Source organism: Halichoerus grypus, chromosome 2 (assembly GCF_964656455.1).
Source record: "Halichoerus grypus chromosome 2, mHalGry1.hap1.1, whole genome shotgun sequence".
Lineage (NCBI taxonomy): Eukaryota > Metazoa > Chordata > Mammalia > Carnivora > Phocidae > Halichoerus > Halichoerus grypus.
The window spans coordinates 61,138,862-61,282,286 of NC_135713.1; the positions used below are offsets into that span (position 1 = coordinate 61,138,862).

The 143,425-nt window shown below is 43.4% G+C and overlaps 3 protein-coding genes across 10 annotated transcripts; 2 read left to right on the plus strand and 1 right to left on the minus strand.

Annotated features, from left to right (window-relative positions):
• Nucleotides 1-6,772: 6,772 nt before the first annotated feature.
• Nucleotides 6,773-67,768, plus strand: CREBRF (CREB3 regulatory factor). Of its 5 annotated transcripts, XM_078066879.1 has the most exons (10): nt 6,773-6,927; nt 26,565-26,766; nt 28,637-28,762; nt 30,392-31,478; nt 38,133-38,327; nt 39,773-39,962; nt 41,661-41,734; nt 47,178-47,300; nt 57,210-57,345; nt 67,655-67,768. In XM_078066879.1, exons 2-9 carry the CDS (start codon nt 26,758-26,760, stop codon nt 57,323-57,325), a joined length of 1,920 nt encoding a protein of 639 aa, XP_077923005.1. In that variant the 5' UTR covers nt 6,773-6,927; nt 26,565-26,757; the 3' UTR covers nt 57,326-57,345; nt 67,655-67,768. The 5 variants fall into 5 exon arrangements, with proteins under 5 accessions (XP_077923005.1, XP_035976228.1, XP_077923009.1 ...); XM_036120335.2 differs by lacking the exon at nt 67,655-67,768 and having other exon boundaries at nt 57,210-62,880; XM_078066880.1 differs by lacking the exons at nt 6,773-6,927; nt 67,655-67,768 and adding an exon at nt 7,874-8,132 and having other exon boundaries at nt 57,210-62,880.
• A 65-nt stretch (nt 67,769-67,833) lies between these two features.
• On the plus strand, nt 67,834-91,902 carry BNIP1 (BCL2 interacting protein 1). Of its 4 annotated transcripts, XM_036120343.2 has the most exons (7): nt 67,834-67,929; nt 69,829-69,921; nt 71,404-71,495; nt 74,249-74,350; nt 75,159-75,277; nt 89,710-89,829; nt 91,735-91,902. In XM_036120343.2, the coding sequence occupies exons 1-6, from the start codon at nt 67,846-67,848 to the stop codon at nt 89,823-89,825; spliced, it is 606 nt and encodes a 201-aa protein (XP_035976236.1). In that variant the 5' UTR covers nt 67,834-67,845; the 3' UTR covers nt 89,826-89,829; nt 91,735-91,902. The 4 variants fall into 4 exon arrangements, with proteins under 4 accessions (XP_035976236.1, XP_035976234.1, XP_035976233.1 ...); XM_036120341.2 differs by lacking the exons at nt 89,710-89,829; nt 91,735-91,902 and adding an exon at nt 85,338-86,822; XM_036120340.2 differs by lacking the exons at nt 89,710-89,829; nt 91,735-91,902 and adding an exon at nt 78,352-82,526.
• A 34,558-nt stretch (nt 91,903-126,460) lies between these two features.
• NKX2-5 (NK2 homeobox 5) lies at nt 126,461-129,027 on the minus strand. Its single transcript, XM_036120339.2, has 2 exons — nt 128,697-129,027; nt 126,461-127,101 (listed from the first exon to the last, which is right to left on the minus strand). Exons 1-2 carry the CDS (start codon nt 129,025-129,027, stop codon nt 126,461-126,463), a joined length of 972 nt encoding a protein of 323 aa, XP_035976232.1.
• Between the last annotated feature and the right edge of the window lie 14,398 nt (nt 129,028-143,425).

Consider the following 143,425-nt stretch of genomic DNA (forward strand, 5'->3'; position numbering starts at 1 on the left):
CAGCTCCTGTTCTTTGTCCTGGTGTTAGCTGCTTGAGACAGTGGGAAGCAGGAGAGACAGCCCTGAGCTCCTGGAGTTGAGAGTTTAGCAGGAAGAGACAACTGGCTCCCAGGTGCTCCTGGTGGGTGGAGCCCAGGGTCGCCAGGTGCTATGCCTTGGACGTACTGGTTGCTGAGTAAGAGCACTAGAAACACTAACGGTGGGGGAAGGCTTCTTGAAGGAAATGACCTTTAAGGGTAAACCCAGAGGATGATTAAAAGCTAAGTCAAGGGCGCCTGGGTGGCTCAGTTGGTTAAGCGACTGCCTTCGGCTCAGGTCATGATCCCAGGGTCCTGGGATCGAGTCCCACATCGGGCTCCCGGCTCAGCGGGGAGCCTGCTTCTCCCTCTGACCCTCTCCTTTCTCATGCTGTTTCTCTCTCGTTCGCTCTCTAATAAATAAATAAAATCTTTAAAAAAAAAAAAAATAAAAGCTAAGTCAAAATTGATGAAGCTGTTGCAAGAGTCCTGGAGGGAGAAGTATCCTGGATTATGGTGCTAGGAATGAAATGGAGTTAGAGAAGTAGTGTATTGCAGGCTAGCATGTATTAGCACATACAGATGATCGGATGTTGGGGGGACAGAGGCTGTTAAGGGACAGGAAGGAGTCAAGGACTGCAGGCAGGTTCCTCACTGGGTGGACATTGGAGCCTTTCACTAAGATGGGGGCAGTGATGAGTTCACAGTTGTGGACAATGAGAATTTGCAGGTGCCAGAGGTATGCACAAGCAGATACCCAGGGGGCCATTGTTATGTGGGTCTGGAAGTCGGGCAGGAAGACCGAGCTGGACGTGGGGGTTTGGGGCACCAGCATAGAGATTACTAAACCTGTGGGTGCGGATGAGGGGGCCAGGAAGAGTGTGTAGAGTGAGACGAGAGACTGTCTAGGCTGGAGACCTTAGGAACACCCACTCTTTGGTGGGCAAAGGAGGAATCTAGAGATCTAAGGTAAACGCCATGTCTTGAACAGCAGTCAGCACCACCCTCACCTCCAGCTTCCTAACATACATTATCATATGGGACATATTCCTGTTTTACAGTAGGAGACTCTGAGGTTATGTGACTTAGTCAATTTCACCCAGAGGATATCCCCTGAAATCATCTGGGAAATTAGGTTTGTGTATACTTGTGTGTGTTTTTCTGGGGAGCAAGTATATGGCTTTCATCAGACCCCTAGAAAAGTTCAGAACCATTGTTAATATCAACAGTAGGGGCGTCTGGCTGACTCAGTTGGTGGGGCGTGCAACTCTTGATCTTGGGGCGTGGGTTTGAGCCCTACATTGGGCATAGAGTTTACCTAAAATAATATCAACAATAGCTGACCCTTACCTGCTGCATGCTGTGTGCCAGGCCCTAAGGACTTTACCCTTCACCAGACTATAATTGGGGCAGGAAAGGGCAAAGAGCAGTATTGCACATCCATCTCCTTTCTGATAGTCCCAACTTCTCTGTGTCCCCCTACCCCCAGGGAGGAGAAAAGATCACTAACCTGGTCCTCTTTTCTCCTGTGGTGTTTACAGGAGCCTAAACCTGTTAATACTTCCTTTGTTAGAAGGAGAGGAGAACTGCCCCTTACTTTGTCCTAATCTCACTTCAATTTCCACCCGTACTCCCAATTTTCCCAAAGGCGACTTCCTCTTTTACCAGAGGAAGAGATACTTCGATAAGTGGGCAGGAAGCCCCCTCCTGTCTGACTGGTTGTAGGCGCACCAGTGAAGAGCTGTGGCCAGCTCACCAGGACTCCTGCAGCCGTAATCCTCCTGGCTCTAGCCTGAGTGATAGGTGTGCTGCCCAGGTCAACAGGGTGCCCTGAGGCTCTGTATAGAAAGGCAGGCAGCCCCGCAGGAACCTTGGTGGGCACTGAGGTATGGGGGCCGAGGAGTGTGGCTTCCTCCTGGGACTGCCCTTCCTAACAGGATAGTATCTGCAGTTGGCATTCGGGTTTGTTAACGTGCTTTATTTCTCACTGCCAACTGTGTGTGAAAAACAGGTGCAGAATATGGCACCTATTTCTTTTACACCTCTCACTCTTGGGCTGGGCCCTGTGAAGACAGGAGGAAGACTCAACACTGGTGGGCACCATCCCTGGTTTCGCTGTCGCACGAGGGAAATTTATGACCTTGTGAATTTGTGGGGGAAGCAAAAACCTTGTATACACAGGACCCCCTAACTTCACTCTTAGTTCTCTGAACCTTTCATTATTACTTCTTTCTTTTAGCAACCCCTCCTGACTGTTCACTTCCTGGATGTGGAAATCCAGCTTCATAGTTTTACACTGGATTTGCTCTTTCAGAGCACGCCTCCATCTGTAGTTCAACGAACTGTTATCATAGCTACAGGTCTTGGTTCCTGCTGCTTATCGATCTGTTCCTCTACTTTCTGTTTTTATCAGCCTATTTCGGGCCTCGCCAACAAGAATGTCTTATTGTACCTGTCCTTTGGGAGTATTTCCTACAACAAATGCTAGATTGTTCTCACTCCCTGCCTTCCTGGCTTGCTATCAGAGTTGCTGATACTAACAGTGTATGTTCTGCTCAGTGCTGACAAAAAAACAAAACCAAACTAAAAAACAAAACCCCACAGGAGCTACTAGTTGTCCTGGAAGTTTTCGGTCTTAGCAAAACAGACAAAACAATTTTGATACGAATGCTGCCTTGGAAGATAAGGGAATCACAAAACAGTCTGAGTTGCAGGCTACCTTCTCTTGCCACGTTACTTTCCCTTTGCTGCTGCTTTTCTTCCAAGAAGCTTTTAGTCACATTCTTCCCTGGAAGGTCAGCGAGGGGGGAAACCAACACTGTTGAGCACTAATATGCATCAGGTTCTGCATTTGATGTTCAAGATCAACCTGATGCATGACAGAAATCAAGAACCGTCAGTATCTTGCCCAAATGAGTTAGCAAGAAAGTGGCCCAGAAACACGTAGGTATCATGTTGTTAACCCCTGCAACAGGGCCTCCCCTCTTACAAACTCTGTTGTTGTATTGTAAGCTTTCCATGTCACTCTCCTTCAGGTTCTGAATTCCTCCAGGGTGAGGACTATGTCTTCATGTACACATTAGACACTCCACAGACGTCAGCTTATTTCTCTCTCTTCTCTTCCCCTACCCATCACTAAACACGGGCTTGATTATGCGGCCTAACGACGTGCCTTGCATTCTCCATAATTCAAGGATATGAGTGTTATACCACTTGATTTAATTGAGGATATAATAACACACATGATATGAATAGTACAAAGCAATAAGTACTTTAAGTGCTCAGTTGGGTGGTAGAGGAAAGGATATTAATGAAGGCAGTAATAGACATGGTAGAAATAGACTTCATAAAAGATGTGGGATCTTGAGTCATGGAGGATGAGTAGGATTTGGACCACGGTGGTTATTAAGTTCCTGTCTCATGGCAGGCCTAGTTCTGTAAATGGGGAGTGAGGAATCAGGGTAAATAAGTAACGGATAGACTAGAGAAGAGCCTTGGGACTGAACTTGGTGCTTTCCAGGAGAAGTAAGAAACCAAAGCTCAGAGCTGTTACATAAAGAATATTCCATCCTGTTGAGAGGTTAAAGCAAGGGGAAAAACTGAACTCTTCTTCCCCCAGAGAATATTTTTTAGGAGAGGTGAATGAGGGATGGCTGCCAATTGCCAACCATCAGTATCTTTTAGATTCACCCTCAGCAATGCTCTAGTCTCCTCAGGAAGAAAATCAGTTTTTAAAAGTGTGAGAAGGACGCAGCTTTTCCTGGAGATCTTCCAGCTTTGAGTTAATTAATCTCACTTCTGAAGCTGTGAAATGTTAAGGTATCACACAGGTCCACAGGGGCACGGAAAGAAAACACTTAAACTCAAAAGGATAACACTCATTTAGATGTGTACATAATCAGCAGGCAGGGCTCAGTCTGTGCTCTAATGAAGAACTGCAAACTTTAGGTCGTAAGGAAAGTTAGGACCTGTGGCAACTCTTTTAATTATTTTCAGGAGAACTCAATGTTAAAAGTTAGAAGGTTGGTAAGAACAGCCAGTTCTATTCCAGATTCCTCATGGTGAAGAAAGTGGAACCCAGAGAGGTCCCACCCTTCAACCTGGATCTCATAGTAAGTAGAGCTCAAATTGAAGTCTTGGGTCCAAGAACAGCATTTCAAATACATCAAGGTTTAAAGTGCATGAAATGTCAGCATATCAGAAAATATCGCTGGGAGGATACACAGAGCATGGGTACTTGTGGTTGCTTCTAAGAGGGGAAAATGAGTAGACAGGGAACAGGGGTGGGAGGGAGATTTAATATTCACTGAATATCCTTTTGTACCTTTTGAATTTTGTGCTATGTATATGTTACCTAATCAGAAAATAAATAATTTATTTTTATGAGTTCAATGGAGTCCTAACTATTGCTTTGTTTCCCCCATTGTGTCATGTTTGTGTAACACATTTTTTGATTCAGGCTTTTGATTCTGCAGAAGCAAGGTTAAGCACTTTGGAAGAGGTGATGGCAGCTGGTTACTACTTTGTGGCTAGAACAAGAAGAGTCTCCTGAACCTCAAGCCAGTGCTATTCCAGAGTCCCAATATCCTGCCAATTTTGATTGTGGTACAATCTGGCAGGATAAAACCCAGAGAAACACAAATCAATTAGCAGTGATTTCATTCACTTCAGTGCAGGGTATGGTCATTAACAAACCGTGATGGAAAGGTCTCCATTAGCTAAAACTGTCCTTTCTGAGACAAGGGAAGATGCAAAGGCGGGAATCCAACATAACTCACTAGTGAGCTTCTTCAGTGGCAAAGCCATGTGCTAGAAGAATCAGGCTTCTCCTTGACCCAATCAGATTGTTGCCCAGCAGAAGTATGAAAATGACCGTCAAAAGGGCAGTGGAACAGTGGAAGAGCTAGCCATCTGCTGGAGTTTTCCCAAACATAGTATTACAAGAAAGGATAGTCTGTAACGTATTCCACGGGGATTTAATGCAGGAATCGAATATGAACTAGTAAGAGGAAACTGGCTCAAACTTCCCAAGCCAGTTTTTGGGTTTTCATTTGGTGTTTCAATTTTAAACTCCAGTCGATATGGAAAATTAGAAAGTGGTATGTTAGACTTAAAAAAATAATAATGATAATCCTGCTGCTTCCTGTGCAGTAGGGAAAATACTCCTTCACTGGGTACTGAGACCCTAAGGCATTTTGAAGGATGCAGAGGTGAGATTTACTTTACTTTCCCCTTAGGTATCTACGTATACCCACCTATTAATACTGTTTACAAAAGTATTATTTTAGTGGCTGTTAAACTGCTAAAGTCTAGAATTATCCTTACTTGCTATTTAGCTTACAGTACATCTTCTAAATGATGTCTTTGAAACAATCTAATAATACTATCATTCATTAAATGCTCACTATATGTGACACGCTGTGGTAAGTGCTTTATATGAATTTTTCCACTCAATTCTCACATCAACCCCATGAGGTACTTACAGAGGAGCCTCACAGAAGTTAAGTAATTTGTGCTGGTTAACACGTGGTAGAGCAAAGATTCAAATCCAGGCTGTTATTCAACCAGTATTTAATGACTGCCTATGTGGCAGGCATGAAAGGTAGAGGAGCAACAGCAGGGCTAATCCCTGCCTTCTTGAAGCTTATTATCTTTAGAAGTCTTTCTGATTCCAAAGTCCATGGTTTTGACATTAACATTATACTACTTCCCTAGGTCTGTGCAAAGGAGAGCCACGATTTCTAAGGCAATAACTCCTAAGAGAAATTTCTGTTCTCCAATCCTCCTGTCTCCATGCTTACTGAAGTCGTATTTCTGTTCTGTGCTCAGAAGGTAAATTCTGTGCCCTTAAGTATAAAGAGCAGTCTGGGAGCACAGGCTGTGGCAACAGACCTGGGTTCCGGGCCCTGCTGGTTCATTTACTAGCTGCCTGACCTTGAGCGAGTAATCCCATATGAGCCTTAATTTCCCCGTCTGCAAAAATCGGTATACTACACTACCATTGCGTGTACCTGTAGGATTAACTAAATAAGATGATGAGCCCACCACATAGTACACGTTCCGTAGCAAAGGGTCGCAGTTGTTATTCATAGGATTAGGGAACACAGGGAAACCTCGGGTACATGTGTTATGACGGTTTGTTTGTCTAGGCGCTTCTAGTAGCATTCTGTTTGTATAGTTGTGTACAGGTATTTCTCTTAAAGGTGCACGCAATCTGACTGATGCCCATGTCTGGGGCTTACGTACGCAATAAATACTAGTTGAATGAACGAGTGACTGAAGGCAAGGTCAGTGTCAGCGAATTAAGAGGTTCAGATGTGGAGGACATAAAAACAGAAAGTTGATACAATCCTTCTCTTAAGTCAATGCCCTCGGTTCCCGTAATCCCCTTCGAGTTTCACTGAACTTAGAATGTAAATGCAAATAGGCATAAACGTAAATATAAATGGATATAGGGACACTTCGGCCCTCACCGTGTAGTTGTCAGATCAGATAAAACGCTGGCTGGGAGAGCTTTTGTAAACGAACCGCCTCTACAAACGTGAGTGTGGCTCTGTATCAAAGACGGCCCACGCCCACGTTGCAGTGGCAGGCGCCGAGCCCCCGCTCCGCCCCCTCTTCCTGGTTTTTCCCGGCAATCCGCCCCTCCGGCGTCATGTGACAGGGGTGCCCAGCCGGGACGAGCTCCTGATTGGCCGGGTTGCAGAACACCTCCCGATTGGCCGGAGGCCGGCGGGCCCCCGCCTCCCTCCTCCTCCTCGCCGCGGCCCACGTGAGGGGGGCGAGTCACGCGATTTCCGGGAACCCGTCAGGAAGGACATAAACAAAACAAACCGAGGCAGCATGGAGAGGGGCCGCGGCCCCTGCAGCGGAACCGGACCCAGCCCCTGAGCCGCCCTCACACCTACAGGTGAGCTCCGCTGCTCTCCGCCTGGAGCCCGCAGGGGCCTGGGCTGGGGGACTAGCCGGGCGGGGGGCGGAGGAGGGCCGCTGGCCTACGAGGCAGCAGCGCCGGGGCTCTGAGCCGGGCCGGCGCGGGGCGGCCGGGACCAGGGCCGAGTCTGGGGGCGCGCGGGCCTCAGGTTGCCGCCTGCCGGTCACGGGGTCTCCGGCTCCCCTCCCCCACCCCCGGCCCGGGACGGTTATATAAAAGCGCGGGGCGGCTGTAGAGGGGACCCACGGGTGGGCGGCAGGCTAGGCCAGGGGTGGGCAACGCCAGGCGTTTGCCCTGCCAGGCCGCCCGGCCCTTCACTGCTGCCTCGGAGCCCGGGGCAGTGGCTGCCGGCAACCGGCCTGTCAGAGAAGCTAGCGGGTGGGAGGGGCCGGGGAAGGGAGGGGAGGCGAGGCTGGCGGGGGAGGAGAGAGAGGGGCGTGTGAGGAAGGGCCGGGGCCACGAAGGTTGGAACCGGGCAGGCTGGGGACGAGGAAGCGCTGGCTGGGGGTGGGGGGGGATCCAGGCAGGGGTGTCTCTCGGGTAGCCGCTACCCCTTCCCGTCTCCGCCCCAGAGACGGGCCAGAGGGGCCTCCCTCCGGGATTTGTTTATATGTCTTCTCAAAGCAGCTTGAAGCGGCTCGTAGGCGGAGCCCTCAGCGCGGAGTGGCAGGCCGTGCCGCCCAATGGGATAGGCGGATGGAGGCTGCTGCGCCAATGGACGTGGGGGAGGCGGTGCCGTGGGGGCCCCCCCAATTGGTTAGGCTGTACCGGGGGTGGGCCGGGTGGGGCGGCCATGTTAGATGGGAGGGGACCGGTGGTGGTGGGTCACAGAGAGGGGAGGAGACAGGGCAAAGGGCGAGGGAGCCGGGCCGGGGGCGTTTCGGGTGTCCGAAGGCGAGTCCGATCGGACCAGGAAGTAGCTCAGGGGAGCCAGACCCCGACCCACCGCTCTCCCCTCCCGAGCAAAGGAGGCAGGGAAGTACCGAGGGCAGTCTAGCCGCCCCTGGGGGTGGTTCCTGGGACTAGATGGAGCTCAATCTCTGGATTCTCCCTCTTTCTCGGCCCTACCCTTCCTGACAAACACGGCCGCCAAACCCTGTAATTGCTCTCCTCTAACCCAAGAAAACAAACCTTTTTTGCTGTTTCTGAGCGGGCTTGAGCCTTAAGACTACCTTAAGAAGGTACTTGGATAGCTAGCGGTCTGAATTTCGGCACAAGGCCTCACATAGAGGGAGGCAGTGAGGAGGAAGTTCTGCTTTTCTGGATTTTGCACAGAAAACCAGGACTAGAAAAAGCCGAGAAAGTTAAGAGCTGGGTGGGGTTTCCATTTTTTCATCAGGGTACCTTCTAAAGATCGCCCCCGCACTTTCTAGCCCTAGTCCTAGTAGTAATTTGCTCCTTCTGTTTACATAAATTTGTAGCTCATGTGAATCAAGTTCATAAGAAAAGTGAGCCTTGAGAAAATTATAGATTTGAAGGTTCTTTAGGACTTTGTCTTGTGAATATTCTGCAGGTGAGGAATAGGATCAAAATCTGACATTTCTTCTTAAAAAGCAGAAAATAAGATTTTTTATGTAAATTTGGTAATCTGTGGTAAACTGGTTGTCACTGATTGTACTTTTAAATATTTTTTTCCCATTTTCTTTTCATCCAAAATAGCTGGGAAAACACCAAAGATGAAGGGGGAAATGGTATGAGTAATTAGAAAATCAGTTATTTTACTTTGTTTTCTGATTATTTTGGCATCCTGTCAGCCTTATTAAATGCTTGATTTAGCTTTATGTTAACATCACCTTGCAAACTGTGACTGCACTGGTATTGTCAAGGGTACCAGGCTGTTTGTTGATGCACTTTGGTTAAGCATTTAGGGTATCATGCAGAGGCCATTCAGGAGTTGACTGTATTTATTTAGGAATTTGCATTATCTCCTATTTTGTTAACTGGAGAAAAATAATAATCGGTAAATAAATGATTTGTCGATTTCTGTATTGTTTTGACGTGCTTGACTCAGTTCTGTTAAGAATGATATGTATAAATATAATTCCTGATTTTTTATAGACTTCAGTTCTTAAATATAACTTTTACAGCAAATAAAAGTATTAGTTTATTATTTATTGATTTTTCTTAAGAATGGCAAAGAGAGAGGCGCCTGGCTAGCTCAGTTGGTAGAGTATACAACTCTTGATCTCTGGTCGTGAGTTCAAGCACCTCACTGGACCTAGGGCTTACTTTAAAAAATAAAATGAGAATGGCAAGTAGATCCAAGACTTAATTGGGTGTGATTCTTTTATATGACTTATATACCAGCTTTGGAATTTTTAGACTAGTAAGCATAGAAGAGGCTAAATACATCCAGAAGGAGAGATTTTGGATGTTCCACTTACCATTCCATTCTCTGTCATGACAAATGAAAACAGAGTCTTAGACTATATCGTAGTTGGTTTACTAGTTCACTCTGTGTGGATTCTTGGATGCCAGTTTAAGGACTGAAAGAATAACTTGTAGAGTTCCATGGTGGTGGTTAACAATACAAGTGACCGTGAAAGTACAGTGAGTTTGTATGTTTATTAATGTAGCACAGTTTTTAAAAAGAGTTAAACTAAATCCACCAGTTGCTTTTAAAGTACAGTTTGTAGTCAGGATTGACAATTATATGACTTGGAATTAATCAGCAGAGGTTTGTTTCCCTGTAGGTTTTGGCTTGGATGTTTGGGAGAAAAATTCTCTTTCATTGTATTCAGTAGTTCATCTTCCAGGGTAGATAAACTCTTAGGCTAGACATAATTTGTCAGGTCATTAGTCTGATGATTTTAAGATAGAGGTTGACAGGAATTTTTCTGTTCACGGTCAAATAGTAAATATTTAGCTTTGTGGGCCATGTAGTCTCTGTCTCAGCCCTGCAAATTGTAGCATGAAAACAACCATAGATAACATGTTTGGGGCTGTATTCTAATAAAATTTTTTTACAAGAACTGGCTGTGGTTGAAGGTTGTAGTTTGTTTATCAACCCCTGTCCTAAGACATCAGTCACTGGGTTTTAATTACTTAGATGTAAAGATATTGCAGAATATGTAAACATGCACTTCAGGTAGTAATTTGAGCACTTGCAGAATGTCTATTATATTTAGCCCTGAAGAATTTTTAGAATAAGAGCACAGGGCAGCATTGTATTCTATATTTTTATTTCATTTGCTAATAGATGTTTTCCTGGAAAAAAAAAAAAAGCTTTATTTTTTTACTTTTTTAAAGTAGGCTCCACATCCAGTGTGGAGCCCAACATGGGGCTAGAACACATGACCCTGACATCAGGACCTGAGCGGAGATCAAGAGTCAGATGCTTAACCCACTGAGCCACCCAGGCGCCCCTGAAAAGATGTTTTAAAGCAAATGTTGGAATATTAAGTCCTATTTATTTTAGAGATGCATTCTGATGGAAAAGTTTTGGCTTTTTAAGATATTATACCTAAGAACCTTAATATAGTCAAGGGTATGGTCCTATTGAGGTCTGAAAGTGCATCTAGTGTATCATTCCTAACAAAACTGTTTACAGCTGTTTGAAGACATGTTAGTCAAATGAGTAAATACTTAATCCTCTGAGTTCTTACATATATCGTGCAGTTAATTGGGAAGCCATACCGGTGGTGCCATTGCCGGAGATGTTTGTAGCATGACCTAAATAGGGTAGGATACTTTTTCAAACAAGATCCCAAAAGATACAGGTTGCTACCCCTCCCCTTCCTTGGAAAATGTGAAGTGGTGCTAAGTGCCCACTGAAGTGGAGATGCTAAAACCCTAAAAATATTACATAGGCAAATACTTAATTTTTTCATGGGTAGCTTTTTCTTTGTTTCTATGCAGTTATTTCTCCAGTTTGGTTGACTTGAACTGGGTTTTAAATGCAAGAATGACAGTTGAGAAAGGAGAATATATTGACCTCTTAGAACGGAAAAGCATCATGTGGCCTGTAATCTTGTTTCTAGTTCTAGTGAGCCTACTATTTGGCTGGGTGACTGTGGGTAATTCAGTTTATTAATTTGTAATGGGAGAGATTAATGATGTTTTCTATCTCATAGTGGGATATTGGGAAGGTGTCAGTTACTGTATTCTCAAGCTCTTGTACTTTGAATATGCTAATACTTCCAGCTGTTTAGAACCACCTCTCAAATCTCTATTCAGTTTTCTTTTTCATAGTTTAATGATCTCTCAGTTTATCTTTATTAGCACTTGTACCACAGTACAGTATTTACCCATTTATGTCATCTACCTGGTGAGCAACTTGAGGTCAGAGTCTGCCTCTTTATTTTTATATCCCCAGTCCCTCACTCTGTGCCTGTCACCTTTTAGTGCTTCTGAACTTCCTAAATAAATGAGTGCATTGCTAAAAACTGCTTATCTGGAAGGTAATAAGTCAGTCTACTATTAGTAGAGATGTTGGGCTTAGTTGGAAGGGAGGAATTAATCACCATCTGCTGAAACAAAAAGCCTTCATTTAAAAATTGACCCTTTTGAGAAAGTTTATGGAAAAGCTATTTTGATGATGTCTAAAAATCCCTTTCTTTCGTTAATTTTTTTCAGATACATTCCATTAGTTAGACTTGTTGAATATTCCTTCTAAGCATGCTCAGACAGACAGACAGACACACACACACACACACACACATACACAACCTGTGCTTTTTCCTTTGGATTTGTCAGTAGCACTTGGCACACTTGGATCTCTGCGTGTTTGGCAAATGTGAGTGGAACCTCTTATTTCTTAGAGGTTTGGGACAATTATTCATCTCTATAGCAGTGTTTCTCATCTTGGGGAAGTACTGTAAAGTCATTCTTGTTAGTAAGTCTGATTCACCGCAGTGGGGAGGGCTAGACATGGAGAGAGTTTGTTGCAGGGAGCTGCAGTGGTACTTGGTGACTGCACTACCATCCCACTGTATTGCTAGCCAAGCCTTGTATGCTTTTTTACCAGTTCATGACCTTTCTAACAAAATCTATATTGGAACTCTCCTCCCCAAACAACTTCTTAAATCACTCATCTTCCCACTAATTCCCAGCAACTCTGTTCATCCTGCTACTCTGTCCTTTTAACACCACACCTACTTTTACATCTTTCGTTACAAAGTCATGTTTTACTTATTTATCTTTGGGTATTGTTGACATTGACAGTTTCCCATGAAAGCATTATGAGCTTGCTGATTTTGTGTCCTCCAGTTCTTGTACACATATTTTCTTTAGTTTATAATGTTCTGCCTTTGAGAGTTTAAGGTGCTTTTATTTTTATTTTAGAGAGGAATTTCCATCTTTGACTGCTACACACTATTCCTGATGTAGTTTGCCTTCTGTTTTATATTTTTGCCATTCAACAGAAATTTAAAGCATTACAAAAATAAAACTTTAAGGAAAGGTCCTTGATGGTATGGGGAGAAACTAGGGGTAGGGTGCCTGTACTCTTGTTCAAAAGATTCACTATAGAAATCCTTTAAACAGCAAGGCTTTTAGCTTCCTACTTGTGTTTTATAAGGTGTATAAAATTTCTTACTTGTAAAGGACTTTACAGTTTTGTGAAATGCTGGTTAGTAAGGGTTTTCATCCTTACTATTGAATCCTCTACTAGAGTTGCCCATAGACTAATAGAGGAAACAAGACCTTGCAGTTTAACAGTAGGATAATTTTTAGAACAACATGTTCTGAAAATACGGAAGAGGGACTACTAACTCTGCCTGAGAAAGTTGGAGGAAAGTGGGAGAAGCTTCACAGAAAAGGTCCATTTGAACTGGGTTTTGAAGACCAGTGAAGGAAGCATTCTGCGTCCAGTCAAGGAGGTATAAAAGGTATATGCGGGGCACCTGGCTGGCTCAGTTGGTGGAGCACGTGACTCTTGATCTCGGGGTCATGAGTTTGAGCCCCACATTGGGCATAGAGCCTACTTAAAAAAGAAAATAAAAGATATATGTGATGTGTGGGGCGGGCTTGGATATGAGAAGGCTTCACCTAAGACAGGGCCACAGAGAGGGGATAGATGGAGGAGGAGGAGGAGACTACTTGGAGTGAGATTTAGGAGGAAAGGGCTTTTTTTCTTCTACTTCTACTTCTCTTGGGCCTGCTCTATGCTGTCGGGTCTCTGGTTCCTTCACTTTGTGGCTTTGACTTTGATTAGATGGTCTCTTTTCCCATAGTTTTTGGTTTTTCTTTTAGTCCTTCATCGAGGTCTGACACACCTCTTCTCTCTTGTAATCCATCAGTACCAAGATACCTTTTATTCTGACCTAATGTGTCCCTTGCCTTTATCTCACCTCCTTGCTTCCATCCCTTTCTTTATTCCCTTTGGGTTTCTTTCCCCCCTTCTTTTGACTCTTTTATTTATTTTTTTAAAGATTTTATTTATTTATTTGTCAGAGCACGTGCATAAGCAGGGCAAGCGGCAGGCAGAGGCAGAGGGAGAAGCAGGCTCCCCGCTGAGCAGGGAGCCCCATGCGGGACTCGATCCCAGGACCCCGGGATCACGACCTGAGCTGAAGGCAGACGCCTAGCCAGCTGAGCCACCCAGGCGTCCCTTGACTCTACTTTTCCTCTTCATTTTGCTTTATTTAAAAACAAAACAAAAACATTCTTTCGCACTATCTGCTTCTTTGCATTTGAACAGCAACAAATGTCTGAGTTGATTCCCTTTTGGGAAATCTTGTGAGATCAACTTGGCTTTGATACCTTTCCAAGTACTAATTATCCATCTCTATGAATTTCTTTTTATGAAGCATTTTCCTTTGTATTCAGAGATGCCATTTGTCATAGGCTACAGTGCAGAATATAACCACTTACATGTTGTGTTTTCTACTTAAAACTGTTCTATGACAAGATTCAATTCAAATCTCACCTTTTCCTGAAACTTTCCCAAACTTACCCCAGTAAAGATGGTAGTTCTCTTCTCTGTAGTTTTATAGTGTTTTCTAAACACCTCAGCTTTACTGAGGTATAATTTACGTAAAATAAAATTTACCTAACTTTTAGTTTTGACAAATCTATGCAGTCATCTGACTACCTCTACAGTCATGATATGGAACATTTCCATCACCGCAAAAAGTTCCCTCATGACCCTGCTTCACCCCTGGCCCCAATCACTGATTTACTTCCTATCACTGTAGTTTTGTCTTTCCTGGAATTTCATTTAAATGCAGTCATAGAATGTGTTGTCTTTTGAGTCTGATCGCTTTTAATGTTAATAATGCTTTTGAGATTTCATGTCATTTCGAGTATCAGTTGAGTACTTGTTATTGTATGGATATACCACAATCCATCCATTTTGGGTTTGTTTCCAGATTTTAGGCCATTGTGAGTAAAGCTACTATAAACATTCATGTATGGGTGTTTTAAATACCTCTCTTATCATTAACTATCTTTTATTTGGAGGTCCAATTGCAGAATGCTTAAGAGTGAAAGACCTGAAGTTAACTGTATTCTCAAACAGGCTTTTTGCTAGTGCTGTGGTTTTTAACAGCATCTCATCTGTCAGCTTAGGCACCTCATCTGTAAAATGGAACTGGTGGGGACTGGAGCAAGCTGGGGAGCATAGGCCAGGTTAAAGGGGTAATTCATTTCAGTTCGAGTGATTCAGGTGATGTTGCTGGGAATATGTACCCAGTGATTTTCTTTTTCCCCCAAGACAGTGGCATTTGTTAACAAGACTCAGAAATTTTATATGAAATTTCCAATTTAAATGCTGGCATTTAAAGTTTAATTTTTTAAAAACACCAGTGAGTGAGCCGAACAAAACCCATATGTAGGCATTGATTTGTGGCTGCAGTCCAGTTTGGGGCCTTTACTTTAAATCTTCAGTTAACTTTGTATTTCCTTTTAAAATGTTTATAGTCCTGGTAGCGTGAACTTGTTGGGACTTTGCTACCTAATAGCTTAGCATAATAACTTGCTGGTTGTCCAACCTCCCAAGTTAAAAAACTAAACTAATGAATTACTATAAACGAATTTTATTCTTTCCTCTGCTAGGAGGGATATAAGAATTCTGAGTGTCTGATGGGAGGGTGGGATCAAGTTCTTGTTACTCTTTGTACTTCTCCTCTGATAGCTGCTGATTCTATTCATAGTTATGTTTTCCCAGCAATTGGGGTAGTCCATCTCCTTTGTTTGGTTTATTCTGAATCCTGTTGAGACAAGTATAGTATAAACTGTGTATTTGTATTTATTAGAACCTGTATAAGGTGTTGTGGATATAAAGATAAATTTTGTGTAAGTCCATTCCCTTGGGTTACCCAGAATCTCTGGTGAAGCCAGTATAACTAACTATAAAAAAGAGATAAGCTGTATGTAATTGTTTGAACAATTAGAGCAATCATCTCTCTGAATAAGCCCTTTCCCCTTGTAATTTACTTGCCAAGTCTTTTTTTTTTAAGATTTTTTTTTTAATTTTTAAGTAATTTCTACACCCAATGTGGGGCTTGGACTCACAACCCTAAGATCAAGAGTCACCTGCTCCATGGACTGAACCAGCCAGGCGCCCCTACTTGCCAATTCTTTATTGTGTACAGAGATGACTAGTTTGAAGCTTTATGAATTACTTTGTGAATCCAAAGATTGTTTTGCTGATTAAACCAGCGTAATTGACATTGACCCTCATGAAGCCAGGGCAGGGATGTTAAATGACCTGTGTTGCCTGCAGATCTCTTATCTACCCTAGTTCCAAGCAGTTGGGTTTTTGTGATAATAAAGTGTGAAATTTAGACAATCTAGGATTCTGAGTTGAGTTCAGGTTTATACTTTCACTAGCTGCAACCCTCCAGGAACATCTTGTAACAAGAAAGGAATCTTAGGATAAAAAGTAGCCACAATTTATTGAGTTATTTGTTTTGTGTCAGGGCACATATTATTGTGAGTCACAAAATCCCTGAAAAGTAAAACGGGGAATTCTTGTATTTACAAATAAAAGAAGGCAAGTAAGAATCTGGAATAAAATTCCAAATACTCATAAAGCAGAACCTTTTATCTTTTTTTTTTTTAAGATTTATTTATTTATTTGAGAGAGCGAGAATGAGAGAGAGTACATGAGAGGGGGAAGGGTCAGAGGGAGAAGCAGGCTCCTCGCTGAGCAGGGAGCCCGATGCGGGACTCAGTCCCAGGACTCCAGGATCATAACCTGAGCCGAAGGCAGTCGCCACACCAACTGAGCCACCCAGGCTCCCCCAGAACCTTTTATCTTGAATCTAGAGATTGCTTCTCACAGAGCAAGCCTTTAGGAGTATTAGAGCCAAAGAGGCAGCCAACCTTTCTCAGTGTTGAAATAAATGATTGCAAAACTGTATTCAAAACCTCTTTGTAGCCTTATGCCCCAAACCCCTGTACCAGCTGTTCCAGTGGTATAGCCCATTTCACACAATAGGAAGGAATTTGAGGAGGATTTCAAAATTGTATCTATTCTTGCTACTTTTGGAAGAGTGTCAAATCTGGGAAAGGAGGGAGGAGACAAAGTTTGAGGAAGAACCTACATCTCTGATAATAGGAGTGCTGCAGTTGTTAGGATACACAGTGTCTGGGGACAGCTATTCCCCTGGAATCTTGCAGTATGGCTCAAATGTGTTTGCCTGCACCACTGTCTGTTTCTATGCTGCTGCCTTTAAGCCTGCTGTTCCCTTTTTACATTTTTCAGAAACTAAATGATTCTTTAAATTTCAGTGTTTAATCTGCATAAAATATTTTGTTTTAATTAAAATGGGGGTGGGGAGAGAAAGAACAGTGTAACCTGTATCAGTCCAGTGCCTGGATTCAGTTGGCTTCAATAAATTTTAATCCTACTCCTTCTTCTGCCCTCTCCTCACTAGACAAGAATTCTCTCTGGTCTTCAGAATTTACTGAAATTCAAATAATACTTTTCCTGGAAGTGTAAAAGAAAACGCAGGAGTACAATTTTAAATATTTTTATTATATGATACTGTAGTGGTTCAAGACTCAAATTAACAAGCTAACTACTAAATAATTTCAGAGCACATAAAAGATGCTCGATAAATATACAGTTGACCTTTGAACAACATGGGGGGTTAGGGGGCACCGACCCTCTCTCCCCACATACAGTTGAAACTTGTGTATAACTTTTGACTCTCCCCAAACTTAACTGCTAATGGCCTCCTGTTCACCAGAAGTGTTATTGAGAACATAAACAGTTGATTAACACATATTTTGTATGTTATGTATATTATATATTGTATTCTTACAATAAAGTAAGCTGGAGAAAATATTAAGAAAATCATAAGGAAGAGAACATAAATGTACAGTACTAATACTGTACTTATGAAAAAAATGCACATACAAGTGGACCCACACTGTTCAAACCTGTTATCCAAGGGTATTCTAAATGACTGACTTCTTTGCAGTGTCCTCTTTGTATATGAAGAAAGTTGCAGCTCTCACTCCTTATCCAGAGGGACCTGTGGTCTTAGGGATTTCCCATTCATTGTCAGTCAACTCTTGTGTGGATGCCTGTGCTGGGCAAGGCATTGCTTTTGACACTGTAGCGAAACAGAGATGAGATATAATGGTTGTTCCCAAAAGACTTTACAATCTGGTAGTGGAGACAAGGAATTAGGGAGGAGGAAAAGAAAAACCAGTATGAGCAAAGGCATGAAAGGCCAGAGCCTCACTGTTGGAAATTCTGAGTGCAGTGAAGTGTGATTATAAGTACCTCAAGGATTTGGTGAAATTGTAAGATCAAGCTAATATTAGTGTTATAGAACAGTAGTGGAAGATGAGATTGGAAAGATAGTTTCATTGTGTCTGAATATTTTGAGCATTATCCAAGAAATCTTTGGGAGTTGCTGAAAACTTATGGTCATAGTGCTAATACCAAGTGGTGGTTTAGGGAGAAAATATAATAGAACGTAAGAACTTGGGGGGGGGCGGCTGGCGACAGGAAGATATGTAAGGCAGCTATTGGAATGGTAAATCTAAAATGATGAGGCCCAACTAAAGGATTGAGAAAGTGGGAAGGGCAAAGACGAACAGATGCATGTGTGCTAGGTACAAGATAAGTTGTCAGTATATCTTTGTTAAAGAGAACTGGCATGATTAAAAAAGAATCAGGGAGGAGAAAGAAAAGAGTCAGTATTGAGATCAGTGTTCCATGCCTGGATGTCTGAGAATGACGGTACTACTGACAGAATGGAAATGTTTGAAGAGGGAGGTGGCATGTTGTGTCTGAGGTCATGGGATGTGAGTGAACATGGAAATACCTGGTTCTCAGATGGTGAGGCTCATGCATTCATGCGTTTAGACTGAAGATACAGATTTGGGAGTCCTCTGGAGAAGAGGCACTGCAAGCAGGGATGGTCTCTATAATGATAGGTTTGCACAGAGGCATTTACTGAATGACCACAGATACATCTCTTATCTTTATTGAACTTTTTTATTAATGTCAAAATGGTTGGACAGAGGGTAGGGGATGGCAGTTATGCTAATATGTACCCTAACTACTTCACCAAGTTGTTTTATCAAATGACAGGGCATAGCAATGTGCTTGTAATCTATAAACAGTGATACAAATATAAACTGAATATTTTGTTGCTAGTGGTAACCAAATGTGACTGGGGTTAGAAATACATTCTTTGGTTCTGTCCAAAACTGTCCCATGCTCTTACTCTTGTGCTCTGAACAACTTAATTGACATGTATCAATGCTGCAGAAAGCCCTTAATATCTTGTAATTGATAGTTTTCAGAAATAAGAAGTAGCTCTTCCTGTTCAGCTCACATTGATCCAGACTCCTATTTTAATGGTCTTTCTTTTTCATTCCCAAAGGGTTTTTTTTTTTTAAAGATTTTATTTATTTATTTGACAGAGAGAGAGAGAGTACAAGTAGGCAGAGAGGCAGGCAGAGGGAGAGGGAGAAGCAGGCTGTCCGCTGAGCAGGGGGCCCAATGCGGGACTTGATCCCAGGACGCTGGGATCATGACCTAAGCCGAAGGCAGCTGCTTAACCGACTGAGCCACCTAGGCGCCCCCGTTCCCAAAGGGTTTTAACTAAGTCTCTTATATGTTTCTCTGTAGGCGAAAGATTAAAGTTCGGCAGAAATCTTTGGAAAGGAATGGAATAAAATTCTCAGAGGTCTTGTGTCTTCCTCCAAGATTGCATTCTAAGGAGAGAGATTTTTGAGATTCAGTATCTTTTCTTAGCTCCTCAGGATTCTTAGTAAAATGAAATTATTTTGTTTAATTAGATGTGGCAAACCTAACTCAACCCCCATATTTTTAAAACTCTCTGAGTGTGAGGATAAAAAGGGACTATTGTATTGACCCAGGGATAAAGAGTCCACAAAGTGGTATGGTAAAAGGATCGTATCTGCTTATAGGGTCATGATGAGTACTGTTTGGCTAGGAAAATGATCTTTTCCCACCCAATCTGAGGGAAAAGATATGTCTTCTTTCTCTTCAGCCTCCTCTTTTCTTCAAGACCAGCAGCCACAGGGTTTGGAAAATAAATAATGGGGGTCTTTTGCTAATAATTCCAGACATAAACTATAATCATCTAGTTTGAAGTGTACTTACTTGTCTTCTATATTTTGGAGTCCAGAGAACTGCTGTTGAAGGGTAGAGAATAGCGATTCACCTGAAGTTGTGTTCACAGGATTTATATTACATACTTAAGGGAGAACGTGGCCTCCACCATTCACCCAGTGTGTTCCTTGTGTGAGCAGCATATGCTTCCTCAGTGGTTTGGGAATTTGCGGATCTCTGATTTCTGCTGTGCCATGAAACAGGTAGTGGCTTGATTCAGTAAACATCTGAAGAACTATTTTGTACAGTAGAACTATTTTGCTTACTATTTTGCTGCACAGTTTTCAGAAGGAAAGGAATTGTTGAGTGGGACATATGAAGTATGGCAGGATGGATGGAATGTGGCTGACGGGTCCTGGTCTGCTAAGGAGCTTGGGCAAACTCATAAACTGTCTTTCTTGCCAAACGGGAACCTCATGGGCTATATATACATGATGTATAAACCTAAATTATCAAGTCAGTGGTCCTTCATCCCTTCCCTCCCCTCTCTTCCCTTTTTTTCATCTTTACTTGGGGATTAAGCCTCAGGGGAAATAACTTATTTAAGTTAGAGGGTCAGGACAGTTACCACATCTTAGAACTGTGGATCTGGTACAGTTTAAAGACAATAGAGAGAGAACCCAGGAACTCTGCACACATGAAAGAAAGGATGAGCATGAACCAGCAAAGATTAGGAAAGAACAAAATAAACCATAGTATATGAATTATATAACGGTATAAATGTGTTGGAGTTTCTTACCTCAAAAATTTTTTAAAATACTTTTCATTGTAAAACAAATTTTTCCATTTAAACCATTTTTAAATGTACAGTTCAGTGGCATTAAGTACATTGACAATCTTGTGTAACTATTTCTAGAACATTTTCCTCATCCTAGACAGAAACTCTGCCCACTAAAGAATAACTCTCCCGGCGTCTGGTAACCTCTATTCTACTTTCTGTTCCATGAGTTTGCCTATTCTTGTACCTCATATAAGTGGGATTATGTAATATTTGTCCTTTTGTATCTGGTTTATTTCACTCAGTGTAATGTTTTTAAGGTTCATCCATGATCAGAATTTCATTCCTTTTTATGGCTGAATAATGTTCCATTGTATGAATTACTATATTTTGTTTATCCATTCATCTGTTGATGGCCACTAGGGTTGTTTCCGCCTTTTGACTCTTGTGAATAACGTAGCTGTGAATATGGGTGTGTATGTATCTGTTTGAGTCCCTGCTTTCAGTTCTTTTGGGTATATATCCAGATGTGGAATTGCTGGATCATATGGTAATTCCATGTTTGACTTTGTGTGGAACTGCTAAAGATTCCCAGTTGCACCACTTTGCATTCCTACTAGCATTGCACAAGGGTTCCAGTTTTTCCATATCCTCCTCAATATCCTCAACTTGTTATTTTTCATTTTTTGGATAATAACCATCCTAATGGGTGTGTCAAAAAACTTTTTAACATCTACTCTGATGAATGTTGGATGACTCAAAAGTGCTACTTACTATTGTGAGGAGCCAGTTCCCTTGAGTCAACTAAAAGGGAACAGTGCCCTAAGCCAGTGGCATGTAAAAGGGGAGGTGTAGGGATTTGGGCCATCATATATATAGTATCTGCTTTTTCATAAGACATTTTCATTTATATTGGTTTATATTTTTCAACCTTTGAAAAATATATGGACTCTCAGGAATCAGCTGAAACCCTCAGATTCAGAAGAGGCAAAATTTAGGGGCTCTTGGATGTGTGTAGGCTGCCTGGCACTCCAGTCAGCTCTTGGGTTTGGCTTTCAAAGTTTGGATTAGTGGTTTAAGCAGTCCCAGGGATGAGCTTTTGGTAAAAGTCCTTTGGCCTTACCTATTGGTGATTTACCTTACTTCACCTTTTGCCTTGCCTAATGTACATAGTAAGCCTCAACATATTTTCAAGTAGAGAACCAAAAAAACCAGGGTAGGACCTGGTTAAAAAAAAAAAAAAAAAGCTATGAAAGATATTGAACCGTGGCCATCTTCAAGTGATACCATTACTGCTCATAAATCAGTCATTTGCTCCATATCATTTGTAGGAGAGGAAAGCTTTTCCTCTCTTCCCTTCTAGGTTCTAGGTTCTTTGGCTGGTCTGATATAAATAAATTGACACAAGACAGATGAACAGAAGAAAAACAAATTTTAATTTTATATGTATGGGAGCTCATCAAAATACGAGATTCAAAGAAGTGACCAAAGCAGGCAACTTTTATACCTTTTAGACAAAGAAACAATAAATCTGTTAAGAGTTCACAAAGATGTTTGGGCTTAGGGTAGCAAATTAATGAAGAAATAAGGTTTATTTATATAGCCTTATTGGCCCTGAATTGCCTATCTCTGGCAGTAAGGATGCTTTCTATCTTCCAGGTGCAGGGAGGGTACCTCTCACATGGGGAAATTTATTTCTTACTTTCAGGGGGACAGAGGAAGAGTGTCTTTCTTGCACTAGCTCTTTCTTGAGTAACTTCAATTAAAAATAATATGTGAGGGCGGCATATTGGGGCAGCCTGCCCTGAACCCCCATCACATTGCTTCAGAGAGCTAGTTTTCTGTTAATAGAGTATTTTCCTGTGCCTAGGAGCTGTTGTTGAATAGTTTTGAATGAGCCCAGGTACAGAAAATCTGTTGGCAAATATTTCTGATGGACAACAGTCTTCTTTCCCTTGAAAAACCCATAAAACTGTATTGAGAACTGATGAGCCAGAGCTGCAAAAAAAAGGAATTCATGGGGTGCCTGGGTGGCTCAGTTGTCCTGGGATAGGGTCCTGTGTCAGGCTCTCTGCTCAGCAGGGAGTCTGCTTCTCCCTCTCCCTCTCCTTCTGTGTGCTTTCTCTCTCAAGTAAATAAGAATCTTTGGGGGAAAAAAAAGGAATTCCTAACTAGGAAGTTGATTTAGCCTTTCCTTTAGGGTGTTGTGGGTTTTTTGTCGTCGTTTTTAATAACACTAGTCTTGGTCTGCTTGAGGGCAGGGTAGAGGACTTTAGGATCAAGTAAGTTTGGGAAATGGTATCTGCTCTAGTCACCTATTGGTGATTTACAATGCACATTAGTACCTAGCACCTTAAAGTTTGCAAGAAGCCCTACATAGAGTCAATGTATCAGTTTTATTTAATGTGGTGTTTTTCAAACCTCATAACCCTTTTATTGAATAACCATTTAACATTCCTTGGAACAAATATTTCTTAGGTTACACATTGGGAAATTAGACCATTGCTTTTAATGTACATAACTTTAATATCAAAGCTATGAGTAAAATATGGGTATTCTTAAGCCCAAAGAAGTGTGAAGGCATCCTGAAGAGCAAGTTGTTACACCTTCCTTTTGTTATTTGGCCATCTAAACATCAATATACCCTTTGTATATGGCTCCCTGGTATAGGAGATGATTTGGGAGCAGTGTATCATTATGGAAGATTCTGTGTAATGGTAATTACTGTAGAACCTTTATTATTTTTTCTTTTCTTTCCACTTTTGGGTGGTGAATTTTGTTGTTCATGGTCGTTTCACAATAAATGTTTGGAATGGTACCAAGAATTTTGGAAGATGGGTGCAAAACCATGGGGATAAAGATAATTGGTTGTGACCTTGGGTCATTAGTTTCAGAGAATGAAAAGACCTTCTACTGCTTGGGGTAAAATTGGCCCTTCACCCTTCCTATTTGCTGCTACTGAAAGACTGGGAAAAGCAACTAAGGACCTTTAACTATCCCAGGAGGATGTGCTCAACTCTTAATGGGTACCCTCTCTTTGGGAAATGGTGTCTTTAAAACATTCAGCCTTGCTGCCAGTAGCTGTCACAAATGTTAAGTTTCTGAGATGGACTAGCTGTGGAACAAAGGAAAGCATTGGCAAAATATACCTGTTGATAATAATCACCTTTCAGATTTATTTTATTAGTATATCCTAATTTAATATCTCATTAAATTCTCATAACATCCCTGTTATAGTTAAAGGAGAATAATTGTCATTCCTCAGTGGGGTGCTAAGGCATAAATTTAAATAACTTGCTCAGATTCATAAGACTGCTTAGTTTTATTTTTTATTTTTTATTTTTTTTTTTTAAAGATTTTATTTATTCATTTGACAGAGAGACAGAGAGAGAGGGAACACAAGCGGGGAAGCGGGAGAGGGAGAAGCAGGCTTCCCACAGAGCAGGGAGCCCGATGCGGGGCTCGATCCCAGGACCCTGGGATCATGACCTGAGCCGAAGGCAGACGCTTAACCGACTGAGCCACTCAGGCGCCCCAAGACTGCTTAGTTTTAATTATGGGATCAAAACTGGATTCCAGATCTCCTGTCAAGTTCTCCAAACAAGTGCTCTTTTTGCTAACTGCATTGACAACCTAGTTTTGATGTCAAGTGTTTAAATAAAATTAAAAAAAAAAGTTTCTCCTGCTATGCAAAAGTAGAGTGCTCCTATGAAACCTTTCGTAAGCTGAAATGGCGTAAAGTGGAGAAGCACTTACCATTAATTATGTGGAAAATTTTTGAGCATTCCCAGGCCTAGAAAATAACCTCTCATAGGATTTTCTGATACCTTAGGATACATCTTGCTAATGCATGCACAAAATAAATCGAGATAAAGCACAGATGTTCACAGACACAGTTCAGAACTGTGGCAACTTGGTACTGAGATGCTGAGTGGTTCCTGGGGAAGGAGCTGGGCGGGGTACCTGCTGCTGTGCTTGGGTTGTGTTCTGCCTCTGTAAGGGCCCAGTGGACAACAAACGCTTAACACTATTTTCACAAAAACACAAATCCTCTTTGGATTTCCTTCAGTTAGCAAAAACAGGTACCAGTGTAGGTCTTTGTAAAACCGAAGTGGTGTAACATGAACTTCAAAAAGTGAGGTTACCTCTATTTGCATTTGTATTTTATGGTTTTATGGCTTAGAAGATTCGGTGGCTAGGAAACTAGTATTATTAGTAGTATTGTTTTCTTTCTAGAAATGAGAAAGAGGCTTAGAAAGATTGACCTACCCAGTGTTATATAGTTTGCAAATGAGAGCTGCAACTAGAACTTAGCCCTTTTTTGTCCACGGTTTTCCCTGATAAACCAAGCTGTTGGTAGATGGTGTCTTTAGTTGATGGCAATAAGTATTTGTTTAATAGAACTTAATCTTTTCTCGAGTCTTCAGCCCTGTTGCTTAGTAAGGGTAAACTTAAGATTTTAGAGAATATCACACTTTTCTCCCAGATCCAGGTTGTAGACCAGGATTATACTGACCCACTTCATTGAATGCATCACTTGAATCATACACCTTTTTGGAGTTGGAAGTAACAGGTCTGGAAAAGGCAGCTGATCAGGGTGCCCAGATGGCTCAGTCAGTTAAGCAACCAACTCTGGATTTCGGCTCAGGTCATGATCTCAGGGTTGTGAGATCAAGCCCCGCATCGCTAAGATTCTCTCTCTCCTTCTCCCTCTGCCCCTCCCCACCCCAAGAAGGAAGGAAGGAAGGGAAAGAGAAAGAAAAGAAAGAAAGAAAAAAAAGAAAGGGCAACTGACCTTGTTTCTCACAGGAATCAAGGGAAGAATTAGGACTGAGATTATATATCAGCAGTAGGATCAAGGCATGAGGCCACATAAGGAGGAACTGGACCAGAACTGGCCTTTTGTCAGGAGCCTAGACTGTAGCATGGGATTGAAATGCATAGTTAATTCTGTTCGTACGCCCAGGCTGGGCACTTAATGGTGTTTCCTAGGCTAGAAACAGCAAGGTAGGAATGATAGCCCGCCAGAGGGGAGAGCCCAGCAAAGATCCAGGAAATACAAATGGTTGTCAATTTTTACTAAATTAAGTGGAACAGCTATTGAATCTCTGGTTGACAGTCTCTTACTTGTTCTGCAGAGGCCTTTGAAATTGATGTAATGTACCACTCTAACCCTCTACTCCAGATGTGTTAAGTATGGAGCAGCTCAGCTTAAATTGGTTCAATCTAAGAAAGGATATTGCAACTAGACTGAATGACAGCAAGGTGTTGAGTGCAGGACAGTGGTTCTCAAATTTTAGGGAGAGTCAGAATCGCCTAGAGCGCTTGTTAAAACACATAACTGGGAGAAACACTCCCAGAGTTTCTGCTTTAGTTGGTCTGGGCTGGAGCCCCAAATTTTGCAGTTGTAACACAATCCAAGTTGATGCTGATGCTTCTGGTCTTGGGATCACACTTTGAGGACCACTGATGTAGGAAAAGATGATGAAGTGGGTATAGCTGTTTAGACCCCCTTAATTGAGGCCTTCACAGAGGAGGGAAAAGGGAATTAACATTTAAATTTAAGGGTCTACCACAGTTAAGACTCTCTGCCAGGTGATTTGCAATCATTATTTAACCCTTGCAACCCCTCTGCAGGGTATTTTCCTATTTCCCCCCAGCATAAACATGTTAAAAACTTACTGGAATAATTTTTTTTTTAACAGCTTTTTTTTTTTTTTAAGATCTTATTTATTTGTCGGAGAGAGAGAGCACAAGCTGGGGCAGCAGCAGGCAGAGGGAGAAGCAGGCTCCCCACTGAGCAAGGAGCCCTATGGGGACTCGATCCCAGGACTCTGGGATCATGACCTGAGCCAAAGGCAGACGCTTAACTGACTGAGCCACCCAGGCAACCTCCATTGTTGACTTTTATGTATTCATTACTCTTCTTGCAGATTTATAAGAGATATAAAATGTAGATTAATTTTACAGTAATGATTATACAATAGATGGAATTAAATGTTGTGACATATTTTCTCATACAGAACATAAAGTGAATGGGAGCTTTACTTTAAACATTAGATACAGTAGATCTTTCAGATGTGTTTCAGGAAAAGATAGGCCTCAGTTAATTTTGTCAGGGCGTTGTTGTTGTCTTTTTTTTAATGTTGCCAATTAGTTATTGACCTATCCTTTTTTAGAAACAAAGAGAGGAATGGTGAATTTCAGGATAGTCAGTACTAAGAAATGACCAAATTCTTGAGATTGCAACTATAAGACTCCTTTAAAGTGTTCTTTGTTAATGTCATTTTTGAAAGGTCAACTTGTTTTTAATGGTGCTCAGTGAAGTTACTTTGTGTTGTTGTTTGACAGATTCACACAGAACTATTAAAAAATAAATAAAAAGCAGTGATCCAAGCATTTGAATTGAAGACATTCTGGGAAAACCTGCCATTTATTGTGAAAATCGTCTTTGATCGTGAAATTAAAAGTAAAGCTGGAAAAGAATTTACAAACGAGGAAAAAAAAAAGTTTGGGATCGGACTCACAGGATCTGGGCTTGGAAATGCCTCAGGTAAATCATACAGAGTAGGTGCAAAGTTTTATATTTTCCCACTGCAGAAAGCCAGTATTCTTGGTTCTGTAAGTTCTCTGAATCTTAACACAACTTGACAAACTCCCATTTTAAGACATTTTCTATTTCCTCCTTTGCTACAGCTTTGAAATTTAATGAGCTTGACACGGGAAACATGGTGAATGAAAAGTTGGTTAGAAGGGGGACAGATCTGCTGGCTGTAGGTGGGCTCACCCAACTCCCCTGAAAATTAATCTGCCACAGAAAGCCCACGTCCATCTCCTTGTCTACTTCTTGTTTCCCAGTTATTCCTTTCCATTTATGCCTTTTGAATTTAAAAGTAGTTAAGAGGAAATGGTGAGAGATTTCAACATTTCTCTCTTTCATACATACACATATACTCATAAAAAATTATTGAGAATGATCAGATCTATTTATATTATGGTAACTACTTTGAATTGATCAGTCCTGGTTTGAGGCAATCTCTGAAATAATAAAAGAAGCTCTGTGTGTCCCCACTGCACATCCAGACTTCTTCCTGTCCTCCTCCAGTGGTTAGCTCTTACCCCTTTCTCTCTTTGGGTTCAGTGCTGAGGAGAAACCTAGAAATAAGGAGAGGGTAGGGACTCTTAAGTGGCTTCAGGTAGGGCCAAGCAGAATTATGCCTTGAGCACAGAAAATAAGCAACTTGTGGGATTCTCCAGTGGCTCAGAGGCAAAGAAAGCGAGCTGATATTAAGAAGACCAGTGGCCGAGCTCCACCCCAATCTCTGGGCCAAGTGGACTGCATGTACTGATTTGGAGTTCTTTCCCATTCAGAGTTTAATTTGTTACTTGTGGAATACTTGAAGTTAGAGCTATAACAGTTATTTTGAGCTTGCAGCTTGGAAGGGTTGGGGAAAATTAGAGAAAGAAAAGACTGGATTGGGAAGTACCAGTAAAGAAAAACATGAGAGGAGAGCATGTAAGAAGGCCACTTTGTGGTAGGTGGAAGGTAGATGAATAGAGAAATGTAAGCAAATAGACTAATAGAATTTTTTTAAAGTTTCAGCAAAAACTTGCAGACTAAGAACAAAAAGGCAAAGAGGGAATTTTTATTCTTTCACATCCTCTTCCTTCATCCAGTTTAGATTTCAGAGGAAGGCCTTTCACTTATTTGGGCTGCTTTAGGAGTGTAGGCCCTGACTTCCCTCTGGAGTGATTTATATAGATGTTGAAATGGAAAAGTGGGATGGAGAGAAAAGAAGGAGCATCAACTCTGGGTGCCAAGTCTCTTTTCCCTTATTTATTACAGAATGAATTGTACCCTTTTCTGGGATCAGGATTAAGACTACTGAGCTCATGCCCAAGTTTCTGGTCTCACCAGTAAGATTTTTGGATATTTGACTGATCCTGTCTTCATCACCACATTCCTGGAGGCATTGGTTGCACTAAAGGTGCCCAGATTGTCTTCCAGATTGTTTGGGGAAATAAGACACTGGACTCACTTAGGACTACAGAATGAGAGATAGAAGAGGGAATGTTGTTAGAGGTGCATTTGAAGAAATGTTCTATAGCCGAATAAAAGTACTCATTAGGGTAGTGAATGCTGATTCTAGTGGCTAAATAAGCTTTAATTTTTGGAAGTTAGGTATTATTAACAGTTGCCACTATTTCTTTTTCTATTTTTAATGCATCTTCATTATTTTCCTAATTTAAGTTCACAGTTTAATGCTAGTTTAATCTCTCAAATGTGCTAAAGGGTAGAAAATATACAGAATTGTTGTGAAACTAATAAGTTAGTAGGTGTGGGAGTTGCGTGTAATAAATTGGTCTTGGAGTGGTCTTGCAGTAGTCTTTAACTTTCTAAAGTTAAAATCACTCTGTTGTAGCCTAGTGTAAGCGGAATGGATCCGCCTTTTGGGGATGCCTTTCGAAGCCACACCTTTTCAGAACAGACTCTCATGAGCACAGATCTCTTAGCAAACAGTTCAGATCCAGATTTCATGTATGAACTGGTAAGTAACATTTTCTTGGATTCTGCTTTAATTGATTTGGGGTAAAAATGTTGTGGTATAGTTTTTTTTATTTATGAATGCCTGAACAGAAAAAAGGATGTCAATTTTGATTCTTGTGACTGTCAGTCTAGTAATTTTAGAAGGCTGTATGAACCCATTGAAAATAGTAAGAGCAGCGGAGGTGGATGAGGGGATGGGTGAAACAGGTGAAGGGGATTAAGAGTACTGAGTAATGTGTAGAATTGTTGGATCACTATATTGCACACTTAAAACTAATATAACACTATATGTTAATTATACTGGAATTTTAAAATATGCCTATGACTATAAAAATAATTGTTATTTTTATATAAATACATGCACACACACATAAAAGAAAATAATAAGAGGAGAGTTTATCTAAATATATTCAAGTCCAGTTTTTGATGATGAGGATGGGAAGCTGTCTTTTTTGTTATGCCTAACTGCTAAAGGACTCTTCAACTGGGATATTTAAGAATGATAACATTAAGCAAAGCATATGACACAGAGAATACGAGGTAAAAATAGCAATTCCAAGTGGTATACTTATCACTTATTCTTGAGGTAAATAAGATTCCTAAGAAGAATTTAATTACATACAGCTTAAGCAACATGAATGCAAAACTAAATATACAAATCTGTTAATTTACTAAAAAATCATTGAATTGTACACTTAATACAGGTGAATTTTGCGGTCTGCAAACTGTACTTCCTTAAAGCTCTTAGAACACAGAGACACACACCCATAAGCAAAAGCAAAACAAGAAAGGCCCCAAACAAATGGAAAAGTCAAAACAAACCGAAAATGTCCTCGTGTCCTTCCTGAACCTCCACCTTCTAACCCTTTTCCCCAAAGATAAGTATTACTAGCAGTTTTTCTGTTCATATATAAATACATGAGTATTTTAAATTGGATGACACATTCATAGATACAGTATTCTGTAACTTAATCCTTTTAATGTACAGACATCTGGTGAGCAGCCTCTCATGCTAGTACATTAGACTTTAACTGCATTCTTTTTAGTGGCTGCATAGTCTCACTAACATATTTTTAAAATCCTATCTCTATTCATGAGGAGTATCACACTCGTGAGGAGTATTGTAGTCCCCATGCCCAAGCGTTGTTAACAAGGTCTTACCAAAGATCTTATCCTTCTGTGGTGGAATTTCAGCTCTTCTTTGGTTTGCACTTTGCCTCTATATTTCAGTTCTCGCTTAAGAAGACAAATTCTTCTGTGATGAAGGTAAGGTCTTCATTATTTGCTTTGTAATTGAAGCTTGTTTCAGAGGAGATCCCCAAATCCTTCTAAGTCAAATATCAGGAAATGTAAACCTTTTTCAGGAAGAGTGTTTATAGTAAAGTTCAAGAGCCCTTGATATTTATACCATACCTAAGCCTCTAAAGGGGCATATTTTCCCTTTTTTTTCCTTGCCCAGGGAAATGATATTACATGGACTGGTAAAGTGACATGTAAATAGCCTTTATCTTAAAATAAAACAGACCAGAGGTCAAGTACTGATTTATCAATTTGGTACATGGATGTGAGGATGGAGGTGAATATTTCTTTCCTAAAATATGGTGTGTGATTTTTTTTAAACTTTTCTCAGGATAGAGAGATGAACTATCAGCAGAATCCTAGAGACAACTTCCTTTCTTTGGAGGACTGCAAAGACATTGAAAATCTGGAGTCTTTCACAGATGTCCTGGATAATGAGGGTGCTTTAACCTCAAACTGGGAACAGTGGGATACATACTGTGAAGACTTAACAAAGTACACCAAACTAACCAGCTGTGACATCTGGGGAACAAAAGAAGTGGATTACTTGGGTCTTGATGACTTTTCTAGCCCTTACCAAGATGAAGAGGTCATAAGTAAAACTCCAACTTTGGCCCAGCTTAATAGTGAGGACTCTCAGTCTGTTTCCGATTCCCTTTATTACCCTGATTCACTTTTCAGTGTCAAACAAAATCCCTTGCCTTCTTCATTCCCTAGTAAAAAGATCTCAAGCAGAGCAGCTGCCCCTGTGTGTTCTTCTAAAACTCTTCAGGCTGAGGTCCCTTTGTCAGACTGTGTCCAAAAAGCAAGTAAACCCACTTCAAGCACACAGATCATGGTGAAGACCAACATGTATCATAATGACAAGGTGAACTTTCATGTTGAATGTAAAGACTATGTAAAAAAGGCAAAGGTAAAGATCAACCCAGTGCAGCAGAGCCGGCCCTTGTTGAGCCAGATTCACGCAGATGCAGCAAAGGAGAATACCTGCTACTGTGGTGCAGTAGCAAAGAGACCCGAGAAAAAAGGGATGGAGCCTCTTCAGGGTCATGCCACTCCAGCTTTGCCTTTTAAAGAAACCCAGGAACTATTGCTCAGTCCCCTGTCCCAGGAGGGTCCTGGGTCCATTGCAGCAGGAGAGAGTAGCAGCCTTTCTGCCAGCACATTGGTCTCAGATTCATCCCAGAAAAAAGAAGAGCACAATTACTCCCTTTTTGTCTCTGACAACTTGGGTGAACAGCCAACCAAATGCAGTCCTGAAGATGATGAGGAAGACGAGGAGGATGTTGATGATGAGGACCATGATGAAGGATTTGGTAGTGAGCACGAACTTTCTGAAAACGAAGAGGAGGAAGAGGAGGAAGAGGATTATGAAGATGACAAAGATGATGATATTAGTGACACTTTCTCTGAGCCAGGTATGGTAATGCTTGGAGGCTTACCAAACTGACCTTTTTCCTATTTTGAGATATGGATGTTTTCTTTGTCTTAGTTTGTAATTGCTTTTTTTCTATTCAGGCAGTTCTAAAATAATCACTTTTGCTCATATAGTGATTCATAGGCTGATTCTTCGAGGGCTTCTTCTTAATTTATCTTATGTTAAGGGACCTAATTTGTTACTCCCTTGAGCAGCTATGCAAAGATGCCAAGAATTGATTGATTTAAACATATTCCTATTTATGTACATGTCCCCCTCTATTATAGTTGAGGCAAGTTAGGAGTGCCCACAATGGTAAACCAAGTAATGATGGTTTATATTACTCATGCTTAAAACCAAGAAGGCCTACTTAATGAATAATGTAAAAAAGAGCGTTTTCTTTGTGTCTGTCCCATCTTTCATTCACACGGTATTTTTCCATTTAAGAAAAATCTGTGCTATAATTTAATGAGCATAAAGGATACTCTGCTTTATTTATATACAGCACATATAAATAAAAGGGAGAAAGAAAATGAAACCTGTGGGAACTGGTTCACTTCATTCAGCATTTACATGCTTGGGCTGTTGCCACTGTTGGCTTGTGCAGTATTTATGAAAATGGTATTGCCAAGTAGCACACAGTTTAAAATGCACAAAGAAGTGAAGATCTTCAAATTTAAGCAAAAGTTATTTTCTTCAAAAATAATGTTGATGCTGTAACTTGTACATAAAAAAACTAAGTTATTTTTAAAACCTTAGAAATTGTCAAAGAAAGCCCTTTTGTTACACAATTGCTGGAATTTCTGGCAGTATAAAGATTGGTATTTAATTTTCAGAAGAGTTTTTAAGCCATGGTAGATGGTACAATAGTAGCTGGTGAAGCACTATTATTGCTGAAAGATTTTCCTTTAGTGAAATCTTTCTGTTACACAAATGCTTAGATTTGTGTATTTGATACAACCAAGTTGTTTGACTCGGGTTAAGTTTCAAGTAAGGAAAAGTACTTTAATATGGAGGAAAAGGGCTTATGCCTTTTTTTGGTTTACTTTAGAACTCTGCATAGTCTAGATAGAACAATTATTTTTTCTACTGAGCAGTAACATTTTTCTGTCAACAAATAAATAAAATTTGCTTTGAGGGGCACTTGGCTGGCTCAGTTGGTAGAGCATGTGACTCTTGATCTCAGGGTTGTGAGTTCAAGCCCCACGTTAGGTGTAGAGATTACTTAAAAATCTTTAAAAAATCGGTTTTAAAAGTTTCAGGGAAAGTTGTCTTTGTAGCCAGTGTTAAGTTATATAGCTCCCTCCCATGGGAAGACCAGAGTGCTATCTATGAGTAGTCTTCCATGTCTGACCGATCAGCCTTTTTGCTTTGAGTTCCATGTTTAGGACCAAGGTAGGAGGGTAGGGGAAGGGTGAGACAGGGGAGATGGGTAGTAACTAAGGGAAATGGAAAGTGTAGAGAAAGAGATACTTTTCCCAGTAGGTGCTTAAAGGAACATGTAAATCAGAGGGAGTCAGTAAATCCTGCTATCACCAAAGACTGTACTGTCTACCCTACTTGTGGTTGTAGTTTTGCTTTTCTTTAGCTTTCAACTGCACTTTAAATTCATCCTTTATCTTTTAATGTGTTTTTACCTGGATAAATGTGTTGAGAGATGAATAGGTCTGTGAAGAGAGATCAGTTAGTAAGTTGACCCTCAATTCCATTTTGTCAACCTTTTGACACTCATAGGGAGGGGGGACCAGTGTTATAGTTGGTGTTGTCCTGTCATGCCCCATTCTCTTGCCTTGTCTCCTATGGAAGAATCCTGATTTGTGAGCTTGTTGGTGTTAACCAACACTACTTTGAAACAGAGATGCATTGGCTGGGTAAAACGCTCCTCTTGGGTCTGTTTAACAATGCTAAATGTTTGGATGGCATTTAATTCACTCACTTCCAGTTGACTTGAAGTAAAGCCTTTTTGGTTAGTATTACTTGGACAGTTCTCACAAATGTTAATGAATGACATGATTTAACCACAAAATCAACACTATTTTGTGGTATTATTTGGGCTTTATTCACATTTGCTAATGAAAATTTCCCTTTTTCTTGGAAGAAAGAGCTAAACAAGTGACTTCAGGAATGCAAAAGTGAATTATTGGTGAGAAGCAGAAGAAATTCTTTGAAGCAGAAAAGTGGATAGTTATAGTTTCTTCAGAGTGCTAGTTTTAGAGTGGGTTGATTGGTTTAATTTGCAGCAGTTTACAAAGGCCCTTTTGTGATGACTAGCTCCCTTGATGCTGTTTCTTGGCAGTTGGCTACAACAGTGCCTGAGCCTACAAAGCTCCAGGAAAGGTGTAAAATGGAGTTTCAGTCCCTACTCTGGCCTTGCTCCCAAGTTTTAATAGAGCCTATTCTGTGGACAGGCTATGACTGTTTGGGGTCATTGGGATTACATGGTTGTAATACTAAGAATTGGGCCCCCAGAATGAAAGTTTATTTTGTAATCCATACTAAACATTTTCACGATTGACTTTACCAGTAGTCTGCACTAACCAGAGATGTGTGGTTAGAATTTTACACAATAAATGTAGCCTTTTTGACTTCCATTTGATAATCATGTCAGGAAGGAATGAGTTAGATCAGTATGGTGGTCCAGCAAATGAAAAGAAAAGGGAAAAGGCTTCATGGGAAATGTTGCATTAAACAAATAATTGATTTCTTAAAAGAAAAAAATTTGAGTGCCTACATTTGTTTTAGGCACTGTGTGTATTAGATATTGCCTATCCAGAGATGAACAAAACAGACATGACCCTTGTCTTGATGGAACTTAGAGTTGAGTGGGTTTATTTATTGTTATGATTTAGTCTTTCTTTTTTTTTAAAGATTTTATTTATTTGACAGAGAGAGATAGCAAGAGCAGGAACACAAGCAGGGGAAGTGGGAGAGGGAGAAGCAGGCTTCCCGCCGAGCAGGGAGCCCGATGCGGGGCTCGATCCCAGGACCCTGAGATCATGACCTGAACCGAAGGCAGACGCTTAACGACTGAGCCACCCAGGCACCCCTGATTTCTTCGTCTTTTAATCTACTTGTGTGTAGTGTGACTTGGCAAGAGAGAGATGCAGGATGAGAGTTTCTTAAACCTTATTTGACCACAGAACTCACTTGGGGATGAAGGCATATCTTAAGATAATCGTGTTCCTTAGAACATACTTTGAGAGATATTTAATTACCTTAAATGCTAGACCAGTGATCTGGGAATAATAATTTTTCTGCATTCTACTTGCTCATAGTGGTCTCTGTATTGAAAAGTGGCCATCTTAAAGAAACCCATTGTGTGCGTATGACTGTGTTTATGTGTGTTATGGTGAATTTATGGTGTATGTTATTAGAAAATGTTAAAATATTAGGTCAAAGAGAACTGATGGCCCTTAAATGCTTTTTTGGAAAAGGCTGAACATATATAAATAAATAAAACTGGTAACTAATTAGAGTGGGATGGAAGAAATAAAAATCTTTATTATTCTTTGAATTTAACATGGGATATATGTAAAGAAAAATCCATTTAGACCATTTAGGTGGGTACAGGAAAAGTGAAGAAGCCCAATAGGAGCTAGACTCCTTGAGTCATGGGACTTGAGTCAGTTCCAACTCTGCCAAATCACTTAAAGCCTCCGTGAGCATGTTTCTTTTTGTAAATGGGGTTAATAACACCTTTTTTATTGGGCTCTTAGAAGTCTCGAATGAAATATCTGTAAGTGAAATATGTAAGTACATTAAATGAGAAGGACAGTGTTTTGCCAGAAATCCACGCCACCTGAGGAGAGTTGCTAAATAGGGGAGAATATCAAATAAATTGTCAGATGGATGGGATGTCTGAGGAAGCTATATATGAAAAAGTTTCCTTTATGCTTTGGGTTAGGGTAGATTTCTTATTCTTTTATTGAACTATAATTGACCTACAATATCCTCTTAGTTTCAGGTGTGCATCATAATGATTTGATACTTTTATACATTACAACATGATCCCCATGATAAGTCTAGTTACTGTCTGCCACCATACAAAGAGTTGGGGTTTTGTTTTTGTTTTTTTACTTATTTTTTAAATTTTTATTTATTTTAAATTAAAATATAGTTGGTATATAATATTACTTTCAATGTATAATATAGTGATTCAATATTTATATACATTACAAAATGACCCGCACATTAAATCTAGTTACCATCTGTCACCATACAAAATTATTACAATATTATTGATTATTCCCTAAGTTGTACTTTATATCCCATGACTGACTTACTTTGTAACTGGAAATTTATACCTCTTAGTCCCCTTTACCTATTTTCCCCCTCTGAATCCTGTATATGGTTTGTTTTTTGTATTTGTCAGTCTGTTTCTGTTTTGGTTGGTTGGTTTGTTTTTTGGGGTTTTTGTTTGTGTGTGTGTGTGTGTGTGTGTGTGTGTGGAACACCAGTTCTTAACATTGTTGGGAAGTTGGGAGTGTTTTGTTGGTCCATCTGCCTGTGTTGAGGTGTTCCCAGCCATACTAGGTTAATCTCTGTGAGCCAGTAGTTTCTTCAAGCCAGTATTTCTTGGCCTGGTGGAGCCAGGTGATTCGAAAACGCCATTTCTGGTGGCACTATGTGGCCCTTGCATCTTTCCCAAAGCTAGGTTGATCACTGGAACAAGATGAAATCCTTAATTTGAAGTGTCACATTGGCACAAATAAATAGGCCAAAGTCATTGCTTTATGTATCTAACAATTTTTAAAAATCAAACTTCTAGAAATGATTGTGTGACTCGTGCATCATTTCTTTTTTTTTTTTTTTTTCTTTTTTAAGATTTTATTTAATTATTTGATAGAGAGACAGCGAGAGAGGGAACACAAGCAGGGGGAGTGGGAGAGGGAGAAGCAGGCTTCCCGCTGAGCAGGGAGCCCGATGCGGGGCTCGATCCCAGGACCCTGGGATCATGACCTGAGCCAAAGGCAGACGCTTAACGACTGAGCCACCCAGGCGCCCCTCGTGCATCATTTCTTAATAAGGAACTCTAAAGTTCACTGTCACACTCCTTGCCATATTGTTTTAAACTACCACATGTGCACTTTAATGCTGTTAATACCAGCAGTGCTACAGAAGCTTCTCTTGATTGTTGCCCTGAAATCATTCTGGTCTCCAAATTGATTCTTTTTTAAAAGGTCATGTTTATTGAAGTATAATAAATAAGTATGAAATTCGCCCTTCTTTAAGTGTAAACTTCTGTGAATTTTGACAAGTGCATGTAGTGCTGGTAACCACTACCACCATCAAGATACAGAAGAGTTTGATCACCCCCTAAATTTCCCTTGTGTTCCTTTATTATTTTTAAAAGATTTTATTTATTTATTTGACAGAGAGAGAAACAGCACACAAGCAGGGAGAGGAACAGCAGAGGGAGAGGGAGAAGCAGACTCCTCGCAGAGCAGGGAGCCTGATGCAGGGCTTGATCCCAGGACCCTGGGATCATGACCTGAGCCAAAGGCAGACGCTTAACAGACTGAGCCCCCCAGGTGCCCCCACCTTATGTTCCTTTAGAGTCAGCCCCTCCCTCCACCCCCAACTCCTGGCAACCACTTTCTAGTTTTGCCTACAGTTTTGCCCTTTCCAGAATGTCATATAAATGGAGCCATATTTTTGATTGATTCTTAATCTGAAGAAAACCTGCTAAAATTCTGAAATTCTTTTTTCCAAAACTTGCAGATGTCCTCACTTTCTTAGTGTCAGTTCCAGAGAAGTCATGTTTTTAGGAGACACAGTGGTCATTTTGCTTGGCCAGTGCTACCCAAATTTTCCTGGCCACCTTAGTGTTACATACGTCCTACATGGGGCCCGTCTCCATTCCCCCATGTGCATAGCAGTAATGATGTGGAGTATACTAAGATGGGCATTCTCTGAGGGTATTTTAGATTTGTAGGTCATCCTCCGTGAGGTCTGACCAACAGTTTTAGCAACTCATAATTAAGTATTTTCTGAAACTCCCCATTAGTAAGGAAAATAACTTCTTAAGTGAAGTAAATGCAGATTGCTTCCAGTAAAATATTAGACTAAGCATATATGTTTTTATTTGAGAGACTGTGCGAGAACTCTCGTTTTTGTACTTTTACCAAAGGGGTAGGGTGGGAGGTAGGCAGAAAAGCACTACTGCCTCACAAAATTCTGGCCGGTAAGATACCATCATAGAAATGCACACACCTGTCTGTCTGGGAATGTTCTGGATGCATACATTTTAGGAGGAAGGCATTTAAAATCACAGTGTGGGGTCTTAGTATCATGATCTAATGGTACATTTGACATTCCTGGAGCTATATTTCATTATTCTCTCAATGAGAGCCTATGTAAAGATACAAAAAAAGGATGTCACACACTAACTTATATGAACCAAAGAGAACTATAAGGAGAATAAACAGTATAGTTACCTATGTTTATTAGTCTCTGAATATTTTATGAGTTAGAGAGTTCCATATTAAATGTCATTTTATCTTTGACATGCCAGTGATGTTTTCAGATGAAAGGAAATATATCAAGTGACAAATAGAAGAGATCTTTTTATTTGCCCTGATTGCTTTATTGAAATTTATGGAACTTAAGCCCCCCCATCCCCAATTTCTTTCCTTTTTTTTTTTTATTTTTTAAGGCTATGAAAATGATTCTGTGGAAGACTTGAAGGAGATGACTTCAATATCCTCTCGGAAGAGAGGTAAAAGAAGGTACTTCTGGGAGTATAGTGAACAGCTCACCCCGTCACAGCAAGAGAGGATGCTAAGGCCATCTGAATGGAACCGAGACACCTTGCCAAGTAATATGTATCAGAAAAATGGCTTACATCATGGTAAGAGGGAATTGTGGTCAAACATTTCGTGTCATTTTAAATAGAGATCGTAAACCATAATGTTTACTCAGTGTACCTACATATTCAGCCCTTACTAGCGAAGTGGAGAGAGGAACAGTAGAGCTGCTATATTTGTTATCACTGCAGAGATACTCACAAATAGCATTTACCGGTGGTGAGAGCCATCACCTAAACAGAGAGGAAGCTCTGTGCAGAAACGAGTGACCAGGAGACTGCTGATTGATTCTTGACCTGCCACAGTTGCAGTAAACCAGAAGGGTTGGGGAGAAAGGGAATGGGCTCCAGCATCTTTCTCTTCCATTCTTGTCTAGTCTCCAGGCTGAAATGTAAATAGGGAGATTGGAATCAAATGGAGGTGGGAAGAAAAGAGGAGGGAGAGGAAAGGGAATAATTGTAGAAAAAAGAAATGGAGAGAGGAGTTGAATGATAGGAGTTGGGAGAAGCTTATAATCTTAGGCAGGCGAAGTTTACAGTTGTGAACCTAGGAAGATGTAATTAAGTAGAATTTCTTTTATTTTGTATGATCCAAAATCTGTACTGAAAAGGGGGAGGGCGCTAGTAATTTTGGCACTCAGTGAACAGTTTTAGTAATCTCTCGTGCTACAGATGTAAGTTGCTAAGCAATTTTGTTTTGACACAGGAATTATATCAGAAGTATATTTGTACCTCAATTTGCCTTTCCACTGGCACTCAGTCTGTACTCTACTGTTTCTTAGTGAATAGACAGTTTTTGCCTTCAGATCAGTTTTCTACAAGAAATGAAAAGACAGGTCCAATAAATAGCTTTAGGTAGCACATGGCGAGTACTAGGAAAATTGTTTGGTATATTGTAGTTAAGAGGACCAGGCTATCCCTCTTGCCTGCAGTGATAGGGCAAGATCCCCGAGTCTTCTGTAATGTTATTTATCAAACTAACCAAAGAAGAGCTTTCAAAAAAGACAGTCCTTATTTGTTGGCCTTTTGAGTCCAGCACCAGAGTATATGTCTGAGAAATTTTCAATCATAGCATCAAAACATCATGGTTTGAGTAAAATCTCGTATTTCTTTTCTGAGTGTGTATTCTACCCTACCCCTGATTTTTGGGTGCAGTGAACGTGCACTCCAGTCCTGAAGTTTGCGATGCTTATTACCACCATGCATATAATTAAGATTCTGTTATACCAGGGCTAGAAACTTTAAGGTGGAGAAGGACTTGGCAAAAACTGGAGCTGTGACATATTTCCCCAATTTCTTGCCAGGCACAAGGTGAGAAGGAGAGGAGGCTAGCCCTTTTAGCATATTGTGCTGAGACTTCTGAAACATGCCAAGACTTCTAAAAAAGAAAAAAGAGGGAAGGGAGAAATGTGGTTTTAAAATATGCCTGTAGAATGTATCTTTGGTGAAATAAAACGATCTAACTTAAATTTCTTTTAAACCATCTGTAGGAAAATACGCAGTAAAGAAGTCACGGAGAACTGATGTAGAAGACCTGACTCCAAATCCTAAAAAACTACTCCAGATAGGCAATGAACTACGGAAACTGAATAAGGTGATTAGTGATCTGACTCCGGTCAGTGAGCTTCCCTTAACAGCCCGGCCAAGGTCAAGGAAGGAAAAAAATAAGCTGGCTTCCAGGTAAATGCTACTCGTGTTCACCTGTGTAAATAAAGTCTAGGTGATGAGGTTAGACTTTCAGTGAGCTTTTAAAGATAACCGTCAACCATTTATTCAGAAATATGCTTTTATAAATATTATAATGAGAGTATTGTAATTTTTCTTTTGAAAATAAAAGACAGTATTTATGCTTTGTTTACGCTTGATAATACCAAAAGATGGTGTTATGCTTTTAAAGGGGAGAGATGAATGGACTCAAGTGCATTATATTATAAAAATGAAAAAATTTATCATACTTTAATTTTTTCTTTGTTTTGTGGTAAGTCAGTTTTTTTATTTTTTATTTTTTTATTTTTTTAAAGATTTTATTTATTTATTTGAGAGAGAGAGAGAGTGAGAGAGAGCATGAGAGGGGAGAGGGTCAGAGGGAGAAGCAGACTCCCCACTGAGCGGGGAGCCTGATGTGGGACTTGATCCTGGGACTCCAGGATCATGACCTGAGCTGAAGGCAGTTGCTTAACCAATGGAGCCACCCAGGCGCCCAAGTCAGTTTTTTTATTGCGGTATGATTTACTTGAGGTAAAATGTATGCCTTTTAATGTACACTTTTATGGGGTTTTTAAAAAAGATTTGTTTATTTGAGAGAGAGAGAGGAAGAGAGAGTGCGTGCAAGCAGGAGGGGCAGAGGGAGAGAGAGAATCCCAAGCCGACTCTGAGTTGAGCATTGGAGCCCGATGTGGGGCCCGATCTCACAACCCTGAAATCACGACCTAAGCTGAAACCAAGAGTCTGTTGCTTAACCAACTGAGCCACCCAGGCTCCTCTGTGGTACACTTTTATGGGTTTTGACAGACATATCCAATCATATAAACACCACCACAATCAAGATAATATTTTCCATCATCCATTAAAAAAATTTCCTCATGCCTCCTTGTAAAGGGAACCCCTTCTGTCACTCCTAATCCCTCCAACCACTGATCTGTTTTCTGTCCCCACAGTTTTGCCTTTTCTAGAATGTCATATAGATGGAATCATATGATATGTAGCCTTTTGAGTCTGGCTTCTTTGATTTAACATGATGCATTTGAGATTCATGTTGATCCATGTTGAGTGGAGTAGTAGTATGTTCCTTTTTATTGCTGAATGGTATTCCTTTGTAGGGATATACTACAGTTTATCCATTCACCAAATGAGGACATTGGGGCTGCTTCCACTTTTTGCCAATTATGAATAAAGCCACCATAAATATTCACTTACAGGTGTTTGTGTGAACATAAGTTTGCATTTCTCTTGGGTAAATACCCAGGAGCATATGTTTAACTTTATAAGAAATTACCAAAGTAGCTATTTCTGAAGTAATAAAGTAAATTTTTAAAAAAATTACTGTTTTTTCAAAGTAGCAGTATGTAGTATTTCATATCCCAGTTAGCAACATATGATGGTTCCACTTAACTTTACATTTTCTTGGTATTGTCAGTTTTTGTCTATTTTAGTGTATTCGTCATAACTTTATTTTTGGACGTGTGCTAAAATTTTCAAAAATCACTTTGGATTAATGATTATATTGTGTGTTTTTTGGATACTGAGTACCTTGATATAAACATCAATAGGCAGTGATTTTTGGTTGCAATTAGAAAATGTTTGACAGCAGCAAAAAGAAGTATATTCTGAATGTTCACTTAAAAAAAGAAGTAGACTAATCGCTCCTTCCTTTCACAGGGCTTGTCGATTAAAGAAAAAAGCCCAGTATGAAGCTAATAAAGTGAAATTATGGGGCCTCAACACAGAATATGGTAAACCTAAACTTTTAAGAATTTGATTAATCTCCTATACTTTGCCAACCACTCTCTTTTTCTTTGGTTTTGTTATTTGCTTTCCCTGTATCCTGCCAAGTTTTAGGCCAGCCTCCTTTTTGTTCATTCATTCAGTAAGCTACATACTCACTCTTATTCATTCATGTTCTCCTTTTAATGAGTGTATCTGTGGCTCCCCATGCCAGATCTCTCTACCCTAAAGAGCTTGTCTACTTGTGACCACAATAATCTCCTACTTCATTTTACAATTGTGTTGCTGCGTTAGCCAGTTTTAGTGACTAGTGTTTATTTTAATCTCTGAGTGGATAATTTAGATCTGTGTTTTACAAATTTGACTGCTCATTAGAATCATCTGTGTACATGGCAAAGTACAGATTTCTAGGCTTCTCACAGGTTCCCAGACCCGATGAATTGGAATCTGTTCAAGTAGAACAGAGAACTCAAGAGTCCATATTTTTAACACTGCCCTATATTACTCTTAGGCAACTATCTTAGCACTTGTTTGGGAACTGTTGGTTTAGATCGGTACCTCCCAGTCTTTCACAACATGGCACATGTAAAAATTATCATCTCTGAGGCATCCTGGAATTTATCAGAGTAGGCTGCTCATGGGAGGGGAGGCCCCTATGGGCTGAGAGGATTAGTATCTCAAACACCTGGAACCCTTTTACAGCACACTAGAGTTTGGAAAGCTCTGGTTTTGATCTTCTGTAGCAAGAACTACCTTTCCTTTCCTCCTTGCTCTCTTACTATCCTTTAAGCCTGGTATCATAAGAGTTCATATGTTCTTTTGCCTCTAAAATTGTCTTCTTCACTGTACAGCTCTTGGACTAAGTTGTATCTGAAAGTCGATGAGTGGCATAATGATCAGTTATTATTTGTTTCCAAAAATTTTTTGAAATCCAACATGACATCTGGCACATAGGTGCTCAGTAAACTTTGTGCAGTTTTCTTAATTCTTTATCTTGATTATCTTGTTTCCATTTGTGAGGGCAGAAAGAGGATTTCCTATTGTGAAGTTCACAACTTGTAAAATGAGCTGATGGTTTTATATATTAATGGCCACTCAGGAACTGTCAGCAGGTAAATGAATTAGGTAAAACAATAGTTGATTTGTTGGAAAGGAAATCTACCCATTTTCCTATTATTCTTTCTTGCTGTTGAAGCATTCTGACCTTGAGCTCTGTGAGTATATATACACATAATGATTACAATATCATAGGCATTCATACTCCATTTTAGAACCAGATGACTTGGGCTGCAAGGAGATGTGGTGGACCATTGGGAGCCTTCTGGGTCTCTGTTTCCTTGGACAGTTGTAGGCATCTATCTGTGTGTTGTTCAGTTAATGTATTTATCCATAATTATGTATATATGTATATCCATAATTATGTATAGCCAGATATTTTTGCATTTGTATATGTGCTAATGCACAGCCCCCTACACATGCTTTGGTCTGTGATGTAAATATATTCTGGGGTAGGGAACACCTGGGGAGGTGGTAAGGGCCAGGAGTATATGTGTTTTTGGATGTGTTGTTCTATCTCAAATTGAGTTATGATAGCTCTCTTAAATTTTTCTTGTTTCTAAAGCTGACTTAAAGCGTCTTATATTTTCATGTAGGAAAAGGCCTGTCTTTAAAAAGGTATCATTTTCTTCTCAATTAGCATGAAGGAAGAGGATCTTCTCATTCATTTATTTCTCTTCCACTTCTTACTACCTTCTCTTCTCCAGTTTCTGGGAAAGAACGACCAGACTTAACTATTGGTTTAGAAGTCATTTCAGAACCCATGAGAGGCTCTCGTGCAGTTTGCCACATGTAGTTTGAAAATTCTTCCTAGAGTTTCTGGTACATTTCTCAAGAGAATCGTGCCCTCGATTCCTCAAAATATCTGTCAGTCGATCTGTTACTGTTTTGTGGAACACTTATTATCCACTACCCACCTATTAATCCAATAGTTTCTGGAATTTGTAATTCACAAGTCAGTGACATTTGAAAAAGAATTTGGGATTTGGGAACTGTAGGGTTGTGAACTTTATATTTTGCCATGTGAAGACGTTAAAAAGAACATCATCTACAACTGTAATTTCATACAAGGAAGGATATTTAGCATTAAAAAATTGAGAAAGAAAGAATCTCAAAGTGAAATAAACCTTATGAAAAATTTACTCCATTATCCTTATTCTTTTATATTCTGAAGGTCTTAGTTATTCTGCATTATATGTTTTGTACTACATAGAATTAAGCACAGCACAATACCCTGCCTTTCTAACTCCTTTATTTTAGAATTAAACAATTTATACCACTTAAGATATTAAAACGGAATTTACTTGGAAGTTAGAGGGAGAAGGATTAACAATGTGTAAACACAGGACTTAATGAATTCATCATTGTTTCTGCTAAAGATCAAGTGCCCAAGTAAATATAAAAGACGACACTGAGAAGGGACATCCCTACGACATCTCCAGTTGGAAAATGAACCAAGTCATGGAGAAGTGGGGTAACCCCAAGAGCTACAAAAGAGCAAAAATTTTTAATTCTGATGGACTCCAATTTGCCTGTTTTTCCTTTTATAGTTTATATTTTTAGTGTTTGTAAAAACTTTGCCAACTCCAAAGTACAAATATTTTCTTGTATGTTTTCTCCTAGAATTCATACAGTTTTAGGTTTTGCATTTAGGTTTATGATCCATTTTAGGTTAATTTTTATTTACGGTGTGGGGTGAGAGTTGATGTTTGTTTTTTTCCATATGAATATCCAGTTGATCAATCACCATTCATTAAAAAGACCTTCCTTAGAATGAAGGGGGGGAATCGGAGGGGGGGATGAACCATGAGAGACTATGGACTCTGAGAAACAAACTGAGCATTCTAGAGGGGAGGGGGATGGAGGGATGGGTTAGCCTGGTGATGGGTATTAAAGAGGGCACGTACTGTATGGAGCACTGGGTGTTACACGCAAACAATGAATCATGGAACACTACATCAAAAACTAATGATGTATGGTGATTAACATAACATAATAATAAAAATAAATAAATAAAAATAAAAAAACCTTCCTTTTCCTGTTCACTTGTTTTCTCACCTTTGTCAAATCAGTTGACCCTATACGTATGAGTCTACTTTTGGACTCTGTATTCTGTTCCATTGATCATTTGTCTACCTTTATGCGGATACAAACTATTTTGATTACTGTAGTTTTATAGTAAATCTTAAGTCGGGTAAGTGTAAGTTCTTGTTAACTCTACAATTTTGTTTTTTCAAAGTTGCATTGGCTATTCTAGGTCATTTACATGACCATATAAATTTTGGAATCACTTTTTACAAAACTAACTGAAATTTTGATTGGGACTGTTTCAATCTGTAGATCAATTTGGAGAGAATTATCATTTTAACAAAATGGAGTCTTCTAATCCATGAACTTGGTATCTCTTTCCATTTGTTAAGTCTCCTTTAATTTCTCTGTGCCTTTTTTTATAGTTTTCAGTGTAGAATGCTTAACATCTTTTGTTAGATCTGTTACTGGGTATTTTATATTTTTTGGCGCTCTGTAAACGGAATCATTTTTCAAATTTTATTTTTAAACTTTGCTGTTAATATATAAAATGGATTTTTGCATATTCTTGTATCTTGTTATCTCGCTGAATTTGTTTATTAGTTCCAGTGGTAGGTATATAGATGCCCTATGATTTTCTATGAAAGCAATCATCATCTGCAAATAGGGATGGCTTTATTTCTTCTTTTCTGATATTTATGCCTTTGCAAACAAGGCAATCACCATGTCTATCCAATGTCCTAGGTATTGCAATAAGGCAAGAAAAATAAATCAATCTCGGGGGTGAGGAGCCTTTCACCTTAAAGTATGATGTTGGCAGTAGGCTTTTTTGTAAGATGAGATGCCCTCTATCACTTTAATTTCTCTTTTTTTTTGTAGTTTCATTTATCACAGATGGGTGTTGAATATTGTCATATGGTCTTTTTTGCATCTGTTGGAGCAATCATGTTGTGTTCTCCCTTATTCTGGTAATATATCACATATTTACCTCTTAATATGGTAAATTACATTAACTGATTTTTGAATATTAAACCAACCTTGCATTCTTGGAATAAACTCTACTTGGTTGTAATATATTGTCCAAAAAGGACAATATTTATATTAAGAGTCTATTACAGATATTCTGTAAGATTCTGTTCTAAAACTAAGTTGGATTCTGTTGTTAATATTCTGTTAAGGATTTGTGTGTCTATATTCAAGAGGGATATTGGTCTGTGATTTTCTTTTTTTGTAATGTCTTTGTCAGGTTTTGGTATTTGGGCTATTTTGGCCTTATAGAGTGAATTGGGCCATGATCTATCTTCCTCTTTTTTGAAAAGTTTAATAAGATCAATTTTATTTCTTCATTGTATATTTGATATAATTTTCCATTAAAACCCCTTATATTTTTGGATAAATTAATTCCTTTGCTTGAAATAAGCTGTTCAGATTTTTCATTTCTTCTTGTGTCAATTTTTTTAAGTTGCATTTTCAAGAAATGTGACCATTTTTACCAAGTTGTTAAATTTGTTGGCATAGCGTTTTCTTTTTTTTTTGTAAAGATTTTATTTATTTATTTGACAGAGCAGGAACATAAGCAGGGGGAGTGGGAGAGGGAGAAGCAGGCTTCCCGCCGAGCAGGGAGCCCGATATGGGGCTCGATCCCAGGACCCTGGGATCATGACCTGAGCTGAAGGCAGAAGCTTAACGACTGAGCGCCCAGGTGCCCCAGCACAGCATTTTCTTCTTATCCTTTCAATAGCTCCAGATTCTTAAGTGATAACCGCTTTTTCATATAGGTGATCAATCTGTTTAGCTGGGAATGGAGGGTGGGAGTGGATATCAATTTTGTTGATCTTTTTTTAGGGAACCACTTTTGGCTTTTTCTCTGTTGTATGTTTCTGCTGTTTTATTGATTTCTGCTCTTTATTATTTACCTCCTTCTATTTACTTTTGGTTAACTCTCTTCGTAAACTGCGGATAGTTTTTAAAGTTTTGTCTTTGGAGGACTTGAAGGACTTCATTTGATTTATTTAATAAACATTTACTAAGATCCTATGATTCAATCCATGAAGACAATTAGGTCAAGTTGCTTACAGGATAGTAGACATTGATATGTGTCTGCAGTGTGTCATCAAAACTGGCACATCATTTGAAATTAGTTTCTTTGGATAAAAAAAGCTTATAACTGAACTCTGCATCTGAAACTAATGACGTACTATATGTTGGCTAATTGAATTTAAATTTTAAAAAAGGCTTATAACCCATCACTACTTAATATTTTCTTACAAATTCTCCATTTTTTAACTGAATAACTGTTATTACACAATAAAAAGCAAATTCTTCCATGTTAGTGACATGTTCCAAGTATCTTGTTCTGTCTTCCAGATAATTTATTGTTTGTAATCAACTCCATCAAGCAAGAGATTGTAAACCGAGTACAGAATCCAAGAGAGGAGAGAGGACCCAACATGGGGCAGAAGCTTGAAATGCTCATTAAAGATACTCTTGGTAAGAAGAATATTGGATAAATTCATAACAGTAACATGTAGTGTAAGATATATGATTTAAGGAGATATTAAACATTCTTTTAAGGAAAAACTCAAATGTTCTTATTGTAGTTACTCTTGTTTACAAATTGTTTTGTCTTTTGAGATTTTGCATTCATAAACATGTATTGCTGGTTACCACAATTTACTATTTAGACTTCATCACTGAACTGTTTTAATACTTAGGAAAGATGAACTTCTAGCAACTTTAACCTTTAATGGGAAAAATAAAGATTGAGCTGTCAAGCCTGCAATTTATACTTTGGTAGAGGTTCTTACCTATATGTTTTACTCTGTAATACAGTTCACAGGATTCTAATAAACTTAATTATCTGTTTTTTCCCTGAACAGAATGTATATCATGGGGAGGAACAGAGGCAGAGCACTACGTGACAGGGACGGGAGAGGTAGCTCATGTAGACATGAGAACTCTAGAGGTGTAAGAGCTTAGCTGCCATAGGAGCAGATCACCCTGAGTAGCATCCCAAGGACATTGCAGCATAGTGCAATCCATGAAGACCCTGAAGCTCATAAAATTGGCTCAGCTGTTTTATATATTCTTTGTTTTGCAATATTTATTCTAGGACTGTCTTTAAAAACTGGTTCTTATGTAGTCATTGTGTAGAGTGGCAAACTTCGGTTACCTGAGAATTTTCCTCCAGTTCATTTTTCCCCAGGATGCTGACTGTGTATTGAATCAGGTCACTTAAAGGAATTAGAACTTACTTTTTAAATAATTATTTAGTTACTTACCTGAATTTTAGGGTAACAAACACTATAAATTGTTCTAATTTTTTAAAATTGTAAATATTTTGGAATTTTTTTGCATTTCTGTTAAAACCATTTTTCTTACTTCCAGTTACTATATATTCATTCATCAAAGTTTCTTGAATGCCTACTATATATGCCAGGTGTTGGGGGATACAGGGATGAATAATAGAGATTTGGTCACTACTCTTAGGAAGCTTGTAGTCTAAAAATGGAAGACATAGAATAAACGGGAAAGAATAACAAATTGTGGCAATTGCTGTGAGGAAATCAAGATGTTTAGATGGAGTAGAGTGAGCAACAGTTTATTTCTGTTTACATAGAAATACTTCTCACAGCTACCAAAATGATTGCATTTTCTTTAATTAAAAATAAATACACATTGAATGCTTCCATGCACTTAGTAAGTTTCTCATGTCTTTGCAATTACTAGTTTCTCTTGTCAGCATTGTGTTCATACCGGATGTGAAATATTCTAGTGTTTTTGAAGGGCAATTTGGAATCATTAATAAAATTAGCAATGCACATAGATTTTGACAAAAGTTTCATGAATTGACAACATTCATGTTTGAAGGCCAAAGGAGAAGATTTAAAGGAGAGATCAAAAGCCTGGAAAGGATTCCTTAGGTGTTAGGAAGGGATAAACAGCTAACATTTATGGGTACTTACTATGATCCAGTACCTGTCTGTTAAGGTTGGTTAGTAATCTACTTTCACAGTTCTGTGAAGGAGGTATTATTGTGATTTTACAAATGAGGAATTAGAAACACAGCAAGGTATTAAAGTAACTTGTCATAAGTCATACAATCAATAAATGGCTGAACCAGGCATAGAAGTAAGTTCTTTGAGTTCCCGTGCTCACAGTACCCCCACATAACATCACTTAGCCCTGTCATCTAACACCCATCTCTGTGGTATTTGACCTGAGTAGTTCACATGTGGCCCGCTAATCGCTTCATCCAGTAGGCTTACTTGAGAATTTCCTTTTCTTGACATTATTTGTAACATTTGACACTTTTGAGCATTTATCTTCATTCTTGAAACATTTTCTTTATTTTAAGGTACCTTAGATCTGCATGCCTTGTTTCCTATCTTTTTACCAAAAAAGGCTAGGTTTCTCTGTGGCTCTAGCAATAGCCACTGGTCTAAAAATTAAAATCATGTTTTCAAAAAACAAAAGCTTGTTTATTATAGTGGTTAAAATCAGAGTATTTGAAATCCGTTTTAGATTGAACTCCTGGCCCTGCCACTTATGAGGACCCTAGGGAAATGACTTCACTTCCCTCAACCTAATTTTACTCATCTGTAAAATATGGACAATGGGTGTATTAAATGGGAAGAGTGCATATAAAGCACTTAGCACCCTGCTGAGCACATAAATTCTCAATACTCAATAAATATTAGTTGTTGATGTTACCATATTACATCTTCACCATTTAGATTTTTTTTTTTTTTAAGATTTTATTCATTTGACAGAGACACAGTGAGAGAGGAAACACAAGCGGGGAGTGGGAGAGGGAGAAGCAGGCTTCCCGCGGAGCAGGGAGCCCGATGCGGGGCTCGATCCCAGGACCCTGGGACCATGACCTGAGCCGAAGGCAGACGCTTAACGACTGAGCCACCCAGGCACCCCACCATTTAGATTTTTTTTAAAGAGTTTTATTTCCACCTTGTTCCTGTAATCCATCATTCATATTTTAGAAAATTGAAGATTTTGTTCATGACAAAGCCAATTAAAATTAGCCAAATGTTTAAGCTGTATGTTCACAACATAGTATTAACTTGACGATTATTTGTGATATAATTGACTAACAAAATAGATACAATTTTTCTATTTCAGTATTCCAAATGGTATGGTATTTCAGTGATTATGTCTTATCAGTAGTTAATTCTTTTTGCTAAGCGTTGGGAAATGACTTATAAATAGTGACCAGGTAAGTTCATAGAATACTAAAATGAATTGAATATGCAATTATTATATATACAGAATAACTTTTTCAAAAGTAGAGTTGTAAATACATATCAAAGTAGAGTACATACAAAGTGAAACAAAACTAAGGACAGTATATTTATACAAAAAATTAACACTATGAAAGGTCAAGTCTATTTTGAACAAAACTGTATTTATATGGAGAATAATCTTAGGCAAAGAGTAGTTCCTAAATATCAGTACTTTTCCTAAACAACCAGTTACTTTTTACCTCTACATAGATTAATTCAGTACCCAGATATGGGAAGTCCTGGTGAATTTGCTTGACTTTTTCTTCAAATGGATTGATGCTATTTTAATATTGTATTTTTTCAGTGCATTTCTGTCTTTCATGTTCTTTAAACATTTCAGTTCCTTTATTAGGTAGAGGGAAGAACTTAACACTACAAGTAAAGATTCTTTTTACCTTTTCAGTTTTAAATGTAAAGACCTTGTAATTTGATAAGTTTGTATATTCTCTTTACATCCAAAAAGTCAGTTTTACCAGATCCAAAATCCTTGACTCACATTTTCTTTCCTTATTTTAAATATGTTTCTCCGTTTTTCTTTTGGCATGAAATGTTGCTATTAAAAAGCTAATAATTGCCCCCCACCAAAAAAAGCTAATTGTTGCCTAACTTTTTTGCTTTATAACTCATTTGCTGTTTTTGTCAGTGTCAACAGGATTTTTTCTTTTTCTTTAATTCCCAGTAATTTCACTAAACTTTATCTTGGGGTTGGTCATTTTAGGTTGATAGTCTCATGTGTGCACTTCGCTCTTTCAATATGTAGTTCAGATCTTTTTAGTATTTGACCTGTTTCCTTGCTTTGGTTTTGTTTTTTTAAGCTGGGCATGGACCCCAATGCAGGGCTTGAACTCACGACCCTGAGATCAAGACCTGAGCTGAGATCAAGAGTTGGACGCTTAACTGACTGACCCACCGGGGCACCCCCTTGCTTTGTTTTTTGTTGTTGTTGTTCAGGGACTTACTATTTGTGGGTTGGATCTTCTTTGCCTATCTTTACTATTTTCTGAGGTAAATTCACTTTTGATCAATTTTTTTATCTCTTAACTTCCTTTTTCTTTCATTTTATTTTTTTAAAGATTTTATTTATTTATTTGACAGAGAGAGACACAGCGAGAGAGGGAACACAAGCAGGGGGAGTGGGAGAGGGAGAAGCAGGCTTCCCGCAGAGCAGGCTCGATCCCAGGACCCTGGGATCATGACCTGAGCCGAAGGCAGATGCTTAAGGACTGAGCCACCCAGCACCTCTCTTTTTTATTTTAAAGTTCTTTCTCCTTTGCACCTCTGTGTCTTTTTTTTTTTTTTTAAGACTTTATTTATTTATTTGACAGAGAGAGACACAGCGAGAGAGGGAACACAAGCAGGGGGAGTGGGAGAGGGAGAAGCAGGCTTCCCGCTGAGCAGGGAGCCTGATGCGGGGCTCGATCCAGGACCCTTGGGATCATGACCTGAGCCAAAGGCAGGTGCTTAACGACTGAGCCACCCAGGCACCCCACACCTCTGTTTCTCTTAAAAGCATTATTGTTGTGTTTATTTGCTGTTCTTATAGTTCTTTTGGTTTTGTCTTTTTTTAAAATTCTTTATTTAAATTCAATTTAGTTAACATATACTGTATTATCAGTTTCAGGCATAGAATTTAGTGATACAACTGATGCATCAAGTGTCCTTCTTAATGCCCATCACCCAATTACCCCATCCCCCCACCTACCTCCCCTCCAGCAACCCTCACTTTGTTTCCTAGAGTTCACGTCTCTTACGGTTTGCCTCCCTCTCTATTTTCATCTTACTTTTTTTTCTTCCCTTCCCCTATGTTCATCTGTTTTGTTTCTTAAATTCCACATATGAGTTGAAATCATATGGTATTTGTCTTTCTCTGACTGACATTTCGCTTAGCATAATACCCTCTAGTTCCAGCTATATCATTGCAAATGGCAAGATTTCATTCTTTTTGATGGCTGAGTAATATTCCATTGTGTATATGTGTGTGGGTACACACACACACACACACACATACATCTTCTTTATCTATTCATCTGTCGATGGACATCTGGGCTCTTTCCATATTTTGGCTGTTATGGACATGGCTGCTATAAACATTGGGGTGTATGTGCCACTTGGAATCACTATGTGTGTATCCTTTGGATAAATACCTAGTAGTGCAATTGCTGAGTGGTGGCATAGCTCTATTTTTAACTTTCTGAAGAACCTCCATGCTGTTTTCCAGAGTGGCTGCACCATTTTGCATTCCCACCAACAGTGTAAGAGGGTTCCCCTTTCTCTACATCCTCACCAACATCTGTTGTTTCCTGAGTTGTTCATTTTAGCCATTTTGACCGGTGTGAAGTGATATCTTATTGTGGTTTTGATTTGTAGTTCCCTGATGCCAAGTGATGTTGAGCATTTTTTCATGTGTTTGTTGGCCATTTGTATGTCTTCTGCGCATTTCTTGACTGGGTTGTTTTTTGGGTGTTGAGTGTGATAAATTCTTTACAGATTTTGGATACTAGCCCTTTATCTGATAAGATATTTACAAATATCTTCTCCCATTCCATAGGTTGCCATTTTCTTTTAGTTTTGTCTTACTTTCAGGAATTAATTTTTTCTTACAATTCTTTTCTGAGTTTTTCTCTTTCTGATTTTTGTTCTTTCATGTAACATTTTCTTTAATGTCTTTTTGTTCATTTTGGAAATCATTGAGTTCATTCTGAAATAATAGTGGGTTGTGACCATTTGGGATAATAATAGTGGGATATGGTCATTTGTGGTCATATCTTTCAGGCACACTTTCATTGTAGGAATCTTCTCTTTTATCTTACAGTAACTTTTTTTTAAAAGATTTTTTTCATCCATTCGAAAGAGAGAGAACACGAGCAGGGTGTGGGGCAGAGGGAGAAGGAGAAGCAGACTCCCTGCTGAGCAGGGAACCCAACATGGGCTCCCAGGACCCTGAGATCATGACCAGAGCTGAAGGTAGACGTTTAATAGACTGAGCCACCCAGGCATCCCATTTACAATAACTTCATGGGATTTTTGACTTTAATACACGTAAAACTGTTTTTTCTAAACCTTGAAAAGAAAGTTTAGTTCAGGATTGCTTTCCTAACTTCAAATTTTAGAGTCAGAATATGTTTTGTATTAATTGAAAACAGAGGACCCTAAAACTATGTTTTGTATTCATTTATGAGATGGTCATTCAATCCAGCCTAAGAAGGGGACACAGGAGAGGAGCAGGAAGAAAGTTTACCCTAGAGAAACAAAGTCACCACATGCCACAAGGGAGCCACATGGAGGGAGCAATAAGGGAGAGGGTTCAACAAAGCAAGTTAGGGAGGGGACAGAGAGAGTGAGTGGGAGAAAAACAAAGGAACCTGTGGACAAGTGCCTTTATTGGAGTTAGTGGTGATGTTCCAAAGCAGAAGGTGTGAGGGGATTTCTTTGGTACATTTGTATGTCACTAGCCCACAGTCAAGCGAGGACAAGAAGAGGAACTTGCGGCAGGCAGGTGCACGTGGCAACTTGCTTTCTGAAATTTCTTGGTCTGTGCTCCTCTCCCATTTTATCTGGACCATCTTTCTTTCATATCTGTTGTTCCTGTCTTGCCCAGTTTTGATTCTTACCAGTCCTGCCTCCTGTCCTTCAAGGGAGTCATGGTTGGTCAGTTTTTAGTTCACAGAGCTAGACTGCTCTAGCCCCTCAACATCTTACTGTGGGCTTCTCACATTCACCTGTTCTCATGTTGGTCTCTTGTGGCTTCCGGTGAGTAACCTGTTGGCTGTTCTTGACTTCTTTTGTTCTCAGGTACATTAATTCCCTTGACTCATCCTGCACAAATACTGGTAATGTTAATGCCATACGGGTCTTGTAGCTTTTGGTAGTTTGTTTCCACCCTTTTGAATTTTGGAGTTTGTGGAGATACGTTGTCATTTGTTAATGTTTTCTGTGGGTTTATGGTTTTTCTATTTAATCTCTGTTTTTATATGGGGCATTCAGGAGATTAAAAATCTATGCTGCCATACAATAATCTTTCCAGAATTCCTTTCTGGAGGACTTTAAATAAATTGGAGTTTCTTTTTCTTAAAGATTTGATAGAACACTCTTTGAAACTATCTGGTCCAATGTGTTTTTGTGATTAACTCTTTGAAAACTTTCTCTGTATCTCTATGATAATTTGTATGTCAGATTACAAGCTCTTCTGGAGTCAGTTTGATTTGTATATTCCTAGAAAATTATCCACTTCCTCCATGCCCTCAAATTTATTAAAATTCTTTGTTTTTTTAATAGCCTCTGTATCAGTGGCTAGTACTTCATTTTCATTTCTTACTTTGTCTGCTGTGTTTGCCTTCACTTCTTGCATTGGTTAATTATAGGTGGTTCTTTCTCCCCCAAAGAACCAGCTCTTGAATTGATCAGTTCTTCTGATTTCTTCAGTTAGATGCTTAATTCACTTCTTTTTTTATTTTTTCTTGTTCATTAATATAATTAAAAACCTTTGAAATTTCTCCTGAGAACTGCTTTAGCTATATGTCATAAATTCTGATATGTCTTATTTGTTTTCTGAATACTTTGAAATTTTAGGTTTGATTTACTCTCTGGCCCAAGAATTGTTTGAGAGAGATTTAAAATTTTCCAGAAGGTAGACATTATTATTTTCTAGTTTTGTTATTAACTTCTCTTTTTTTTGTTATTTATTAAGATTTTTTTAGCAACCCGGGGTGCTGGGTGGCTCAGTTGTTGGGCGTCTGCCTTCGGCTCGGGTCATGATCCCAAGGTCCTGGGATCGAGCCCCGCATCAGGCTCCCTGCTCAGCGGGAAGCCTGCTTCTCCCTTTCCCACTCCCCCTGCTTGTGTTCCCTCTCTTGCTGTGTCTCTCTCTGTCAAATAAATAAAATCTTAAAAAAAAAAAAAAAAAGATTTTTTTTTTAGCGACCCAACATGGTTACATTTATTTACATTTGTTATGTTTATTACAGCCTAATTAAATGTTCTGTGGACATTGAGAAGTAGATATATTTTCTGTTTTATGTTAAAACTCCATTATATGTTGATTAGGTAATCTTAATTAGGTCCTTTCTTCCTTTTCATTTTTGTAGAAGGTGTCCATTTACTCTATGTAAAACTGAGAAAGTCCCTGCTAATGTGTTTCAGTTTTTTTCTCATATTTTCTGTGGTTTTGCTTGAATGCTGGAGTGCTTGAATAGGATTCCTTACTGCTAGATCTTCATTATGGATCAAAATCTTTATTATTATGAAGCATACTTCTTTGGTCTTCTTTGTAACGTTTTCTCTGAATTCAGTCCTGTCTGATATTGCAATCATGAATGCAGCTTTCTTATTTATATTTGCTTAGTATACCTTTGCCTACCCTTTAATTTTCAGTCTTTCTGAATCACTTTATACTAGATACATCTCTTTTAAAAACATTTAAGTCAAAATTTAATTTTGATAAGTAGAGCATAAAATTAACTTTTAGATTTTTATACATAGCATAAAGTTGGATTTTATTTATTAGACAGACTGGGGTTTTTCTTTAATAGGTAAGTTTAGGTCATTTTTTATTTACTGATACATGTTTGATTTTAATTTTGTCATCAGAAGATGTTAGGCTTTGTTCATGTGGCTTTTTCCTTTTTTATATCATTCATTGTATGATCCATTATTATAGTTGCAGTTTTGTATGTGTTCTCTGATTATTTGTAAGCTCTTCATTTTTTACTTGTGCGTTGAATTTTTAACTAGAGCGTAACATGTTTAATTTTTTTCCCTTAACTTCTCATTTAAGATTTCAGTCCTATAGGAAGAATAGAAATGGTACCTGAACATCTGCTTATCATTCAACTAGATTCACCAGTTGTTAATATTTTGCTGCATTTGCTTTATTTTTGTCTGTATCTACATATTTTTATTCCTGAGTATTTGAAGGTAACTTCTAAACAAATCCTTCATCCCTAACTACTTCAGCATGTGTTTCTCAAGAACAAGGACATTTTCTTACTTAGGCACAATACCAGTATCACACCCAAGTACTTCAACACTGTTAAAATATCTATATGGAGTCCATATTTAAACTTCCCCAGTTGTCTCAATAATGTCCTTTTATAGCCTTTTTGTTTGTTTGTTAAGGATCAATCTTTTTGCCCCCTTTAATCTAGATCAGTCTGCCAGCCTTTTCTTTTTCCCCATGAAAAATTCAGGTAGTTGATCTTGTAAAATGTCCCAACATCTGGAGTTAGACGTCTGTTTCCTCCTGACTAGATGCAGTTAAATTTTCTTGGCAAGAATCATCATAGGTGATTATCCTTCTCATTCCATCACTCAAGAGGTACATATTATCAGTTTGTCCCATTATTGGTCATGCTACATTTAATCACATGGCTGAGGTAGCATCAGTTCTGTGTTTGTTATAGTATCTTTTGACTTCTTCCTATGGGCAATGACTAGATATTTTTCTATTTCCATCTCATTTTAATCATTTATTTTCTCATTTTAAAACATGCTTATACTTCTGTTATTTGACTTACTGATTTGAAGTATCTTTTGACCTCAGCTGTAGAAGATGAGGAAGATGAAAAATTCAAATTACACTATCTCCCACCTTTTTTCCCTCTTCTCTTCCAACTTTGTTTATTCATTCACTTCTCTTTAAAATGAAGAAAAGGAAACATAAACTTAATACAGTAGTTATAAAAATGACTGAAAACATCCTTCAGGTCAGTGTTTTCAGTTGTGTGGGTAAAGCCCACCCATGGGACGCACTGTGGCTGGAGCAGTTGGAAGAGACTGGCTGGGAAAACAGGGAGAGCTTGTTGACAGGTGTGGGGTTTGGATTTGGACTATTATTTGGACTGTTGCTACTTGTCATCTACCACACTTTAAAATGTTGATTAACCATTCTTTATTCTTGGTTTGACCTTTCTAATCTAAAAATTGTAAGCTCTAATCTGAGGAGTAGAATTAATTTCTGGATTGCAGTAGTAAGCAGCTGAGTACTTGGCTGGGACCAGTATCAAGCAGGAGGCCACCCCTGATCCTCAGATCTGCTTACTCCTCACCTTCGTTTTATGCCTTCTCCATTTCTGTGCCTAAGTGTGCCTTATTTCTTTTTCCTCAGGTCTCCCAGTTGCTGGGCAAACCTCAGAATTTGTTAACCAAGTGTTAGAGAAGACTGCAGAAGGCAATCCCACTGGAGGCCTTGTAGGACTAAGGATACCAACATCAAAAGTGTAATCAGCCTCATTGGACCACTGGTCAGAAATGTCTGTGTTTGTCACGTTATTCATTGTAAATTTTCATTCTGTTTTGCATGTCAGTTTAGCATTATGTAAACATTTACGATTAGGTTACATTGTTTTAAGAACTAAGTAGCATAAGTGAAGCATGATCCAAAATACTTGATTATTGCATTTTCAGAGCATAAACCATGGTTAAAACTGCTACTGGCATCAGAATCGAAACTCACACATTTAAGTAAATGTTCAGATACAGATTGCAAAAATCTGTTGAAGTAAAACATTCGGGAGGAGCGAAATTAGTAAATGCCAAATATTGTGGCAGGTTTATGCTCTGAACCACACAAAAAAAATTGAGGAAGCATTTTTTTAAACAGTCAGTTTAGATTGTTTTTAGAATTATTCCTTTTGTTCTGATTTTCCACAACCATTAATCTCACTTGTACATGGCACAACCCAGCACTCATGCCCATGTGCCATATTAGAAGTTCATTTTCCGAGCTCAATATGGTATATATAAATATATATATAAATATATATATAATGTCTGTGCAAGTAAGAAAAAAAAGCATATTCTTTGTGCCTTGTATTTTGGGGAAACTATAAAACTGGTAATATTTTGTATGATGAAAACCCTAATGAGGAAACACAAGATACATAGATGGAAAAATTATGGGGTTTAAATGTTTTTTTGTTCCAACTCTTTTTCAGATTTTTTGAATGTATATAGGACTATGTTGAAATGTAGATATATGCCACAGAGTCTGTGTATTGTATAAAAAACAAAACAAAAAACAAACAAAAAAAAGATGGCTCTAGAAAACTCATATTTCGGTACTTGACCGGAAGAAGACAAATACTTGCACATTATTGCGATTGTTTTATTTTTTGTACCAAAGACAAATGCAACTGATATGGCAAACTGCCAGTCTAAGTAAAGTTTTGCACAGCTTACATGATACTGTATGAATGTATGAAAAAAAAAGGAGAAAAAAAAAGAAAAATGAAAAGGTCAGGGTTAGGGATCTTACTGAACTGTGAATTTTATTTCTGTTTGGGTCCAATTATCTACAGAAGGAGCATCCACACACACAAATATTATTTTGCTGTTCCTCTAGTTCGCTTCCATAGTAGATAAGTTGGTGGCCATTTAGATGTCTGTAAGTCTTTTTATTTCTGCACTTATTGTAGGAAATTTTAATATATTTCATTTTAGTAAGCTATTGGTAAAATAGTTTTTGACCTTGAAAATTAAAGTTTATTTAGCTTATTGTAGTATACTTCCACCAAACAACCAAAATACAGATTATTTTTATTGTATTATGTATATATATATATGTAAAGAAAGAAAAAAGCTAAAAATATCTAATTCTTTAGTTGCCACTTTTCCAATTGATGTATTATTGTGCATGTAATATTTTCAAAGATCAACACAAGCTTAAAACAAAAAAACAATTTATAGATTTTTATATTTTTGTACAGGTATTTTCAAACTAGCTTCTTCAGACTTACATGTGACTTCTTCTATAGTTTCTAGAACTGAGAAATATTAACACATTTAGTTTTTAGGTGCTCTTTTTTGCTCACATAAAACAGCTTCATTAGTCAGTGTTTTAACTGTGTTAAAGCTTTACGTCTTGATGAGAAATTTCTTGTGTCAAGGCAGCATTATAAACCTTCCCCACAGTTCTTTCCATTCTGTCTCTCTTACTGTTTGATTCTCAAATCTTGTATTTTGAACTCTGAAGACTGGTGGCATAAAAACTATACTTTTAAAAAGATCCTATCTAGCCAGAAAAAAATACCAAAAATTTCAGACCTAGCTGCTGGGAAATTATCTATTTCTCCAACCGTTTCTCCATTACCCCCTGGAGAATTTATTCCTTAATTATATTTTGTCCTAATAGTGTTTCTTTTTCTTCTACTTTATCCCCTCTCCCTCCCACCCCCCCCCACTTGTAAGCCATAGCATCTGAAGCTATAGCTTATAAAGTTTGATTCTAAAACACACAGTAACAACTGAACAATGTTGCTTATATGCTTCTTTGACATCATGAAAAGGAAACTCCTAGAAGGATTGTCTTAACACCTTAGCTGAACTGTGATGCACAAGATTTTCCTGTGTGCTTGGTGGAAACATACCTGGTTAGTGCATTCATGCTACACAGATGATAAGCTCAGAGCTAATGGTTTAAAAGAATGTAAGCTCGTTGTTTAAAGTTTTTCCTTTTTAGATGGAGAAGGCAAAGCACAGGCTTATAACTTAGAAGTATATGAAGTTTTGACAGAGTGTGTTTAGTAAATTGAAACATGTTCCAAAATGTGGCAGTTTTGCAATCAGGTGAAAATCACTTCATGATAGAGATTCAGCTGATGAGGTTTATAAAATTGCCCCTTTCTAGCTGCTCTGTTCGGAATTCTGGTTTTTGATACTTTTTTCCTGTCTGCAAACCAGAATTTGATTTTTTGGTCTTGCATTTCAAAAAAAAAAAAAAAAAAAAAGACTTTGAATCTGTTTAGTAGATTCCATATCCTTGCATTTCAGTGTTTTATATGTACTACTTAAGTTAAATAGTTAAAAGCTTTTAAATAGTTGAGCTTTTTAATGTTGACACTTTATTTTGTACCTATTTATATATGTATGTATATCTTAGAAAAGCACTTTGTTAAAAAAAAAATTGCATTTTATATGATTCCTGCCATTTGCTGCTAAATCTGGGCTGGTCAGAATGCTGCAGCGATACTTGATCTAAATAAAAACCTGGCAGTAAAATGTAGAGTGAAAGTTAAATCCTCTTGCTGTTTTAACTTTATCATAAAGATGACATAGGCAAGCTGTGCAGCTTTACATTTTAACCAGGGGACTCTGTGGCATTTAAAACCGTCTAGAAATGGTTGTACTTTAATGCCAGTAATAATCTGCTTCCTCTATTGTCATTAAAATATATGCGTTTAGTGTATCACACAAACAAATCTTAAAAGGGTAACGTAAAAACCCCAACAATTGTACATGTTCTGTTTTTGAAGATTGTGGCATGTGTTTTTGGGTGAAGATCATTAGAGCAGAGCTCTCTAAAGGTTTTCTGTGTTCATACATGGTATACAGATAGCTCATAATGAAGTCCAGAATCTTACTTTAAGTGAAGGCATTGTGAATTCACCTCAAATAAACCCATTGTTCCAAAAGCAATTATAAACTTTGACTCTAGTACTACTATGATTTAAAAAAAATACAAAAAACGTTCTTCCTCGTTTCAGATACACTGGATTCTTTATAGAGTTTGTCTCCATGTGAAAGCATGCTGTCCAGTTGTTCTTGTTAAGATCTTGTCTGAGTTTTGAATTGGGTGCCACACTTTTTCAGTCAATATGATTGCTTGTTCTACTGTACCATGTATGATTCTTGTCCTTTCCTATATCCTTCATGACAGATTATGATGTGGCTTTATATTGTGCCTTACTTGTACATTTAAACTTAACGTCTTCATTCCCTTCCACTTCCTAAATCTTTCACTTTGACCTTTTTGGTAAGAGAATCAGAGCAATTATAAAAACATCATGAAGGATTTCAGATGGGTATGGTTTCCAATTCCCTCTCTTTATAGTTATTTTATATTTGTATGAAAGACCAGTTTTGAATGGTCTTTAAATACGAGAGGGAAAGACTAGCAGTAATTTCACTACATCCCTTGTTTCTGACTTTCATGAATTTGTCCTACATCTTCTTTCTGATGCTTGACTTGATTTGCTCCTTAGCAATAGTCTGCATTTAAAGAAAGGTGTGTTCAGTTCATCAGCTTGAAATTGACTATTTCATCTTTCCAGAATTTTTTAGGAGAAGAATACTCGTTTTGTTTGTTTTATAAAACAGATGACAAGTCTCTTTAAAAGAAACAGAAGTACAGTACTTTTGAAATACAATGCTGTTAGTTTGGATTTCTTTTTTTTTATATATAATATTCATACAATTATCTGATGTTTGCCTTCATTAATAAAGCTGTTAGTTTATTCACCAAAATGTCAAGAATGGATGTGCTTTTCTTTATTCCATACATTTAAAAATATTTTAGCTGCTAAGATTTAGTTAACTTTCTAAGAAACAAATTCAAGTTGCCTTCAGCAGGAATTAACAAAAGCTTATGTTCCCTTTCTTTATATAGTCTTCCTACAATTCTGTTCAAGTATTTTCTAATTAATTATGTAAGAGAATGTTAGCATCTCTCCAAATCTTGAAACTTGAATTTTGAGAATGCATTGAATTATGCTTTCAGTGTTAAAGTAAAAGGTTTCAATTATCCTTCTAGTGAAGTCTATTGTGGAATACCATTTCCCATGGAACTGAGGCCATTTCCACAACTTTGCACAGAATTGCAGTCTTGTTCTTCCCTTGGATCATGACAAATAAGTCTCACACAGTGCCGTAATACTTGTGGATTCTTTTGTAATCTTTGTAATCTTAATAAGGGCATTATGAGAAGATGACTCCATGTTTTTTTAATATTTCAAACACATTGGGATGTAACAATGAATGTCAACTGTAGGAATGGTTGTTTCGTTTTAAGGAATAAGCATGTTGGGGAAAGATGATGAAAATGTACTACTGACAGTTTTACACTTCCATAGGCAAGTGGGATTATGTGTTGAAGCATAATCCTCATGCTTAGTAAACTGACCGAAAATTGTAGAAATTACACCTAGGAACTGAATTATGCCAAATTGCCATTTTTCTTCAGAAAAGAGAGGTTAGGGTGTAGTAGTGAGGGAGTAGAACCTTAAAACTACTTCCAAATAGTATTTTGGAATTGAAGACTTGGTGACTAGAGAAGAACATCAGAGTTGGGTATTTCAGTGTGCCAAGTTTGGGTGAACTAGGTTTGCCTCTTTCATAACAATGTAAACACAATGGTGTAGTTAATTAAATTCTGGGTGGATGGGAGCGGGACTGATTACTGTGTCTTGCCCTTCGCCCTTTGTTTTTTTCGGAACCAAATAACAGAAATGTGTATGTGTGTACTGTATCTGCCTTTCCACCACATTTTTATGACACTGTATTCCACTGCCTGCTTTTTTTTACCTTCTTTCCCTAGGATTTGTCCTATAACTTAGCATTTGTGATTAACAGTGATACTAGGGCTGACCGCACATAAGAAGTCACAAGAGAAGAGCGGAAGGGCAAGAATTCAGAGCATTTGTTCATACGATGTGGCAACCTCTTTTGCATAGTGGCGTAGGATCCTGTTTGTAATGCTATCATAAATATTCTGTAGTTTTGTTTCCCCATTACCCCAACTGGAGCTATGAAACTTTTTATTGGATTCAGTCTTGTCTTTTGTCTAGAAAGAATTTTATCTTGTTGACGCATGAGCTGTTTAAAAATTATTCTATTAAATGTTGGTTAATAGTTGTGCAGTTTTTCTTTTCAGAAGAAAAGGCAATTCAAATGTTGCCTTTGTTTTCTGTCACCTTCCAACCCCTCAGCACTTCTAGTCAGATACAGATTCATCAGTGTATGCAACATCCTTTGTAATTTAAAATAAAAAAAGATGAAAAGGTTTTGAATTGTTTGCCTCATGTTTTCGCCCCTTCTCTGTTGCTTTTCTTTTGCTTACCAAGGTAACCATCTGTGCCTCTGCAAGATAACCCACTGCAAAGAAATTCCAGACTAAAGACAGCCGTGAACCGTGAATTGTGCTGCCTCCCTCTTGGTGCAGGACATAAAGAGCTAACATTTTGGACACTTTGGGCTGATTTTTCAGTACTCTAGTGAAATGTATTATGGAGAATTATTTATTGATGAAAACATTTGCATTCTTCATAGTTTGGAGCACAGTTTAGTTTACACGTATTTTTTCCTCTTTGATTCTTCGGTTAAGCAAGGGAAATAAACTGTTTTGAGTCTCTCCTGACTTAAACATTTGTATGTGTTTAATAATTCAAAGCAAGTCTCTGAGATAGGCTGGACATATACACAATCTTCTTCTTTTTTTTTTTTTTAAAGATTTTATTTATTTGAGAGCGAGAGAGAGCACTAGCAGGGGGAGGGGCAGAGGGCGAAGCACTCTCCTCTGCTGAGCAGGGAGCCCAGGAACCTGGGATCATGATCTGAGCTGAAGGCAGATGCTTAACCAACGGAGCTACCCAGGTGCCCCCATATACAGAGAGTCTTACTTCAGGGGACCTGAGTGAACACCGCTGAAGCAGTGTGTTCCTTCAAATGCTGAACATTTGTTTAGCATATTATTTTGCCAAGATTTGTGCTAGGTAGAGATATCCAGGACCTCACAATTTGCTGAGGGGAGGCAGCATGTGAATAAGACAAGAGCTGTTACACATGCAAAGGGTTCCGGGTACATTATTGCTGAGATACTTGCAAGGACACAGGTACCACATCCAGTAGGGTATGCTAGAGAAGAATCAACAGGCTTGTGTTCATGACATCCCAGGATTCTTGAAGTTCTTTTTGCTTCATTTGAGTGACATTGGGGCTGAAGTGGAGATAGCCTCTCATGGACTTGACCTCCATCCAAACCACCCCTCACAGGAGCCTCCATCATGGTCTGGGAACTTTTAAGGAGCTGGGTGAGCCTGGGTGGCTCAGATGGTTGAGCGTCTGCCTTCGGCTTGGGTCATGGTCTTGGGGTCCTGGGATCGAGCCCCGCATCGGGCTCCCTGGTTGGCGGGGAACCTGATTCTCCCTCTCCCTCCACTGCTCCCCCTGCTTGTGCTCTCTCTTTCTGTCAAATAAATAAAATCTTTGAAAAACAGGAAACATTTTGTGGGTAGCACCTAGTTAAATGGGTCATTCAGTTGCCACTCCTCACCCACAGTGGTTCAGAACCAGGAGAGCTCTTCAGCCAGAAAGACATAAAGTTGGGAAATGCTTTAATATCCCAGCTGAAGGGTTTAGAATAAGAAAAGGGTGTTAGGAAGTCTAGAAGGCAGGGGTGGCTGGCATTCATTAAACCCCTGCTAGGTGCTTTCCTTTCAAGTAACTCAGCTCTCAGTGGTGCAGTGAGGTGGGTGGTCATGTCCATTTTACAAAAGAGAATAGACTCAGATAAGGGGACTCACTTGAGACCCAGCGTATATGATACCCCCAATTGAAACTCCAGTCTGCTCCTGCACTCAGAGACAATTCATACTCCTAAAGGACCAGGCCAGGTCACAGGCAATATTTGAATGGATATCTGTGTAGGAGGGAGATAATGGGCTTAGAATCTGAAAACCAGAACTAAAGCCAAAAACTATGAGGCGCCTGGGTGGCTCAGTTGTTAAGCGTCTGCCTTCGGCTCAGGTCATGATCCCAGGGTCCTGGGATCGAGCCCAGCATTGCACCCAGCATCGGGCTCCCTGCTCAGCAGGAAGCCTGCTTCTTCCTCTCCCACTCCCCCTGCTTGTGTTCCCTCTCTCGCTGTGTCTCTCTCTGTCAAATATAAATAAATGAATAATAAATAAATAAAATAAATAAATAAATAATAAAGTCAAAAACTAGCAGATGTAATAACCAAAAGCTAATCTCAGGATCTGTGGGTAAAGGTGATAGAAGCAAAAGAACATTGGCAGTAGTCAGTGATTGAGAGCGTGGGTCACTGCATTGTACATCTATCCCTCAAAGATGGCCTCTAGCTTAAGGGCTTAGAATTGGGTTTCTTTGTTAGAAGGGAGCATGCTGGAGGGATGTTTTCTTCTTCAACTGTTGCAGAAAGACTGCGTGGAGACTCAGTTACATAGGAATTTCCAGCAAGAAGCCAGATGTGAAAGGGGCCCAAGGTCATGTGTCCTAAATAGGGAGCTTCTATCTGAGGATCCAAAACTTTTGAGTGACCTGAAAAACGTCAGTTTCTTTAAAAGATATTAGTCTTAAAACATCACCAGGAATGAACTTAAAATGTACAGGGTCTAGATAAAGAAAACTTTAAAATAACATGAAGGACACAGAAGAAGACTTGAACAAATGGAAAGAAAGACCCAAATTCTTAAACCAGAGCAGCCAACAACATGAAGCTGTCAGTCCTCAAAATTAAATTAAAAATTAATGCTCTCTCAAAACATACCCTCATTGTTAAAAAACAAAAAAACAAAGTTCATAGGGGAAAAAAATAATAGCTGGAAGATCCTGGGGGAAAAAAAAGACCGGGCATTTAATCCAAACACATGAAAACACATAAAACTATAAATAAAACTGTCATTTTGGTGCATAAATAGGCCAATAGAACAGAATGGAAGGTCTAGAAATAGATTCAAACATAAGAATTTATTAAGGTAAATGTAGCATCCAGAACCAGTGAAAAAAAGATGGATTCTTCAGAAAACAGGATTGGAACAACTGGGAAACTCTGGAGAAAGAAAAGTTGGCTCTGTATCTCATACAATAAGCCAATATATATCTCAAAATGTATAAATGAACAAATAACAGAAGAAATATGGGCAATTCCTTTAAAACCTGTGGGGTGAGGGTAGGGAGGGTTTTCTAACTTGGATCCCAAATCCAGGAGTCATAAATGAAGATTGATAAATTCTATGTAAAATAAAAATTAAAAAAAAACTTTAAGGCCAAAACCATCATAAGGGAAGTCAAAATTCTATAGCCTATGCAAAAAGCTCATCTCTAAGGGCTAATCCTCCTAATATATAAAGAGCTCCTGGAAACTGGTATGATAAAGAACCACCACCTAATAGAGAAATGAGCAAAGTAAATACAAATAGCACTCAATCTCATTCATGATAAGAGAAATGCAAATTAAAAGATGGCATTTTTCACTTAATCAAATTGGCAAAAGTCCTAGTATTTGTTAACACAGCACGTTGGCGAGGCCATGGGAAAGCAAGCATTTGTACCGCATTTCTAGGAGTATAGATTCATATAACCTCTCTGAAGAGCAATCTGGTAGTATGTACCTAAATTTTAAAAATGCACATATCCTTTGACTAGCCCTTCCGTTTGCACTGGGCAAGTCATTCTCTCTGTGCCTATTTCTTTACGTGTAAAGTGTGGATAATTCTACCTCATAGGGTTGTCGTGAGAGTCAAGTTAGATGACACACATTAAGAACTTAGTACAAAGTGCCGGGCACATAGGAAGTGCTCCAAAAATGTCAGTCATGTCCTAGCAGCTAATGCCCATCGAGATCTTAAACACATGCCACATTACTGCACTGCGCTTGGTGCTTTTCATGTACTACCTCATTTAATCCTCCAGCCAACCCTGTGATTACCACCAGTTAGCCTCAGGATTCTGAGGCACAGAGGTGTGAAGTGGGTTGTCCTGCAGGATTCAAGCAGGGTTGGCTCCCAAGCCTGCAGTACACTCCCTATTAGGTGCAGTGGGATGATAAACACCTTAACGGGCGGTGTGTGGAGCACTGGAGAAACGCAGATGGGCAAGCTACATAGCCCCAAGTGTACAACACTACCCAAGGGGCCATATTTGGTTTTTGAGGGAAGACATGGCTTTCAGTGAAGGCTCTGCCACTTTCAAGTTGGGTAACCTTGGGGCAGGGTTGTTCAGTTTGGGTTTGTTTCGCTTTGATCTACTCTTAGTCCATCTACTGATCTGTAAAACTGGGGTATTGCCTATTTCAAGTGTGGTTGAAGGGTTAAGAGATACACAGCTAAGCATTCAGGTCTTCATAATTTATGCTTGCTGATGTGAACAAAAGTACATGGGGCGGGAGCAAGAGGGGGGAAGCATTCTAAGAAAAGGGAACAGCACATTCCAAAGCTACAGATCCAAAAAGAACTTGAGGAATCCAGGAGAGGGACAGGGTGAGGTGGCTGATGGCCTTGAAGACCAGCTAAGAAACTTTGACTATTTAATAATAAAAATAAAAGAGCCACCATTTGTTGAGGGTCTGCTCTTAATTATTTCCATCAAAACTACTCCAGCGAGGTAGATTTAATAAATCCAACTGTACACAAAAGGAAACTTCCAGGAGCCACAGAAGAGGTGTAGGCAGGGAGGTGACTTGATCAGTTGCGATTTTAGAACCCTTGGACCATGTGTTGAACTGACAGGGGGTGCTCTAAGAGACCTGCCTTGAATTCCATACATTAAAAGTAGTAATAACATTTTTCATTTTTTCATTTGCTCCACAGTTTATATTCACTGTACAACATATGAAAAATATAAGAAAATTTAAAGAAATATAAAAAATTGTTAACTCCACCTTCCAGAGACATCCTAATTGATACTTTCCTTCCAGTCTTTTTTTTTTCTCTATGCAAAAAAATATGTAGTCATTAGAATGGCTCTTAGATAGAAGATGGGGAGAAGCCACTGCAAAAACGCCCTTGATACTCCCTCTCTCTTTCTTCTTCGTTTTCTTAGGACCACACCAAGAAGCGAGGCTGAGTCCAGCGGAATTTTCAGGAGAAGTCCCTAGGACTTGCCGCCTCTACCCTCGCTCGCCTCAGGCCGGTCTCTAGAGGGCGCTGCCGAAAGCCCAGCGCGGAAGGAACGCGACGCGGAAACGCGCTTAAATTTGGGCACCCCCCCTTCCCGTAGCCTGCGTCCTCAACATGGCGGCTTCCCAGGATGTCCACGTCCGTATCTGTAACCAAGAGATTATCAAATTCGACCTGGAGGTGAAGGCGCTTATCCAGGTACTAATTCCCGGGACCCCTGCCGGGCTCCAGCAGCCTTAAACCCAGGTTCCGCTGGCTTCCTGTGAGCTTGGCGGTCTCACTCCCGAGCTTTCCCCACTTGGTCAAGTCCCTGAGGTCGTTGGTCCCGCCCCATGGCCGGCTACCCCGTTGTGGTCCCCCTTTGGTCCCGTTTCCTTGACCGTTGGCCCTGATCCTCCATCCACTTGCTGTCGTCTTGCCCTCTTCTGGACACTCCCATGTTCCCCGGTCCCTGACCAGGCTGCCCCTTTGTGGCCCCCATTGGCCCCTCCCGGGCACACTTCTCGACTGGGACCGCCACACAACATACCTGTCACCCCGGTTGGCCCCGCCTTCTGACACCGCCCTCCCCACCATTTGGTGGCGCCCTGGGGGGCATTAGCCCCGCCCCCTCCTGGCCAGCTGGGCTGGGTGCGGTGTCCCGTGGTACCAAAGGCCGCCTGACACGGGAGGCACCCGGTGAAATGAACTTAACTTAGACTGTAGTTGTGACTTTGTAAGTGAGGAAATCGGGTAAAGTGCCAAGGCCTGAATCAGAGGGCAGACGGTGGCAAAACTGCGACCTGACGGGGAAGGTCAGCCTAGAGAGGGACTTAAGGAGTATCTACAACTTCGTTTAACAGATGGGGTAATTGAGATGCTTTGCCTTAAGCCATTTAAGGGCAGAAGGCAGCAGAGCAATAACCAATTGACATAGGCAAGAGTTAGGAATGTAGAAATGGTTCCTTGAATTTAGCAAAAAGAAACTAGGAGTTTTAAACCTTGGTTTTAGGCAAGTCATTTCCCTTTCCAACAAATGTTAGTAGACATTAGATGTAGACTGAGAGTTTGCAACTAGCTGTGGCAAAAAGTGAAGGAAAGTAGGACTTCCCATAGAAACCAGATGCAGAATAAACCAAAGTAGTGCCTTATCGTGGTGCAAGGGGGTGTGATTTAGCGAGTAAGCCAGAGAACAAGTGAGGAAACTTGATGCAAGCATTTAAACTTCTTCAACTTCACTTCTTCTCCATACACATTGCAAAACTTCTGGGATGAGTCTAGAAAAACAAATTTAGAATTCATACAAATAAAATTGCCTATTTATATAATCTAAATTGCTTAAGTCCCCTTTTGTACTCTCTAATATTTGGGTTCTCATGGCTGCTAATGAGAAAGATTGATTATATCTAGATTTACTGCACTCTTACTGTGTTCCAACCCCTCTGCAATATGCTTTACATACATATATGGTCTATGTGGTAGGCAGTGTGATGAGGAAACTGAGGCACAGAGAACTCAAGTGACTTTTTGTTACACAGTCAATAAATTGCTACAGCCAGAATTTGAATCCACATACTCTGGCTCTAGGGCCTGCTCTAAAACCTGACCCCAGTAATTTTGAATGTCCAGAAACAAATTCTAAATTGACTCTTGGACATGTCTATAAACAGTGTGATTTATAACAGATGGTTTGTAAAATCAGATTGAAGTTAACCTTGTCCTTTTCCTATGATGCCAGGAATTGAGTTTGCAAGTTGGAAAGATCTAAAGTTAAAGTATCACTTTTGGATGTCCATTCTTGTTGGTCATACAAGCTGCTTTAAGCCTTTTTATACCGACCAGGTGGCGTTTTGTTAAACTTTAGGAACTAGTAAGTCAAGACAGTTGTGTTTCTTTTTATGCTTTTATATTACATGCTCAAAATTAAAGAGGTATGAGAGAAATGTAAATGATAATGTTTTTGCTTGTGTTGCAGAGGTAAGCCGCAAAGATCAGGATGGATTATAGTCAGTAGGCCAGCCTTAGTTGTGGTCTAAGCCAATTCTGTCATTGTACAGATGGTATCATTTCATTTCATTGCCTCGAGAAAGGCCCTCTCACCTCTTCGATGTCTCCTAGGATATTCGAGATTGTTCGGGACCATTAAGTGCACTTACTGAACTGAATACTAAAGTGAAAGAGAAGTTTCAGCAGTTGCGGCACAGGATACAGGTGAGTAGCTGCAGAGCTGAGGTGTGGGGAGATTGGGTAACAATGAGGAGGCTCCGTCTTGGGAGTAACCTCCGCTTGAGAGCTGTCCAGGTTTTTTTGTTTTGTTTTTTTTAGTAAACGTTTGGACAGTGAGGGTAACTGTACTACCATGCTCTCAAGGTAAAAGTAAGGAACTTTTGAATGCATTGTCAGTGTCTCCTGGGGTTTTTTTCATGCTCTGCTTTGCCTAGCGTCTTCCTCCCTGTTTCTGAGGTCTCCAATCACTTCATATGCACATATAGCACTCCTGAATCCAACTAAGGTGTATGTGCTCTCTCAAAAACCACCGGAGTGAGAAGTATCCATTTGCATAGCCTGTTTCTGCTGCTGTGCCCTAGTGAGAATAAGATGGGTGCGTGGATCTGCCCATCCCCGAGTGGGTCTGGGGGCACCCGGTCTCACTGCTTGTGGTCCTGGGATTTAAAGACCTGTGCTTTTCCTGTGATGTGGCCCCAGATGCCAGCCAACAACCTTGTTGTTTAACAGAAGACAGTCTGTTTCCAAAGCTGGAAGAAAAACTGGCTATTCGGAAATAGTATGTCTGGGTCCTGTGTGTTGCCTTCCTAAGGGATTTTCAAGGCAGTTGTGAAAATAAGCAGTTTTTGTCATAAAAATTCACTTTAGAATTTTAACAATGTCACTGAACCTAGCTGATCTTTTTGCCTCCATCTCTAGCACTGATTTAATCATTTAATTTTTTATTTTTGAAAGGCTATTACTTTCATATATATATATATATATATATATGAATGTATGTTTGTAAATATGGGCACATAGTGGGGCGCCTGGGTGGCTCAGTCGTTAAGCACCTGCCTTTGGCTCAGGTCATGATCCCAGGGTCCTGGGATCGAGCCCCTCATTGGGCTCCCTGCTCAGCGGGAAGCCTGCTTCTCCCTCTCCCACTCCCCCTGCTTGTGTTCCTGCTCTCACTATCTCTCTCTGTTAAATAAATAAAATCTTTAAAAAAAAAAATATGGGCACACAGTGAAACCTTCAAATTGTTTGCTACCAGTCAATAATGAAATAGGTACAGGGATTGAGAGTGAGCATTTAGACGTGTAGCAGTTTGATATTTCCATGATATCTCCAAGTGGGACCAGGGGGCTCCTCTTTAGTAATTTTTTATTCCCTTTCATTCCAGGCGTGCCCTAGATTATAGGAGTGAATCTCCCATTCCAGGGCAGCCATGCATCACTCACAGGTTGACCGCTCTGGCTCTTAGTTCCCTTCTCTCCTTGGGGCCCTGGGGATTATCTCTACTTTCTTGCAAGTCAGTTATATATTTATAAGGATGTTTGTTCTCTGTTACCTGGCATTCCTAAGTGTTCTCTTTTAGGAGGGTTTTCAAGTGCTATTGTATAACCTGCCTAGAAAGAGAAGTGCTCTTTGGTTTTTATATTGGCTTTTAAAATCATTTTAATATAGCGCTCTTTTCCCCCAAAGGAGCTTGAGCAGTCAGCTAAAGAGCAAGACAAAGAGTCGGAGAAGCAAGCTCTGCTCCAGGAAGTGGAGAATCACAAAAAGCAGATGCTCAGGTAGGTGGGGCCTGTGCTGGGTCACTTGCTCCCTGGGAGGCTTGTACAAGGGTTTGCTTAACAAACCTGGCTTAATGATTTAATTGTGTCATTTATACACAGACTGAATGTCCTCTCTAGATCAGTAGTTCTCAAAGCAGGGGCCAGCAGGGGTTGTTGGTAGGTCAAATTGTGTATAGTTTACAAAAGCATATTTACCATTATACTGTATTTTATATTTTTAAGACAAAACCATGGTTGCTTTTATAATACAGGGTCCTTTTTCTTTAAGGGTAATTGTTACCAGAGAAAGTCCTACTTAAGATGGACCAAAATTTAGAAAGCTTTGAATGGGATTTTATCTTAAAAAACAAAACCCCCCAAAATGTAAATAAGGTTATGTTATGTTAAATAAAATGGTGGTTATCGTTGTAGCTGTGTGCTAACCTTTGATTATATAATTGAAGTATGTGCTATTTCTGGGTATTGAGTTGGGGGACTTGCCAACAAAATTGTCTGATGGCATGAAACAGTAACTGTCCCTTCACATTTGACTTTTGTATCATAATCATAAAGAGGTTTGTCGTGGCAAAAATATTTGAGGGCTCCATCAACTCTGCCAATCCTCTGGTAGCCAGGTCATTCTCTTTCGAAGCCCCTGCTAGTCATCATCCTCCTGGGTGTTCCCTTCATCCTTGTTAATTGCTCTAATTCTGCCACACCTGTATTTGTCTGTGGTTTTGCTTCTGATTTGAATAATTCTCCAGCGTCATCCTTGCTGACAGCAGCTGTGTTTATAACACCCAGCAACAGGAGGAGACTGACAAAGATGTGGGCATGGTGGAGGCTAGTTAGTGTAAGTAGGGAGGGATGTGTGAGTGGCGACCAGTGTTAAAGTGCGTGGCTCAGTCATAATATTTTGTGTCGTGATGGCGTTTGCTTCCCTCGGCCACCAAGGATACTCAGATTATGAACACTGAGTCAGGAGGACCCCTTGTATAAAGTATAGTAAGTTACACCAGATAAGGTGGGCTTAGCATGGGTTTAAAGTTGAGAATGGCCATTCATGATGTGGAGTTACAGGGGAGAGAGAGAAAGCAATAAATGAATACTTCGGCAGTTGTGTGTGAAAGCTGGTTGTGCTTGCCTGGGTTATCGTGCTTATCACACCGTTCAGCAAATATTTGTTTGCTTGTCTTTCTCCCCAATAAATGTGAGCCCCTTGAGGGCAGCCACTGTGCCTCACTTATCTCTGTGTCACAAGGCCCAGCAGAACCCCCTTGCAAATAGTTCGAAAATGTAATTGATTCTTTTTAAATATCAGGTGCGAAGTGGCATAGTAAATGCTGTTCCGGTGGCAGCACAGAGGTGCTCTTAGAAAAACACCCCATCAGTTCATGTGCCCTGTGTTTGACTTCGTAAATACCTCAGGGGTTAGCACAGTTGATGTGACCCAGCTGCCTAAGAGTTCTAGTGCTTGAGCTTGCTTCTCTGAGGGGCCCAATTAACATTTGTTTTTGTTTTTTTTTTAAAGATTTTATTTATTTATTTGACAGAGAGATAGAAGAGCACAAGCAGAAGGAATGGCAGAGGGAGAAGGAGAAGCAGGCTCTGCACTGAGCAGGGAGCCCGATGCGGGACTCGATCCCAGGACCCTGGGATCATGACCTGAGCTGAAGGCAGACGCTTAACCATCTGAGCCACCCAGGCACCCTAACATTTGTATAGTCCATCGACAAAAGCTGCACTGCCAACCCCAGGGAGCTGTTCACCAAATTTGAGGTGTCTCTCATAAGGGAGATCGGGTAAAGAATGTAAATAAATCACATCAAACTGGGCCCTGCTAATACATTGTGTTTATCTTGTTCATGATTGTTCTGGGTGTGTAAAGAACAGCAAATCTTAAAGAAATATTGAGCAAAACCAAAGTACTGAATCACTATATTGTACACCTGAAACTAATATTACACTGTATGTTATCCGACTGGAATTTAAATAAAAACTTAGGGGCGCCTGGTTGGCTCAGTCGGTTGAGCGTCCAAATCTTGATTTTGGCTCAGGTCATGATCTCAGGGTCCTGGGATCAAGCCCTGTGTCAGGCTCTGCACTGAGCATGGAGCCTGCTTGAGATTTTTTTCTCTCTCTCCCTCTGCCTCTCCCCCTGCTCTCTCACTCTCAGGCGTGCTCTCAAAAAAACAAACAAAAAACTTAAATGAAACTTTAAAAAGAAAAGAAATATTGAGGAAAACTGCCTTTCTATGATTTTTCTACTTCTCATAATACCTATTGATTGGCTAATGGGCCAGAAACTGTTGTTCTAGGTACTGGTGATCCAGGAATGAGTAAGACATGGTTCTCAAGAAATGGAACCAACCAGTACACAAGGCAAAGAGCAGGAAAATGTTAGAGATAACTTGACAGAACAAGGCCTCGTGCGCCCACAGCGAGTTTGAAGTCTGAAGCTGTTGTGGGCTGTCAACACAGAAGTGCTGTGGCCAGACTGCTCCCTCTGGCTGCCCTAGAGGGAGAGGGACAGCTACAGGCAGTAGGGCAGTAGGAGAACGTCCCAGAGGCAGCCTCCAGGGTCCAGACCAGAGGTGTTGTGGCCTGAGCTGGAACAGTTGCTGGGGCAACCAAGAGGTGGAAATGGCGGGTGGTGGAGGTGGACTCTGTGGGCCACTCCTGGGTGGCCTTCCCCATCACTCCCGTGCCAGAAGGAAGAACTGCTGTGACTTGATTTGACAGAAACTCATGCAAGACGCTTTTGATTCCAGCAATCAGACCTCATGGAGGAAGGCTAATCTCACTTGCAAAATTGCTATCGACAATCTAGAGAAAGCAGAACTTCTCCAGGGAGGAGACCTCTTAAGGCAAAGGTATCTGTCTTTTTGTCTTTCTGGGCCCTGATGTTAGAACAGATAGCAATTGGCAAGGTGCAAAACCCACGTAAGGAACCCCTTCTTGTTTTCAATGTAAAACTGGTACTTAATTTTATTATATAGGTAGTATTTTTTAAAGTATGAAAGAAAATACATGGTTATTTGTAATAAATTGGTAAAATAAAGAAAAATATTAATGACAAAATGAAACCATACTGTCATTGTGTTGTACACATTTGGATACATTGCCTCCTCCTACCATTTTTTTTCACGAAGTCTGAGTCATACTGTATATAAAACTTAGTGCCCTGCTGTTCTTCACATAGCATTATAGCACAAATACTTGCTTGTTGCTTTAGAAACTCTTTAAACAAAGGTTTAAGAGTACATAGTATTCCCCTGTATTAGCTAATCCCCTGTTTGTGGGTGTTTACATTTCTAGTTTGTCCGTACTGTAAATAATACACAAGGCCACATCTTAGGACATAAGGCTTTGTCCACATTTTGGATATTTCCTTTGGAGAGTTTCCCAGGGATGAGATTATTGGGCCAAAAGCCTAAATGTTTCTAAGGCTCCTAATACGTATTTGCCAAATTGCTTTACAGAAGGTAGCAGCAGTTTGCGTTCCTACTAGGAGTCTTCAGGAGTGTGGTGTCAGCATACCCTTGCCGGTGTTGACTATGATCATTGATATTTAAATAGATTTTATTTTGATAGATTAAAAAAATGGGATCTCATTTGAAGATGGGATTTTCTTGCAGCCAGGCTTTTGTTGACATGCCTCCTCCCACTCTGGACTTTTAGGAAAACCACCAAAGAGAGCCTGGCCCAGACGTCCAGTGCCATCACAGAGAGCCTCATGGGGATCAGCAGGATGATGTCCCAGCAGGTCCAGCAGAGCGAGGAAGCCATGCAGACTCTAGGTAAAGCCGGACCTGGAGTTAGAAGCTTCTCCCAGAGACACCAGCCCCAGAGCCCTTGCCCTGGCACCTGCCACCAGGCTCTTCCACCTTTGCCCCCTCTCCCTACCCTCATCTCCAAGCTTACTGACTTGTGTGGCTTCTCAATTCTTCGACAGTGTGGTGTTGCCTAGAGTGGGATGTGTCGCTCTTACTTCTCTTTTTGGTTTTTATTGTTGTACTAAGAAGATCTGCACACCCCTGTCAAAATGTTTCCCCAGCAGAAGCACTCCCAGGGTCTCCTGTGAAAAGTAGAGATCCCCAGGCCTTCTCCTGGAGAGTGGGTGCCAGAAGGGCTGGGGGAGGGGCCTGGCAGTCTGTTTTTTTCTCTGGAGTTCTGTGGACCCATGTGGCCAGGCAGGTTGGGGAATCATTGCTTGAGGAGATGTTTAGTATATTGGCAGCTGGTTGGTCTGCTAGGGCCTCAGCTTACGATTATACTCTCCAGTGTTATTTTTACCATGAGCTCCTTTTAAAAGATACCATCAGAGGCCACAAAAGAAGCCACTTGAGCATCTGGTTTCTCTAGCAGCTTTCCCATGGTGTCTCCCTTATAATGTAGAAGAGAATTGGCCCTCTTCAGGGTCCTTTGTATAGGAAAACAAGGAGAGAGTTTACTGTTTGAGACAGTTTTAGAAGATTTCACAGAGACTAAAGCAGAGAGTGTGGTATGCACTTGTCAGCTCATGGCCAGTCTCGTTTCAGCTCCACCCTTCCTGGGCCTCCATCTGGATTATTTCAAAGCAAATCACAGACATCATCTAAAAATATCTCAATATGTCTCTCTAAAAGATAAGAGACTCTTGAAACAAAAAACAAACAAAACCAAACCACAATACTATTATCACTCTTAAAAAGTATGTATAATTTTGAGCCACTCTTTTTTCAGTGCACTATTCAAACAGGAGGAAGGAAAAGCAAAGCAAGCAACTTGTCCCCCAGGTCAGTCCCTGTGTTTGAAACTTATCTGGGCGTTTAGGCTCAGAACCAGCCAGTCACATCCGCTACATGCATGCTGGGGGCGGGGCTCAAGCCTTGGGAGAGACCTGGGAGAGTGTGCAAAATAGGAAGCCACCTGGCCTTTGAGTGGAGGGCTTTTCTGCTTTGATGCACGTGACAGGACGCCTCCCCCCACACACAGTTTATACACACATCAGAAACAGATGAGATCGTTAAGTGGTGAGGAGGGTGCACAGATGCTGCTGGTTTCTGGGGTGTTGAGGGCAGTTCTTAGGGCCCGTTAGAGAAAACTGTTGAAGAAAGAAGAATGCAATTCTTAATCCTTTCCTTACAGCTCACAAATTCAGCTTGATTTAAGAGCCTAATAGGGCTACAATTTTTTTTAAAAAAAGCATATAAGGGATATAATGTCTGGAATTTGCTGGAATTGGGTGGGGTAGTATGGGAACAGGAGCGCCAGGGAGTTGGTGGTACTTGGGTATGGGTGATGGGCATAGGGCATTTCATGATACTATTCTGTCTACTTTGGTGATGCTTTAAAATTCTCTATCACATGAAGTTTAAAAAGAAAGGCCTGTTAGATTTTTTTGAACTGACTCTTACTTAGGTTTTTGGGATGGAGGTAGGCATGGAGAAAGGGCCAAGAGAGGGATTTTTGTTGTCTGAGTGTTTATTTTTCCCCTTCATCTGTCTTTATATAAATGCTGCTCTGTTTCCTCTGGTAATTTCTTTTACTTACTTATTGACTTTTAATTTTATGAAAAAGTAATATGCATTACATGGTTAAAAAAACCTCTAGGCCTGCATTGTCCAATAGAAATAGAATGTGAGCCACATATTTAACTTTAAATTTTCCAGTAGGCACATTAAAAAAGGTAAAAAGAAACCTATGAATCTGTTTAACCCAATACATATAAAATATTTCCATTTCAATATGTAATATCAAAAACTATTGAGATATTTTACCTTCCTTTTTCTCATACTAAGTCTTGGAAATCATGTGTGTATTTTACACCTAGGGACATCTCAGTTTGGTTTAGCCGCATATGCATGCTCAAGTGCCACCTGTGTCTGGGGGCTGCCATATTGGACAGTACAGGAGAGACGTAAAAAGATAGCTCTCTCTTCTGACCTCCCTCTGACCTCTGGCCATCAGGTCTACTCCCCAAGGGCAACCACTGTTACCAGTTTCTTTTATGTCCTCCTGAGCTCCTCCAAGCACATATAGCACAAGCAAATTAAATATTGTTTATCCCCCTCTCTCTTACATAAATGGAAATTTTCACATACGCTCTTTCACACCTCACTTTTCCACTTAACAGCACGTTTTATTCTTTGGATGTTCTGATGATGTTAGGCTTTGGGGGAGAATCTTGCCAGGCAGACCTTCTTACCCAAGTGTCAGGCTCAAATACCCATACTCAGAAGTACATTTGACTCCTAGGCACAGGTACCTCCCCTTAGAGTTCATACAGTGGTCAGAGCAAGGTGTGACATCTTTAAAGCTACAGCAGTGTCCCAGGACTGAAGAACTGACATGTGTGGGGGCTGGTGGCAGGGCCAGCCCAACTTGTTAGGATCCCACCAAGAGCAGATCTGACTCTCAGGGGTCTGGGCAGGGTGCACCTCAGGTGGAAAGTCTTGGTAACTCCTAGCTTCTGCCCCCCAAAAGACCTCATAGTGCCTGGTCACAATCACCCGGGTTCGTTTTGGGGCTGGTGGTTCTTCTCACCAGCACTTGCCTGCTTTGGAAAACTGAGATCGATGGTCAGGAAAGGAACTCTATTCTTTTTTCCCTGGTGATATTCACATTGGAGAACGCCTAGTTGTGGCCCTGTGACATTGTATATAAACAAACCACATCACTCTGAGCTGAATAGGACCTAGGGAGGTACTTTCCTTATAATATCCTTGTTCGTTGCTCCTCTGGTTGTCTCTGCTCACATCTTTGCTTATGGCCGAGGGGAACTTGCTGCAAAGTGCAGTGTTATTTGCTGGTAACCCAGCCAGCAGAGCAAAGTCTTTGGATTTGGTGCTCTACAGTCTCTGAGTCAGGCTCCCTCCCTCTTCTGTTTCAGCCAATTCTTCCCGGACTATCCTGGATGCAAATGAAGAGTTTAAGTCCATGTCAGGGACCATCCAGTTGGGACGGAAGCTTATCACAAAATATAATCGCCGAGAGCTGACGGACAAGCTTCTCATTTTCCTTGCCCTGGCCCTTTTCCTTGCTACGGTCCTCTATATTGTAAAAAAGCGGCTCTTTCCATTTTTGTAAGATCTGGAATTACCAGCTTTTGCCCTTTAAGCTCGTGTCAGGATCTGTCCATGCTCCTGAGGTCTGGCCCCGGCTGCCAAACCAATGCACACCTCTGCAGCCTGTTCCACTTGCTCAGCAGGTGGATTGCAGACCCAGCCCCCCAGCTTTCTGTAGGCAGCTGGTTGGCCTATAAAGGGCGAGTAGAGCAAGGGGAGGCCTGTCATCAGGACACCTGCAGGACACAGGGACTCCAGGAGCCATCACACAGTGCGTGTGGCTGTCACATGGGGCATGCAGAGGCCAGCCTTCAGGATTGGATCCTCCTCTCTCCCCTTCTCCTGCTGTAGCCTTAATGCCAGATCTGGTGGAAGGAAGAGAGAAGTGGGGAGAAGAAGGATAAGGAAAACTCAGGCCCATTCCTTGAATAAACTTGACTCTATTTAATAGAATGAAATGCATGTGGATTTATAAGGTATCCTTCTGGGAATTTGTGACCTGTTTTTGATGTCCAGATTTCTAGAACATCAACTTAGATCATTTATTTGTTCATTCAACAAAGGATTATTAAGCAACAGCCACATGCAATGTCTTAGAGACGTTGCTGCCCGTTACAAATACTTGGTAAAGCAGCTGTGGTTCCTCCCTCCGGGAGCAAGAAGAACAAGATCTCATAGGCTCTAAAAAAGCAAGTTACAAAAAGCCCCCACGGGAGGTGGCTGACACCACATCTGAAAAGGCTCAGGCAGACATCCTTCTCTTTTTATGTACAGTGGTGGGCCTGGCCTGGGGGTGTGCTGTGTCTTGGGGGCTGGCCCACGTCTTTCTCTTTGAGGTCCAGAGCTAAATATAACCATGAGAGCGAGCCTAGTGATAAGCTGAGGCCTGTCTGGGCCTGAGTTCTGTTGAGGCCTGGGGGATACTGGGGCTCAGGCTGGGAGATGTTAGTGTCTCCTTGTGCTGTAGGCCTGGCTGGCCTCATGAAATCCCAGCCTCCCCACTATTTATAGCCCCAGAGGCCCTGGGAGGTGTAATGTGGAGGCAGAGGGGAAAGTGGAAAGAACATGGACTTTGAACCTTGGTTTTGAGTCTTGGCTCTACTACTAAGGGACCATGTGACCATGGGCAAGTTACCTTTTGTCACTGAGCCTCAGTTTCCCCACCTGTAAAGTGGGGGTGATAGTCCATATAGTCATTTGTAGAGTCAATATGAGAATCAAACAAGAATGTACAGTAACAAGTGCAGCTTCTGTCTGACTGGACAGTGGGCTTCCCAAATGGGGCCCCCTCCAGGACTCTGGGCCCTGAGGTTTCCTGCAGCGAACAGGCTTTAGTGAAAGCTGGCCTGGGCATCGGAAGTTCTGTTAGATCAGCTTGAGCAGAGGGAGGGTGTGAACAGTTACGGCTTCAGTTACAAAGTCCGGATTGTCACGGGACCAAGTGTGTAAGAGATTGGCTGCACATCTCAGACTGAGTAGTTTAATGAGCAGGTTCTAAGTTAAAGTGTGTGTGTGTGTACTTGTACACACACACTTCCATATATATATCATTCTTAAACAATTTCTGGACTCAAGACACTCAGTGCAAAATGTGTATGCATGTGTCTTATTTATAGTCAAGTTAAAGCTGAGAATAAAGCACAGATGGGAAATTCCCACTCAGATTCCAGCTGTAAGTGCAGCAGATGGATGTTATCAATTTAGGATTTTCTTGTCTTAACATTTTTCTTTACTACTTCCCACTAATTGTCAACATCCTCCTTACAATATGGGAATGTGTGGGCTCTGTACTCCTTAAAAAAATCTCCCTTTGACTTTATTCTTCTTTAACTTGTTTCCTTCTGCAAATAGGTTGAATTTGAAGTGTCATCAATAGCATTATATCTTGCAGCCCCAGTCAGCCAGCCACCGGGATTCAAAATGATCCCGGTGGGCTGGCTGGGCAGAAGCAGCCAGCGCCATGTTCATCCGTGAGGGGGCAGTGTTCACATTTGTTCTATGATCTTGCTGTGTTTGGGACTCTCCATCAGTCCACGTGGAATGTTCTTATGGATTTTTTTTTTTTTCGGATACCAGAGACTTTAAAAAAAAAAGCCATACAAATGTACAAAGTCCACCTATATAGTTTTTGGGAGATGTTTCATAAATGATTTTAATTCTCACTGTTAACAGTAACGTAAACTTGTATTCTACATTTTGCTTAGATGAAGGTCAAGGAGCTAAAAGGACAGAGCATCTGTCAAGAGGTCGTTCATTCAAGTATTTACTGAGGACCTACTTTGTACCAGGCACTGTGTTAGGTACACTCAGTGAACAAAACAAAGATTCCCTGTCGTCATGGAACTTATAATATGTGGGGGAGGGTGGGCAGATGATAAACAATTAAGATACTAAATAAGTCATTCATTCTGTTAGGAAATAAGCGTCTTAGGGAAAAGTGAAGCTGGCTAAGGGAGATCTGGAATATAGGTGAGGGGATAGGTTTGCGGTATTAAGTAGGGTGGTCAGAGCTGGCCTCATTGAGGAGATAAGATCTGAGCAAAGGCCTGTTGAGGATGGAGACACCATAGCCATGTGGACTGCTGAGGGAGGAGGGTTCCACACAGGGGCCAGCTAGAGCTAGTGCAAAGGCCTACAGTGGGAGCATCTGCGATACTGTGATTTATCGTCAGAAATATATATTTGGTGTCCCCGGTCCTGGCACAGAGCTGCTAAAGCCCTTGGACTTTCCTACAATGAGAGTGATAAAGGTTTCTTTTGTTATCTTCATGAGGCAACTTTTGGAAAGCACTAAGGATGGGGCTGGTTGCCAGTGGGCCTCAGAGGAGGGGAGGGGGCTGGAGATTGAGTTCTGTCACCAGTGGCCAGTGATTTAATCAGTCATGCCTGTGTAATGAAGCCTCCACAAAACCCAAAAGGAGGGGCGCCTGGGTGGCTCAGTCGTTAAGCGTCTGCCTTCGGCTCAGGTCATGATCCCAGGGTCCTGGGATTGAGCCCCACATCGGGCTCCCTGCTCGGCGGGAAGCCTGCTTCTCCCTCTCCCACTCCCCCTGCTTGTGTTCCCTCTCTCGCTGTGTCTCTTTCTATCAAATAAATAAATAAAATCTTTAAAACAAAAAACCAGAAGGACTGGGTTCAGAGATCTGGGTTGGTGAGCATGTGGAGATTGAGGGAGGGTGGTGCACTTGGAGAGGGCATGGAAGCTCTGCGTTCTTTCCTCATGCCTTTCCCTGGCATCTCTTTCATCTGTCTGTTCCTGAATTATATCCTCTTGTAATAAATTGGCAATCTAGTAAGTAAAATGTTTCCTTCATTTCTGTGAACCTCTCTAGCGAATTAATCAAACCTGAGGAGGAGGTGCTCATGGGAACCTCCCATCTGTGGCCTGCTAGTCAGAAGCCCCTGTGACAATCTAGACTTGTGATGGGCAGCTGAAATGGGGGTGGGGGTGGGGTCGCAGTTTTGTGGGATTGAGCCTTTAACCTGTGGGATCTGATGACCATGTGGGTAGTGTCCGAATTGAGTTGAATTATAGGACACCCAGCTAGAACTGATCGTTGGTGTGGGGAAAAATCCCATACATCAGAAATGCATCCATGCATGCACTGGAGCATGACTGATGGGGGAATAGCAAGGAAGCTAGTGTGGTTAGAGCAGAGTGTGAGGAGTGGTAGAGAAGTAGCACAGGACATCAGAGTGGGAACAAAATCATGAGAAGCCTTGTAGGTCATTGGAATGATTGAGCTTGTACTTTGAGGAATATGGGGAGCCACTGGAGCAGAGGAGTGACTTGATATGACCTACGTGTTGATAACAAAGTGAACAAGACAAGTACAGAGCAGGGTGGCCAGTTGGGAGGACCACTGCAGATGTCCAGGTAGCAGATTGACGGTGGCTTATACCTGGCTGAGCAGTAGAGGTGGTGAGAAGTAGTCATATTCTGGATATATTTTGAAGATAGAACCAATAAGATAAGGTTTCTTGAAGGAATGGGTATCATTCTTGAAGGAATGAGAGCCAAAACTAGGAAATTCCTTTTTTTAAAATGTCCTTTTATTTTTAAGTAATCTGTACACCCAACATGGGGCTTGAACTCACAACCCTGCGATCAAGAGCCGCATGCTCTACCAAGTGAGCCAGCCAGGCAATCCAAAACTATGAAATTCTTGGCCTACGTAACTAAAGGAGGAAAAGATCAGGAGTTGGGTTTTGGACATGTTGGACTTGAGATGTCTAATTAGACCCCCTAGTCAAGATGCCAGGTACACAGGTGGTTATGTGTGAGTCTGGGGTTTGGGAGAGCAGTCAGGGCTCATGGTATAAATTTGGAAGAGGGCACATAGATGGGATTTAAAGCCATGAGGTTGGATGAGCTCGCCCAGAGATTTGAGTATAGATAAAGAAGAACTCACGACAAAAAAGAGGAGCCAGCACATGAGACTAAGGAGGAATGCTCAGAGACAGAGCCACAGTTACCAGTGAGACTTTTGAGGGAGTCTGTTCTTTTAATCCCCCAAATAGGAGACTTTCTGATCTACAAGAGTCTGTGTTTTTCATCCTTGTCTTCATCGTTGTCATCGTCACTCTCATCATCAAAAGCATCTACTGTTTGTTGAGTTCCGGCTGTGTGCGAGATCCCTGAGGACTGCACATAAATGCAGTTCCCCCTTGCCTTTTAGGACAGCACAGAATGACAGTGGTGCCCGTGCACTGGCTGCCGTAGGGGACCTGTGGAGGGAGGGAGCATTCCTCTGTGACAGGACGGGGAAGGTTGTGCCTTCCCCCTTGAGCCCTGCTCTGTCTTCTCCCCGTTACTGCTCAGCTTCTGGGACACGGTCTGTGTCCTCATCACCCACTTCCCGGCCCACTTAAGTCTCATTGCTGCGACGGTCCCACTCTCTCATAAACAAGCCTCCCTGGGGTCATCAGTTACCTCCGGGCTGTTCATCTGAAGGATGTCTGCCCCCACCTACCTCTTCCTTAGCAGTTGTTGACCATGGTGGGCATTGTTCCTCCCAGAAACCTGTTTCTGTGATACCACACTCTAGGTTTTCCTCTTGTTCTCTGGCAACTCCTGCTCACTCTTCTTTCTTCATCTTCTCTTCAGCCTTAAGTGCTGGCTTACCAGAGCTTCTTCCCTCTGCTCCTTCTATGTATTCCGTCACAGGCAAGGTCATCCTATCCACCCCCCCCCCCCAGTTTAACAATCATCTAGAGAATAACTTCTCAATAATTTCAAAGTTCTATCTCCATGACAGACGCTCAGGTGAGCTCCAGATCTCTATCATCTCCAACCTTCTAGCATTTCCATTCACATGTCTCTGTCTCTGAGACTCTGAGACTCCTCCACTTCAGGAGGGACCTCTCCCTCCCAGGCGCGGCCTGGCTCTTCTCCAGCTTCCCTGTCTTCCCTGACACACCTCATTTCCCCTCCTGGGCTTCCTTTTCCCTTCACCAGGCCCATCTGCTTCACACCTCTTGCCACCAGCCCAAGAGATGAGACTTCATTCAACGGTCAATATTGTTCTGAAGGAAGGCAGATACATTGTGTTAGTGAATTTAGGAGGTCAGAAGGCTCTGCTGGAGGCAATTTGGCAGGGTGACCCAATTTGGATGTTTTTCTAAGGAAAAAAAGATAGTTAAAAAAAAAAAAGATAGTTAAAATGTAAAATAAGCTTCCTTTTCTTCCTTGACTAATGGTGGTCTCCCCTGGGGCCCTGCCTGAGGGTTTGCCCAACCTGTGTTTCTTCCCTAAACAAGGGCAGAATAAAAATAGCTGGGGGCTAATCTAAGAGATACCAGCCAGGAGTCTCAGCAGTTGTCAGGAATGAAGGGCTGCAGGCTGGGATGAGGGGAGGGGATGGGTGTTATCTACCCCACCAACCACCCCCCCACCCCAGTCCCCAACAGCAGAGCCCCAGGGCCCGTGGTATTGGTCAACTTGCATTTTCAATGGCCCTACAGTGCACAGGGCCCCAAATCTGCCCTTTGGTGACAGAGGGGCCTGGGTTCTAACTGTAGTCTTCCTGGCCACATGCCCCTGGGCTGGGATTGCCCCTCTGTTGTTTCCTCATCTGGAACACAGGGATACCCAACTGCATTGACCTCTTAGGGGTGCTGGGAGATTAAAGGACAAAAGTCACCCAAGAACTCACACAGTGGAGCTCACAGTCACCCTGATGGCCATTGCATTCATTCCCAGAAAAACGTGGAATGACCTCATTCCCTTTTCTCTTTGGAGCTTTATTTTGGGGGAATGGTGGTTAGGTGAAGAGGATGCTGGCATTGGCAAGGAATCAGGCCCAAGGATGGAGCAGAGTTTCTCGGATGGTAGAGAGCTGAATGGGACAAAGCAGGTGGTGGAAAATTGGCCATCTTTCTCAAAACATCCAAAAAAAAAAAAGTCAATGGGAAGAATTAGCTCAATGTAAAATGTTCTGTTTATTATTATTAAATCTTTGCTCTTCTCTCTCTGCCCCTGCAATCTTGTTCACTGGCAAAGAATGCTCCTGGGTAAAATGAATCCATAAAGTAACAAATGAATATGGACTGGAAAATGAAAAAATGGTCACTCAGTTTTAATCTGACAGCTTGACTGGTATGAACGACAGGAGGGCTCCTAACAGAAATGTCACAGTTTCTGAGAAAGGAGTTCTTAGTTTGCAAGAGATGGCTCTGCCATTGCATTCTCTGCCACTACCTGACCAGGTTTGCAGACCAGTGGATTCAGGGACCGAGGGGAGGTGCGTTCTTAGGCTCTGCAATCTCCTGGCTGCCTTGCTGAAATGACCTCAACCCACTCCACCCCCAGTCCATTCCAGAATCGTACTGCATGTGTTCTTTGGCTACACTCTGCTGGGCACTAAGGACAGAAGAGGAGGATTCTCCCTGCCTTGCGGAGCCCACAGCCTATTGGAGACAGAGCCGGAGCTAGATAGTTACCCCAGAGGGTGGTAAGTGTCCTAAAGGGAGCCACAGGGGCCCTGGGGAGCACAGAGTGACAACTCCTTTAGACTGCTTAGAAGCAGCAAATGGTAGTCAAAATAAAATTAATGATAAGCAATTATAATGAGGTCCAAAAGCAGTGCTTGGTGAGGTGTTCAGGAGGTGATGATGTTAATAAATTTATTGAGTGCTTACTATGTGCCAGGCACTGTGCATTAATTCACTTAATCCAGGAATTCTACCAATAGTTACTGTTACTCCAGCTGAGGCAGCTGAGACCCAGAAAGGTCCAGAAACATACCCATGGTCACACAGTTAGCTAGTAACTGGTAGAACTAGGGTTCAAACCCAGACAGTTAGGCTCAAGAGTCTCTGGACTGCTCCCAACAATAGGAATAAGAGAGGCCAACAAAGTTCTGGGGGCAGAGGCATCCTCCATGCAGACCCCACCCAGCAACCCATAATGATCCAAAGGGGAGGGTAGAGATGGAGGAGTTGAGGGTGCAGGGTTAGCAGATCCCTTTGTGAGGGTGCCTGCTGAGCTTGGTCAGCACTGGAGGTTCAGGAACGGGAAGTCACATAAGCAAAAGAAAGAATTCACTGGCTTGTGTAATGGTAAGTGGCTTTAGACACAGCTGGATCCAGGTGCTCTAACAAAGATGTTAGAAACTGGTCTCCTTTGGTCTCTCCCCTGTTTCCCTCCACTTGGCTTTCTTCTGAGGTGGACTCTGACCAGGTAGCAGGTTTCCCCCTTCCCCATGGGCAGCTTCAGACTTACATCCACCTAGCTTGGAGTTTCTGAAGAAAGAGCCTTTTCTTAAGAGTTCCTGAAAATCCCTCGCTGAGTCCCTGTGGCCAGGGGGCCAGGATGTCCTGACTGGTGAGGCCCTGGTCACACGGCCAGCATGGGCGTGGAATCAGCCCCGCTTGGACCAACTGCAGAGTGGAAAGTGGGAGGAGGTGGTTCCTTGAAGGAAATAAGAGCAGCTGGGCTGTGTTTTTGCCAGTGTAGTGGTGGTCATGGCGCGGCTTATTTCCTTTGTAGGAAGAAGCATACTTTTAACAGTGGATTCTCTTATTAGGAAAGATCTGTTCATTGTAGGAAAATTAGAAAACATATTTAAGCCACACAAACTCCTCCTTCCAAAGATACTAATTTATAGTCTCATCTAGAGAGAATTGCTGGAAACATTTGGGAGTGGATGCTGTATCTTTTTTTCTTTCTTCTTTTCTACCTCCAACATATATGGGATCATGTTGTATATCCTGGTTTGTTTGTTTTTACTTTAAAAAATAGTTGATCAAGATATAATTTATAATAAACTGTACATAATTAAACTGTATAATTTGATGATGTTTGTCATGTGTACCACGCAATCAGGGTAATGAGCATATTCATCACCCCCCAAAATGTTCTGGTGACCCTTCGTAATCTTTAGTATATGTGCTGCAGAAGTGAGCACATGCTCCCTTGTAGTCTGTTTGCCGCCACCGCTCCCGTACTTTCTCCAGATGACCACTGATCTGCTTTCTATCACTATAGACTAGATTGTACTTTTCATCACATTTTATAAATGGGTCATATCATATATACTATTTGGGGGGTGTGGCTTTTTTCACTCGGTATGATTATGGACCTTTTACCTCAGTATAGTTATTTTGAGGTTCATTTGTGTTGCTAAATGTGTCGATAGTTCCTTTTTGTTGTTGAGTACTACTTTATTATATGGACATATCACAGTTTGTTTATCCGAACTGGATAGTGGACTTGCACACCCATGTTCATAGCAGCATTATTCACAGAAGCCTAAATGTGGAAGTAACCCAAGTGTCCCATCAATGGATGAATGGGTAAACCAAATATGGTTATACATACAATGGAATATTACTAAGCCTTTAAAAGGAATGAAATTCTGCCACATACTACATGGATGACATACTTTGACGACATTATACTAGGTGAAATAAGCCACACACGAGAGGACAAATATTGTATGATCTCACTTATACAAGGTACCTTTTATAGTCAAATTCATAGTGACAAAGTAGAAGGGTGCTGCTGTTGGGGGAGGGGAGAATGAGAAGGGACAATGGGGAGTTACAGTTTAGTGTTTAATGGGGACAGAGTTTCCATTTAGGGTGATTCAGTTTAGGAAAAGTTCTGGAGATGGATGGTGGTGATGATCATACAATAGTGTGAATGTGCTTAATGCCACTGAATTGTATACTCAACAGGGGTTAAAATGATAAATTTTGTGTTATGTATATTTTACCACAAAAAAAAAATTGTTTTAAAGGAGAGGGTGGATTTCCCGGCAACTCACTGGAGTGGCTCCAGATCTGAAGGAGAGCTGTCGGAGCCTGGGCAGCTCTGGGACTGAGTCCTGAACAAGTCCTGACTCCAAGCACTCGTGGTCCTAGCACTGTGCCCATGCTGCCTCCCATCTCTGCTCTTTGCAAGGCTTCATCCTCTCAGCCTCTTCTCGGTGGGACATGTGACCACTTGCTGCTCTGGGATTTAAGAAGACAGAACTTTCCCACATTTAGTAAGAAGGATACTAGGGAAGGATTCATGGAACGCAGACACCGGAAACCTCAAAGTCATGTTCAAAACTCCCTTTTTCATCCCCATATTATCACCTCCAAGGGTGTGGCCATTCTTTTCCATAGTGAACTTTCCTATGGTTCTCCCTTTTCCTACTGCCCCAATTGGACTTGGGCTGGCTTATTGCAATAACTTTTTTTTTTTTTTTTTTTTTGAGGGGGGTCAGGGGCAGAGAGAGAGAGAGAATCTTAAGTAGGCTCCAGGCCAGTGCAGAGCCTGACCCGGGGTTCGATCTCCATCTCACGATCCTGAGATCATGACCTGAGCTGCAATCAAGAGTCAGATGCTTAATTGACTGAGCCACCCAGGCACCCCACGCAATAACTTTCTGAATGGTCTCCCTACCCTAGGCTCTGAGGGATGGGCTTATTTAAGGTGAAGAAACTTAGCACATTTCAAGAATGTGAGGGTGAATGGAGAGGAAGGTAGGCAAGGTCATGGGGGAGGTGAGGGGAGAGGGTTCACCTTGGGAAGGGGTTTCGTGTTCCACCGTAAGAACATTTGGAGAAAGTGTGTGTATGTGTGGAGACCTCTGCTGTCTTTGGTTTCTCTTTCCTGAGGGTTCAAGGTGGGGTTAACGGTGCTGAGAAGATGGACAAGACAGAGACTCATGGGGTGGTAGGTAGGATCGCTGGTAGTGTTGGAGCTTTGCGGAGGTTCTGGGAACTTTGGGTCAGGAAACCGCTGTGCAATCACTTTAAAAGATGTTTGCAAATTTCTTGACATTCTTTCCATCAAAAGGTGTAATCTAAGTCCTCTCCCCTTGACTATGGGCTGACTTTCATGATGTGCTTCTAATAACAGACTGTAGTGGAAGTGACGCTGTGTGACATCTGAGACTAGATCATAAAACAATATAGCATCCATCTGGCTCTCTCTCGGGACACTCACCCTTAGAACCCAGCCACCATGCTGTGAAGATGCCCAGGCCAAACAGGGAGGCCACTTGCTAGTGTTGGAGCCCAGCTGAGGTCTCTGCTGACAACCAGCGTCAAACACCAGGCGTGGGAATGATGGGGACTTCAAAATGACTCCGGCACCAGCTACCATCTGACTGCAACTGCATGAGCATGAGAGGCCCCAAGGAAGAAACGTCGGGCTGAACCCCACGATCCCCAGAACCATGAGACAAAATAACAATGGCCACGTGTTGTCGTTTTGCGCCCCCGTGTATTGTGATTTGTTACACAGCAGTAGATAGCTGGAACATGCTGCCAGACTGCCCTCAGAACATCAGTTCCTGTGGTTGACATTGTCCTTATAGAATGAACATTCATTTTTTGATGGTAAAGTGATTCATTTGATGGTAAAAGCGATACAGGGTCATGTGAGAAAATTTGGAAAACACTGACAAATTCAAAGAAGAAAAAATTACCTGAAAACCTACTACCCAAGATAATCCCTAGCACACAACAGGCACTCAATAAATATTTACTGAGGAAGTGAATGACCTGATGACTTGCCCCCCTGCCCCCGCATCCATTTTTGGGCATTTAGGTTGTTTGCAGGTTTTTGGAATGGTAGGTTTTTGATCTCTGGAGTTCACTGTGCTGAGCAAGATGGAAGCAGGACATGGTGAATCAGTTGGGCAAGCCATTTTAAGGTTTGCAACCTTAACATTTGTCTTTCCCAGGTAGAAAAGCATTTCCTGGAGCCTTCAGGAACCTTCCCCCCATCTGGGGCATTGACTCACCCCAGCTCAGAAAAGAGATCGCAAACATCTTCCTTCTGGAAAATGGATTTACATAGGAAGGTGAGCTTTCAGGATAATATTTATATCCATCTTTCAGTCGTGCTGCTCATGTTACTCAGTGTCACACTGACTTCAAACACTTCTCCCCAGTAAGTACAGGCATTGCCATCAGCTATTCTCAGGAACAAATGTGGTCATGTAATCCCAGGGCCTACAAAGAATGTGGCAGCAACTGAAACCAAATTAACCATTTTCTGAACCAAAAACTGGAAAGCAAATAGCAGAGGTACTTTTGAGCAGATAATATTAGTGACCCAAAATTTTCTCAATCCTCTGACCAAAATACATCCCGTTCCTTCTGACTTGAAAGAGTCCACTCACAAGGTTAATGTTTTTCCTTATATATTTTAACACGCTCAACATGGCTTTCTTCCCTAGTGTCTTGAAGTGATGTAACTGGTAGAAGCAGAGCAGAGTTTAAGGGGGAGGCCTCCCCGGATAACCAGGCGTACTTTCCTCCTCTCTTTAGGGACGGGAAGTAGGTATAGCTAAGCACAGATGAGGTTATTTTAGGAAATCGTCTGGGAGAAAGACCCATACTCCTTTCCCTTGGGCAGGGAAAGGATGTCCCTCTCCCCCAGCCTCAGGGTTGAGAGTCAAATGCCCCGTGGTGGGCGTCTGCTGTGTCTGTTTGTCCTACATCTATTCCCCTTTATCTGAGAATACCCCACCTCTGCCAGTTTTTCTTTGGGGAGCCACCCTTTCCCACTCTCAGTCCACATGGTTAGAGTGGAGTTCACCCAACCCTTGATACCAGGATTGGAGATGTGACCTGGACAATCAGGGTCAGATTAGCTCAGTGATTGGCTCATATAACCAAAGCCAGGCCCCCAAGCATCAGTCCTGGGATGTTTGCTGGAATTCTCCAGAAAGAAGCATTCTCTTTTTCTGGGATTGCTAAGCTCATAGGAAGGGACCCTGGAACTACTGTCTTTGGGGGAGCCTGTCTAGAAGAGAGCCGAGAGACAGAGGGACAGAGAGACAGCGTCCTCCTGACATAATTTAAGCCCTGGGATCCAGCTATGCCTGAAACCAGCTGTATTTCTGGTCTTCCTATTTAGATCATCCAAAAATTAACTTATTTTACTTTGGCTTCTGTCACTTGCAACTCAAAGCGTCCTTAATCATACAGCCCCTGTGTATTGGAGGAGGGAGAAATTAAAGAGAGAGAACTGGCAGGCAAACCCCCTTCAAAAGGCTTCCAGACAAGGGCCCTCCACATTAGTATGGCCTAAAGCATAACAGTTTCTGTCCAGACTTTCCCTACAAAGACTTCAGGCCCTGTTGGCTTTCTGGTTTACTTTGACCACCAGTTGTTCAGTTGACTGTGAACTGGTCTTAACCTAGAGCTGGGATGTTAATTAACCCAAAGTCTGGGATTTGGCCCTTGTTGACATTAAGCCTGACCCTTGGCTTACCACAGGTTTCTGCCCCAAGACCAGGCCCTACTTGACCACAGAGATGAGTATGGGATGCCTGCTTAAATCTGACCACTGACCAGGAATAAAGAAACTGGGTGTCAAAAGCTTTACCAGCCCCAGTGTGTTCCCTATTTGGGTTGCAACCTCATTACCATCATGCAGCTTCCCCACCCTGTCACTGGCCCCCAGTGCCCAAGCCAGAAACTCAACCTCCTTCCCATCTCCTTTGTCTTTTATAACTCTTCTGACTCGTCACAAGCCCCCCTCCACTTCCACAGAAATACTTATATGAAGAAATGTGACCAGATTCAAAATCCCAAGAAGTTCCTATATTATAATTGCCAAGTGAAAGAAAAGAGAGGTTCTTTAAATGTAGTTTTGACCATTATAAATTTTTTGAGATGACAAGACAAAATTTTCTAAACCTTTTCTTCTTTTTTTTTTTTTTAACTACTTGTGTTGTGAAAACAAAACCTCTTGGCAGTTCTGACTCTGAAGAATTTGAAGCACTCGTCATTAAAACAGGGATTGCAGGTGGCCATGAGCCTGAAGCCTGACACAAAAGTTACATTCATGGAAGGAAATTCTCAGTCAGATTTTTGACAATATTTCATTCCAGTTTCCTATTAAGTTTCCTCCTCTTTGTAATTTATTTTAAAATCAGAGTTATGTCATATGAAAGTGTGATGAGTTTTTTCACGAAGCCCCAGAGAGACCAGGTCTAAAACCCCTCTTGTCTGCTGCACCTGCCATAACAACATTACCATCTTGGTAAAACTACTTTCTACCCTTTGGTGTGTCTGATGTATCTCTTTAAAAAGTCTGACAATTAGGAATCCAGAGCTCGGATCATCCTTACTGCCATTATCTTTCTAATCCAGACCCAGCACAGTCTTTGCGTTTTCTCCCCTGTACCCATCTCAGGATCCTACTGAAAGCCCGCAGCTAGTCCACTAGGAGAGTGAAAAACAAAACCATGTCAACCACGGAGTTTAATGTCATTGCATGTGGAATGGAGGTGCAATGACTCTTTTCAAATTGGAAAGGAGAATAGCCTGATTATCTCTTGAATCATACTGACATATAGATATTCTCTCATATGCAAATTCTATATGGAAGAAGCCCCATTTCCAAAACCCATGTGAGAACAAGATGATTTCCCTTTAGAAAAGTGACTATGGCATGTCAAAACACAAAATCTGAAGTTTTTGCAGATTGTAACTGCTTGGCAGATGTGTGCCAGATAACAGGGACGCGTAAAACTACTACATGTTCACTTGGGCATTTATCCCAGAGAAATGGAAGTTTATATCCTCACAGAAATCCGTCGATGAGTATTCAGAGTGCCTTTAATAGCCCCAAACCAGAAACAACTCAAATGTCCTCCAACGGGTGAATGGCTAATCAAATTCTAGTACATCCTTACAGTAGAACACTACTCAACAACATTAGGGTTCAAACTGTCCATCTGTGCAACAACTTGGATGGGTGTCATGGGAATGATGCTTCGTGAAGAAAGCCAGTCTCAAAGGTCTGCATGCCCTGTGAGTCCATTGATAGAACATTCTCAAAATGACAAAACTAAGGAGAAGGAGAACAGATTAGAGACAGCCAGGGGACGGGTGTAGGGGGCTCTGGCTGTGAAGAGGTAGCATGAGGGAATTCCTATGTGGGGATGGAATGGGTCCATGTCTTGATTACAGTAGTGGTTACACCAGTCTATCCATGGGATAATGTAACACAGAAACACACACACACACAAATGAACACGTAAAAACTGGTGCAGAATAGGGTTGGTGGTCTAGTCAACCATACTGTATCCACATCAGTCTCCTTTGATGTTGGACTACTGCTCTAGAAGATGTTACCATTGGGGGAGGCTGGGTGAAGGGTCCATGGAATCCTGTGTACTATTTTTGCAATTTCCTGGGAGTCTATAATGATTTCCAAATACAAAGTTTTTAAAAACCCTAAACATTAGGGATTACTGCGGATGAATATAAATCAGAAAAGAAGACTTCTCGCTAGACTCTGGGGTTCAGGTTACTTGTACTTGACTCACTAAGTACTGTTCAGGGGCACAAGTCCGAGCGCAAAGTGTCATGTGCCTTATGTGCTTGTGAATTTGAGTTGTCTGTTCCCCCTAGAAAGGATCAGGCTGCAGCTCGTCAACTGAAATGAGACGTGGCTTTAATTCCTGGACTCTCAGTCCCCTCCAGCCCCACAGTCATCCATTTGGTTGGGGACCAGAGGTCACTGATGGCGGAAGTGCATCCCTCCTGTCTCACTTCTCACCCTCCTGGCGGGGCCATGGCTCCTTGTAACAGACTGGCCCTTCCAGGTGTGGCCCCCTGTGACCCCTGTCTTCTCCTCGCTGGGTGTGATGCTCACTCAGGAGGCCATCCAGTGCCCCCATCACTGGCTTCAAAGGCGGCCTTTTCAAGGAAGCAGACAAAGCTCAGCTGTCTGTGCCCTGTGAATGGTTATGAATTGGGGCGGGAACTCTAGAGAATCACAAGCAGCTCCGATTCCCATGCTTAGGGCCACTCAAACCACCTGGCTTTGAAGCCCCAGCTGGGGTGTCTGTGCAGCTTCCAGCAGAGCAGAGTTCAGGGAAGGAAAACAGATGGCTTAGTCATTAGCGGAGGACAGAAGACAACATCCTCAGGCCAAGAATCCAGAGCTCCGGATGGGTTTCAGCATCCCCTGGGGAAACTCTGAGCCTCTGGAGGAATAATCCAGGGATGCTGCCAACCTCAGTGGCACCTTTGGGGAGTTAGAAAAGTGTGCCCCTTTGGGGGGGTCATGGGTCCTTGGCCCACAGCTGGCCAGCGAGTGGCACCTTGTGTGAGAATATTCAGCCAGTTCAGGGAAAGGCAGATGGCCAGAGGAGAAGGCTGGAATACAGGCTGGGACAGGCTGTGAAGAACTTTGATTTTCATGCCAAGGGGTTTGGACCTCATTCCATGCTTGAGCAGAGGGCCAGGTTTTGTCAGTCAAGTGAGGCGTACCCCAAAACCTAGACCTGAGGGAAATCTGGTTTTCTACCTAGTGGACGTAATTGATTGTGGTGGTTTTGAAACACAGCCATGGGTCCACTGACACTTCTCTGTTGGAGGAGGAGTCTCTGTCTACGTCTATAGGCTCCATGTCCTTCCTCTTGAAACTCTGAGGGCTTGGGACTGTTTTGATGAATGGAGTACAGTGGAGGTGATTCTATATGACTTCTCAGGATAAGTGATGAAAGGCTGTACAGTTTCCACCTGGTTCTCCTGAGCCCTTGCCCTTGGAAAACTGAGCTGCCATGTAAGAAGTTCAACTGTCCTGAGGCCACCATGCTGTGAGGATCCTAATCCACGTGGAGAAGCCAGTGTAGATGCTTGAGCTGTCAGTTCCCACTAGGGCCAATCTTTGGGTCTTCCCAGCCCAGGCACCAGACAAATGAGTGAAGAAGGCTGCAGGTGGTCCCAGCCCCTGGCCATTGCAGTCTTCCCAGCTGGGGGCCCAGACATCATGGAGTAGAGATAAGTCATCCACACTGTGCCTCATCTGAATTCTTGGCCCACAGAAGAGATAAATGGTTGTTGTTGTCTTATGGCACTAAGTTTGGGGTGGTTTATTACACAGCAATAGACAACTGGAACATTACCAATAATCTGAGTAAGACAGACATCTTAACCTCAGATACTTTCACTTGGGCAAGGCATGAAGTAAGAATGTGAGAATGGGGCCTAGTGAGGAAGTGGTGGGGCCAGCAAAAACACTACCTGGCAGGGAGCACCCACCTGATGGCCCTGGGGTGAAGCCTTTGTGGCATCTGGATTAAACCAGTATCACCTTGGTAAATGTGAATGAAGAGTTGGGGCACACCCCAAACTCCAACCAACGTCATCTGGGGCGATCTCAGGGAGGCCCAACTATTGGATTGGACTGTAGTTTGTGACGCAGAAGCCTCATCAGTTGTGTTGTACCCATCTAGAGAAACAAGCTGGTGATCGTTTCAGCCACAAGGATAGGAAAAAGCAGCCCCCACCCCAAAGCCTCACCTCACAGTACCCCTCAACTCTGTCCATCAGGGAGGAGTGGGTCCTTACCTCCCTTGCCTCTGGTTCCAGTCTCACCCACAAATGCCTCTTCATGATGGTAGTGCCCTTGTCCTCTCACCTCTGGACCAGGTTCTTCACCAGCCTACCTACTACCCCCACCTCTGGGCCTGCAGGCCTCCACATGTGTCACCAGGGTCTAGCACAGTGTCTACACATAGTAGTTGCTCACTAAGTACTTGGTACATGACTAGATGCCTTAAAACAACAGAAAATTACTGTTGTACAATTCTATAGGCTAGAAGTCCAAAAGCAAGGTGTTGACAGGGCCGTGCTCCCTCTGATAGCTTGAGGGGAGAATCCTTCCTTGCTTCCTGTAGCTTCTAGTAGTGCCAGCAATCTCTGACATTCCTTGTCTTGTAGATGCATCACTCCAATCTTGGCCTACACCACCACATGGCCATATTCTCCCTCTGTGTCTTCACATAGTCTTCCCCCTGTGCCCATCTATCTCTGTGTCCAATTTACCCTTTTAATAAGGAGACCAGTCATACTGGATTAGGGCCTACCCTAATAACTCCATCTTCATTAATTACATGAGCAATGGCCCTATTTTCAAATAAGGTTACATTCTGAGGTGCTGTGTGTCAGGACTTCACATATATTTCGGGGGGGGCAAATTTTAACCTATAACAGCTTAGATAACATAAGTCCAGCCCTGAGATAAGGATCTGCTCCCAGGATGCTGATCAAAAGCCTTCTGAGCCAGCAGGATGAGAATGAGAACCCAGTCTGGGGGGTTCACCCACCCAGGGTGCTCAGGCACGCCAATGCATGAGCTTATCACACCATGTAAAGGGGCCCCCTTTTATTGCCTTTTGGCACATCTCTTCATAGGGCAGCACTCACTACAACATGTCATTATTTTGTTCACTATAAGCTTGAGAGGGGCAGGGTCCTTATGTATCATATTAACACTTATATCCCCAGTTCCCACCACAGTGTCACAATAAATACTGATTGAGTGCACACATGAATGAATAAATGAATAGTGACTTGTTGGAGGGAAAAAATATTTCAGAAAGCTCCCTTGGAACCACTGTGGAGGGGCAGAGACTGAAATTGAGGGGAGCAAGGAGGTGGGTGCAGCCATAGGCTGGTGCATGGAAGGCATCTGAAAATTGATTTGTGGAGGTTTCAACCTGAAAGCAGAATTGCTGCGCGTACGTCCCAGGAGATGAGGCATGCTTATGCAGTGATAATGGCACCCCTGGGAGCCAGGGCGGGGCTGGGCAGGGGTCAGCACACACCTAGTGCCACCAACAGACCAGTGGGTGGGAAATACAGAACAGCATGAAAGCAGGCAGTGGCCTGCCCCTGACTCCCTCCTTTCCAACTGTGTGATGATCAAAGATGACCCAGTGAGGCTTGTTAACTCACCCCTTTCCAGACCTTTCTGGCCCATTATACCCTTCCTTTCTGGTTTGCAGCCAAGGTGACCAAGGACAGGGATAGCAGAGCAGGCACATTCACTCAGCAAACCCTCCTGCAAGAAACAGTCATACCAGCCAACTGCTAGCCCATGAACAGACAGAAAACATTATAGTATCTTCCTGTTCAAACTACAGAATACAAACTCCACTCAGTGGTTTCCAAACCCTTTAACTAGGCCTGTTCAGCAAGCGCTTCCATGTCCCCGTGTGCGCACCCAGCAGCTCTGTGAGGCAGCACGTCATGACCCCAGTGACGCACGAGGGCACACAGCTGGCAAGCAGCCCCTAGGCTGTGCGTGTCCAAAGCCTGTCCTCCACCCACACCGCAACGCGACCTCCAGTTCCACCCACTTGAGATCGTCTGTGAGGAATCTCCACTTTGGGGCCTCACACTGAAACTACCTTAGGCCCAGTCTCCTGCTTGAGAGAGCGACCTATGGAAAGTGGGGAAGGGAAGTCACGTTTGTTGAACTGACATCTGTTCAACAACATGGTGTGGGGGGCTTTAATAGCCCCATTTAACAATCAGGGAAATCAAGTCTCAGGTTGTTTCATGATGCTAGAGCTAGGATAATAACATGGGCCAGTGGGTACTAAAACCAGTGGTTTTGCCACTACCCCATGGTCCTTTCCAGAAGAAGACCTCCCCGCACCTCCCTGTGTGCTCCCCCAGACAACAGATCCTTGTCCATCCCACAGGCCCTGCTTGCCTGTGGCTGTAGGATGTGGCCAGTCCTCCCACCCAGGACTGGAGTGGAGATAAGAGGATAGGGACTGTTGGGCCGGGTTGGGCTAGGTGGCATTTAAGGATGGGAACGGCCCTTATGCTGGCCAAGGCCCAGCTGGAGAGAGACCCCAGGTGACCATAGCCCTCAGGAGCCTTTCTTGTAGATTCAGAGTGAGGATACTCTGCAGACGTCCAGTGAAGGTTGACAAGGCCCTCGGGTGAGACCGCCTTAGAGATGGCCCCTGAGCCCCAGTGGCCTACCTTGTCACCAGATGTTTACCCAGCCCTGGGCAGAGGGGAGCGGGGAGGGGAGGAAGGGAAGATTGAGGAGAGGACAGGTACAGAGGCTGAACACTTAGGTTCTTCAGTCAGACTGCCTGGGCTCACATTCTAGCTCTCATTGTGACGCTGCCATCACCACATCTGCCGTGTCCTCTAATGCTGGCTATTTGCAATTCCTTCTTTCTGAATCAGTTGACTATGGCCACAATAATGTGCATAACAACAACAACAAAACCACTGAACCTTAGTGGCACTCAACAATAAGCATTAAATTAACTCTATGGCTCTTATGGACCAGCTGGGTCTGGCGGGGGTGGGGGGATGGTGGACTGTTGTAGGCTGGCTGGCCCCACTCCATGTGTCTCTCCCCTCCTTCAGCAGCCAGCAGGCCAGCCTGGGCTTGCTGTTCTCATGGAGAAGCCAGAAACAAGACCAACCATGCTAGCGTCCCTCCAGCCTCTGCTGCCATGTCATTTGCTAACATCCTATTAGCCAAGCAAGTCACATGACCAAGTACAGAGTCAGGAGCTAGGGATGTCCGCTCTGCCCATGGAAGTAGGGGGATGAGGCAAATATATGGGAATAATAAGCAGATCCAGCACACGTCCCCTCTACACTATGAGTTCCAGTGGGATGCTTATTGATAGCTGGATTTCTAATCCCTGGCATAGGGCTGGACACAGACTAGGTTCTCAGCAGATGATAATAATGAGAGCTAATATTTAGGAGCCCTTAAAAGTGAGATAAGAGGACCTATTCTATGTCAGGCACTGTGCTAACAGCTTTACTTCTTTGCTCTCATTTAAATGCCTTACTGTGATGTAGGTCCTAATAGTCCCATTTTACAAAGGAGAGCCCTGAGGTCAAGGGAAGCTAAGTGAATGGCCCCAGGTCACATGGCTGTGTAAGTGAGAATCAGAACACAGCCTAAGCAGCCTGGCATCAGAGTCTGAGCTCCTGCAAACTATAAAGCGAGCCCAGGGAGAGAGTGCTGAGCTGAGCTGCAGCAGGGGGGCAGTGTTATGGTAGAGGAGGCGTACTTTGCCCTGGATTTGACGAATGGAGTCAGTCTGGGGAGCGCATTCCCATACACAGGGAAGGGTATATGCAAAGGCACAGGGGAGTGACAGTTTGTGGGAGAGCAAATTTCTGACACATACAGGTGGGAGATGAGGCTGGAGAGACGAGCAGGGTACTTAGATGACAGAAATGGCTCATTCTCTCTGTTTTGTTCTGTAAACATTTTTAGGTGGGCACAGGCATAGATACCAACTCACCTACATTTGTCAGCCTTCCTTGCAGCTGGGTGCGTAGGTAGGTGTGGTGAAGCAACTACTTTCAGATAACGGGGCAAGAGTGAAAGTTCTAAGTGAAACTTCTAGATTGTGTCCTTAAAGGAAGACGAGGGCCCCTCTCTACTCTTCCCTCATCCCCCTGACTAGAATGCAGCTGGGATGGTGCAGCCATCTCAGAGCATGAGGTGGTTGCTGCATGTTGAGAACAAATTGCAGAACAAGATAGAAAGAGCCCAGATTCCCAATACCATCAAAACATAAATTGGGACAAACTTGGCATGAAAGAGAAATAAACTTCTCATTTGCTTAAGCCATTCTAGTTTGCGGGTGCTTTGTTATAGCCACCCTTGATCCTAACTAGTGTATCATGCAACTTCATCATACCCTACAGAGGAGTTTAGTTCTATCCCCAGATCGGGGAATACAAACTCAAAGGCTTATAGGCGCCAGGCCAGCCATGCAGATGAGTAAGGAAGACTAGGTACTTCTTTTCACCAAGAAATATCTGCTTTCCTGTTGGAAATACAGGATCCTCTTCACCTAGCTTTAATTTTTCCCATTTTGCAAGACAAGGACATAAGAAATCTTTCTCTGTTCTCAACTCTGCTATGAGAGGAACCACTGGTGCCACCTCATTGTCAGGGACAATAGGGAGTGGTGGGGACTGTGGCGAATTGGAGAGCAGATGCTACTCAGTCTACACAGGGGAACATGAGCCCCCATGGCCAGATAACTCCATTTTTCAAGTTCAATAGTCTGGATGTTTAAATCTAGCACCGTCTGTGTCGTGGAGGAACACAGAGCCCCCTGAGAGAGCAGCCAAACGCAGAGGCTTCTTCACACGGTAAGAACGCGGGTCCCATGGACAGTCCTGAGGCTCCGCGGCTCCTCCAAATAGTAGCATGAGGCCAGTGCGCAGGAGGCGACCTGGGAGCAAAATGACGTGGGACAAATTACAGATAGTCTAGCCCAGCACTGTCTTGAGCTTCACCGTTACAATAAGGAGGAACCACAAGGCATTTATTTTCCAAGCTCCTGGCATAATCTTCACAGGTGTTACATAAATATTCAGGAAAATCACATACATTGTGTTCATTTAAAAAGAGAGAGAGAGAGAGAGAACCCTTCATGGGCTAAACATTCCAGTTTACAACCTCAACTCTAGTGACCGGAAAGCGTGATGGAATTTTGAATAAGGACCTTGTGCGGAGAGAATTGTGTGGAGAATGGACTGGAGAGTGAGACAGGGTCAGTGTCCCAGGCTGGTAGGAGGCCATGGAGCCTGAGTAAGGTGGTGACCGTGGGCACAGGGAGGACAGGCCAGAGCCTGCCAGCGGGGGAGTGCACTGGCCTCTTCCCTGGCGTGCAGCGGGCTGTGCTTCAGAAGGCACTCCGGCTGGCCCCGCAGTGCAGGCGTGGGAAGGTTCGGGGGGATGCTCCCTCAGGAGCCTCATCCCGATGCACCGCAGCACACCTAGAGGATCAGCAGCCTCATCTGGAAGCAACCCAGGAGCTCGGCGTGGGTAAGGCCGCAGTTCCCACGCCATGGTTCCCACGGGGCGAGGCACAGGTCCCTGGGGGCATGAAAGACAATTGTAAATGGTGCACAGGAAACATTTTCTTTTCAGTAGTTCTGTCCTTATTTTCCTGTACCTTTGGGAAATGTGATTGGCATATCAGAGCTGCAGTTTCATCGGTACTATTGTTCAGGATTAGGCAAGTAAAAGCAGTGAGTCACTTAAGGTGAACTTAGGGAAAATGTCAACAAATAACCCCCTGAGCGGGGGGCTAAGTGGACTTGGGAGAGACGGTGAAAGTGAGGCTTGAGGGATAGGGCTGGCCAGCCTTCCGGGTTCCAGTCCAGCCCACCATCTTTCCTTGCCTCTGGTTGTTTCGCGTAGGCTGGATACCAGCTCGGTGTTTGTGCACAGATCAGGTCACTTTTGCTCACAAGTCAGCCTGCTCAGTCTTTTTTGTCCTCGTCTGAGGATAAGAAAGCCTAAATGTCAAGTACTGGCCCGGACACGGACTCTAAGCCCGGTCGGTGTCTAGCTGTTTGGGACAGCATGACAGGGGCCATTCTTCTGCGAGCAGCTCTAAGAGGCTGGCCTGGAGTGGGGCTACCCTGGCTCAGGGGCTGACCTGGGCCCTCCAGGGAAGATCACTCACCAAATGCGGTGTTGGGCACTTAAGAGGGTTGTTCTGAGGACCCCTGGGGGGACAGCCGGACTTTGTTTTGCTTTTCAACATAAAATGTGCTTTTGTCAGTTTTTCAAGGAAATATATGATCATTCTAAAAATTCAGAAAGAAGGAAGAAAACCGACACACATAATCCCACCAGACACTCACTGTTGATGATAGCCAGACATTTTGGTTCAGGTTCATAATCTTGGAATCTAGCAGAAAGCATCTTCTCTCAGTAAGAGAAATGTCTCCCCATATGCCCTGCTTTTCTGTACCACATCAGGTTGCCTCCCAAACATCAACAAAATTTGACAGGTCCAAGGACGTTCCAGTTTCTACTCGTCGATTTCTGGTGTTCCCCCCCACTGTCATGCTCTGTTGTCTCTCCTCCCTTCTGGCTATCCTTACCCCATTGGTCCACGCTGCAAGGCCACAGAGCTTGGGCTGACAGCTTTGGCATTGAAAACACCTGACTTTCCAGTGCCCTCTGAACAGGGTGATGCTTCTAGCCCAGCTCAGAACAAAATACGGAGTGTTTCTGGTAAAGAGATCAGGAACATAAAAAGGAGCAAGTATCTGGGCATGGGAGCTAATAGCTTTCGAGGCCCTGCCCGCTGCAGGCCCTGCGGCTCACCCCGCACTTGACTCCGGACCGCAGGTCCCAGAGGCTGCGGATGAAAGAGCAGAGAGGATGAATTCCAGCATCTTGATTTCAGCCCACAGCTTGGACAGCTGTGTGAAGCAGGCCCCTGACTCCACCAGGGGAAGGCAATCCAGCCATCTGGTTGGTGGGAGTCAGGGCTGCGATTAGCTGCTTCTAAATGCCATGCTTAAACCAAGTTCTCTGGCTTTGAAGATGATTCCTGCAGGACCAAATAGTTCATTTCCTTGAGGGGAAACACTGTCAGGTTTAAAAGCCATCATTCTCCAGGGAGGCCGGGTGGCTAAACACTGTTAAGGAGGGGCTTGGTTTCTGTTCTAACAGCTCCTTGAGCTTTACACTTAATGGGAGCAGGGTGGCACAGGGGGCAGATGAACAGTGGGGCCATCTATGGCCCCCAGACAATTTGGTCTCATCGTCTTTGGACTGTCACGTGTGTGGTTTATTTCAACCAAGGCAGCTGCGCTCTCTGCTTTCAATCAGGGCACGCCGTTCTCAGCCCCGGCACCGCACCCCCAGAGAACACCCATCCGTTTGCCTGGCATTCATTGGGCAGCTACTGTGTGCCAGGCGGTGTGAACCGGCCAGAGCAGTGGAGTCCAGAGGACAGAAGCATGGGCTCTGGACCAAGCCTGCCTGGGTCCTGAATTCAGTCCTGGCCCTGCCCTAATTTACTCTCCATGTCCTCTGCGCTAGGGACTTCGGTCCTGATCGGTAGCTGGAAGATAATGATGGTGTTTGTCTACAGGGTTAAGGTGAGGATTAAATGTGATGTTGCAAATGCAGCCTGACGCTTCATAATTGCTCCATGAGTATGGACTATGATGGCATAGTCCCCGCCCTCCATGGCGCTTAGTCTAGAAGGGACAACAACAAACCAATGCACTTGCAAATGTGTGGAACAGACTCTAAGAAGGGCCACTAAAATAGAGGATGTGGAAGCACCCAACTTAGACGAGGGCTCAGGAAGGCCCTTTCTTAGAAAGCTGCATGCAGGAGTGGGTGATGCAGCCAGAGACGTGGACAGGCCATCCTGCCCAGGCAAGGAGTTCTGGATCGCCTACAAGCACTGTGGAACACTGGGGGGCCTTGTGCAGGGAAGTGACAACATCCGACTTCTGGATCCCTGCAGGCCGCGTGGACACTAGACTGTAGGGAATTGTGTTCATTTTCTATTACCACAAACTCAGTGGCTTCAAACGATACAAATGTATTCTCTTACAGTTCTGGAAGGTGGAAGTTCTGACATCAGTGTGTCAGCAGGGCCACATTCCTCCTGGAGGCTCTAGGGAGAACCTGTTCCTTGCCTTTTCTAGTTTCTAGAGGCTGCCTGCCTTCATCAGCTCCCAGGTGCGTTCCCTGCCACCTCTGCTCCCATTGTCACATTTCTTTCTCTGACTCCAAACCTCCTGTCTCTGACAGTGGGCCCACCTAGATAATCCAGGATAATCTGCCCATTTAACCTAATCACACATGCAAAGGTTTTGGTGTGTGCATGTCTGGTTTTGTTTTTGTTTTTGCCATATGAAGCAACATTTTCACAGGTTCTGGGGATTAGGACATAAACATTACAGACATCATTGCGGGAGACTGTTATTCTGTCTAACACAGGGAGCAGGAATGGAAAAGAGGAGACTGGCTGGGAGGCCGCTGTGATCATACAGGCGAGAGAGAACAGTAGCCTGGACCAGGTTGGGAGCAGTGGAAGTGGAGAGAAGCAAATGGAATTAGAGAGATTTATTGTGCCTGGCAGACGGAAAATGGGAGATCGAGTAGTGTTCTGGCTCTTAAAGCTTTCATCCGGAATTGACATGTTAATATCACTTCTGCTCACAAGTGACATGGCCATGCTAACTTTACGGTGGTGGGGAAATGCAATCATGTTATGTGCCCCACAGGAACACAAACAGAGTATGTGTGACTGCTACATCTGGTGTAGAGACCCTGGAGCTAAGGGCCATCTAAAGCAGCATTCATCCAGCTGGCTTCTCTGCCCCTTGAAATAAAATCCCAGCTTCCTACAGTGGCTTCATATTAGTTAACGATAGCCAAAATAATGCCGTGAAACAATCCCTTCCCACCAATCCAGTGGCTTAAAACCATCAGGTTTTTTTTTTTTTTTTTTTTTTTCCTGTCATACATCTTTGGGTTAGCTGGAGTTTGGCTGAGGTTCGGCGGGCTTGGCCCAGGCTCTAGGTTAGGTTAGGTCCAGGGCTGCTCCAGGTGTCTCTCATCCTCCTTGAATGAGTGGGCTGGCAGAAGCCCAAGACAGCAAGCCCCTCCATGAAAGCATACGTCAAGCCTCTGCTATGTCCTATCTGTTAACATCTGATTCGTCAAAACAACTCCCCTGGGCAAGCCCAAAGTCAAGAGTCAGGGAAGTTCAGGGACAGGTGTAAATACCATACAGGGGAGTGAAGTCTTATGATCAATCTGCCCCATGTCTACAAGGCGGACTTCTCCAAACCCACATCTAGTCCTCCACCCATCCACTGACCCCACCATCCAAGTGCTCACTAAGTGCCGACCACACTCGTTTCTTCAACATGCCAAAGTCATTCCCACCTCGGCCTTTGCACGAGCTGCTCCCTCTGCCTTGAACTCTCTTTCCCAGACCCTTCCATGGCTGCTACATCTAAAATCTCAGAACTAAACTAAAATGTTACTTCTAATATGTGGCCTTACCAGACTGCAATGCTTAAAACACCTCTCTCCCTCCCTTCCCTCATCCCACCCACTCCCAAGCACCCTCTATCATGTCACCCAGCTGAATTCTTTTTCTTAGTACTACAACCTCAAATGATCTCATATATGTTTGGTTTATTTGTTTATTGTCAGCCCCCTCCCCAGGACCGAAGATTCTTGATGGCAGAGATCTTGCTCACTGTTGGGTTCCCTAGTGCCCTACACATGTTTAATAAATGTTTATTGAAGGAATTTCAGCAATGCCAGGGAGGAGCGGGGCGGGCGGGGGGGGAAGTTTGAAAGGGTGATGAGTAAATTGCAGAAAGTCATATTTTTTTTTTATTCTGTCCCCAGAAGTGCATTTCTGTATCTTGAAAGTCAGAATTAATGAATGGACTCTTTCATTCAGACAGTACGTATTTAGGACATGCTTACAATGATGCAGGCTCTGTACAGAGTGAGCATCTTTCCCCCAGGGAGCCCGCGATTTAGCAACAAGACAGAATGGCAACAAGATTTACAAATGCCATGAATGTTACAGAAAACAAGTACAGGAGATTATGAGTCTGCAGGCCTTGCTGCTTCCTACGTATAGGCTTCATTCATTCACTTATTCACGCATTCAACATTGTGAGCGCCTACTACCACCGTAGTGTGTTCTGTATTAAGCACCGTGGGCATAGAGATGCATCAGATTTCCCATGGTAACCACCACATTACAAAGTCAACTTTCAAACAGTGGGGAATGCCTCTCAGAAAGGGTGGGCCACATGACACGGACCTTGATGGGTGAGTCAGAATTCACCAGGTAGAAAGGAGGAACGTCAGACACAAGAGAGCAAGTGTATATAAGAGAAAGTACTGGTTTTGAGACCATGAGAACAGGGGGTCATCGGTTTTTAAGGAAAACTCATGCTAGAAAAAAGGGCTATTTAAAATAAATGGAGTCCAAAATGTGAAAACAAATTCTTAAAGCAAAAAAAAGAGATTAGTTTGGGACTTTGTCTTGAAGAAAAGAAATGAAAAATTAGGAAAATAAGTTCATCTAATAGTGAACAAAAGTTGTTAGATTGACAGTTATTTTAATTCTTTTTTTTAATTAAGATTTTATTTATTTATTTGAGAGAGAGAGTGAGCACAGAGGGAGAGTGAGAGGGAGAAGCAGACTCCCCGATGAGCAGAGAGCCTGATGTGGACTCGATCCCAGGACCCTGAGATCATGACCTGAGCTGAAGGTAGATGCTTAACCGACTGAGCCACCCAGGCGCCCCAACAGTTGTTTTAATTCTTAAAGGAAACCAAAATGGAATCCAGTGTTGATTTGGGGAAAGATGCAATTTTTCTGGCCAAGTTCACCACATTCTTCACTTTGCATTTGATTTCAGAGCACAGGCCACTGGGCAGGTGCGTTTCCCCAGGGCCTCTCTTTCCCCCTCTGATGTGTTGAAGCATTCCTGTTTGAAGCTGCCTGTCTCAGCATTTTCCTTATCATGTTTCTCTTTGTGGATGGTTGTCCACTCTCCTTCCTTCTCAGACCCCAATTATCCAGGACTGAGCTGGCATTTGTGAGGTTCCCTGATGCCACTGTCCTCAATGTCATGACCTCCTGCGTCCTTTGCAAGACTTGTCTTCTTATTTGGATCTTGATTTGCACCCCTCATCAGAATGCTTGTCAACCAACTCACAAAGATTAGCACGATGACCGGTGGCCTTGTTGGGGACCAGGGGATGGATCGAGGCAGGTAGGGCACTTGTGTTGGGGTGGATTTGATACCTGGTCTGCTTCCTGTGCCTCAGTGTAGGGACTTGCACATTGCAGACCCTCTGTAGTTGCTGTCTGGGGTTTAGGGCACGGGCTGAGGCTGGGAATGGACAGAGGCAAGCTCTGGCAGCTTCATAAGCCTGCTTTTCCCTGAGGGCAACAGGAGCCCTGAAGAGTATAAATAGGGTGAGAACAGTTCAGATTGGGCTTCAGGAACCTCCTCCTCTGAGACAACCAATTGGCTTGGAGGGGGCAGGGATGGACATGGAGTCCCAGCCGGACTGGAACTCCCCAGAGCTGCCCTCCTCCATGGTGGCTGGTGGCCCAGGAGACCTCCCTTGTGCAGCCTCCGGTCATTCTTTTGTATGAGCTAGACCTGAAGGACAGATGCCCACCCTTGGCTGAGAAGGGGCTCTTCTAGAATCAGGGATTATCAAAGTAGGAGATACAGAGAAGTTGGAAAGGGGGTGGATTATTTTGGATAGGGTGGCCAGAGAAGCCTCTCTGAGGAGTACTCCTTAAACAGGAAACCAGAAGGTTGAGAAGGGGCCAGTCAAGCAATGGATATGTGGAAGGAGCTCACGGCAGAGAGAATAGCGTGGGCAAAGGTCCCGAGGCAGGAAGGGGCTTTGCTGGTTCAAGAGACAGACTGCAGATTGGTACACCTCATGCAAGAAGGGGATAGGCTAGGGTAAAGCTGGAGAAACAGACAGGAACTGAAGCAGCAGGCCCGAGAATTTGGTCCTAAGTTTAGGAAGTCATTGAAGGCCTTTAATTAGGGAAGTGACGTGATTCCATCTGACTTGCGTCTTTGCAGGATTCCACTGGCTAGAGGTGGGCAGGGGCGAGCAGGGAGCCTGGAGGCTGTGGCTAGACTCCCAGTGGGACCAGATAGTTGCTTAGCCCGGGGTGGTGGCAGTGGAAATGGAAAAAAGCGAACAGATGTGAGATGTATTTAGAGGGTCACCCAGCTGAACCTTCTGACGTCTGCCCCCAAATCTGTCCACATCTCAGCTCTACCTCTCACCTCTGAGGCAACTGATTGTGCTGAACACAGCATGGGTTTCAGAGTGAGACAGGCCTGGGTTACACTTACTCCAGAGTATAGCCAATCCTTCCACCTTTCTGAAACTTTTTTTTTTTAAGATTTTATTCATTTATTTATTTGAGAGATAGCAACAGAGATAGTGAGAGACAGCATATGTGGGGAGGAGAGAGAGGAGCAGGCTCCCTGCTGAGCAGGAAGCCCGATGTGGGGTTCGATCCCAGCGCCCTGGGATCATGACCTGAGCCGAAGGCAAACGCTCAACCGACTGAGCCACCCAGGCGCCCCTGAGACTTCGTTTTCTTATCTATAAAATGCCAACGACATCCTCAAGAAGAATTACCATATGATCCAGCAATTCCACTCCTAGGTATATACCCAAAGGAGTTGAAAGCAGGGGCTCAGATACCTGCATACTCATGTTCATGGCTATATTATTCACAGTAGCCAAAAGGTGGAAACAACCTAAGTGTCCATTGACATGAGTGAGTAAACAAAATGTCGTGTATACACACAATGGGATCCTATTCAGTCATAGAAAGGCATGGCATTCTGACACATGCTACGACATGGATGGACCTTGCAAACCTTATGCTAAGTGAAGTAAACCAGATACAAAGACAAATACTGTATGATTCTCCTTATTTAAGGTATGTAGCAGAGGCAAATTCATAGAAACAGAAAGTAGAATAGAGGTCTACCAGGGCCCGGGGTAAGTGGGAACGAGGAATTATTGCTCAAGGGATTCCGAGTTCCTGTTTCTGATGATGAACAGTTCTACAAATGCATTGTGCTGATGGTTGTATGACCTTTTAGGTGTGCTTAGCGCGATTGAATCGTACACCTAAAAATGGTGAAAACGGTAAAATTTTCTTATGTATATTTTACCACAATAACAAAACAAAACAAAACAAAACATGGGGCGCCTGGCTGCCTCAGTCATTAAGCATCTGCCTTCAGCTCAGGTCATGGTCCCAGGGTCCTGGGATCGAGCCCCGCATCGGGCTCCCTGCTCTGCGGGAAGCCTGCTTCTCCCTCTTCCACTCCCCCTGCTTGTGTTCCCTCTCTCACTGTGTCTCTCTGTGTCAAATAAATAAATAAATAAATCTAAAAAACAAAACAAAACAGGGGGCACCTGGCTGGCTCGGTCAGAAGAGCACACAACTCTTGATCTCAGGGTCTTGAGTTCGAGCCCCGTGTTGGGTGGAGAGATTACTAAAAAAAAAAAAAGAAAAAAAAATCTAAAGAGAAGGAAAGAGCAGCACCTGCCTGGAGGGCGTTTGTGAAGGGTCAGAGAGGCCCCAAGCCATCACCCGGTGCGCCCCGTGCAGGTGGAATGAATCAGGAGCGGCCTCCCTGTCCAGCATGCAGAGACCACGGGTACCCAGTGCAGGTGAGGCGGCCCTACTGGGAGCTTTTGTCAGAGCAGAAAAGAAACAACTGAGGCAGAACCCATGGTAAAGATCGCATTAGTTATCAAAGCAGACAGTGGAGTAATCAAAACGGGAATTGTGGCAAGAGTGTGCTGGTTGGTTAGAGGATGGAAGAGGTAATCTTTGCTATCTGTCTTTTGGGAAAAGTTCTTAATGGGGCTCAGGTCTGGATCTAAAGGTCAGGGTTGGGTTAGGCTTTGACAGCTTGCTTGGAGCAGAGGGAAGGCGTTCCCCAACCTCAGGTCAGGGGACCCCTCTACCTGCTGAGAAGATGAGTTTAAAACACTGAGATGCCATTTGCTGCTTGGGAGGTGGGCAAAGATGAAACCGGATCCATATACAGTAACACCTGGTGTGGGGCAGGACTCGCCACTCCCGGAGGAAGCGTCAACTGGGGCCACATTCTCCAGGGTGACTTGGCATCACACAGGCTCAAGCTTTAAAACTGTGTCTAGAGGTTCTACTTCAATGTATCTGTGAAGATGTTCATCACAGTGTTGGTTAGGAGAGAAACAAAAGGGCCCTACATATTTTAAGCTAAGAGGCTAGTTAAACAAATTATGCTATATCTGAACAACACAATTATTTATGCAGCCAATAAAAGCAGTGTCTTCATGTTGTGCAAAAATACTGAGTATCATGGAAGGATGATGATATGAGCGCTTACTACGTGCCAGGCACTGTTCTATGTGCTTTATGTAAACAACCGGTTTGATCCTCCCCACAGCTGAAGACATAGGTACTAGCATTATCCCCGTTGTACTCTTGAGGAAAATAAGGCACAGAGAGGCTAAGTAAGCTGCCCAAGGTGATACAGCTCTAAGTGGCAGAACTGGGATTTGAAATCAGGAATGCTGGGTCCAGACTCTCAAAAACCTTCATGATGTACTGTTAGGTGAAGGGACATGCCTGTTTTTTGTTTTTGTTTTTGTTTTTTTCTTAAAAAATTAAAGACAAAAGACATGCCTAGAAAAAAATCATTGGAAGGGAAAAATGACGTTGCCTGGTTCTCTCTGGGTGGCATCATGGGTAATTTTAATCTCTCTAGCATTTCTAAATTTGCTGCAATAAAATGTATTAATTTTATAGTAAGGAATACTTTTAAAAACAAAGATTTTGGTTTTTAGAGCAGTTTTAGTTTCACAGCAAAATTGAGGAGAAGGTACAGAGAGTTCCCAAATATTGCCTGCCCTTCCACCATATACGGCCTCCCGCACTATCAAGATATGGCACCAGAGTGGGACAGTTGTTACAACTGAGGAACCGACCCCGACACATCATGATCACCCACCCAAAGTCCATAGTTTATATTAGGGTTCAGTCTTGGTGTTGTACATTCTGTGGGTTTGGACAAATGTATGATGACATGTCTCCAGCATTATAGTATACAGAATAGTTTCACTGCCCTAAAAATCCTTTGTGCTCCACCTAATTGTCCCTCCCTTCCCAATCCCTGACAAACACTGATCTTTTTAATGTCTCCATAGTTTTGCTTTTTCCAGAATGTTCTAGAGTTGGAATCATATAGTGTGTAGCCTTTTCTGACTGGCTTCTTTTGCTTAGTAATATGCATTTAAGGTTCTCCGTGTCTTTTTATGCCTTGGTAGCTTATTTCTTTTTAGGGATGAGTAATATTCCATTGTCTGGATATACCACAGTTTACTTATCCATTCACCTACTGAAGGACATCTTGGTTGCTTTCAAGTTTTAGCAATTAGGAATAAAGCTGCTATAAATATCTTGTGCACTTTCTTACATGGATGTAAATTTTCCACTTATTTGGGCAAATACCAAGGGCACAATTGCTAGTATAATGAGTATGCTTAGTTTTGTAAGAAACTGCCACACTGTTCCAAAGTGGCGGTACCATTTTGCATTTCCAGCAATGAATGAGACTTCATGTTGTTCCACATCCTCGCCAGCATTTGGTACTATCAGTGTTTCGGATGTTGGCGCTTTCATTTTTTAAGAAAGAATAATGTCCTTGCCAGGCGCTCCTTGGCCACCCCAGGGTCCCTTTGAGGATTCCATGCTCCACTTGGTGGTAGGTGCTGGTTGCCAGGGCCGACTGGCCCATGATGCCCCCCTCTCTGGGAACAGTTGCAATGCCCAGGTGGGCCCTGCGTTCCCTCTGGCCCAGCTGATGGATCCGGGGAGAGAAATCGGACCTACCTAGGCCTGTCAGCTGCTGTCCCAGGTACCTGAGCATGGATGGAGCTTTCACAGGCTGCAGTCACCGGGGCTAAGTGGCTTTTTAACAACACCCTCTAAAGAGCAGGGCTGTGTTGTGAACTATTCCTCCATGTGGGCCTTTGGGCTGCACTGGTTCTGCACCTCCTGGACCTGTTGTTTAGATGCCCCTTCTTGGGTTAGACAAGCTGCTCTAAGATCTGTTCAATGAGGTCCTCTTTTGGGCTTGTTTAGCCAGAGCCGGCTTCTGTCATCTGCTCCCATAGAACCGTAAGCCAATACCGTTTCATTTCTTGTAACTGCAGCTAAATGACAAAAGATAGTACAGAAATTAAAAACCCTTAAAATGCAGCTGTAATTATAAAACATATGCCTTCTGTAGTTGTAACTTGAAAAACCCTATTAAAACACATGATCAAGAAACATTTTGTGTTAATAGAGCAGTTGCCAGAAGAAAAAAGAAAAGATCTTGCGGCGCCTGGGTGGCTCAGTCAGTTAAGCATCCGACTCTTGATTTTGGCTCAGGTCATGATCTCAGGTTCGTGAGAGGGAGCCCTGTGTCGGGCTCTGTGCTTGGCGAGAGTCTGCCTGGGATTCTCTCCCTCTCCCTCTGCCCCTTCCCCACCCCCCACTCGCATGCATTCTCTCTCTCTTTCTCAAATAAATAAATAAATCTTTTAAAAAAGAAAAGATCTTGAGACGCTGTGGCAAAATGTCATCATTAAAAATCTCTATCTTGTAGGGGCGCCTGTGTGGCTCAGATGGTTAAGCATCTGCCTTTGGCTCAGGTCATGATCCCAGGGTCCTGGAATCGAGCCCCACATCGGGCTCCTGGCTCAGTGTGGAACCTGCTTCTTCTTCCCCCTCTGCCTCTCTCCCTGCTCATGCTCTCTCTGTATCCCGTGCCTCAAATGAATAAATAAAATCTTTAAAAAAAATCTCTATCTTATAGATATAATCATACAAAATGGCATATTAATAAAGTTATTCACTGTAGCATCATTTGCAAGACAAAAAAGCTGGAAACAACCTAAATATCCATCAATAAGTAACTAAATAAATGGTACATCTATGCAGTGAGACAGTATGTAGTTATAATACACAGAATAAGGTCTTTATTAACTGATATGGAACAATCTCCAAAAATTATTCAGTAAAGAAGCAAGGCACAGAGCAGTGAGTCTAAAATCTGCCACGTATGTAAAAGGGGCCAAAAAAAAAAAAGAATCCCATGTATTTGCTTGTTTATGCATCAGGTATCTCTGCAAGGATACAGTTTGTCACCATATAACCTTTTGTGCTTTGTGAAATTTTTCTAAATATTTAAAAAATGATTAGATATAACATTCAGACAGAAAAGGCATAAAACACATATGTGCAGTTTTACTTATAGTAGAAAACAACACCCATGTAATTGCCACCCAGGTCAAGAAATATAATATTGTTGGAAACATCTACAATTGATCAAAACTTCTACCCTTTTTCTGGCGCTTAACACACTTTAACTCCATTTCATTGCTCCTGATGGATAAGTTACTGTTATCTGGTATTGTAATTCTCGCCCCTCCTTTTTCTTGGCCCCACGTCTTACATTCAGTGTTTGCTTATATTTGCCCACCTATTTACATCTTTCTTTGCTTTTCACTTGTCTTCTATCTCAAACCCCATATGAGCTTATTGCAATTTTTAAATGAATTAATAAGTATCTTTAAAAATCATCACTCTCAGTTTCTAATATGCTAAATATCAATAAATATATAACCAACCCAAACTAAAGCTCTTTGGGGCTTTGAATAATTTTTAAGAAATGTAAAGTGAGGGGTGCCTGGGTGGCTCAGTCATTAAGTGTCTGCCTTCGGCTCAGGTCATGATCCCAGGGTCCTGGGATTGAGCCCCACATCGGGCTCCCTGCTCGACGGGAAACCTGCCTCTCCCTCTCCTACTCTCCCTGCTTGTGTTCCCTCTCTCGCTGTGTCTCTCTGTCAAATAAATAAATAAAATCTTTAAAAAAAAAAAAGTGTAAAGTGTTCCTGGGACCAAAATGTTTGAGAACCGCTGGTCTAGTGGATTTTTACTATTTCACCGGTCATTCCTTGATTTTCTCTCTACAATGAATTGGGCTCACCTTGCCAGGTCTTCATCTACCTGTTGCCTTGGGTGTAAATGGAATAACACTTCAACACTTTCTTCAGCTTTCAGAAAGCTGACAACTTCTTCTTCTTTACTTTTGGGACTTACTATTTTTTTTTAAGATTTTATTTATTTATTTGAGAGAGAGAGAGAGAGCACGAGAGCGAGGGGAGGGGCAGAGGGAGAGGGAGAAGCAGACTCCCCGCTGAGGATCCTGACCTGAGCTGAAGGCAGACATTTAACAGACTGAGCCACCCAGGCGCCCCAGAACTTAATTTTTTAATTGTGATAAAATATGCATGACATATAATTTAACATTTTAACTATTTTTAAGTGTATAGTGTAGTGGCATCAAGTACATTCATATTGCTGTGCAACCATCACTATTATCCATCTCCAGAACTTTTTCACCTTCCCAAACTAAAACTCTGTATCCATTAAACACTAACTCCCGGTTCCTCCCCTCCTCCAGCCCCTTGGCCACCACCATTCTACTTTCTGCCTCTATAAATCTGACTACTCTAGGTACTCATGTGAGTGGAACTATACAATATCTGTCCTTTTGTGTCTGGCTTATTTGACTTAGCATAATGTCTTCAAGTTTCATTCATGTTGTAGCATGCGTCAATATTCCCTTCCTTTTTAAGGCTCAATAATATTTCATTGTGTGTACAGATCACATTTTGTTCATTCGTTAATGAACACTGGGGTTGCTTCTCTTAGCTATTGTGAATAATGCTGCTATGAACACTGGTGTACAAATAGCTGTTGGAGTCGCTCCTTTTACTTCTTTTGGGTGTAGATCCTGATGTAGAATTATGCATCAAATGGATATTCCATGTTTCAGTTTTTGAAGAATTGACATACTGTTTTCCACAGGTGCTGTGCCATCTTACGTTGCCATATTTCTCCACATCCTTACCAACACTTGTTATTTTCTGTTCTTTTCATAGTAGCCACTTTCATGGGTGTGAAATCATTGTGATTTTGATTTGCATTTCCCTAATGATTAATGATATTGAGCATCTTTTCATGTGCTTATTGGCCATTTGTATGTCTTCTTTGGAGGAATGTCTATTCGAGTCTTTGAGCATTTTTGAATTGAAATTCTACAGCTTTTGTGGAATTTATTATTTCATTTTATAATTGAATAGCCTTATAGAGTTGCACAGTGCTGACTGACTGCCACTGGATGCTGCTTGGGACAAAGACCTTGACCGGGTGGCTGTGGTTCTCCTGGTACACATTTGTAAGTATTTCTCTAAACGCTGTTTAAATGAGGACTACTTTTTTTTTTTTTTTTAAGATTTTATTTTTAAGTAATTTCTACACCCAATGTGGGGTTCGAACTCACAACCCTGAGATCAAGATCACATGTTCCACCAACAGAGCCAGCCAGGTGCCCCAAATGAAGCCTTCTTTTTAAAGTGGTTAGTTTATTAGTCATTATTTTTATTTTCTGAGGACTTACGGTTTCTTATGAAAGTGATTTGAATAAGGAATACTTAATGAAGAGGACCCTGATACAGTGTTGTAGGGTATTTTTGTTTGTTTGAACTAGTTTTCTGAAACACAGATAATTTTCCCTTTCTCTTCAGACTTCTTTTTTATGAGATTTATTGAGCCCCTTCTTTTATACCAAGAACTTTCCTTACACAGAATCACCTCTTTAATCTTTATGAACCCCTAGCAAGTTCTTTTTCTTCTCTTTTTTTATTTTTTATTTATTTATTTTTTAAGATTTTATTTATTTATTTGACAGAGAGAGACACAGTGGGAGAGGGAACACACATAGGGGGTGTGGGAGAGGGAGAAGCAGGCTTCCCACGGAGCAGGGAGCCCGAGGCAGGGCTCGATCCCAGGACCCTGGGATCATGACCTGAGCTGAAGGCAGACGCTTAATGACTGAGCCACCCAGGCGCCCCCTTTTCCTCTTTTTTAAAAATTTAATTTAATTTTTTTCCATTTTTTAAAATTTAAATTCAATTAATTAACATATAATGTATTATTGGTTTCAGAGGTAGAGGTCAGTGAGTCATCAGTCTTATCTAACACCCAGTGCTCATCACATCATGTGCCCTCCTTAATGTCCATCACCCAATTACCCCATCCCCCCACCCCTCTCCCCTCCAGCAACCCTTAGTTCTTTTCCTATGATTAAGGGTCTCTTATGGTTTGTCTCCCTCTCTGATTTCATCTTGTTTTATTTTTCCCTCCCTTCCCCTATGATCCCCTGTTTTGTTTCTTAAATTCCACATATGAGTGAGATCATATGATAGTTGTTTCTCTGACTGACTTATTTCACTTAGCATAATACCCTCTAATTCCATCCATGTCATTGCAAATGGCAAGATTTCATTTTTTTGATGGCTGAGTAGTATTCCATTGTATATATATACCACATCTTTTTTATCCATTCGTCTGTTGATGGACATCTGGGCTCTTTCCATAGTTTGGCTATTGTGGACATTGCTGCTATAAATATTAGGGTGCAGGTGCCCCTAAGACTTTCTTTTAGACACTCCCAAGGCTGGGCATCTCCTGACTCCAGGAGAATTAAGGCTGAAGTCCTTGGAAGTAAGACTCACACCCCCAGATATTCTTCAGGTTTCATCACAGACCATGAACAGTTTGCTGGAACACTGGGATCAGCCTGGTTTCCGGGGCCTTATCCTAGAAGTGGGGCTGAATCCGAATTCCTAGGGGGGAGGGGGGCTGGGCGTCTCAGCATGAAGATCAAGTTTAGGAAACTGAGAATGAATGTAAAAAAAAAAAAAAAAGAATGAATGTAAAAGCACTTAGTGCTCAATTTGTAGTCCACGTTATGTGAGGAACTGTTCCAGACACTGAGAATTCCAAACCCCCTACCCTCATGGAACTTCTGCTGTAACGATGGAGACCATGAGTCAAAGCACGTCATTTCCGGGAGGGATAATGCCGCGGTTTCTCTGTCTGGCTTTGATCTCTAGCTCATAGTTTCCAGGCCTCTTGGTGAAAGGGCCTCCACATACTGCTGTCTCTCTCCCTACTTACATTTTTAAACTTTGATTTTGTTTCTGATGCTTATTGTAGTAGACTTAGAATATAGAGAAATCAGAGTTTGTGTCTTACATTGTATATAAATTTGAATCCTATGCTTTTGAGGTAGAACAATACCAAAAATAATCATTTCCCTTTAAGTGCAAAACTGGATACATGAATTGTACTTTCCATTTAATCCTATTGCAAACCAGGCTTGAATTATTTGAGGTCCTAAGAAAGCCTTCCGGGTATAAAATTTGAGATTACCCCTGGCCAGGCACATATTGGTGTATTCCCTTCCCTTCCCACTCCCCCCGCCACTGCCTGCCCTGGTTTGTTGTGATGGAGGGGGGAGGGTGGTAGCCTATGAGCTGAGTGACTTGCTTAGTTCACTTCAGCTCTGTCTCTTCTGTTGAAATAGTACCTGGATTCATTTCACAGAATTGTCTGGAGGCCTGAATGGGCATATGACTCTAAAGTGCTCAGTGCACAGCAGACTAAATAACATTTGACAGCTGGAAAACAGTGATCATTAAATAATATGAAATAATATATATGATAGTATGTAATATAAAATAATAAGTATATACTATTTTTTACATACTTGAGATCCTCCTGGAAGCACAGTTTTCATCTTTCTTTCTTTCTTTCTTTCTTCTTTCTTTCTTTCTTTCTTTCTTTCTTTCTCTTTCTTTTTTAAAGATTTTATTTATTTGTCAGAGAGATAGAGAGAGTGCACAAGCAGGGGAGTGGCAGGCAGAGGGAGAAGCAGGCTTCTGCTGAGCAGGGAGCCAGATGCGGGGCTCAATCCCAGGACCCTGAGATCATGACCTGAGCTAAAGGCAGGCGCTTAACCAACTGAGCCACCCAGGCTTCGCTCATCTTGCTTTCTTTCACTTGGAAATATATCTTGGGCAGAGCCCCCTAATTCTAAGGGTAAGTGCTGAAATTCAGGACACCATGATTGATTTTGGGGGTGCACTTTAAAATTGTCAAATATAGTATTTTATATACATACATACACAAAGGATTATTATAATTTGCAAAATTTAATTGACCATTTAAGATTTATGTGCTTCACTGTAAGTCATATCTCAATTGAAAAGTTAAATAATAATAAAATGAAAATAAAGAGCATATATATGTATAGTTTAAGGAATAATAAAATGAAATAATGAGTACCCATCACCCAGACCAAGAATACTTCACAGCCCCCACTGAAAGCTCCCCCTATTTGTATTCCTCTTTCTCTCCCCCAGAGGCAACCACTATCTGAATTTTGGGTTAATCATTCACTTGCTTTTCTTTTCTTTTCTTTTCTTTTTTTTTTACGATTTCTTTATTTATTTGAAAGAGAGAGACAGCATGCACATATGCATGCAAGTGGCGGGGAGAGGCAGAGGGCAAGAATCTTCAAGCAGACTCCCTGCTGAGGGTGGACCCTGCTGGGTCAGGCTCTATCTCCCAACGCATGAGATCACAACCTGAACTGGAACTGGGGGTTGGAGGCTCAACCGACTGAGCTTCGCAGGTGCCCCACACTTGATTTTCTTTATAAGTTTTGACATCTAGGTACACATCCTAACTAATACATCATTTGTTTTGCCCATTTTCACCTTTATGTAAATGGAATCTCATTGTCTATATTCTTCAATGACTTGCTTCTTTTGTTCACCTTTGAGCATTGATTCATCTTTGAGACTGATTCATGTTGACAAGTGTGGTACCTTCATTTTTCACTGTTGTATAATATTCCACTGTGTCAATCTCCTACATTTTATTTATCCATCCAACTATTGATAAGCATTTAGGTTGTTTCTAGTCCATGCTATTACACACAAGTCTATTTTGAACTTAATTATATAATTACATATGTCTCCAGGTGCACATATATAAGAATATCCCGGGGATATGTGCCTAGAAATAGAATTACTGGTTCTAGGGTGGGCTCATATTCAACTTTACTAAGTTGTGCCAAACTGTCTTCTAAAGGCTTTCTGCTTGGTCACACCTCTTCCAGAGGAATGATTCCCATTGATGCTTACTCTCCCAATTTCTGGTACTCATGGCTAATTTTTGCCAGTCTCGTGGGTGAATTATAGTACCTCATCATGAGCTTTTGTTTGTCCCTGGGGGTGCAATTTTAAATAGAGCAGTCAGGGTCAGCCTCATGATAAGGACATTTGAGTAAAGACTTAAAACAGAAGAGGCGGGACACCTGGGTGGCTCAGTCAGTTAAGCATCTGCCTTTGGCTCAGGTCATGATCCCAGGGTCCTAGGATGGAGTCCCGAGGTGGGCTCCTTGCTCATCAGGGAGCCTGCTTCTCCCTCTGCCTGCCACTCCCCCAGCTTGTCTCTCTCTCTCTGTCAAATAAATAAATAAAATCTTTAAAAACAAAACAAAAAAACCCAAAACAGATGAGGCATTAGCCAGGAAAATATCTGGGAGAATGTCATTCCAAGCAAAGAGAACAGCCAATGTAAGGGCCCTGAGGCAGAAGTATGTGCCAGGTTTGTGTGACAAACAGCAAGGAAGCCAGAGAGGCCTGGAGTACAATGTTGAGGAAGAATTTTAGGATTTCATTATATATTCTGCATACTCATCTTTTGTTGGCTACATGCTTGCAAATATCTAATGTAGACAATCTTTTCCTTTAAGTTTATGCTTTTTGGTGTTATATTTAAGTAATCTTTTCCTATCATAAGGTCATAAAATATTTTCCTATATTGTCTTCTAAATGTTATATAGGTTTGCTTTTCATATTAACCCTGATTTAATTTTTGTGAATGGTGTGAGGTAGGGGTCTAATTTCATTTGTTTTTTTGTTTCATGAAGCAGCATTTTATAGAAAAGTCCACCCTTTACTTAATAATCTTCAAAAATAACTGTGCTATGAATCATGTATGTACAGATCTGATTCTAGGGACCCTCTTCTGTTCCATTAGTTTATTTGTCTGCCCTTGTGCCAATACCACACTGGGTTAACTACCATAGCTTTAAAAACCCTGTTATAGGGAAAGATCCTCCCTACCTTGTTTTCCTTATTGAAGAATATCTTGGATTTTCTTTACAATTCCATGTGAGTTTTCTAATCAGCTTGTCAAGCTACACTATACACATATGCACTGCTAGCATTTTGATTGGGATTACACTGAATCTATATATACTTAGGGACCTTTAAAACTGTCATTTCTTTTTTTTTTTTTTTTTTCCAGATTTCATTGATTTATTTGTCAGAGAGAGAGAGCGAGAGAATGAGCACAAGCAGGGGGAGCAACGGGCAGAGCAGGCAGGCAAGGGAGAAGCAGTCTCCCGGCTGAGCAAGGAACCCAATGTGGAACTTGATCCCAGGACCCTGGGATCATGACCTGAGCCGAAGGCAGACACTTAACTGACTGATCCACCCAGGCATCCCTAAACTGTCATTTCTTTATTTATATGTTTTAAACTTCAAGTCTTTCCAGGTGGTTCTTAAGATGCTTAGCTAGGTGGCTAGGAAATCTGGATCATGGAAATAAGTCAAATAACCACCAGTGACCACAAATATGGTGATAACTGAGCATCATATTTGACTGGAGTTCGAGAAAAGGGGGAACTATTTTTAATTTGTAAGGAGAGAGCCAAACTAAGGTCATCAGCAAGATATGTTTCCTATTGTTGCAACTGCACAAGAATTTATGAAGGGCCACAGAAGAATAGTAATGAATGATAACTGTTGCATTCATTGAAAATGAGAACTTCTTTCTATATAGCAGCTTTTATAAAAGACCTCCTCTAAAAAGTTGAGGACAGAGGAAACCAGTTTGGGATGGGGTGGAGTTAATGTGAGTCAATGCTGCAATTGAGATTTCTGTAAGCTGGAGTTTGGGGGGGGTGGGGATGGGTTGAGAGGGTACTGGAAAGAAGAGGGTTTGGTGTTAGAACTCAGCTTGGTTACTCCCTAACTATTGGGACAGGACAACTCACAAAACCTTTTAAAGTCTCACTTTCTTCACCTGTAAAATGGAGCCCATGAGGATCAATTAGTTGTGGGGCTTTGGTGGCCTCACACAGACAGAGGGCTGGCGGAAAGCCTGGCACACTTTAAACCCCTATTGAGGCTGGTTTCCCCTGATTCCCCTTCCTGTGGGACCTCAAGGTGGAGCTTAGAATCCGGACAGAACAGATGGACTGTTTCTGAATAGTCCCCCCAAATTTCTCTTCTCTCCTCTTGCCGTACTGGCAATCACTGCGGTGTGTAACCCACAGGCGTGGCTTTGTGGTCTTCGCCCAGACAGGTGTGTCCCAGAGTACCTCTCCCAACCTCTACCCCCTCGGTTTTACCTTTCTGCCCTCTTTCCTGCTCCCAGGAGCCCCAAGACTGCTTGGCTTGTGCTGTAGCCACTGTATCAGAGCAAACACACAGAGACCCTGAGATGGACGAGCAGGGCCTAGACAGAGGAAATCTGACTCCACTTTCTCCCAGGCCCTCAAGAGCTGGACCCTGAAGGGTCTGGGGCCTCTGTGAGTTTCGGTTCTGCAACTTGCCAGATGATGAGAATCACCTGGTTATACATGCGGTTTTCTAGGCCCCCGTCCCTGGGAGTCCAATTCAGGGGAGACGGGGCAGGCAAGGATTTGGGTTTGCCCCAGCCTCCAGCAGCGTGTGCCTTTAGGCAAGTTGGAGAACTGCTGAGAATGGTTCAAAGCCAGGGCTCTACAAGCATCATCTGATTCAAGTACAGCCTCCCCGGTCCACACTGCCAGAGCGGCCTTAGTTAGGCAACGTCCTTAACCTCTTTGGGTTTCAATTTCCTCCTTGGGAAACAACAGAATGAGATTTGCAGGTTTAGCACTTAGCCCTAGGCCTGGCACAAAGCAAGCACGAACAGATGTTAGGCAATAATCTGTGTTGCTATCCTGTGCAGCTGTGAGTTGGGACAGGGTAGGGAACCTGTAGTGGCTCTGGGTGACCAGCCTGTGAGGGGTGTTCATTTTCCACCCTGTTCTGCAGTAAGGTCTCCTGAGATGCAGCAGAGTGGGGGGGGCAATTGGCCCCCTGAAATCCCAGCCGCTATGCCTCCCCCACTGTGAGATCTTGGGTGGGTCACATCTCTCTGTGCCCGTTTCCTTTTCTGCCCAAAGTGAAGAATAATTGTGCCTATCTCATAGGTTTGTCATGCTTGGCACATAAAAGCCTTCAAAGAATTGTTAGCTAGTATTATTACTGTACTCTTTAATCAATTGACAAACACTTTTTGGTGCCTACTCTTTGAACCGGGGATGGGATGGCACTGGGCGCTCAGGCTTCAGAGCCAGCCTGCCTAGGTTTTTAACCAAGCTCTGGCACTGATCAGCTGTGAGACCTTGGGGGAGTTACTCCTCTTTTTTGTTTTGTTTTGTTTTTTTAATTTTAAGATTTTTATTTATTTGAGAGAGAGAGTGAGATCGAGAGAGCTCACAGAGGGAGAGGGAGAAGCAGAGTCGCCACTGAGCAAGGAGCCTGATGTGGGGCTCCATCCCAGGACCCTGAGATCATGACCTGAGCTGAAGGCAGACGCTTAACTGACTGAGCCACCCAGGCGCCCCTACTCCTCTTTTTTGAACGTAAGATTGAGTCTTCATCTATTTCCTCAGTAGAACTCAGAGGTGTGAAAGAGGATTAGATGGGTTCACTTTGTAAAGAGCTCAGGACAGTGCCTGACATGCGATAAGCTCCCGTGGTGATAACTAAATGAAATCCAAGCCATAGGCTCCTTTTCCAGGAGCCCAGTGTAAGGAGCAAGTAGGCAAGACCTGGGGACTGCGCCTCCCACACAGGGGCATGGGCCGGAGAACCGGAGAACCAGAGGACGTGAGGGGCTCGGCTCAGGAAGGGCATGCTTTCCAAGGAGCAGAGCAGAGTTCCTGGCTGCTGTAAAGTTCGCGGGTCTGCTGTGAGCCCTAAGGGTTCTGTGCGTTCTTTTAAACACAGGTATTGGGGCGCCTGGGTGGCTCAGTCATTAAGCGTCTGCTTTCCGCTGGGGTCATGATCCGAGGGCTCTGGGATCAAGCCCCGCATCGGGCTCCCTGCTCAGCGGGAAGCCTGCTTCTCCTTCTCCCACTCCCCCTGCTTGTGTTCCCTCTCTCGCTCTGTCAAATAAATAAAATCTTTAAAAATAAAATAAGATAAACACAGGTATTGAGGGACGCCTGGGTGGCTCATTTGGTTAAGTGACTGCCTTAGGCTCAGGTCATGATCTCCCGGTTCTGGGATTAAGTCCGGTTCTGGGATTAAGTCCGCATCGGGCTCGCTGCTCAGTGGAGAGCCTGCTTCTCCCTCTGCCTGCCGCTCCCCCTGCCTGTACTCTGGAGCGCTCTCTCTCTAGCAAACAAATAAATAAAAATCTTAAAACACACACACACACACACACACACACACACACACACACACACAGGTATTGAGATACACAACATAGCCTTGATTTAAGGGGTATCTATACAAAATAAGAAGATGAGAGCTATTCTGATTTGGCAAAAGCTTTATCTGCTGGCTGGGAATAACGCAAGGAGGCGAGAGGACATCCGGGCCAGAGCAGGGGCTGACTGGGAGGGACGAGGTGTCCTGGCCTCTCTTTCGCGGGATGGGGGACTGGGGGGACGCCCAGCCAGGTCTCCCCTCCGCCAGCCTGCGCAGGGTGGCGCCGCGCTGCGGGAACCACTCCACCCCAGCCCGGGAAGCCAGCTTTTTTTCTATTTAATATCATGGTCTATCTCTCATTGTTTTTTAACCGTGGCGTCCTTGTTTGATTTTTTTTTTTTTTAATTAAATATAACTAGTACCCTATGTGCTCCCCCTGGCATTCCGGGAACGCGGGGCCAGCCTGCATCACCCCAATTTCTGCGCTCTTTGACACCTCGGAGGCGGCCCGCACTTGTCATCTATTTCTTACTTTTCTGTCCTGTTTGAATTTTCTCACTGCGCCCATCCTTTATGTAATAATTGAAAAACAAACACTACCGATTTAACTTGGGAAAGGATCGCTGTGTAAACGCGGGCATTGTTAGTTTGGGGTACTTCTGACCCTGCCGTCCCCTGCCCCCTGGCTCTTGGATCCGACACCCCCCACCAGGGAGAGCAGTCCGTGCAGTGAGGCTTCCCAAAGCTCCACGCACCAGTTTGCCCCATAATGAGCCTGAATATGAAGCCTGACACCCTCACCCTACTGGTGAGAGAGAGGGGTAGGCTCTGTGCCATGGCCAGAAGTAGGGTCCCGCTGCATCTTTCGGAGAGCAAGGCAACGTGGAAGGCTCTCGCTTCTTCAACACGCCACCCGCTCTGCCCTTCGGTAAAGGCTGATAGGTTTCCCAGCTCCACGCTAGGGGAATGTATGACCTTGACCATTACCTCCGGTTCTCAGTTTCATGGTTTGCAAATTAAGATGGATTAGAGAACTCCTATAAAGCATTTAGCCTGGAGTCCCCGCAGTTGGTGAGCCCGATGCCAGCCAGCCATTGTTATCCGTTTGTGAGAGACATTGGGGTCACTCAGCTGGTCCCTGAAGGGACATGATAGAGAGAGAGTCATCATAGAAAAGTCCTGGTGGGGCGGGGGGGGAGGCGGTCAGCAGGCTGGCTCAGTCAGTAGAGCATGCGGCTCTTGATCTCCCTCTGTGAGTTCAAGCCCCACACTGGGGATAGAGTTTACTTAAAATAAATAATTAATTTTAAAAAAGAAAAAATCCTTGTGGTATGTTAAGTGAAAGAAATACTTTCTCTAGGGGCGCCTGGGTGGCTCAGTCGTTAAGCGTCTGCCTTTGACTCAGGTCACGAACCCAGGGTCCTGGGATTGAGCCCCACGTCAGGCTCCCTGCTCTGCGGGAAGCCTGCTTCTCCCTCTCCCACTCCCCCTGCTTGTGTTCCCTCTCTCGCTGTGTCTCTCTCTGTCAAACAAATAAATAAAATCTTAAAAAAAAAAAAAGAAAGAAATACTTTCTCTAATGTTACTGTGGATGTGTATAAGATGAAAAAGGCCAACGGATATGCAGGACCCCAGGGGGCTGTGGGCTAATACACTGTTCTGATTAACAGCGCGGAAGGTGGGTGAGCTCCAGATAGAAGGAGTTCCGCGGGTGTATGAGTTAGGCCGCCTGCAGGCCAGGGATGCATGGTAGGAGAGCGCCTTCTGTTTTCAGAGCTGGTCTGATGGCCTGGTGGAGCCGCAATGTACCCCTCTGTGAGAGGGGACCAAGGCGCAAATCACCAAGAGGGATAGGGAGCGCTGAGTGCGCTGGAGGTAAAGGCTGGAAGCAGGGTCATAAGCCCAGAACATGAAATGCTGAGACTGAACTGAACACATCCTCCCCGGGGCGCTCACCAGCTGGGCTTGGACCTTACAGCAGAGGGAATAAATCTTGGGGCCCAGAGTCAAGCCCTGAGCTCAGCCCTTTCCTCTCCTTCATGGAGCCCGAGTGCATAACCCTGCGATGGTTGATTGCATGCTCCCGGTGACGTCTAGCTGAGCACCTTGCTAGGCTCCGGCAAGTGGTGGAACCTCCTGGCATCTTCCCCTCTTCCACCGGCAGTGTGGTGAGCCTGCGGGCAGCACTTACCCAAAGAGACGACCAGACAGGCACTGGCAAAGCCGCATGGGCCCCGGCGCGGCGGCAGGAGGGCTCCTGGTTGCACCAGGCCTGGCTTGACGACTCTTCCTGGCTATTAGGGCACTTTAAGTCTCATTTGGTCTCTGAACGCCACAATCAATGTTTTGGCTACGACCAGGAGCCCTAGGCCAAATGGCTTAAACCCCACAAGGCCAGCCCAGCGCTTGCTGGGGAAAATCTCAAAAAAACCTGTATTCCACAGGAACTCAAAGCTCCCACTCCCTCCTGCTTTCATCCCTTTTAAAGAAGCGCAGTTAGTTCCTCCCGGCCCTGGACGCTGGGGATAGAGGAGTCAGAGGTCAGGTTGGAGCCCCTGTGGACTGGTGGGACCTGGGCTCAGTGGAAGATATTCTCGTTATCCTCATTTTACAGACCGGGGTGTGCAGCGAGCAAGTCTCACAGCAAGGAGGTTTTTAGCTTAATTTCCTCGAGCCTGTTTTCTCATCTGTAGAGCCTGAACAGTTGCATTTGTTGATCAAGACTATGGCAAAATTCGTTAAATGCGGAGAGGAGAGGACAGCCATCAGGTTTGGGTGGGTGGTTCCCTGACCATGTGAATTCTTACAGCCCAGCCACAGCTCGCGGGGCAGCCGGCAAGCCACCTCTCCGCGGAGCCCACAGCTGGTGAGGCTGGGGCCACAGGACCCCAGGCCCTCTTCCTGGCTGGGCCGGGGAATTCCGGGAAGCTTGATAAGAGCTTTGGTTCTAGGTTTTCCCACCTGTAAAATGGAGTAAAATGTTCTTTTAAGCAGGATGAAGTCTTGTGTGCTCCAATTGCAGAGGACCCAGGTCCCTTTGCTCTCCATGTAATGCCCAGCACCTCAACTGTGCCTGACATGTGCTAGGGTTCAAGGAAGCAAGATTGGGGAGCTCCAGGCAAGTGCCCTCTGTCTGTGAAGTGAGACCTCTGTTCTACCACTCCTGGCTGTTTGCTCAGGGACAGGCCATCAAACCTCTCCAGGCCTCAGTCTGCTAAACTTTAAAACAGGACCTCTTTTTAGGGCGTTATTGAAGATTATGAGAGACAATGCCAGGCAGTATCTAACAAAGAACCCAGGACGAGTTTATTATATTATCAATTTGCTCAGTGAATGCCTGTACCTGCAACTCAAGATCAGCTGGGCAGCCCGGCTCTGCTTTCTAAAATGCAGTTTCTGAAGCGCGGCAAGCTGAAAGAAGACACATGCGGGATCAGCGCACTCTCTTTAATGAGAAGGGGATTCCCATTCTTACAGCAACAGGTAAAAACATAAATACGGGTGGGTGGGCGGCGGCAAGGCGGCAAGGGCCCGGGCGCCGGGCCCAGGCTCGAAGAAAGGTACACCCGGGCTCCCAGTCCCAACGGCCCATGTTCAGCCGGTTGGGGGTGCCCGCGGGCGTTTGGAGGGCACTCTGGGGGCGAGGGCTAAGGCACCAGGCTGCGGGATCAATCGCCGCAAGCTCTGTAAACGCGGCCACAAACTCTCCCGCGCTTGGGGACAAAGGCGCCGGGGACGGAAAAAGCTCCGAGGCCCCTGCGGGAGTGAATGTGAAATCCAAGGGACGTGGAGACACGTCAGGGGTCCTCCCTCCCCCGAGACTCAGTGTCCCTCTCTAGAGCTGGGATCGGTCGGGGCGCCCCAGGTAGGGCCCTTCCCTACCAGGCTCGGATACCGTGCAGCGTGGACACTCCTGAGTTGCCCTGCGGGATCCCGGGGCTCTGCACCGCGTTCAAGTCCCCGACGCCAAAGTTCACGAAGTTGTTGTTGGTGGCGGCCGTGGCCGACTGCGCCGGGGGCGGCCCGGCTGGGTAAGCAGCGGCGCAGCTGTAGCCAGGGTTGCAGGCCGCGCTGCCGTAACCCGGGTAGGCGGGGTAGGCGTTGTAGCCATAGGCGTTGAGGCCCACACCGTACGCTGGCGCGTAGGGCGCCGAGTCCCCGAGGCAGGGCTTGCCGTCGCGCACAAGCACTGGCACCGCGATCCTGCGGGCCGGCGGCGGCGGCGGCGGGGGCAGCCCCACCAGCTCCAGAGTCTGGTCCTGCCGCTGCCGCTTGCACTTGTAGCGCCGGTTCTGGAACCAGATCTTGACCTGCGTGGACGTGAGCTTCAGCACGCTGGCCAGCTGGTCGCGCTCGGGCGCCGACAGGTACCGCTGCTGCTTGAAGCGCCGCTCTAGCTCGTAGACCTGCGCCTGCGAGAAGAGCACGCGCGGCTTCCTCCGCCGTCGCGCCCGGGGTCGCTCCGCGCCGTCTGCCTCCGGCTTCTCCAGCTCCACGGCCTTCTGCAGTGAGCACAGCTCTGCGGGGAAACAGAGGGGCAGAGGGATGCTCGGTCAGGTCAGAGCGGCCCGATCCGCGGAGCGCCTGCCGGGGAATTAGCCCTAGTGGGTGCCACCCCGTGCTGTCCGGAGCGCCCAGCTGGGCTGCGGCTCGCTCTGCCCAGTGCACTGGGCGCCACGGACAGCTCGGTTTCCGACCTACAGCCAGTTAGCGTTTGTTGAATGCTTACTATATGCCAAGCATGGCTCTAGGCACTGGAGAACATAACACAAGCGAGGTCCGTGCCCTCGGGGAGTTCACATTCTGGTGAGGGTGATGGTCAGTGACTTAAGATTTCAGGCTGCAAAGAAAATAAAACCGGGTGATGCCCTGGGGTGAATTCGATTAGAGCTACAGTGGTTAGAGAATTTAGATGAAGGGAGACCAAGGCCTCACTCCAGGATCAGTCACACTGTCTGAAAATTATGGAACCCCGAAGAAACAGAAGGGGAAGAGGTGTTGGTTTGCTGATCGAAGACTCCCGCGCAGCCGCCACGGGGTTTGTCCAGCGCCCAAGAAGCCGCGGGTGGGCAGGCAGCCTCGGATCTTGCCCTGCCCGCCTTCCTCGAGTTGGATTCGAATTGGCAGCGGTCAATTGAATTGACCCGCCGGCAGCTGTCCCCGGGCCTTCCCTCTGCTCCTACACAAACCTTTCTAGGCTAGAAAGATCCCTTCTCGGTTCAGCGCAGCCCTTCGCCCAGCGCACCCTGCCACCTCGGATTCGCGCGGACCCAGCTTTGGGACAAGGTCTTCCCAACGTGCCCCTTTCTGCGGCCCCGCCCGCCTCTCCCCTCTCCCCGACCCGCGGCTGGCTTGTGCGGCGATCCCGCCACCTTCCGAGGTCCTCTCCTCCATTGCCTCGCGCCTTGAGTCGCGCAGCATTCTCTAACTTTTTCCAGAAGAGAACCCCGCGACCCCGGTAGCGTCGGGAAGCTGTGCCGGAACAATAAAGCTGCTAATCAGATTCCCGAGAGTTCGCAGTATCTCATTTTTAAATCAAGGCCTTTGTGCCCAAAGATTCCACTGTCATGGCACAAAGAAGAAAAAGCCCCAGAAACCCGGGTTACGGGTAGGATATAGAAGGTCCTGGGCCCTTCTCCAGTCGTGAGCAAAAGCCTATCTGGTGTGCAGCATTTTAACTTCTGTTTAGCTGTTTTCGGCAGAGCCTGGAAAAGACCCTTAAATCCAAAAGAGATTTTTAAAAACCCCAAAACCCTGATACAGAGAATATCTCGTTCTCTGTTCTACACAAACCGATCGCTAACTTCGTTGAGCAAGTCTGCTGCCTCCTGGGTCTTTGTTGGGCCAAAAAAAAAAAAAAAAAAAAAAAAAAAAAATTATATTTCTTTTATCTCTTGTTTTCTGATCTCAATCCAGCATTTCCTCTAAATCTCCGATTGGACGTGGGGCTCAGGGGCCCTGGCGACGACCTCGCTTCTCACACTCGGAGCCCCCTGCGTTCGGCCCTCCGCCCAGGCACTGGCCTCTCCTCCACCCAGGCCAGGATTTCTTGGCGGCGGCTTGGGACACAAAAGCGACCCCAGGAGGGAGAAGGGGCTTGTGTTTCCTCCTCACCTTTCTTATCAGCTCGAGGGTCCTTGGCGGGGTCGGGGTCGCCATAGGCACGCGGATAGAAGGCGGGGGCGCCTGGGAAGGCAGGAGCACACTTGGCCGGCGAGGGCGCGGGGCCCAGCTCGGCGCGGAGCTCCGGGAGGGCGGGCGCAGCGGCCTCGGGCCCCGCGTAGGCCTCGGGCTTGAAGGCGGCCAGCATGCAGGAGGCGGGCGCCAGCGTGGCCTCCAGGCGCGCCGAGAGCTCCCCGGCAGCCAGGCTGCGCTGCTGCTGCTCCAGGTTCAGGATGTCTTTGACCGAGAACGGCGTGGGCGTGAGCGCAGGGCTGGGGAACATGGTGGCAGCGCGCGCCTCACAGCGCCAGGTGGGCGGCAGAGAGCAGCGCTGCCCACGGCCTTCGGCAGCCTCCCTGCATGGTGCCCGCCGCCCGCCCGCGCACCCGCCTTCCAGCTCGGGTTGTGGCCAGGCGGCAGGTAGTGAGGAGCACAAGGGGCAGCAGAGGCGGGACCAGGCCAGAGGAGGGGGACTCAGCCTGCCATTGGGCCAGGGGCCCCGATGACAGGAGCGATGAGCAGTTTCGTGTCACCTAATATAGTCATAGGGCTCAAAAAAAAAAAAAAAAAAAAAAAATCCTGTTCAGCTTTTTAAAGGAACCGCGAGGCATTTGGAAGGCTCTCCTATTGCTCCTGCAGCCTGGCATTTCTCCATAGTACTAGCCTGAAAACCCCATCGAAGCGCATACCCGGGAAAGGACCTGATTCTTCTCCAGATCTGGCCTCTGGGCTAAGCTGGGTAGATCTGGGATTTGAAGAAATGTTGTTCAGCACCTAAAGCAGAATGGGAGAGTGAAGGATTGATGGGAGTGTTGGGGGAGGGGAGACATTTCCAGGAGTCTTATTAAAGGCTTTTTTATGCAAGGAAGAGTTTGTATAAGAAGAGCAGCATGGGGGAGAAGGTTTGATTTGGGGTGATGACAGGAGGGTGAGATTCTGGACAATTTTGGGGTTCTGTTTGGCTTGACTTACAGGGCCAGTCATGCCCCAGTAGTCCCCCTTTCCTCAGCAGCCCAGGCCCTGGGGGCAAGGTGGATGTTATGGGGTGGTGGATGGCCACCTTCTATAAGAGTAGTGCAAGTTATACATACACACACACACACACACACACAACTCCAGGGGGCATCAGTCACTATCAACCTCCTCTCAAAGAAATGACCCTCCCCTTAGTAATAAAACAAATCCAAAATCCCACCCGGTAAGCTCAGCTTCCTAGAAGAGATCTTCTAAGGCATCCTAGCTTCCAGCCACCCAGTTTCTCCTTTTCTGAAACCCACCATTCGTGCCTCTCACTTGCCCCTGCCCTTCTGCCTAGTAGCGAGGCCTTCAGGCCTCTGCGGGCCCCAGGACCCCTGGCCGGGCCCAGGTTTAGCTCTCAGGCAGGCGGGGCTCCCCAGAGCCCAGCCAGCCAGGATTTCTCAGAGGTCTCAGGGCAGGCTCCCAGCAGGGAACCCAGCAGTGGCGGTCGGTCCAGGTGCTCCAGGGAAGGGCAGGGCAGGGCAGGGCACATTGGGTGTCAATTTTTAGCCCCAGGGTCGGTAAAGTAGGGACTCTCCTATCAGACAAATCTGCCAATGTTTCAGGAGCGCAAGCTATGGGCCAGATCCTGTGCCGGTCCACCTCACCCCTCTGGATCCCTTGGGAGATCTGATAAAAGCTTGGGCCATCCCCTCTCCCCCAGAACACTGCAGAGAGGCACTTTATTTTGTGTAGTTTCAGAATCCAGGCAGGCAGAATGGCCCCCCGGTTAAGGTCGCCGCCTTACTTTATCTCTGGGGTTGGCAAGGCTTGTCAGGGGACAAGCGTCGATTTTCACAAGCCACGACCCAGGTTTGTGCAGGGAAAGCGCGGGCGGGGCGCGGGGACTTGCTAAGAATGGAGACTTGGAAGGCTCGGCTCTTAGTGGAGGACGAGTTGGGGACTAGGGAAGAAGTGCTTGGAATAGAAGAAAGGCGCGTAGGGACAAAGGCAAGCCAAGGCCATAGCTCAGAGCCCGAGACTGTAATTCGCGCTCAAAGCGCCGAGGAAACGCACAAAGCAGAGGGACAAGGTGGTGTCTGTCCTGAGCATGGATCTTTGGGTGCTCAAGCAGGCGGGGAGCGGTCAGGCAGCGCCGTCGGGAAGGGTGCCATCGGAGTAAGCACAGGCCTAACACTAGGACCTTTACAGCCCCTCATCAAACCCACACCTCCAGGACCTGTGGCCTCCGGGCTAGGGCGATGGAGAGTGGACCACCGTGCGGCTCTCCCGGAGGCTCGGAGCACTCGGACCCCGACTGCCGGGAGCCAGGCGCCAGTACCAGGCCCGGGCCTTCGCAGCGGAATCTCGCTTAGGATTTTCCAGCCAGGGTCCACGCGCGGTTCTGGAATTGTTAGCTGGGTCTGCGGAGAGATGCCTTTTTCAAATGTATGTGTATGTGTGGCGGGGGTGGGGGTGGGGGTGGAGCTCTCAAGCCCCCGGAACCCTCCTCATCCACCGACCGCGTAACACCCCAACTCGGGTTCTTCCGCGACGGACCTGCAAATCAGTAGCCTCTCTTCCGCCCGTCCTCGCCACGCTTTTGGACAATGTTAGTTATTGCCCTCAACTAACCTAGCTTGGGGGCCTAGTTCGCCTTTGAAGATTTTTTGGGGGGGGGGAAGTGGGAAAGGATGCCTATCGCCTAGGCGGTGACGTCTGGCAAACGAGCCACATCCGATTCAATTAAATGTCTCATTCAAAAGAGCTCCGAGCGAGGGTCCTGGGAGCGCTGTGAAGTGAATGGGCTGGTCGGGCGGCTCGCGATGACAGTTTGAAAGATTAGTGTGAGCCGACGCCTGAAATATTACCGTTTAATGGGGGACATCGAGGCTGCATCCGGGGTCCCTGTTTTTAGTGTTTTTTAAAAATTATTATTATTATTACTGTGTGTGGGTTTAAGAGAGCGTTCTGGAGGAAGGAAAAAAAAAACAAAAAACAACAACAACCAAAAAACAAAACCTGGCATTTCCTCTGCAAAACGAAGCGGTTAAGATTTATCACCTATTTTGGGCTATGGTTCCCAGGGCTGACAAATAGACCTGTGGGTCAGGTGTCATGAAAAGGGGAAGAAAGAAAACCTCCCTATTCGGACGAAGTGACTTCTCCACTCCCTATACCCTCGGTGAATCTGGTAATAATTTCCCTTGGCTCTAAAACAGGCCTTAACGTTGCCAGAGAGAGTAAATCCAGGCAAAATCGAAATTGGGGCGACCCACGCTGGCCTCCACAGAGAAATATCCAAGAGCAATTGCTAACTTTTATTTGTAGTCCTCACTTTCTGAGTAAAACTTTTTGTTTTCTTTAAATAGAAGTTGCAGTGGTTGGGGGTGGGGAGGTACGAAACTTGATTCTCCAGCTTCACTAGGGACACATCTTCCTTCCCAAGGGCGGCTGACCCAACCTGGCCGCCTCTCTAAGCCGCACTTTGGCCAAAACAGCAGGACAAACAAACAGCCTTCAGCCTAGAGAAAAGGAGAGAGAAAGAGAGAGAGAGAGAAAAGGAGGCAGAGAGGAGAGATCGAACATCTACCCATCTATTCCCTTGCCTTTTAAAGAATTGGGGCTTTAAGATGAGCCAAATTCCAGATGACTTGAGCGCATTCTCCGCGCATAAAATATTATTAATTGAAAAAGCAATCGGCACAGCCCGAGCCGGCCCCCCTTTCCTGCAATCAGCAGGGCCCGCCGCAAAAGGTATATATGATTAATTGAAAGATAAGCTGGAACTATCACCGGGAATGTCATTAATGCGCCGGGGAGACGTCCATTGGAGACAGGCGGCGTTATCCGCGGCTTTATCTTCAACAACGCCTCGCTCTCCGCCCGCGCCGGGGAAACAGATGGGGGTTTCTGTCTGGGACGCTCGCCCCATGTTTATATTTTGGGAAGAATCGCAACTCGTGGGAGTCCCCGGCGGGCCCCCTGATAAATGAACATTAGCACTTTTTCGGACTACTGTATCAACAAAGGGGCTGCGGCGCGGCAATAATTGGCGAGAAAGCAAACAGAGGGCGGAGAGCGCGCCTCTGCTCTTCGTCCGGCTGATGGATGAGCAGCGGCGGCTGCGGTCCGGCTCCCGGCCCTCAACCCGGCTCCCGGGTCTGGCCGCGGGGCCCCTCCGCCGCCCTGGCTTCCTTCCGGGCCCGGGGTTGGGGGCGGGGGACGACTCTGAGGGCTACCGCTCTCGTCCTTGGCTCCTGAAGACTCCAGGCGGCTTCCGGGCTCTGGGTTTTTCCCGCCGCGGGACGCGCCTCATTCAGGTGGCTCAGCGAGTATCAAATTCTCCTTTTGCCGCTGTTTCTAGAGCTCTCGCTGGGTGAGCCACACGCTCTCACCTATGTCATCGCTGATCTACTTATCTCGAGTACTGGGCAGAGGAGAAAGAGGCTCAGAGAGGTGAGGGGACTTGCTCAAGGTCACACAGATGGAAAGTGACAGTGTTAGGATTTGAACACAGGACTCACTACAGAGTCCTGAATGTTTTCTTTTAGTGCACGTCGCTGCCTCCTAGAGCCACGCCAACTGGAGAGGAAGCAAGACACTCCTCCTCCCCCCATGCCCACCCCACCCGCACTCCCGCAGCTGGAGCAGAGGACCAGGCTGATGCAGGTTCCCCAAAAACCTTCATCAACGAGGAGGGGCCTCCTGCAGTAAGACCGGTTGAGAGAAAGAGAAGGACTATTTAAGATTCTTCTTCCTCCTCCCCCTCCTCTTCTTTTGGTAACGGCTTCATTGAGATTTAATAGGTGTAAATCACATACTATACAATTCATCCCTTTAAAGTATACAATTCAAGGATTTTTAGTAAAACCACGGAGTTGTGCAACCATCACTCCATTAATTTTAGGACATTTTCATCACTCCTAAAAGAGACCTGTAGGCTTTAGCCATCACCCCCAACCCTCTCCCCCATTTCCTACCTCCCCAGCTCTAGACAACCACAAATCAGTCTACTTTCTGTCTCTATAGACTTGCCTATTCTGGACAGTGCATTCAAATGGAATCATATTTCCATTTCACTTAGCATTACGTTTTCAAGGTTCACCCGTGTTGTAGCATGTACAAGTACTTTATTCCTTTTTATGGTGGAATAATATTCTATTCTATGGATATACCATGTTTTGTTTCTGCATTCAGCAGTTGATGGACATTTGGGTTGTTTCCACCTTTTTTTTTTTTTTTTTTTTGCTATTATGAATATATGAATAGCAAAACCCCCAGCCCAGCCCACTTTACCTAAAATCCAAAGCTTTAGAGGACTGAGGAATTTTCTTTCTCCTCCCTTGATAATTAACCCCATCCTTCCCTGAAGGCTGGCTTAGAAGGGCCCTGTGCTCTGCTGTTGCTGTCTTGAAATTCTTGATAAGTTTTTTTTTTTTTTTTTTTTTTTTAAAGATTTTATTTATTTATTTGAGACAGAGAGAATGAGAGAGAGAGCACGTGAGAGGGGGGAGGGTCAGAGGGAGAAGCAGGCTCCTCGCTGAGCAGGGAGCCTGATGCGGGACTCGATCCAGGGACTCCAGGATCATGACCTGAGCCGAAGGCAGCCGCCTAACCAACTGAGCCACCCAGGCGCCCTCTTGATAAGTTTTGAACAAGAAGCACCACATTTTCATTTTGCACAGGGCCCCACAAATTATGTAGCTGGTCCTGCTTTGGGGCAGTCTGAACAGAGCCCTGGAAATACTATCTTCATGTTCCCCTGTTATCTGTCTGGCTTTTGCCCTAGGATCAGCCTCTGCTAGCTAGCTAGGACAGGCAGGAAGTCCCCTGAAGTGCTTTGAGGGCTGTCTATTGAAAGTTGCTTGGCCATAGGAAGGTCCTGAGGCCCACAGAAGGGGGAGCAGGGAACAGATTTACCTGGCTGGGGGATATTGTGCATGTATATGTATGAGTGTTTGTCTTTGTGGAAGGGGGGAGGGTAGTGAGGGGAAAAGCTAAAAGAGTGGGCCAGAATGTCCCCCCAGCCTCCAATGACTCCACAGCCTAGTCACTATTGGATGCCGGGATGATTTCCTGTATTTCTTCACCCATACTGCCTGGGTGCCCACCATGCACCAGAAGCTGGGATTGCACAGCCCAAGTCACACCGACCCTGAAGGAAGCCGACTTGTACCAGAAAGAGTACTGGACTATGCGCCAGTACTGGGTTCTGGTCTTGCCTCTCTCACTGATTGGCTGACCCTGAGCACATCCTGTTTCCCTCTCTGGTTCCCAGTTTCATGTTTTTCTTTTTGGAAGTATTAGGTGTACCAAAGGTCCCTCCCAGCTGTGCTGTTCTGGGAAGCATCCCAGGTTGTTAAGTGGTCTCACCTGGGCAGTGGATCCAGTGAAGAGGCATGTTGGTGGTTGTCTAACCTACAAAGTGAAACTGGTTAAGATAGGAAATAAGGTCCCTGCCAATTGTGATATTACACTATTTGAGGGAGTGTAGTGTACATTTAAAATAAAATGAAAGTGGTGTTAGAGAGAGGGAAATGGATTATTCTTGCACCAAACACATTCAATTCCAGATAGGTGAAAAATTTAAACCTAAGAATTGAAACACAAAAGTACTATAGATGGTTAAGATAATAATTTTGGAGTGTTTGTAATATTTGGGAGGGTGGATAAGGAGAACTAAAGACCTAGGAACCACAAAAGACAAATTATGTGAACCTGATGGCATAAAAAGAAACTTGTGTGCAGCAAAAACAAACAAACAAACAAAAACAAAACATAAATAGAATCAAAGAGAAAAAATGTACAGGTTAACTGCTAGAAATAATGACAACAAAAAATTTATTTCCACAATATGGAAAGAGTTCCCGTAAATCAATATGAAAATAACTCAAGAAAACAATTGAAAAATTGGCCAGGAGTAGCAGAACCTTGGTGATAAAATGAAAGTAAGAAAGAAAGGATGAAAGGAAAGAAGGAAGGCAAATTAAAACACAAAGAGGCAAATGTTTTCACTTATCAGATTGGCAAAGATAAAGTTTGATAATTACGCTGCTTAGTCACTTTTACATTGTTGATTGGAAATGCAAATTGATAAATCTCTTTGGAACAGTTTTGTACTATCAAAATGAAAAATACATTAAGTCCTTTGAACTAGTATTTCCACTTCTAGGACTTTATTCTATAGGTAATGCATACAAGAACAGTATATTTTTTAAAGGTTTATTTATCCATTTATTTGAGAGAGAGAGAAAGAGAGTGTAATGGAGAGGGGGGCAGAGAGAGAGGAAGAGAGAGAATCCTCAAGCAGACTCCCCGATGGAGCAGGGAGACCCATGTGGGGCTCAATCCCAGGACCCTGAGATTATGACCTGAGCCGAAAACAAGGGTCAGGTGTTTAACCAACTGAGGGGGCCCCAAGAAAAGTATTTTTGTTGCAGTTTTAATTTTTAAAGAATTTTATAAAATTCTTTAAAAAGAATTTTAAAAAACCCCTATATATCTATCTCGGGGGAATAGTTAAAGACAAGTTATATTCACCAGTAGAACAGAATACTAGCAGCCACAAGAAAGAATTAGTTACATTTATATGTATTCTTTTTTTAAAAAAATATTTTATTTGTTTATTTTAGAGAGGGAAAAAAAGAGAGAGTGCGGAGGGGAGAGGGAGGGGGAAAGAATCTCAAGCAGACTCTGCCCTGAACATGGAGCTCCCCCCACCCCTGTGGGGCTCAATCTCACCACCCTGAGATCATGACCTGAGCTGAAATCAAAAGTCCAAGGCCTAACCAACTGAGACACCCAGGTGCCACTAGTTACATTTATATGTATTCTTATGGATATGTTTTGAGTACATTAAATATCAAACTGGGTTGCGGAATTTGTATTTTATATATGGGCATATGCACATATATATAGTTATATGGATTTTTTTGGAAGGATAAACAAAATGGTAATGAAAGCTTCTGGGGAAGAGAACTGGGGGAATGGGGTCAGGAATAAATGACATTTTCCACAGTACATCTTTTAAGACAATTTCCTTCTTTTGTTTTTTATTTACCATAAACTTGTATTGCCTTAAAGAGATTTTAAAAACCACAATCAAGACAAGCCCCAAATGTAATGAATAAAGTGGTGCCTTTATAGAAGGGAAGAGACTTGGGTTGTGGACATATCTAGGCCAGTATCTCCTGTGGCACATGTTGAAAATGCACATTTCTGAGCCTCACTCCTCAACTTGGAGTTTACTAATCAAAGGTGTGTATAGTTTGAGATGGCAGCCTAAGTGACAGTCCAGTGAAATCTCAGCACACACGAAGGGACTGGAGCTAAGCCATCAGTGGTAAGAAATCTGAGTGGGGTGGTCAGCAGAGCCCCAGAGAGAGGGGAGTGGGATGGATTTTGTCCCACACTACCCAGGGACAGAACCTCAATGGTCCTGATAGCCACTCAGCAAATTTGCCCTATTGATTTTTCCGCTAACCTGTCCCAGCAACAGACCCACGTCTTGGGGTCACTGGGAATGCAGCCCCCTCCCATTACCCTGCACACTGGCTTGCTGGTTGAAGGTCCTATGGGTCTGTGGCTGAGTGGGGCAGCAGATGAGGTTGGCTGGTGGACTTGGTAACCCCACCCAGGCCCTGTCCCCAGGCCAGCAGAAAAGTCTGGCAGTTGCTAGTTTTCCTGGCCCCTGGTCTCTAGCCCACTGTCCATCTGTCTCTTGAGGGCCAGCCTCCAAACACCTTTCTGAAATAGCTTTGAATCTGCACCAGATCTGGAATCTGTCCTAACAAAGCCAAGTGACCCTTCCCTATCTTCCAGGGGGTGAAATGGAGATATTGCATACCTAGTTCCCCCAGAGGTGGGACCCTTGCAGTTTCTGGTCCCAGACTGCCTGCCCTGTGGGGAGTTGGGCTGGATGGAGCCCTGGAGCTATGGATTTGGTGGTGCATAAGTGGCCAGGCTTCGGACCTCTCAGGCCTTAGGGACCCTATGCCTGCTTAGCCTGCGGAGGCCTCCGCTTCCACCCTGGGCAGGTGTCGAGCCTTCCCGCGGCAGCTCAGGGCCTCCACCTCTTTGCTCTAAGCGGGATAGCGAGCTGCCCGCGGAAGCCGGGGCACATCGTCCAGGACAACCTCCCTCCTGGTCCTGTGGCTTTCTATAGCGTGCTTCTGTGGCGCTTCTGTGGCCCTCCTTCCCTGAGAGTCCTCAAGGAGATGACAGCCACTCACACCACACATAAGCACCAGAAAAGTTCTGGGTGTTCGTTTTTCCTTGGTGTGGTAAACATATGACCAAAAACCAAAGAAAGCAAATCTGAACATTAAAGATAATCGCCCTTTCCAAAATATTTTCTGGGCTTGGACAGGGCATGCTCTTTCTTATCCCTACAATGGGGTGTACAAGCACCTCTGTTTTTGCTTTTGTTGGTTTCTTTAACAATTGCTTTATATTCACATCACCGAATATCCTAATTATATGTTTTCAAAAAGTATTACACCGTAAAAACCATGACAAAACCCAAAACAAACAGGTAAAAAAGGGTACAATGTAGTGTCCCATGCCTCACCCCCAGCCACCCAGTTTCCTTCCCTAAAGGCAAAGTTGTTAGTGGGTTTATTTATTTTTAAAATCAACTTTATTAAGTCAGACAGTAAGTACTTAGAACAAAATGAACACAGTTTAAGTGTACGTACAGTTCGATGAGTCTTGACACATTGACAAGCCCCTGTAAGAACCGCCCAATCAAGATAGGAAAACATTGGCATCACCCCAGAAGGTTTCCTTCCGCCTCTTCTCAGTTAATTTCCATCCCCACTCAGGAGGTCACCGGCTTTTAAAAAGTATATCCTTCTAGAGACATTTCCTGCAGATTTCAGTATTATTATACATTGGCGTTTTTTCTTTTCTAAGAGCATCTACGTTTTTCTAAGAGCAACTCCTTTGTATTTTTCTCGTGGACAGTTTTCTTGTTAGTACCGTTGTGTGAGTCACTTTCTCATGCTTTGGCGGGGGCAGTATGTTTCTAAAACCGAATTTATCTTGCATCCGTAGATATGACCCGCTTTAAAACTCGTGTTAGGATTTGCCGGATCGGAGGGAGTCGTTTTCAAGCTTCCGTTGTCGTTTTCTGTTAATTTGGTGCCTTCTTCTCGGTGTTGCTGTTGCTCCCCCCGCCTCCTCCCACGCCCCACCGCTGCAAACTGCTTTAGCGAAAACAGCGCGCAGAGGCTGAGAGCCCGGAGGCTCGAATCCGTCCCTCAGGGTCCAGTCACTGAAGGTCGCAGCTGGAAAAATCAGATGACATTTGAGTCAGATGGACGATGATTCGGAACACTACGAAGAGGAAGATGGATTTTCTAGGGAAGGTCCACACCTGCTTGGCGTGGGTGCAGCTTGGGGAGCGGCCTTAGAAGAAACCCTGGGCGTGGGCGCGCAAGGTTGGGAGAAGCCGAGCTGGGCCGGCCACCCGTTTTTGTGCAAAACGCGGGGGGCTAGCGAGGCCTACGGCAGCGCGGCTTCCGGAGGGAGAAGAGTCGCGCCCTGCTCTGTGCGGAGTCCCTGGCTCTGGCCGACACTCGGGCCGCCGCGCCCGGAGCTTCCACCCTGGGTTGCTGTGGCCTGGTCTGTGTTGAATTTCAGCTGGAAATTAAGGGAGCGATCGAACCTTCCTACGGCCGCCACCCTCCCTTCCTTGGCATCTTCCTTTCTCGTCTTGTCTTCTAACCTATCCTGCGAAACCGCTGCGAAGTTTTCACGGTCCGGCGGAGCACACTGCGAATGCGTAGATGGCAAATTGCTACATAGGAAAAACCATTCGATTCCGTGCATTCGCCTCAATCAGTATTTATTGAGAGCATCCCCAGGGCATGCCTCAGGGAACCCAGAGGCCAAAAGCTGCGGGATTCCGGAGCAAATTCAGTGTCATTAGGGATATCGCCGAGGACATTCTACGGCCCCAGCCAATTGGCGAAAGGCGGGAATTCAGACACAACATGAGCGCACGCTGAAGGGTTGTGTTGACACAACTCCATATTTTAAGTGAACACAGGACAATTGTAGACATTCAAGCCCTTAAAAGGAGCACAATGGAGCATTTGCGTTGTAGACATGTGTGTGGAATACATTCCCAGCCACCAGTAACCCGCTTGAATGTGCTTACTGGTGCGCTTTAAATATGCTGAAACGACATGGGTACACATTCTCATACTTCAAGGGCACAGTCACTTCCTTTGTGTGTGTTTTAAGTGCACACGCTCAAAAAGTTTCAAAGGGTACAGAGGATGATCCTGTGAAATGCCCCTTCCTCCCCTCTCGGCCCTGCGGCCCTCCAGAGCTGTTGTTGGCACGCCCGCATTCGTGCACCCTGCGTGTGAGCGTGTCTCGGCTCTCCCTGCACCCCCACTGGACGTCGCTTGTGCAGACCCTCCATTGTGAGTGGAGGGCTGTGGCCTTGTATCTTTAGGTAGGGAACATCTTTTGTCTCTCAGCAAGAAGCTTTCCTCTGGGAAAGATAAAGTAATCGATAGGGTCTTTTAAATAGCTCCGCGTTTCCTGTCGGGAGAGGAGTATCAGTGCGCGCACCAAATCTGCTCTGGTATGTCACCTTATCTCCCGTCCCCGCTGTTGTCCCCAAACGCCGCCTGTCAAGGGAGACGCCACCCGCATTAGGACCCAGACTGGGGCCCTTCCGCTTGGGGTCACACGCAGCGCCCTTGGCCGGGCCCCGCCGCCCCTTGGGGGTCTGGGAGGGAGAGGAGGGGGCCAGCGTGAAGGTGTGGGGGCCCAAAACTCCCAGCCCGGCCCTAGAGGAAACTACAAGCTGAAATCGCCGGGTCTAGGGGAAGCCTTGGGATGCAAGACTCGCTTCGCCAGGAGAGGGGACTTCCTCTTTTTTTTCCCCCCTAACTGCGAAAATAGTTGATCTGGGCTATTGGCTAGTGACAGGAGCGCTTTGGCGACTATGGGCGACCTTGCTTGACCGCGTCCGGAGGAAAATCAGGTACAGTGGCCTCCAGGCGACTGGTGTCGGGTCCAGGAGCGAACTCCGGAGCCCTAAGGGTCAGCGAGACCACCGAATCTGGCCACCATCCGAGCCTCCAGAGGCTTCACCTCTTCAGCCTGGAGCAAGTTGGGGTGGGAGCTGACTCCAGCCGGCCAGGGCCAGGGTGCAACCTGAGTTGCCGACCTCAGTGGACCTTCCCCTGGTGGATCCTTCCATGGAGATCTTCTGCAAGCCCGGCGGTGCACAGAAGTGTTTCTAGGTGTGGGTAGACCCTGGGCCTCCCCTCATATCTAAACACTGTTAACCCGCATCTCCTCATTTTTCTCTTTCTATATTGTAGTTGGTTGCGTCCAGCTTAAAAAAAATTTTTTTTTTTTTAAGAAAAATAATCTAAACAACAATACCAAAAAGGCTTCAACCCCCTCCTCCTTCTCACCCAGAAGTATGCACACAACCACCAACCATCTCGGTAAGGTGGGATCCAGCCTCCCTTTATTTCCAGCCTCACCATGACCCATGGGGTTTCTTTCTCTTGGGAAGCTGTTGGGGGCGGGGGCAGGGGGGGAATTATGTCTTGGCTTCAATACAGACTCGCTCCCTTCCAAGTTGCCCAGGATCATCTGGATTATTCCAACTGCTGAGAGAGGACCACCCACCAAAACACATCTAGGGGAAAATGCACGCCTTGGGAAAATTTGGGTTCTCATTTATCAGGGTTTATTTATCCAAATAGGAAGTCCTGTGGGGAAATTAAGTAGGGGAAAACATCACCTTTCTCCCTCATAGGGAATAGGCATTTTTGAATCTTCACATCCTTTAAGGCCCTGGTCTAGGCCTTCCTATTCCCTGTGGGCCTTTCCATATTATCTCAGCCTTAATCGAAAAAAATGAAAAAAATACTGAATTTCATTATTATCAATAGAACAGGTTGGTGGCTGGGGGGGGGAGACTCTAGCTGTGTTTTCTTGCAGGGTGTTCTGTGTATCATGCGCTATGTTGAAACTAGCAGAATGTGAAGAGCACACTGCCGTGCTATCTTTGAACCAATGGCTGGGTGTCCTTCATCTCTTGGTCACTGGAGTTCCTCTGCTGACCTAGTTATTCAGTCCTGGGTAGACTAGGAGACAGCCCTCCAACATGGGGAGGGCTTCCTCCCCCATTCTTCCAGGACAGGGGAACCTCATAGAGGGCTTCTTCTGAATGAACACTTTGGTGATTGATTTATTTCTTTTCTTCCGACAAATGTGTGTGGTGAGAGATGGGAAAGTTGGGACATTTAGAACTGAGAGTGGCTAGAACAGCCACGGGAGGAATCAGGTATGGACCCCCAGGATATTACCCTCTCCCTAGATATGGCAGTCAACAGCAACAAGCTCTCAGCCCTTTCCCTAATGGAAAGCTGTACTTCCTGCTCGTGAGAAGGGGCACCAGGTGGCATTGGGAACAGTCCTCAGTCAGTTACAGGATCCTGAGCTTGGCAGTGACTCTGGGAGACCTTACTTGGAGTAAGAAAATGAGCTCTGCTTGTTCCTGTGACAGCCCCTGGGCTCACGTAAGCCCCTGACCCAGTCCAGCAGTGCACTTACTGAACATGAGTGTGTGGCTTTGTAGCCTTCCTAGTTTTGGGAAATGTTTTATTCCAGCATAACACAGAAGTGGCACAAAATAAAAAATGAGCACCCTGGTGAATTTTCACAATCTGAACACAGCTGTGTAACTAGCATCCAGTTCAAGAAGTGGAACATTACTGGTACCTAGAAGCCGCCTCCTTTTTCCCCTGTAGAATTGCTATTCTGACTTCTAACAACATAGATTAGTTTTGCCTGTTTTTGAACTTCATACGTATCCAATCATACAGAATGTAGACTCTTCATGTCTGGCAATTTTTACTCAATATATGCTTGTGAGATTCTTCTCCGTTGTTTATAGTTGTGGTTAGCTCCTTTTAACTTTTGTGTAACATTTCATTGTATGAATATACTACTATTGACCCATTCTCTCTTGATGCACATTTGAATGGTTTCTAGGTTTTGACTGTTGTGAATAGTGAGTGCTACTATGAACACTTCAGTGTGTGTCTTTTGGGGAACATATGCACACATTTTTATTGGGTATATATTTAGGAGTAGAATTGCTGGGCCACAGGATATTCATAAATGCAACTTAGTAGATTCTACTCAATAGTCTGCTGATTTACAATTGTTGTACCAATTTATACTGGCAGTATGTGAGGATTACAACTGTTCTACATCTTCATCAACACTTAGTATTGTCAGTTTTTAATTTTAAGCCATTCTGGTGGGAGTGTAGGGCTGTCTCAGTGTGCTTTTATTTTGCCTTTCCCTACTGACTAATGAAAATAAGCACCCTTTCCAATATTCATTGGCTTTTTGAATATCTTCTTTTGTGAAGTGCCTGTTTAAATCTTTTGCCTTTTCTTACTGATCTGTGGGAATTCATTATATATTTGGATATGAATCCCTTGTTGGATATATGCTTATTTTGAGTATCATCTCCCAGTCTGTGGTTTGCATTTCTACTCTCCTAATGCCAGAGCACCTATTGTTGCCTCTGACCTAGTCATGTGTTTCTGACCTTGAGGTAGCGCATAGCCAGTTTTTATATCTGGGGTATTTGTAGCTGAGGTATCTTCTTGGACTCTGGACAACCAGCCCTTCTGTCCATGGTAAATGCCTTGGAGACAGAAGCTGGGTCT

What these genes read in the sequence shown, in the direction of transcription:
- BNIP1 (XM_036120340.2), top strand. Translation starts at nt 67,846, where the DNA reads ATGGCGGCTTCCCAGGATGTCCACGTCCGTATCTGTAACCAAGAGATT. An exon ending in AGTTGCGGCACAGGATACAG is followed by an intron (nt 69,922 to 71,403) that starts GTGAGTAGCTGC and finishes TTTCCCCCAAAG; the next exon opens with GAGCTTGAGCAGTCAGCTAA. An exon ending in GGAAGCCATGCAGACTCTAG is followed by an intron (nt 75,278 to 78,351) that starts GTAAAGCCGGAC and finishes CTTCTGTTTCAG; the next exon opens with CCAATTCTTCCCGGACTATC.
- CREBRF (XM_078066879.1), top strand. An exon ending in TGACACTTTCTCTGAGCCAG is followed by an intron (nt 31,479 to 38,132) that starts GTATGGTAATGC and finishes TTATTTTTTAAG; the next exon opens with GCTATGAAAATGATTCTGTG. An exon ending in AAAAATAAGCTGGCTTCCAG is followed by an intron (nt 39,963 to 41,660) that starts GTAAATGCTACT and finishes TTCCTTTCACAG; the next exon opens with GGCTTGTCGATTAAAGAAAA.
- NKX2-5 (XM_036120339.2), bottom strand. Translation starts at nt 129,027, where the DNA reads ATGTTCCCCAGCCCTGCGCTCACGCCCACGCCGTTCTCGGTCAAAGAC. An exon ending in CCCTCGAGCTGATAAGAAAG is followed by an intron (nt 127,102 to 128,696) that starts GTGAGGAGGAAA and finishes GTTTCCCCGCAG; the next exon opens with AGCTGTGCTCACTGCAGAAG.